The 109587-nt window shown below is 44.2% G+C and overlaps 1 long non-coding RNA gene across 1 annotated transcript; it reads left to right on the top strand.

Annotated features, from left to right (window-relative positions):
* Positions 1 to 38620: 38620 nt before the first annotated feature.
* On the top strand, positions 38621 to 102789 carry LOC121138842. Its single transcript, XR_005875710.1, has 2 exons — positions 38621 to 38862; positions 101496 to 102789. It is a non-coding gene; the product is annotated as an uncharacterized LOC121138842 (long non-coding RNA).
* Positions 102790 to 109587: the final 6798 nt, after the last annotated feature.

The following is a 109587-nucleotide window of genomic DNA, read 5'->3' on the forward strand; positions in this document are numbered from 1 at the left end:
ACGGAGGCGGTAAAACGTGATGACAACTCAGATGTCTCAACTGGGAGGACCGGGGGAATCAAGGAATGCCAGATTTCCTAACAGTTGAGTGACTAGCTAATCCATTATCACTATAGTGATGAACAATGTGGGGGGGGTCAGAGAGATATCAGCCTCTTGCCATATCAACCAACTGATTTGAGGGTTTGTGCTTGGTCTCATCAAGCATCTTGTTATGCTGCGTTTGGTTGATATCCCTGGAAGGAAAATGGAGGAGGGGTGGATGTGGGGTGGGGGGAGCTGGGAAGAGTGAAAGGAGGGGGGAATTACAGTCGGGATGTATTGAAAAAACACAAAGAAAAAGAAAAATGTTTAAAATATTCAGATAGCAAATATTCAGACAAAAAAGTACCTATACTGAATAATCTTTCACCCTGTCATTATTCCCTAGACAATACAGTCCAACTATTTATGGCTCCTTGACTTGGTATTATATATAATAAGTAAGATAAAGATGACTATATATATATATATATATATATATATATATATATAGAGAGAGAGAGAGAGAGAGAGAGAGAGAGAGAGAGAGAGAGAGGCTACATTCAGACCCTTTGCCAGGTTACATAAGAGAGACTTGGGCATCATGGATTTTATATCTGTAGGTGGAACCAACCCACCTGCAGATCCTGAGGCAGGACCATAAAGGGAAATGGGGATGCCAGGAATACAAGAGGAGTCATGGCACAGAACTGGAATATCAGCACGTTCCATTCCTGCCCTAATTACGTTATGGTCCTGGTATTCAGTGGATGTGGTTTTGCCCTGAAGGGATACAGGACAGGTGTGGTGCTGAGCATAGGTTGGTGCATGTTGCCCAAAGCAGAAAGTCAACCATCCTAAAGTGTCCGAAGCGCCCAAGTTGAGAATGCCTGCTTTCACAGGCAATTTCGACATCAGCATAAGTAAGGGGCCAGCGAGAGAGGAGTGAGGGGCCCTGAAGTCAGCCGTCCAGATGTGAAGCGTTAGGCAGGGGCATGGCCTTGCTTGTGTGGCAGAGGCTGAGGGGAAAATGAAGGTGCTGTAGAGTTTTCCCATGAGAGTGGCTGAGGCCCCAGCAGAGAGGTCTGAGATGCTTGGAACCTTTATGGGTCACATTACTGACGTATTAGGGTCCAGTTAGAAAGAAGGATCCCCATAAAAACTGGGGGCTGGAGTACCTACCTCCCAGTAAGATACAACAACTGGACGAAAGAACTGATAGGGTGCCTCTGGGCAACAGCAAGGGCGGAGGAAGAAGCTGGGGGCGGGGTCTGTGAGGAATGAGGATGGAAAGAGGAAACCCCTTTAGAGACATGGGCTTCCAGAGTGGGCTTCTAAACTTGATTATCACCTGCAGTGGGCTGGGTCTCTTTCCTGAACACTGAAATCACTTGGGGGGGGGGGGATTTTTAAAGTATGAACGCTCAGGCCTCAGCTCCAGAGATTTGGCCTGATTTAGGGCGTCAACCTCGGAATTTCAAAAGATCCCCCCAGGTATTCCAGATTGCAAAATAGCCGTCTAATCCGAGCATTGCCTTTGGATACGCACAGGGTCAGACAAGGTCAGGGAAGGACGGACGGACCGGGAAGCTCTACCTAAGGAGGCAACCGCCAGCAGCCAGCAGCGACTGACATCACCCGTGTGGAAATCTGGGGTCACGCTTGCCAGGTCTTTCTGTTCTCTTGTTCTGAATATCTATTTCCTCCAAAAGCTAAAAAAAAAATCTGGATTTTTAGGCATTCGCCCCAACTATCTCAAAATCCCATGCCAAACAAAACATGTCTGCAAAGTACTCTGGGCTCTCAGGCTGTCATTTAGCAACCTCAGGACCAGGTCAGTGGCTTCGCACTTTTTTTTCTAGCCACAGGAGGTTTTGACCAAGCAAGTTATTTTATTGGCTGCTGCAGACTAAGTATAAATCTTAACAGTACAGGTTCCCCACAGGTCAGGAGCACACACAGCCTCGCCTTCCAGCTGTGTCCCCGCCTCCCCCTCCCGCTGCAGCTCTTGAAGCTGATCTGAGGTGCTGGTTCTGGAAAACCTAACTCACTCACCAGATTAGGAAACTGAGGCATTGGAGGTACAGATCCAGAGGAGTGCCCAGCCAATAGGGCTTCTTACATATGTGTGGGGATGTTTGGACTTGTCACCATGACAAAGCCGGTTCTGTGGCTTTTTGTGAGTAGGGTCCAAGAATTTGGAACTTCCTGCAAGACAATAAGCTATCTTCCCACACAAAATGCCAATAGATAATAGATCTCTACTGGAAAACACCAAATGAGGAGGCAGAAGCTCAGACAGACAACACCATCTGGCAAGATTATGTGTGGCAAATGTCCCTGGCATTCTTGCTTCTGTCCTGCAGACTTAAAGACTTGTATCTCTACCCAAAGGAGACTTTGCTGGCTAGGCTTGGGTTGGTCGCACTCCAAACACAGAGGAGAAAGGAGGTTTTACAATTGAAGCCAAGTAACCCCTTGAGTGGGACACCATGGCACAAGGAGCTAGCCTGGGTTTTGAGAAGGAAGTTGGAAAAGAGTAAAGATGGCTGTATCTCTCTCCAGCCAGGCCAGAGGCTGGTGGTCAATGCTGGCAAGGTAGAGTAGCTGCTGCAAGGAGCAGACACTTCCAGAAAACACATGGGTCAGGGCAGTGGCACAGGCTTAACAGCCCCATCGGTCATTTACTCTCCAGATGGAAACATGCCAGGGTCAAAACCCAGATGCAGGATCAGAAGGTAAAGAGGTGCACCCCCCCCCGTGATAGAGCTAAGGAAGGCCCTCTTGTTTATCATCACAGTGCCTTGGCCTGCTATGGTTCACCAGACAAGGCAAGAGCTATCCTGATGAAGGAGAGGGAAATTCAGACCAGTGCTTTAACAGCAACCACCTTCTAGAGATTTGAATTTGTGTTTACCTTCACATCTTCATCCCAAAGCCCAAAGGAGGCATATCTGTGACCGGGCTACAGTAGTTAAGTGAGCAGTTCTGGACTATGGATATCAAAGTCACTGGAAAGATCTACTGAAACCACAGCTGGGCAGAGCAGGGATCTCCTCTCCTTCAGCTCTCCAGTTTATAACACCCTTCTGCTGGTCTATACCAGGCCAGGGAGATACTAGCTACTCACCGATGTCCCAGAAATGTCAGGTTGCCATCTGCTTCTAAGTGTGTATTCTCTCAGCTCATGATACAGAAGAGATGACATGAAGTGTCATGTCACAATGTCAGCCTCCCTTGATTTGGGGGTGGTATCCCCTCATTTGCAATATCTGCCTATTGCTATGAAATATAGTATCATGCCATGACCTATTTCAAGGTGCCAACGTGATGACGTCAGCGAATGTGGAGTTCAGCAAGAGGAAGTATCAGCTTGTCCCACTTCCAAAATTAGACATGAGACAGACTAAGGTCCAATGATTCTTTTCTCATTGCTAGAATAAAGACATCTGACAAAAAACAATTTGGGGGAGACAGAGTTTACTTGGGTTTGTGGTTTCATGGGATAAACCTATCATAGCAGGCAAAGGCATGACTGCAAGTATGCAGGGTGGTTGGTCTCTGTGCTTGCAGTCTGGAAGTACAGGACATAAAACAAGGCTGGGGTATTCAACCTCCAAACCCACCTCCAGTGGGAAGACCCCCTTCTTCCAGTGAGACTCTAGCTCCTGAAGCTTCCAGTGTCCCAAAATAGCATCACCAATTGGGATACAAATGTTCCAACACATGAGCTTGTAAGGGACGTTTTACAATCAAACTACAACATAAAGGAAGCAATACATACTTTATGGATGGCATTTTCAGAGGGCAAACATCTATTTACCATGATTCTACCATGATCTTTGAGGAGCAATAAAAATGATTTTAAATCTCAACTCTATGATATATGTCAGGCCTCTGGATGCCTCATATTCGTCAGAGCTAAACCAGTACTAACGCCTTCTTTAAAGGGAAATCATGAGGACTCAGAAATACGCTATGCATAAATATGTAAAGTACTTAGCAACCAGTCCTACTTAAGAAATGTTTGTGCTCTCTCTTCCTCCCCCACACCCCGCATATTTTTAAACCTAGAAAAGACTTCATAATGTCCCATTTGGATGCCTTGTTAGGGAATGAGAGCTCCAAGGAGGTCAACAGCCATGCTCAACAAACAACAGGCAGCTAGCTGGCAGAAAAGACACCATACACAAAAAGTTTGTCCTCCCCAAAGTCCAACCTGAAGGCCAAGCTGTGAGAACTCTACAAGTTTGCATCCAAATGATGGCATCACGGTTATTCTCTATAAGAAGTTTTGACAGAAAAGCTCAGTCACGGATGTCTTCTTGCAGCAATGTAAGATTCAGGATTGATCTGGTACTCCAGAAGGGCACTTTCACCTTTCTTCAGCAGATGACGGAAACGTTTGAAGCTATGGATCGGATCGTGGCTCTGCATTCTCTTCCCTTCACACCAGCTAATGTGTTTTTCATTTCTTTTGGCTGGCTTGATTTCCCACATGCTCTCCCAAGCTCTTCCTCTCAGTTCCCCCAGGGCTTCCCACAACAAACCTGCTTTGGCGTCCTCTCCAAGGAGGGGCTGCTGAAATACATACCGGATATGTCTCTGGCTGTGTTTATCAGCCCCAGCCCAGACTCCTGGGGCTGAAGATGGTGGAAAAAAAGAGCCCGGATTGGTCAGGTGTCCCAGTTCCTCCTACATTCCATCCCTAAAGCTTCCAGCCCCACAGCCCAGGGTTCATCATTTCTTCTAAGACCCTGGCAAAGACCTTCCTCTCTTTGCATGTTTTCTTATTTTTAAACACATCAACAATAGTAGCTGTTACTATGGAATACTGCATCTTGCAATAGGTCCTTTGCCTGTGGCTTCCTGTTTAATCCCACTACAACCTATAAAGTAGGAGATACCAAAATAGGCACATGGTAAAGCTAGAATAGCTCAAGTCTGTTCACGCCAAGTGTTGGCAGGATCTTCCATCTCACCCTTACGGTCTGATGTAAGTGAGGAGGCAGCAATGTTAACAGTAAGCCCATGGCTCTCTTGCACTGTGTGGGCCCTGCTTCTGTTCCTCTGTGTGCTGCCGCCCTTCACTTGGGTCTTACACTCCTCCTGCGCTAGCATCCTTGCTTTCTGAGAGCCCCGAGAGTGGGCGAGCATATGCAGCTCGCAGCTCGTGGGTGAGCCTTGCACACCAGACGGAATTGATTAGAAGACATTTACTCTCAAAGCTCCTCTTTTGAATTGCTAGTTAGAAAACAGACTCAGCAAGTGTTCTTGCTCATCTCTGCGCCCCCCCCAAACATACTGTATCTGTGCCGCGAGATGCTGCATTCAAGTATTCTTTTTGGATGCAAAATATATTTGGCGTTTGGGGGTGGGGTTGTTGCTCTCAGGCAGGTTGTAAAGTATTCTGTGGGATCCATCAGTTCCACTGACATGAGGACCCGCAGAGAAAGTGTGCTTGTGCCGTGTAACTGTTCCTTAGGGAAGCTGAGGTTATTTCCCAACATCTACTGAGATGCCCACAGCCCGTGCTTTCTCTGGTCTCCAGTTGAAATTATCTTCTTTCTAAACACAGCCCCAACTGTGCCTCAGTGGGCATTCTTCCGTCTAGCATTTCACCCTACTACGTGTCTCTTACCACTTACTCTGGTGGAATGTTAAGTTCCTCTCTTGTAAAGAACATTTTTACTAACTTTAATTCACCACTGCAGATCCCACAGTTTCCATTTAATGAAGTACTTAGTCCGTGCTGGACAGCCTTCAATATCTTTTGTAACCTTACATTAACCCACTGAGACTAGTGTTACTATTCCTACTCAAGTAACTCTCCATGAAGAATATAGAAGAAAGACACAACCCAGCATGGTTTTGTAGATGTCTCTGATTCTCAATCCAAGGCATCTCAGATGCTACAATATTCTTCCTACCATGGTTGCTGGAACAAGGGATCATCCACAAGAGAACTTCAATCTCACCTTCTGAAGACTCAGCATGACTTAAGCACAAAGAGTAATTGCACAGTCACCCTTCTCACCCCTGCATTTCACTGATGAAAACAGTGGAACCAAAGAGAGGAAAGTGCGTCAACCCAAGCTGCCGAGACAGTAGATAACACAACCTCATGCACACCATTTCCGTTACTGCCGGCCGGCCACCACTCTACCTCTAATTTTCCTGAGCACTTTCCACAGGACAGGAATTGCTCAGTACTGGAAAGCATAGGAAGGAAGAGGGTGTGGATGCAGATGTATTTCATGCTATTTGATCACTCTGTATAGACACCCAATTTCCCTGAAGCTTTACTTTCCTGAAGACGTGTGCGTAGATCAAATGCTGGCCTCTCGGTTCCCGTAAGTCAGCCTCCGGTAAGTGAGTCAGCTTGGCTCGTGGCTGGGAGTCCGTGCCATGCCTTTGTCTTGTGCTGGTTGCTGGTTGATTGCATGTGCATAGGGTCTCGGATAAACACGATAGCGAAGACATACTGTTGGTTACTGTTTAACCCACTATTGACAATTGCTACTAGCCCACTTTTACAATGTAGGCTATTGAGCAGCCACCATCCTAAAGCCTCCCCACAGGATGCCAAGAGTACCTCCTTTCCCTCAGATAGAACAATCAAAAAGGTTTCTAAAATGTTCCCTGGAAGCAAATCATCTCTAGTTGATTCTCTCTTTAGTCCCATGTCTTCTTCTTGAGTCCTTTTGGAGTTAGAGAGATTGGTAAAGGAGAACATCAAAAACTCAACTCAAATCTAAGGATGCCCCAGTCTGAGATGTCTAAATATTTTTCCTAAGTTTAACCAGCACTTGAGGGAACAGTATAACCAATTTCACTCTGCCTTCAATTGCTCATGCAATCAGCTTTCATAACCTAATCTAAATGTGCAGCTTTAATCTGAAGCTGTGTGTCGTCCATGCCCTTAACCCAGAGCAATGCATGTGCATGCTGTGGTCATTGGTTGAAAGCTGCCAACAGGTTGAAATCAATCTTAACCTATAAATACCTACCATTTATGTTGCAAGCATGTGGACATAGGTTGATAACAACTGTTTGAAGTGTTGGTATCTACCCAGGGTCATTTGAGGTCAGTGAAGTGACTTCTTCCCTGGTAAGCCTTGTGAGAGATTTTCCATAAAGAACCTCTCATTGCTCTCCCATGCCATGTTTTCTGTGCTGTTCAATAACTGCAGAGCAACACCCATTGTCAGGAACAGCCCAACATAAGGACAGACCCGGGTTCAGACACAGGACAGACACAGGCAACAGAAAATGGACAGATCAAACACATATAACATACAGGATAGAGCTAGGTCAGTAACCACAAACTGCAAACGGATGGAAGGCACATGGAGTGAAGAGTTCAAAGTTGGGCTCACTTTTGATCAAATTAGTCCAAAAGAAAGTTCTTTGTTTATGATCTTTAATGTGACTCCGATGTGTTTTAGTGTTCTCTGGGGTTATCTTTTATGTATTACCAACACAGGGAACTACTGCTTGGTATGATAGCCTTCACTGGCTGGTTACCCCAGAATCAGAGATGACAGAATTAGAAGACTCCACCATTATAATGTAACCTAGTAAGCATCATCTGATGACCACACAAATACAGAGATTATTCTGAAGGAATGTCTATTCATGGACTAGTCTGGGTTCGGAGGAAGTCTACCTAGGAGGTGCATTAGTCAAGGTTACAAAGATTATGAAAATAGGAAGTCATTTAAAGCAAAAGAACCTCGGCAGTAGGGGGGAAGCTACTGTAAACTTGTGAAAACAGCACAAAAGAATGGGAACTTGGAAATCCTGTAGGGAGGAGGTTCAGTGACTATCATGGAAATCACAGGACCTAATCCAACCCCATCTTTCATTTTCATAGATGAGAGAACAAGTGTATAGAAGTTACTTGTTCAATTAGAGAATTACCTGATGTATGAACTGATGGCATAACCACTCCATAGTATGGCTAAGTGGAACCAGGTCAGAAGAGAGGCAGGAGCTGTGGGGGTAAAAGATGAAGACAAATAAAGGACCAGGACCAGGAGAGTGAGTACACAGACAAAATAGCAGGGCTGTAAGAAGTGAGTGAGTAGCTGGAGACAGGAAAGCCCGTGAGCTAGGGAAGTTTAGGGAAGGGAGGAGGTGAGAAAAGCTAGGGAGCCTGGAGGCCAGCAAGCTTCGGTGTACTAATAGTCACCACAGGCAGCCATTTGTCCTTCCTGCCACTGAGAAGTGAAATGGCTCCTTTGGTAGATAGAGAGGGACCAGCTTCATTAGTTCCTGGGGAATGCTGGCTTTCTGTCTAACTTTTTGTCTAACTGCCAGAAATGGAGTTTCTTTGGACCTGACACCTAGGTGGCATGAGAGACCAGGCTGCCTGCCTTGGGACCCACTGTGTTTCCAGGTGTTACCAACTAGTTCAGGCTGCTTGAAATCACCAGGACCTCCAAGAAGTCCCTCAGCTCCTGGGGTTTCAATGTTCTGGCTTGCTTCTGACTATCACACGTCTTTCCTTGAAAAAAAATTCTCCAAGAGGCTCTCTAAAGCCTGTGTGTCCACTGAAAACTGAATATTGAGTCAAAACTGCCACCCAGGAAAGAGGAAATGGTGGGACCGAGGAGATGGCCAAGTTTGATCCCTGTACACCACATGATGAACTCACAGGTTGTCCTCTGACCTCCATGTGTGTATCATGGGATGCTCACCCCCACCCCGTTCCATTCCACCCTGCAGATGCACAGTGTGTGTGTGTGTGTGTGTGTGTGTGTGTGTGTGTGTGTGTGTGTGTGTGAGATAAAAGTAACTAGTTTTAGAAGGAAGGAAAGGAGAGAGGATAGATCAGATTGGGGATGTAGCTCAGTTGTGCTTGCTAATAGGCACAAGGCCATGGGTTCAATCCCAACTCTGTGTAGGCACTGTGTTACACACTTCTAATACCAGTACTTGAGGGGTGTAGGTAAGAGACTCAGAAGTTCAAAGTCATCCTGAACCACAAAGGAAATCTGAATCAACCTGGTATACATGAAACCCTGAGAAGAAAACGGGAAAGAAGGAAGAGGAAATGGGAGGTGGAGGAGGCTGAGGAGGAGGGTGGAAAGAGAAGGAGAAAGAAAAAGAAAAGAGAGGAAATTCCAGCAGGTTCCCATGTTCTCATACTCATGGTTAGCCAGGAAAGTTAAAACAAGTCAGAGTCAGTAAGGCAATTGTCATTCACAGGCCAGAGCTAACCCACAGGTAGGCTTTGTTTGGCCACATGATATTTCTGGATGTTTTTGAAATTTATTGCTACTGTTTAAGAGTCAGATTTCATATGCAATAAATTCCCTAGAGCTACTGTTCTCTGACCATCTGCCCACTCTTCCTGATTTGTGAAGTGACAGGTGGCATTTGTAGCCTAGGGTCCTGCAGACTGTCAGCATGTGTGCCCTGCCTTGCCCCGCCTTGCCCTGCCCTGCCCTGCCCCACCCCGCCCCGCTCTGCCCTGCCCCACAATAGCCTTTAAAGACCTGTAAATAACAATCTTGAAGTGACCACGGGTTCTTCTGTTCCCATGATAGTATCAGGTCTGTCAGCTGTTGCACCAGTAAACTGTATACAGCCTCTCCTCTTTCTGGACACAATTCTCTAAGTCCACCTCTTTTTGGTAGGGATACATTCAGAATCAAGCACGTTGCTCCCCAAATATGTGTATCCATATAGAAGATTTAAAGACATCTTTCATATTTGTGTACCATCATTTTCTATTTGGCATCTAGGTCCACCAAGCGCAAGGGCACCGCAAATGGGAAGAAGCTTCACAGCATATGAAATTGATTCTTTCCCTTGAAACCAGCAAAACAGAATAGACTCCAGAGAAAACAGAGCATTATTTCCTGAGGCTATCCACAGGCAGATCGCTAACAATGCGAGAGGAATGGCAAGCATCTTGAGATTGTTTTCTGTCTATAAATGTAAGCAGAGAGAGGAGTCTGAGGAATCTACTTAAAAATCCTTATAAAACGATGCCAGTATAACAGCTAGATGGAGTTAGAGCCTGTTTTATCTGTTTCCAGAGTTAAACCAGGTTGGTGTGTGTGTGTGTGTGTGTGTGTGTGTGTGTGTGTGTGTGTGTGTGTGCATCTGTATGTGCGCATATTGGCTTATATAGATATGTGTTTAAGTGTATGTGTTTGTGGTATGTGTATGTGTGTGGTATGTTTATGTGCATATGTATGCTTGCCTATGTTCATCTGTATGTGTTTGTATGTTATTAAGTGCATGTGTATGTGTGTGTGGAGGCAAGGATAATGATTCACAGGATTAGGCTCAAATATAGGTAAAATATAATTTATGTCGGGGAGAAGTCACTCACACAAAAAGCAGTTGGCCGCCGCAGGTTCTCGCTCTCAGGATCTGCACAAGCTGCTCCCTGTGACCCAACTGGAGGCAAAAAAGAGCAGCCTGCCTCAACCTCAGACCTAAAACTCACACTCCCTCATGTCCTGTCAGCATCAAATGGGCATGGTCAGCACTACAGTTGTAGGTGGGGTGGATATCTCACTACATGTGTGTGTGGTGTGTGATGTGTGATGTGTGATGTGTGATGTGTGTGTGTGTGTGTGTGTGTGTGTTTCCCCTATGATATTAAAACCTTGTAAGTAGAAAGTAAGACTAGCAAGAGTGTCATAGAACACTCCAGTTTAGGATTTGGTGCCCTGGGGACTTTCTCCACCTGCCTCTGGCTATCAGGAGCTCCTGGGGACATCACTAATGTCCTTGTTGTACAATGGATTATTTAGATTCCACTAACTAGTGTCCTTCATGTGCTGCCTCAATGATTCCCTAAACTACTGATAGCTCCATGTTTCTCTGAAACTTAGTCATCATTTCAATTAATCTTGTGCCAAGCAGAAACACTTGCAAAACTATAGGAGTAGTGTGTTAATTGTGACTTTAGTATACATTGAAAAAAATACTGATAAACTAAAATTAAAGGCTGTTTTTGTCACATACTACCTAAGGTAATTTATATATATATATATATTTTTTTATGTTTGTGCATATCTCCTCAGAAATACTTTGGGTTCACTGATAGGTTCTAAGAAGCCCCTAAAATTGCATTCTAAATTTTATGTGTATACTTTAGGGATACCTAAATACCTAATACCTGAATCTTAAATGTGTATACCAAATCATTGTGATTCTCAGTGGTTCACTGTGTCCATTAAGAAATCGAGAGCCATCAGTTTCAGAGGGGTCTCAAGGAACCCACCAGGCCCTTTTGGGGAAGCAACTAAGCAAAACAGACTTCAGCTTCAAAACTTCCTGCCTCAGGCCCTTTTTTTTAAAAGCAGATTTTCTCCCATATCCCTTTTTAAATGTAGTTAAGGACATGCTGCTCACTTCCTTGGTGGATGAGAATAGAGAGCCACTCCTGGACTGAGCCTGGGAATTCAACAGGGTACAGCTTAATCTTGGCTCCTTCTTTGTCCCAGACAAGATTATCTTTGACACATTGAAATGGCAGGGAAAGGAGAGAAATTTTACTTCAAGTGACCTCTAGAATACTTGGCAAACACCCCCAATACCACACGCCGGCCAGCAGAACTCAGCTTGGGCAGATCCATTCCTTTCTTTTTCCGAGGACTCGGAAGTTCACCTCCACAGGACTGTTGCATCTCCATCCGGAACTTCTTGGCCGGGTGGACCACCCTGCTGTGTCTCCACCTGCCTGCTTGGCAGCTTCCTGAATTCCATGTGTTCAGCCTGAATTGCTAATAATGGCTTCATTGCCGTGCCTATAGGAAAAGACCTTCCCTGGCCCTGGAAGGAATAACAATAGGAATGCAACAGACAGATCCCATACAAGCCTTGATCTTGCCCTGCAATAACTTCCCAAGGATGGGCAGAAGTTTCCCTAGAGCCCAGCCCAGAGAAGGGTTCAAAAAGTAACTGTTGAGCATGGAATGAGTGTTGGATAAATAAATAGCAACTACCTTTGAAGTCATTATACAAGCCATTTGTGGGGGTAGGGTTGGCAGCCAAGGAAGGCTTCTGAGGGCAGGTAACATTGAACAAGACCATGCTAGGTATAGTTTTTGCAGCATAGGAAGCTATGCTATCATGTGATGAAACGATGGAACACAGGGTCCCGGAGTTTGGCACCAGATGGTGTGTGAATTCTGACACTGTCATGGGCTAGGTTTTCCTCTGAAGACCTTTCTTAACTCTCCCAGGCCTAAGCTGCTTGGCCTACAAAAACAAGAGTAATAATAGAACGTACCTGTGGGTATCAAATCAAAAAGCACACAGAGGATAAAGCTTAGAGCATCTGTACTTGTTCTTGGGGGTCGTTGTCAGCATCAGCACCTGAGAAAGTAGGAAAGATGGGAAGAAAGTCGAAGCAGCAGATACCAAGGAAGAACCAGCTTGACTGATGATTTCTACAATGACCTGCTCACCCCAGTGGTTTCCAGGTAGAACTTGCACTCTTATTGGCAGACTTGGGGTAGCACTGCAGACAGAGCACCACCCCTAAACAGCCTCTCTTCTAATCATCCGGGTTGCCCAGTCTTACCTGTGGTCTGGTTTGGCTTCTCTGACCACAATGGGACAGAGCCTGCCATTGCAATTATGAGTGTCCTTGCATCTGCAGACCCTGGAGGCAGCTTCTTTTCCTGGCTACATTTCCTCTAGGGAGAGCTAGACAAAGAGGTCATGCAGCTGTGGTGTCTAATCAAGAACAAAGGAGGAGGCAGGATGCAGGAGAAGTAGACCCATGAGAGCTGTTGGTGAATTTTTGCTTTTAGGTGGAGGTCACTGGCCTGAGCATCTCTGGCACAGGCACCCCCCAGTTACAGGTCCAGGAGGGTATGTACATTCCTCACACGTTAATTATCACCGTGTCAGTCAGAACCTGCTGCTCTATAATTTATTCATTGCATATGCAACCTGATAGCATTAAGGCAATACTTGTCACATTGGAAACACTTAGTATTTGCCAGATGTTGGTGAACACGCATGATGTATACTTGTCAAATGGAGAAAGTTTGCCTCTCTGCCTGGGAACGGGGAATGAAGGTAACAAAACAGGGAGAGGATTTTTCTCAGTGGAGTCTACTCTGAGATTGCATTTGAGCTTCACCTCAAAAACTGGAGTGAAATTTCCCGAAAAAGGTTGAGACACAGAGCATTGCAAAGTACAAAGGACTGATGTTGGGACATGAAAAACCCAGAGAGCATTTGAGAACCAGTCCTGACCGGCTGGAGGTCTGGAAATGTAAAGGGGAATTACAAGTTACTGTGTTGGGAGAAGCTTCCCAGTGTCAGGGAGTTATGAAGGCTATGCCCAGAAGCACTGGCTGCCTGCATTTGCGTTTAGAGTCAGTGAAATCATATTACAGTAATGTGATCGTTAGTTACGGCCTTTTCAGAGGGCTTCTTCCATGACCCAACGAATAGATTGGGGGTAGGTGGGAGGCAGAGATCTGAAGCCAGATCATGGAACGACTATAAACACAGCTCAAAATATCCTTAGATTGTACCTGAAATCCACAAGCAGGCAAGAGCCAGAGATGGGGTCCTTATGGCCACATAGTTGAATGAAAACTGGACATAACGACTCTGCTTGCAGCAGCAGCGGTAGGAGCAGAGAGGTCAGGAGGGGGAGGAGCAGGAGAGAGTAGGTGCTCAAGAAGAATTACATAAAGTCTGACCTTGTCAGGACTCAGATTTCACACTGGATGGACACTTATGGACACACAAGAGGCAAAGTCCCAGGGACACTCGCAAACACACGCTTCAACTGCAAACATAAGTGCTGGAAAGATTTTGAGAGTCACATTCACAGATGCCATCTCTGTGCAAGGAGTCTACCAAGGCCCGGGAATCATAGGTTTTCCCCAGTTGTGTAACCGGCCTTTTATTACGTGTATGTAAGTGTGTGAGTCTGGACAACTCCAAGTTCATCAAAGCCTCTGCCTTGCCATCTGTAGGGTAGTAATAATAATACATATGTACATGCATACATATATATCATGGTACCTTTGTGAGACATAGCATGTGTATGTGAAGTCCTTGACGTGCTGTCTACCATGCAGAAAACTCAATCTATGATATTAATTATCAGCAATATGTTGTTACTTTACTTAAGAATGAGGTTAAAATTATGAATACTTATAGAGGCCAAGTAGAAAGAGGACTAGCACAGCCCATTTTCCACCAAGAAGCAACAACATTCTGCAAATTACTGGCACAAACGAATGACCACACCTTGCAATTTTCAAAAGAAAACAGGAATGTAGTTTTTTTTTAGGACGAAACTCCAATTTTGTAAGTGTTAACTCTAGATTTAAGTTACAAAGAAATGTGGGCCAAATAGAACAAATCTGGGGAGTGGCTCTCATGGTGGAATCCAGCTTAAGGCAAGCCTCTAGCTTGAGGAAACAGCCTGGGTCTCAGGTGCCTTTGGAAGATAGAGCCACCTGTGTCTGGGGTTAGAAGGTCTGGCCTTGGTGATTCTGGGGAGATAATGTTTCGAATGGGTCAAAAGCTGGATGAACTGGACAAGCTTAAGTACCCATAGGTTTTTATCTGCTGTGCAGAAAGACAAACAAGAGAAGCGGGAAGCCAGCAGAGACAGAAACCAACTGGTTATCTGGCCTAACAAGTTAATCCACTTCTTCATTACGGATGGAGGTTAAACCAGAACAAGTTGCCAGGTGGAAAGCCAGAGGAAGAGCTGGCCTGAGTTTGTGCCGGCCACCCCAGCCTCTATCGTTTTGCTCCCCAGGACTATGGGGCTAGAATCTGAAGCCAGACCATTGAGTTCTAGAGAACAGCAGAAGCAACCCTGAGTATTAATCAGGACAGCCAGCAGGTGCAGAGCATCCTGCCAAGCAGTGGCTAGGCATTCCAGGGCTCCTGTCTCAAAGACAGGAAGGTCAGCCCAGCAAGGACTGAGAAATCCTGCTGCTGCCCTAGTGGGTGTGGCACTGGGAAGCAGGAAGGAGAGTGTGTTTGTTTCCCTTCACTTTGTGGGAAGTGTAAATGCCCATTACACTTCCCCTCTGCATGTATACATAGTGTGGCTTGGCGATGCATAAAAGACATTCCTCAATCTCTTCTCAGCAGCAGAACTTTTCTTTTGAAATGACATCTTACACCAAACCCCAACATATGGAATATAGTTTGTAAATAAGTGATTCGCATATTCTTTAGCAAATGAATCATTGCTTTTGGTGATAATTTTTTTCTTTTATTGTAAAGCCCTCAGAAGTGCCTAATAGAAAACCAGGATAATTTGAAGCATACTATGGAAAACACTGGCATAGTCCACTCTTTCTGGGTTGTTGGGATTCCCAGTGATGAAGAATCACCACTCACTCTCCCAATTTGAAAAGCATTCGAAGCATCTCCAGGTATTTTACTGATAGCTGTCCATAGGTGGTGTGGTGGTTTGAAAGAAAATGGCCTGCAAAGGGAGTGACTGTATTAGGAGGTGTGGCCTTGTTGGAGAAAGTGTGCTATTGCGGGAGTGGGTTTTGAGATCTCTTTTTCTCAAGGTTCCCTCAGTGCAACATTTGCCTCTGAGTCAAGATGTAGGGCTCTCAGCTCCAGCATCATGTCTGCCACACTACCGCGCTCCTCCTCATGATCACAGTGAACTGAACCTCTGAAACTGTAAGCACGCCACCTCAGTTAAATGTTTTCTTTATAAAAGTTGTCATGTCATGGTGTCTCTTCACAGCAATAAAACTCTAAGACAAGTGGTATCTTGCATGTGAGAGAAAGAACAGTGGTGTGTGAAGTATGAGGGCCTTGTGTCCACCTGAGCTCTAGAGACTGTTAGCTCTAATACTTGAGCCAGCGTTCTCTGTGTGTCACTGGAATACATTCTTCTTGCTCGAAAATCTTCAGAGTCCAGTCATGGCTGTCACTTGACTTGAAGACCTCCAGAGGAAATGGTGCTGCTTACAAAGAGTAGGGATCATTGTGCGAGGTTCTAGAAAGAACCCAACCCAATGAAGAAGGCTGAGCCATGACCGACCATGTTCATCTGCCCATCCCCCGATCTCCCTGCGTGAGGGTACTTTCTCTTCCTGGGCTGCAGTCTCTCAAACCACATAAAAGAACTGGTGTATCCCACAACCAAAGCCCAACACTCTCTGTCTTTGTGGCATATGGTCAAATACTATAAGAATATTATAAGAGTTCCCAGGGAAGGGAGGATTCAGAACCAAATGCCACAGGGGGCCAAGCCTTGGTCAACCCCTGAATTCTTTTAGTCCTGCTGGCTGCATCTTCTCTTCTGCATCTGTGTCTCTTCACCTCCAGCATCCTTTGTTGCCTCCTCTGATCATGCTATTCTAGCCCTAGACTTCTGTCACTACTTCCCAAAACAAAAGGCTTTGTTGGTTCAGGCAGGGGCTATTTGTGACATAGTGTTACTGCGGGACAGAGACTTCACATCTCCCAGACTGTCTGCCAGCCCATAGCTAGCTGTCTCTGGGTCTAACCATTACTCAGTACTGCTAAGAGCACAGATGTCAGCATTTTCTAGAGCTAGGATGCAGGACAGTAAGCTCTCTGCATGACTGCATGGCCAATGAGATTGAGGATTCATCAGTTTGAAGGGACAAATGCTTCAGATGACCACCCTTTCTCCTCTCTGACTGAGGATAAATGGTAGGCATGGAGAATGCGCTGGCCACCAGGCCTGCAGACCATTAGCCCAGCTCTACCCCTCTGTGTGACAGCCCTGTCTTTCAGTAAGAATGATTATAACCATAAAGCTTCCTGGAGGGGGCTGTGAGGGTTAAGCAAAATTACAAGTGTAAAGCCTTTAGCTCAGGGCCTGGCAAAAGACAATATTTAGATTAAAAGGAAGAAAAGAAACCTACAGAGAGTTCTTCTCAGAAAATGTCCTCAGAGAAGAACAGAACAACATTGCAAGAGGAAATCCAAGTTCTGGGGAAACATGAGATGTTAGTGTTGTTCTCTAAGAGTATGCAGTAGATGTGGACCATAGCTGGGAGCGGGGCTGAGCTGGAGCAGCACTGGTCAGAGGGGCACCAAGGAACGGGTCCCACACTGCTGCTTCCGTGGCTAATGCTGCAGCAGCAAGCCAAGAAGCAGGATACAATAACTGACCCAGATTCAAGAAAGGCTGGGGATTTTTCTTTTGCTCGTTAAGTACATTTATTTAGAGAGGTACCGTTCCGCAGCAGTATCAATGAGGCCAGCTGGAATAAAGAGAGTTAGCTGGGCTCAGTCCTATCCAGTCCATGGAAGAGACCACTGGTTACAAACAGGTAGGAGCCAGTACTAGCACTTCACCTGTTTTTAAGGATAATAGTTCAAATCGATGTTTCTCCCTTAAACAGTACATTATTACTCTCCCCATGCCTCTCAAGGTCTCTACCAAATTTCTCCTCACTTCTCTGCTTCCCACCTGGCCAACTCTGACCCCATCTTCCCCTAATCTGACGAATCACATCCTCCATTCCAGTCTGGGCCCTAGTCTTTTCGAGTACAGACTGCCACCCTATCATCTGACCCCTAAAGGAACGATCAGCTTCAACAAAGCAGAATGCTCCATTTGCTTTATTCACAGCTAGTGTGTTTATTTACTTGTTAGTTTGTTGAGAGTGGCTCTCATGTAGCTGAGGCTGGCCTTAAGCTTGCTTCGATAGCCAAGGATAACCTTGCCCTTCTGATCCTCCCGTCTCTACCGTCCCAGAGATGAGAATACTGGAGTATACTACCCACACCTAGTTTATGCTCCACTGGTAATCAAATCCAGGGCTTTTCCTAGGCTAAGCAAGTACTCTACTAATACACCCTATCCCCAATCAGAATCCTCAGCCTTTAAGACAGAGCCTCAACAGAGTAGGTTCTCAGCAAGCCTTTCTGGATAGAGGGAGGAGGAGGATTTCCTTTGTTCTGATTAGCAAAACCTGTAGTTAAAAACTTAACTACTACTGATGAAAATCCAGAAGCCAGCCTGCTCCTAGGGAAAGGAGCTGGAAGAGTGAGCTATCCTTTCGGTTCCTACGGATGTCCCCTGTGCAGCATTGAAGAGTGAGCTATCTATCCTCTAGGTTCCTGCTGATGTCCCCTGTGCAGCATCCCCTATGGGAGAGCACTGGGTTCCCCCCTGGGTGAGCAAGCACTGAAGAACTGGGAGTGGAGAGTTCAGCTTCTTTCTGTGGCAGCCTCTGTCCCATACAGAATCTCCACTTGACTTTGTACCTCATATGCTCCCCTTGCACAGACCTTTGCCACCCTGGACATTGAAGAATTGTCCTGAAACACCCCTTCACCTTCCTTCTGTGCCCAGGAAGTGTGTGACTTTCAGGAACTGTCAGCAGTCCAAGGAATACGAACAAAGAACAAAGGCCCAATCGACTCTTTGAAAGCCAAGGAATCTCAGCCCTGGACAGGATGCAGTACTACCCACTTAGAGCTGAAACAGATGGACCACCACCATAATCCTTGAGGAAGGGTCCTGAGAAAGGGAGACAATTCCCTGCAGCTTCTCCAACTCAATGCCAGGTCAAGGCAGGGCCTGTGTCCCTGGAGGCCGAGCTCTTAAAAAACAGCCCTGGTTGCCAGCTGTGCCTTGGGGTACTCTGGTCGATCTGATGAAAGGCTCCAGGCTGGGAGTCTTAGGTGTCTTTTCCGAGTGCTGTGAATGGAACATCTGGGGGCCTGGGCCAACTGGGCATGACTTGCAAGTTCCTTCTCCTCTGCAAGGCTCAGCGTCTCATTACACAAATAAGGACTGTATCTGAGATGTTATTGGGTTTGTTTGTTGTTTCCTCCTCTGTTCCTTCAATCTCAGTTTCTACACACACATACACACCCTGAACAAGTGACCCTTTCACAATGGCAAAAACATTATGTCCTCCTGACTGTAGAACTTCACCCCTATATGGGGATCAGTGGTTGTCAGTCTCAGACAAGGACTGAGGGAGGCTCTTAGGCAGTACAGTTCATGGACACACAAACACAAGCACACACACACACACACACACACACACACACAAACACACGCCTCTTGATACTTGATTTTACTGCCTGTTCTGCCAGGTGCCATCCCATAGCCTGTGACAACATGACACAATGAGGGAAGCTGCCAAGAACGGTCCTAAATCTTCGGTGTGGGACAAAGCCTGTAGACTTCTCAGTCTGTGACTCCCGGGCTACAGCGTGATGGGGCTAAACCGTGCTATATTCCTCAATGTCTCAAATTGGAAATTATTTTCAGAACAATATGCTAATGATGCTAACACTGTTGATTTATTTTTGCTGTTTTAAAATGAATTTGCAAAGTAGTTATTACATTTTTGTTTTGTTCTCTTATGTGACACATTAGGTATAACCAACAAAAATTGTTTATAGCCCTCAGTTTTTCAGTTTTTCTAAAAGAGGAAGAGTCCAAGACTGAAGCATAGGATCATTATTGTAAATGTTTAAGAAAAAGAGAGTAGAAAAAAATAAAGGGCCTCATGTGGACAGCTTAGAAGTGATTGTCCCATTGCTGGTTTTGTTTATCGCCAATGCCAAGAGCACTCAGGAATACCATATCCAACCGGAAGCATCACATAGTAATAGCAGAAGTGACAAACTGAGCTCTGCCCCAGCAATGGCAACTGGACTATTGAGAAGTATGAACATTGTATCTTAGGGGAGCAAAGGAAATAATCAGGGAGATGTAGCCTGAGGAAAAGAAATAACAAAAATAAAACAAGAATTATCATAGTCTCTTTAAGTCTCTGAAAGGTTATCAGATAAAATTCTAGACAAAGATGTAGCAAAATGCGCCCTAATCTGTGCTTTTATACACAGAGGGTTTTTTTTTCTTTCTGTTTTCTTCTGATTTTGTAATTATTCTTCCTTCTCAAAAATGTTGGTTGGTAAACACGAATGAACAACAACAACAACGAAAGTCAATGAAATGATTCCTAACAATATTCTGCTATACTCATAGACCGGAGTCTAGCCCAATTGTCATCAGAGAAGCTTCATCCAGCAACTGATGGGAGCAGATGCAGAGACCCACAGCCAAACATTAGGCCAAGCTCAGGGAACACTGTGGAAGATGGGGGGAAGGACTGTAGGAGCCACAGGGGTTGACGACACCACAAGAAAATGGCCCACAGAATCAACTAAGCAGGACTCACAGGGGCTCACAGACACTGAAGTGACAATCAGGGATCCTGTGTGGGTTTGAGCTAGGTCCTCTGCATATATGTTGTGTAGCTTGGTGTTCTTGTGGGACTCCTAACAGTGGGAGAGGGAGCTGTCTCTGAACCTTTCACCTACTCTTGGGACCCTTTTCCTTCTGCTGGGTTACCTCTTCCAGAGGGTTTGTGCCAACCCAGACTTATTGTAACTTGTTGTGCCATGTTTGGTAGAAGTCTACTCTTTTCTAAAGGAAACAGAGGAGTAGAGTTGGGGGAGAGGGAAGGTGGGGGGAGGAACTAGGAGGAGTAGAGAGAGGAGAAACTTTAGTTGGGATAGAATACCTGAGAGAAGAATAAAAAAATATTTTGGGTCTCTTTTCATTGCTTATTTTTTAGTGTTTTCTTAGTTCTCCTCCCATCTCTTTCTTCCCTCTTTATTCTTTCCCCCTCCATTCATTATTTTTACCTTTTCATTACTCACAATACGTAATAGTATATTTATTAACTTAAATATTTTTCTTCCTTTTGTTCCTTAAAAAAGTAAATATAAGAAGGAAGAGGAAGAAGAAGAGGAGGACAGGGCAGAATAAGAAACAACAACTTTTTAAAATAAGCAATGGCTTCTAGGAACAGCATTATCTAGCACTATCCTATCTAACTCTCATTTTAACATATTAATTGATTTACAAAGTGGTAGATTTCCATGTGGCCTTTTCATAATTCTTCATTTTGATTAGCCTTCCCTCTGCTTATCTCCCATAGCCCCCTCCCCATCCCTACTTACACCTTCCTACCTCCAGGATTCCCCCTCTGGTGTCACATCACTGTGTTCTGCTAGCCCCACAATGTATCTCTCTAGTTCCCTGGCTCCCACATGTCCTCCAAGTTGGATACATAAACCTAAAGATTCAAAGCAAGGAACCACATATGAGAGAGAGAGAGAGAGAGAGAGAGAGAGAGAGAGAGAGAGAGAGAGAGAGAGAGAGAGAGAGAGAGAGAGAGAGAGCATTCAGCATTCATCTTTTTGAGTCTGGGTAACCTCACTCAGTGTAACTTTTTTTCCCTAGTTATATCCACTGAGCTGCAAATTTCATCACTTATTTTTTCTTTACAGTTGAATATAATTCCATTGTGTGCATGTACCACATTTTTATTATCCACTTATCAGTTAGTGGGTAACTAGACTGATTCCATTTCCTAGTCATTGTGAGAACCTCTTCATGAGTTATTGATCAGGAAGGCCCAAGATGCTCCCAAATAATACATGCTCTTGCCATTCTGCTTGGCTGCCTAGCAAAAGTGGATGCTAAGATCCTATTGCTAAAGGTACCACACACATCAGTTGTAAGATACAATGATACCAGGTTAGAACTGAGATACAAGTTCCCTCCCCACTGGCTGGCTTTTATAGTGCTAGAAGATTTTTTGCAGACTGCGGTGGCAGATGTGGGAGAGCCACATCTGGTCTTATCCAGCTGTGAACCCCATAAAATACAATGCCAACCTGCCAGGCATGATGTGCCCACCAGTGCGATAATAGCACAACAGCTATGGGGGTAACCAATCACTCTAGGATTTTATTTGTGAACTTCTCCACACAAGGGATCACACACCTAACTGATACACTAAACCCATGGCTAGGAAGGTCATAGGACCTAGGAAAGAATCTTATGACTATTATATAGCTAAATTGGCATGTCACCAGACTGCCTCTTAAATGTTTTTGTTTCTAAACATAGACAAATGCTACCTTCAACCTTAATCACATAGCATTCTCTTGCAGTGGATGGTAGTGAATGCAGAGACCCATGGTTTCTTAAGATGCTAATAAGAATAAGTGCATCCGCCTATAAATAGGATATTTATAGCATTCCGCTGTAAGGTTCAGTAAGCATCAAAGAGGTTTCAGAAAGTACTGAATGAGCCAGAAGACAGGGAGGAGAAAGGGCTGTGAAATGCTATCTTCAGGGCATAACACAACCATTGCCAACATGATCTCACACCCGCTACATTTGCTTTTACTGGGTCTGCACAAGACTGGGCCTGTCAATCATAGATCAGGGAGAGGCTCATGGGGCCCACCACTCCCTGCTGAAATATTGGCTGCTGATGGATTCTGGGACGAGGACAGCCATTGTCTTCAGTTATCACCAAATGCTGAGCCCACCAAGCTCAATTGGGTTGCTTCAAACTGTAATAATACAATGACCCTGTTTAAAGCACGCGCGCGCACACACACACACACACACACACACACACACACACACACACACACACACACACAGTGAATGTGGGAAATGGATTTGTATGGAGAAGTAGGGGTTCCAGGCTGGAGAGGAGTTAAGAGAAGGGAGCAGGTGGTGAGAATGATCAGAATTCATTATATACACATATGAACTTGTCATGAAATAAAATAATCAATAAAAAACAAGCCACTGCTTTTGTTCCACCACCATTGTCTGACATGTTAATTCCTTAAGGTTGTCAGTGTTGGTGTCTGTCCACATGAGAGCAAGGGAATATCCTTTTTGCATAGAGACCAGGAAGTTCACCCTGGGCTTTGGACATCATCAGAAAGAAATAAGTCACAAAGTGTAAGTGAATGTTTTACAAGCAACAAATAAAAAAATTGAATAGAAAATTCTGGAATATTTTCAAAAGAAGACTTATAAGAAGATTCTTCATTTAAGATCAGAACTTAAAGAAATTAATGTGGAGGCAACACATTTTTCACTGGATTGTTTTCCCCAATATTAGTTAGAATAAGGAAGAATTGATGTCTCCTAAAAGTCTAACACAAATGAATAATTTAATAATTTCTGGCATGCTTGTGCAATAAACTATCAAGCAGCTAACAAAAAGAATAGAGAAATAATGTCAAGAAGAAATGTTAACAAGACAGTTTTGTTTTGTTTTGTTTTTATAGCCAAAATGCTACAACCAATTTTGTGATTGACTTAAATATCTTTTTTTTACTAAGTAGCTGCCAGCAGTATAGCAAATGCTAGGTATTAGTCTCTTCTTTCCTTAGCCTAAATTCAGATGAGGAATAAGGAATTTAATCAATTTATGTATAAAGAACTAATTTCCTGTCATTTAATCCCAACACAATAAAAAATGAATCTAAAAAGAACATATTTTATGTAATATAAATTATTGATGGCAGGGTTTTTAGATGTTAAAACAATAGTTAAAATATCTTTGATGTTAGATTTATATTTTCCACATTTCCTGGGTTTATATTACTTTTAAATCACGATAATGAGTAGTTGAGGGAAAACTTCTAAGGAAGATACTCTTTTTGATTAATTTCTTTCAGCTACCTTTCTTCTTTCTGTTAACAAGCAGCAATGATACCTCCTACCTCATGACCTACACAGAAAACAAATGTAGGCAGAAATCTTGGTTTTTCTGCATAAAGTATTGGATAGAATGGAGGATATCTGATCAGGAATTTGACACAAACTGTAAGGCTGATAATGGGCCTAGGAAAAGAGTGTGGCCATACAGGCAGTAAGCTGAGTGTGTTCCTGTACATCATCTTGTCTATTCCTCATTTCAAATTCATAAAATCCATTTTACAGATGAAGGAAGTGAGACTCACTGAGGCTAAATAGCAGCTTTTAGGAGGCAGAATTCAAGTTCCCACAGCTGTACTCCAATGCTAGATTAAGTCATCAGGACAGGGACGAAGTGATGAGAGGAACCATGTAAGACCACTCCCTGGAAGTGAGCTGTCCTCATTTGCTTTCTGTTGCTGTGGTGCAGAAACATGAGGGGGACCTAACAAGAAGAGAGTAAAGACAACTGACCACAGAGACATTTTAGAAGCTGACAGAGGCAGTGATTAAGAATGAGGGATTTGAGAAAGGCAGAAGTAAAGTGCTCTGATGGTTCTCAAATATTGTGCCAGGTGAGGTATCACTCACTGAGAGGGATAAAAGGAGGAGCATCGTTTTGTGGAGAGAATCATTCCCATTAGAACAAGCCAGGGTTTAAACACCATTGTGACTCCTGTAGCAACAGTAAGGATGTACATAGCATAGTATGAAGCTTAAGCAAGGGAACCAGGCTGCCTCTGTAAATTGCCATGTCTGACCCATGGATGTGGGTGGACCCCCCCAGGTGAAATACACAGAAAAAAAAAGACAAGAATTTTTACATCAGGGTCTGAATGATCAGACAAACAAAAACAAGAAGAAAAAATGAAAAGACTAGAAAATGGGAAGCTTCTAGAAAGGTAGAAAGTAGAGTCTCTATAGAGGAAGAGTGTGATGGCATCAAGGAAGCCCAGCAAAGAAGTCATCGCTTGAGGTAAAGAGGTGTTCTCTGAGTTTAGAAACAAGAAAGGTATTGGCCACCTTAGAAAGATTCATTGGCAAGGCGGGAGCAGAAATAGGCAAGGAGTAGGGAAGATTCACAGTCAGCATACACAGGCACACAGAAGTTCAGCTGTAGAGACAAAGAGACAGAGAGGGAGTTGACAAGGAACCCGGGTCAAATATTGGTTCCTTTCCACCATATGATGATTTGAGTAGATGACCTCAGCTGACTCTCTTCACATGTGCTAGAATAAGTGCATGGTAGCATTCTAAGAACCACCAAGCTTGTCAATTTCCAGGTTTCTTTAAGAGCGTGGTGACACTCACTATCCTATATTTCTTTTTAAAACCTGTATGTATTTGTGTGTCTGTGTAAGTGTGTGTGTGCATACATGTATTGTGGTGTCTGCAGAGGCCAGGAGAGCTCACCAGACTGCCTGGAGCTGGAGTTGGAGGCAGTGGTGAGAGACCCTGCGTGGGTGCTGGCACCTGGACTGCAACCTCTGAAAGAGCAGCAGGCACTCTCTAGCCGTCACTACATTATATTTAGATGCCAGGAAGGTTACCAACAACCTACTGATCCCACACAACAACACAAATTACTCTTATTTTTATGCAAAAATATCTAACATTTGCTGATCACTGATTAAATAACACACATATAGCAAAATTATCCTCATCTTACTTCATCGGAATCTGTGATTCAGAGAAATGAGATAATTTGTCCATGTTCGGATGCAAGTAATTATTAGAGATCAGGTTCTTACGGTTGCTTCACACTCACTTGTCCCCAACACAGAGGAGAAAAAAAATTGAATGTGTCAGGGGAAGAAAACTTGGAGTAGCTACTATTATATTTCTACTCCAGAAAAGTCCTGGCATAAAAGGAGAATGACTGGTATACAGGTTCTCTTGGCGTCGTTTCCCCAATGGCTCAGGAGTAAGTCAAAGGATTTCCTGAGCCAACTACTTTAGTTATTGCTGACTCCGTCTATTTCAGTATACTCCTTGGAAATCTAGTTTTCTGAAGGCTGGAGCATGGAGAAGAGTAAAATATTCCAGAGGACTGCGGGAGAGTAGACAGCACAAAGTCTGCCTTATAAATCTTTGCAATCTGAGTTCATGTCTGCAAAGTTCTATGCAAATGGATGAAGTTCCTCATGTGCATTATCTGTTCATCTCCATGGCAAGTCTACAGTAGACAAGATGATTGTGGGCCCCGGATCCTTGCACGCACTGTTCTTTCCTGCTGGGACATTTTGTCTCCTTCTTTTTCTATGTTATTACACAGTAATCCAGGTTATCATTTCCTATGGTTTGATCTTCTTAGCTAAATGGAAGGAGAATAGCCAGACTCTCAAACAAATACCTTTATTTGATTCTGAACTAAATGAGATGATGACCCAAGTCTCTCCTTAGGGCAAAGAAACAGAAATATCAGCCCTTCCTTGGCTTCCCCGGCATACCAGAAATACTCAAGGATAAACTACCTGGAGTTTCAAAGCCCTGCACCTGTCAGTTTCAATCAGGGGAAGAGTCGCTGTGGTTGTAATAGAACAAAAGAATTAGAGTTAGGTATCACCCAGCTGGGGAAGAAACCGGGACAGCATATTTCTGGAAGGATCAGAAAAGGAATCGCAGTAAAACAAATAAGTCATCACCCACAGCCACCAGTGGGCTCACAGAATAAAAGTAGGAGGACAAACCATTGCCTGTTGTGGGGCCTGGAGTTGCCTATTATCAAAACAAAAAGCTACAAGGGCTGGGATCTACCAGATAGCTCTGTGCCTATCTGTCATTGCACCTGAGCCCAATGACCTGCAGAGTAACCATGGCCACTTCTCACTTCTACTCTCCAAAACTGTACAAGTTCCTCCTTCACACCAGTCTAGACATAAAATCAAACACACACAGCTCCTAACTAAGCCAAGTCAGCATGGCAACAACCCAAGAAGTACCTATGAGAAGTCAAAGACACTCTAAAGGATTAACTAGCGTGGAGTTGGATGCTAAGCAGAGTCACCATGACCCCTCGCACCTCCCATCCACACAGATTTCATGGTTGCATAGCTTTTGTCATCTCGGTGATGGGCTAGTTTATCCCCTCTCTTCCATTTCTCCAGTCACTTCTCTTGTCTTGAAAACTGAATGGCATTCAAGTACCACATTCACCCTACTCTCTCCAGCCTATGCATTCTTTGCTCTTGGCATTTCTTCTGCTGGAGAGAGCCTTTTCTTTGAATGTAAACATTACTTCTTTCTGAAAGCCCTTTTGAAAAACTCAAAAATACAAAAATACATCCTTACTGGGATGTTTCTCTATTCTAGGACTTATTACACCTTGGATTGTATTTATCTGTCTTCTCCATCTCCAACAGTAGCACCTGGTATATAGGGGCTTGATAATTGTTCAATAACTGATAGATACATTTATCTGTCTGTCTATATTCAGTCTTCCTCTAATATCTTCATGTTATACGTTCAAAGTATATTTTGGAAAAATCTCATCTTCAGTTGTTTGTCATGAGCAGTGGAAAGTGCCCAAAGTCCTCACCTCATCTCTCCTGCACCATGCCATATGGTCCCCGTCCACTCCCAATAAACACTGTTTGTCTGTATGAATCCCCGGTATCTTCTAATCAACAGCAATTGTTTGCAAAAAAAATTAATTTACAAAATGCAAATTTGGGGGGTGGGCATTGGACCCCCAAACTCTACTAATACATGCTTAATATAATGAGTTACAGTTAGAGTACAATTTTTATTTACTTTTAGAATACACACTATATGTTAGGCATTGTTAAGCATGTTTTATGTATTTTATCTTACGGAATTACCACAGCAATACCATTTTCATCTCTTTCTTAAGGGCATGAAAAAAATCAAAGATCAGAAAGCCACTTGCCGAAGTCACATAATTCATAGACAATGTCTTTAAATGTGTGTATTATCTGATTCCAAAATCAAGACTCTAACTGCCCCCACTACACCACATCCTTCCTCTAAGAACTTCTTTGTAAATGTAGAAGTATTTAATCACAGCTTGCTAAACCCTAAACATTCTATGGAGGACCATTATGCTTGAATTCTCCAAACAGCTTTATGGGGCTGGTGTGATAGCTCACCCGTATAGTCCCAGCTCTTGAGAGCCTGGGCCGAGACGATTATGAATTTAAGACCAACAGAGAGTTCAAAGTCAGGCTGTGAGAAATTGTGGAATCCTCTCATAAAGCAAGCAAACAAAAACATAACAGAGACAAGAGTCAGAGAGACTCATCCTGTTGTGAGATGCAGAGTCAAAGAAGACAAAACCAAAAGCTGAGGCCTGGTCAGACTCCAGAGCTGGAACAGCTCACCATTCCACTCTAAGGCTTCTGGGCATAGTCACCAGTTGGTGGTACAGCAATGGAGACATCTTGCCTTAGAGTACTTGTTTCAAGAGTGTGAAGAACAATTCCCAGGGAAGCTAAGAGACAGCCCTAGCTGGTGGCAAACCAAGTCTAGCCTGGTGACCTGCACATCCCCATTACAAAACCTGTTTGTCTCCTTCTCTGAACAGAAACTGTCCTGGGCCATGGCGTGATGAGAGCGAAATCTCATTCACTGGACAGCAGGGAGTACATCCCGCTCCTGCTTCCCCCATGCTGTGCTTTCTGCCCATTAAAATCCAGCTGCGTTCTGCTGGCCCTGAGGACATCTGTTTCCTGTTTTCTAAGAATATAAAGAATTGTGACTCAGAGGAATATCATGCCTACCTTCCAGGGGCTTTGAAACAAATAGTGACATTACTGATAGGAACACTGCAAGCATTAGACAAAGATTCCATGAAAACAAGCTCTCAAGACTTTCCATTCATTCTCATGCTATAGCCAGTGTGCTCCAGGATGCCGGATGTCCAACCTATGTAGATGGAGTGGGACTGGAGTACAACACAAGAAGACCTGGAGACAGATAGGGAGCTTCAGGTTGAAGGAATGGAATGGCCTCCTTTATCCAATCATTTGTTTTGTTCAAATATGTCTGGTGTCCTGCTATGAGCCACACTTTGTCTAAACACTTACTCTAGACTAGCATTTGTAATGACCTTTTCTCCACTAAGATTCAGAGGTGAGACATTGGGTAAAGACTGGGAAGGCATTCTAAGTGGGTGCAATGGCCCTATGGTGAGGGAGAATAGTACAGTGAAAAGACCCAGGGAAGACTATTGTGCATGGAAGTATCAAGAAATGTGATAATTGATTGGCTAGCACATTCCAAATCATGGAAAGCCTTCTAGTCCATTTTATAGATTTTTTTTTGGTTTTTCGAGACAGGGTTTCTATGTATTGTTTTGAAGACTGGCCTCGAACTCACAGAGATCTGCCTGCGTCTGCCTCCCGAGTGCTGGGATTAAAGGCATGTGCCACCAATGCCCGGCCCATTTTATAGATTCTTATAGTCTATTATGTAGCAGTTTTAAGACTTAATTCAGAAATCCTTTGCCATTCCACAAATCAAGATACACTTCCTGTCCCTCCATTTGAATCTAATAGTAGATCCAAGACATGTTAACTTGAAGCTTTTATCTACTTCTTATCTTTTGGGACTCTTGGAACATAGTCACTATCAAGTGAGGAAACACACACAACCAACACAGGAACCATATGGACAGAACCTGCAGTCCCTGGCTCAGCCTCTGCTGATCTCACAGAGAATAAACAGTTCACAGTAGCTTCTCAGCCACATGAGTGATCCAGCTGGAAAGCCATTCTCTGTCTTCTAGTCAATGCACTTAAGCTGACGCTGCAAGGATCAGAGCTAAGCTTTCCCTGCTGATACCCGCTTACTCTGAAGACTCAATACAAATAAATGGTTGCTATTATTTTCACGACAATAAACTCGGGAGACATTTATACATAATTGTGGAGATCAGGAGCACAGAAAAGTAACAGACCACTAAAAACTTTTGAGTGCTAAGAAGTTTGTTTAATCGCAGCTTTCTTTATTTCCCTGTAGTGTCAGATAGTTTTTACATCACTAAGGTGCTCTGAAAACTGAATGGAACACTGAGAGAGAAGGGCTTTGCTTAGGGATGAGTATTTAAAAAGCTATTGGAAAATGTCATGTTGGTTCTAAGGAGATGGTTCAGTTGGCAAGGTGTCTGAGGCCTTAACAGAAACAGTGGAGAGATCCTGCAATCCCAGTGCTGGCTAGAGGTAGAGACAGGAGGATCCCTGATGTTCATTGGCCAGCCATGCCAACTTGAATGGATGAGTTTCATTTTCAGGGTTAGGGTGTCTCAAAACAAAGGCGTGGAGGAAAGATGTCATTCATCAACAGCGCGCCTCCACACCCAACTGCACATTCATATACCCACAAACACACACACACCTCTACACTGATAACTACATAGATAATACATATATGTGTGTTATATATCATTGTCACTGATAAAGTGAACAGTTTAGGGGGTCATTTAGCATAGAGAACTCATGGGCAATCATAGCTGATGGATGTAGCACGAATAATAAAAGCCCAGTGACAGATAGGGGCTAAAGCTGAAGATCAGAACAGCAAAGCAGCCAGACACTTGAGAGTTCTCACCTCTACCAATGCTCAGATCAAAGGTGCGATCCACCAAACCTCAGAGATTGCATCTCCAGACTGCACTGCTCTCCACCAGATCTCAGACTGTTGCCTGAGACTGCACTGAGCTACTTATATTCATTCTATTGCTGGGATTAAAGGCATGAACTCTGTTTCTCTTTTAGAGTGATTCACTCTCATGTAGCCTGGGGTGGCCTTGAACTCACAGAGATCCATCTGTCTCTGTCTCCTGAGTCCTGGGATTAAAGGAGCGTGCCACCACTGCCTAGCTTCTATGGCTGTAGTTAGCTTTACATTCTGATCTCCAGGCAAGCTTTATTAGAGCATAAATAATATATCACCAGAGATGGGCATGTAGGAAACCCCCCACAATAAGGTCAAGGCTTCTAACCTTGAATTAAGTCAACAAGTAGAAGAGACAGCTACCTCTCAGCTCTCTATCCATCTGATCTAAGCACAGCTGATTCAATCCACTTTTCCCTTCTGGTTATATACATTACCTATATTGAGCCAATCTCCCAAGAAAAATGGTCCCCAAATTGACACCTGACACAAACAGTCCAACCAGTATGAACACAACTCTATGGCAACACTTTATGTTTCAGTTTTGAATAGTTTCTGGTGTTTTTTTGTTTGGTTTGTTTGTTTTGATTGGTTGGTTTAGTCTGTAAGAGTTGCCAAGGTCATGGTGTCTCTTCACAGTAATAGAAACCCTAAAACAGAAGACGTTGCAGTTTCCTCGTCAGGATTAATAGGTGATTTAAATACTGTCCATTCTAAAGCTTTCACATATGGAGTGCTGTCAAGATCCCTGTATGTCTCATTATGTGAAGCACCTGTGTTTCTAGCCATATATTAGTCATATGTCTAGTATGACTAGTGTGTTTTTGTCCAGCTTTAGTAGTAAGCTAATGGTGTGTAGGTTTTCTGAAGTGATTGTGTAGCCTTTTAATACATTCACATCATTGCCAGTACTCGGAATTGCCTTCAAAATGGAAGTAATGGATCTCTGAGTTTGAGGCCAGCCTGGTCTACAGAACAAGTTCAAGGACAGCCAGAGCCACACAGACAAACTCTGTCTCAGAAAAATAAAAACAACAGCAAAATAAAGAACAACCAGAGAATGTATGGTGTGTGCTTAACCGCTAGTTTACTATAATGTTATCAAGTGAAGCAGGTAATGAAGCCATGGTGATACCAGACAGGGTGGTCAAGTGACCAGGTCTCTGCACCTTTGGCCTTGGAATCATATTTGGCCTGGAATGTAAGATGGAGAATCCATTAAGGGTTAGGATTGGGAAAGTGGCACAGTCAGATTTGCATGTTAAAGGCTACTTGTGGTTGCTCTGTGGATGGAGGCATGAAGCTGGGAGGTTAGGGTCTCCTGCGAGTCCAGAAGAGGCAGAGACTGAAACGTGGGAGCCCATTTTGGAATGTGCATCATCCCTCTGCTTGCTGCAGTAAGAACAGCTGGTATTTATTGAAACTTGTCTGTATGTCAAGGGCTGTGACCACTATTTTACTTGCATTAGCTCGTTTAGTGTAACCTAAGGTTATAGACACATTTATACAATTGTGCTAATAGAGACAAAATGAGTAAGTAGGTTATGTTCAGTCATAGAGCTCGAGGACAGTAGAGCCCAAAACGTAGTGTCTGATAGCTGATTTTAAGGATCTTATTTTAAATTAGTGGGGACATCTCTAGTCAATTTTCTTGTCACTATGTTAGTCACCTGACTATAGTGATTTAAAGAAGAGAGGGTTTATTTTTGGCTCAACATCTGAGGATAGCATCCATCATGTCAGGGAAGGCATGATGCAGAGTAGCTAGTCATGCTCTATCTGCAATTAGAAAGCAAAGAGAGAGAAATACTGGTGCCCAGTCTGCTTTCTCTATTTATACAGTCTAGGAACCCTAGCCCACAAAATGGTACTGCCAACATTTAGGGTGGATCGCCAATCCTCAAGTAACCTAATCGAGAAACTCTCACAGACACACCTGAACCACAAGCTCTCCTTTCTGTCCTTCTACACTGGGCATCACTAGAACCAACCAGGCCTCTACATCAAGCCACAGAGGCAACTAGAGCCTGTGCTGAGGTGTTGTGTTGGCACCACTGGCAGGTCCAGCCCCCTTGCCATCTTCTCATCGTGAGTCTGTTGTCTTCCCAACTAGAAGACCTGGTGAATACCTTTCAGGAACATTCTAAGGAAATGTAACTTTACCCTTCAACAATTGGGATGCCATGCAAAACAGATGTTGCCTGGGGATATATGTTTGAAGCCAAGTCCCAGATAAATGAGGCTTTAGTTCTCTCTCCACAAGGAAAGATCTAACACTGTACATATATAGACACTAGCTCCAAGGACAGCATTTGATAACCCTTGTGGGATTCCACTTCGTCTATCTTTATCCCCAGAGCGACAAAAAGAAAAAATTAGTTCAGAATGAGATGCCTAGTATAGGCACCTCTAACCAGGACAAATGATGACTGGGATAGGCATCTCTAACTAGGACCATTGATGCCTGCATCTCTAACTAGTAACTATGATGCCCAGTGTAGTCACCTCTAACCAGGACAATGAAGCCTGGTACAGGTACCTCTAAACAGACTATCAATGATGAGGTGGATAGAAGGACATCACTTTGGGAGAGTGAAACCCAAGTTCTACTCCTGTCTCTCCAGCTAACTAACCATTGCACAACTCCAATGACAACCCTTCCCTTCCCTTTACACACACACACTGTTCACCAATATCTTTGCAACCTAAATGTTCTCTGACCTTCTGACGATTTAAGGGGGCATGCAGGCTAGGTTTTTTTTGTCAACTTTACGCAAGCTAAAGTCATCTGAGAAGAGGAAAAACCTCGACTAGGAAAATGCCTTAATCAAATTGGCCTATAGGCAAATTGTGTGACATTGTCATCATTCATGATTGATGTGTAAGAGCCTGGTTCATTGTGAGCAATGCCACCTTGAACAGGAGGTCCTGGTAGTTAAGAAAACAAGCTTAGAAAGCCAAGAAGAGAGAGTCCTCACCCGGTGCTGGTGGTGCACGCCTTTAATCCCAGCACTCGGGAGGCAGAGGCAGGCAGATCTCTGAGTTCAAGGCTAGCCTGGTCTACAGAGCTAGTTCCAGGACTGCCTCCAAAACAATACAGAGAAACCCTGTCTCAAAAAAAAGAAAGAAAAGAAAGAAAGAAAGAAAGAAAGAAAGAAAGAAAGAAAGAAAGAAAGAAAGAAAGAAAGAAAGAAAAAGCCCTTAAACAGCAGTCCTCCATGATCTCTGCTTAAGTTCCAGCTTCCAGGTTCCTGTCCTGCTTTAGTTCCTGTCCTGATTTCTCTTGGTGATTGTCTATATAAGGGATGAATAAACCAAGTAAATCTGTCCCTCCCCAAGTTTTTTTTTTTCAGCCACAGAGTGTAAAGTCAGACATCTGGGATTGGGAAACCTCAATGGAGAAAATGTTTCTTTCAGACTGGCCTGTATGCAAGCCTGGGGCATTTTCTTGATTAGCCATTGATGTGGGAGGGCTCAGCCCACTGTCAGCAGTGCCAGCCTTGGGCAAGTGGGCCTTGTTGCATAAAAAGAAGAGTAAGTTGATCAAGCTTTGGGGAGTGAGCCACTAAGTTAAGCTCCAACATGGCCACTCTTCAGTTCCTGCCTCCAAGTTCCAGCCCCGGGCTTCCTGCTTCGACTTCCTTCGTAACTGTAATAAACTGTAAATTGAAAGATAAAAAGCAACTATTTCCTCCCCCAAGTGGCTTTGGTCATGGTGCTTATGACAGCAATAGAAACCACTCTAGAACATGGGGTGTCCTTGGTCACCCAGAGGCGTTCCTATAATGAAAATACTACCACTGACCCCTTATGCAGTGGTTATTTTACTGTGTTCCTTCACCTCTGCATGAGTTGAGTCTCCAAACAAAGCTGCAAGATCAATTAGAGAACACATAAAATGAGCTATTTAATTTATGCTTCTCAGAGGGATATAAAACATTTGGCTCACAAGCTTTTAGGACGGGTCAGAGAACATAAAACTATATTTAATAAGTACAATGTACTAAAAATAGCCTTTAGTGAGACAGACTGATGAAATTAAAGGGCATCAGCTTCAGGATGGGAAGCCAGATGCTGGACCCTCTCAATCCAAGCCTCAACCGTGCAGATTTAACCAGGCAACTGTTTTGTCATTTGTACCATGGTATCCCTGAATTAAACTGGCTCTGATTTTCCAGAAACATCTAAGTTGAGATTTTGTTGTTTCCATTCTGTTTTGTTGGCTTTTTATCTGCCACTGCTAGTATTGGCACACCACATGCTCACAGTAAGCCAGGAAGCATTTCTCCTCAGGTAGGTCCAGGGATCGTGTCTCAGTAGGCCAGGCCCCCATTTTATCAGGAGGTAAGGAAGCCAATACTGAGGAAGATTTGCATAGCGATCTGAGCCCCTGTTGCTCTGTATGGAGAGAGGAAGTATAATATATTGCCTTCCTTTCCCAAGTGATGAGCAATTTCATCTCCCCAGCCAGAGAGGTACCCCACAGACGGTATGAGATCTGAATGGCATACCCGCAACCTACATGCTAACAAAATCACCATTTGTTTTCCTACTGTCTAAACCTATGAGTGAGAAATAAGACCCACAGGTACATATACTTCTGCGAAGTTGGGCATGCTGGATTCCAAGATTTACAAGCCTTAGATGCAGTTTAATGACAAGTGAGTCTGAAACAATGACACCTACACACTTCATCATGCACATGAGAGTTTCACAATATCAGAACTTACAAAGAAAAAGTTTTAAAGAAAGAGGATGACTGAGAAAAAGCCAGAGGAAGCAAAGAGATAAATGAGAAAACAAGGAAAGACTTTGATGAAAGAGTGTGGACCATAGAGCTTGTATGTTATCAAAATGAATCTTAAGTTTGGACAATGGTAACTGTTTCACTCACACTCTTGAAAATTTATGATCTGTCAGAATACTAAAAACCTTAAATTTTGTGGCTGAAAACAACGTAATCAAGCTCTAGACAAACCGTGTTTTTAATGTATGTACGATGTGTGTATAAAATGTATGTGTGTGAGTACAGCGCTGTGTGTACCATACACACATGTAAAGGTCAGGTGTCAGTCCTGGCTGCTGGCTGACCCACAAACCTTTGGGGATTCTCCTGTCTTTGCTTCCCATCTTGAAATGGCTCTGCTGGAATTAGAGGTGTGTGCTGTGGTCAGAGAGATGGCTCCCCGGTTAAGAGCACTTGTTGCTCTTGCAGAGGACTTGGGTTTGGTTCCCAGCACCCACATGGTAACTCGCAAACATCCACATAACTCCAGCCCCAGGGGATCTGACTCCTTCCACTGGCATTGGCATGTACAAGATGCACAGACACACATGCAGGCGAAACACCCATAAACATAAAATAATGATTAATAATAATAATTAAAAGTATAAAATCATGAGTATCTGCATTGATGCATCCAGTGAGCTTGCACAGTGAGCACTCTATCCACTGAGATATTGCTTCAGTCCCTAGACAAACTTTTTAATCACAAAGTGAAATTTTCTTTTAATGCTTACTGGAATAAATACGCCCAACAAGTAAGCAAGATTCTACAAGTTCCCAGAGCATTGGTGTGAAAAGGTGTGCATGGGAGACTGGTCCCAGTTTTACCTTTTAAGTAATATCATTTATCCTTAGAAATTTCCATACATCTATACGATGTATCCTGGCCACAAGTACCTCACTCCCTCCTTCAACTTCTCCCCCATTCCCAACACATTTCCCTCACAACTTTCTTATGACCCATGAGTCCGATTAGAGCTGCCCATATGACATGGGTGTGGGACTATCCACTGAGGTGTGGGCAGCCTACCAGTGACCATATGCCCAAATAAAAGTGACTCTCCGTCCTTCAGAAATCAACTGCCAATAGCTTCTCAGCAAGGGAAGGGAGTCAGGAAATCGTAGCCTATCCATGCTGGGTTTTTAACTGACTTGACCTTGCTCAGGCTTTGTGCAGCAGGTAACCACGGTCACTGTGAGTTCATGCGTGCAACAGCCATGTCATGTCCAGGACACAGCATTTCACATCACTCCTTCCCATACTCCAGCTCTGGCATTCTTTCTGCCTGCTCTTCCTCAATGTTCCCTGGACCTTGGAGTGGAGGTGCGGATGGGGGTGAGCACTCAGAGTCGCTCATTCTCAGCACTTTGCTCATCTCGAGAAGGGGATTTAAAGGGTGGGGTAAGACAACTAGATGCTAAAGTTTGTGGACAAAACTTATCTGACAATCATGGGAAAGGGCCACTAACTTCCAGGTAAGTTACGCAGATAAAGGGCTTCGGTAATCATCATTTATTATCCGTGAGCTCCTTGGCCACCTATTACAAGCAGATACCATGTGGGTCCCTTCTATGTGCTGACAAGACAAACGACAGACAGACAGACAGACAGACCAACCTCCTCACTTTTGTAGTTTGTTTTCTAGTGATAAGAGAAAGAAAAGCAAGTGTTTGCAGTATCAAACTAAGAAGAAATGTTTTCTGCTAAAGTAACAAGGACATATGCTTGTTCATGGCCAAAAAAAGAGGAAAATAAAAAGAAAAAAGGCCTTTCCAAGGAAATTCCAATTGAAATGATGAGAAGTCAACATGGTGTCACTGGGAGCAAAGGTGAAAACACATTTCCTGGAGTAAGTTGGAGAATGCGGGTTGGCCTTGCATCATGAGTGGTTCTAGAAGCAGAGAAAAGGGTATTTGGTCATTTCTTAATATGTAAGCGATCTGTGTCAGACCTCTGACAGGAACATTGAGCTAAGCAGTGTTTGCAGCAGTAAGCAAACTGAGAGGTTTTGACTCTTCCAAAGGATCCCAGATGCAGAAGCAAGTAGAGAATTCCCTGTGTGATTCAGTATAGCACGTCTGGGATAAAGGAATGAGGTCATTTCAGATAAGAACGGCTCCATGGCAATGGCAGTTCAGCAAGGATCAGCAAACCTAGGGGCCAATCAGAGATCATGTGATTCTGTCAAAGCAATATGACCTGGGGATTAATGCTGGCTCCTAATGAAGGTTAATCATAATCCTCACCAGCTGACCCGGCAATTCTACTACGAGGCATTTACCCAAGGGAAACGAAAACAGTTGTCAAAACAAAGATTTGAACATGAATGTTCAGAAAACTTGATTCAAGCAGCCAAAAGCTGGAGCCAGCCGAGACAGATGTCTATCAACAAGAGAACGAGTAAACAAAATGTGCTGTATGCAGTGAAATGCCTCTCAGCAACTGGAAGGACTGAACCACGAAAACATTCAAATCACGGGGACTCTGAAAACCACACCAGGGAAATCAGTCAGCGGCCAGCAGAGCATCCACGATGGCCTAATCCACAAAGTGTTCTAAAAGCAACCAGACCAACCTGCAGGAGCAGAGCCAACATCGGTTGTGGCCTTCAGCTGCATCGGAAGAGGGACTGACTACCAAGTGCTCAGGCGAATGTGGGGGGGCAGGCGTTACTCCATCTCTAACTGGGATGGTCATCCTCTGCGTGCCTATTAGGTCACAGTCCATCAAACTGTACAATCAAAGAAGAGGATGCTTGGGCTGGGGAGATGACTCAGTCAGTACTCACCGTGTACTAGTGAGGACCTGGCTTTGGATCCCCAGAACTCACATAGAAAATGCTGCTTGTCACAGCACATGCCTTTAATCCCAGCACCTGGGGTCTTGCTGGGCAGCTTGTCTAGCAAAACCTGTAGCTCCAAATTAAGTGACCCTGTCTGAAAAAAAATTGTGAGGCAAAGCACAATTGATGAAGATGCTCAAGATGCAAGTGACCTTTGACCTCCAAATGCAAATGCACAGACATGCCTACCTGTACATGTACACATGTACACCTGCTCACGCAAGTCTCTCTCTCTCTCTCTCTCACACACACACACACACCAGTGTACTTTATTATTTATAATTTATACTTCAATAGTTGATTTTCAAACTCTTTAGAGAAAAATTACTGTTCTAAACAAGAAAAAAATGTTTTAGAGGGGAAAAGTAAATCGTGTTTTAAAATTTGAATCCAGTTTTTGAACCAGAGAGCAGATGTTCTCAACAGCAGGCATATTTTTAAAGCCAGATGCTCTACACATGTTCCAGGAGGAAGCGGCAGTAGGGATTGAGTTCCCAATACAAAATAATAAAACAGCTCCAAGGAGCCAACAGGGTAACAGAGAGCTGAGAGGAGTGTGCATAGAGAGGCCGAGCTTGGTTGACTTTGAGACAAACTAGGGTACTGTTTCTCAAGCCACTCGTGAAGGCTGTGGTGTTTTTGTTGTTGTGTTTGTGTATAATTTGTTTTCAAATCACATCAGCTTAAAGTGTACACATTGCCATGTTGCTGTGGAAGTTCAGCTTTTCCTTTACACAGTTGCTGGTCTCATTGAAGACCACCGGCAAGTGTGCACGGATCGGTGCTGGTGGGTACAGCGCATTTTCAGAGGAATCTCTGGAAGGAACACTTTAGAGGATATTAGGTCCTGCATGAGTGAACCGAGGCAGGAGGGAAAGACAACTAGGTCATGAATCTCAATGTGGGCCTGTTTGTACACAGCAGAAAGTGGAATCTGAGGAAATATGCTTAGAAAGACCAGCGTAGATGCATGAGGCAAGAAGCCACTTTTGGAGAGATTCCTGGAAGCACACAGTGCATGAGGAGTAAAGGGACTGAGCCCTGATGACTGCTGAGGAGAGTGTTGCAATAATCAGGTAGGAGAAAACTGGGATTTGAAGCTGAAGAACTGGAACAGAGCTTGGAATGCTGAGGAGGGGGGGGATAGGCTAGATGGAGGTAGAGTTGGGGTCAGAGCTGAACTATCGACAGCACAAAGGCAGCATGCTGAGGATCCAGGAGAAAAGGAAAGGGAGGGGTGCGGGTCTGTGGCCTGCTCGGCCCTGGGAAATAGGAAATAGGCTCTTGAGTGTGCCAGTACACTAGCTCTGCTGCCTTGGCCTCCTGCCTAGCAATCTCTGACCCATTGCCACCCACTCCGTCACTCACAGTGGGTGACACAGGGAGACAAAGAGAAGAGTTACCTTTGCACGCCATGTCCCTTGCCGGGCACACTGGCTCCCCCCCACCCATGTTCCACCTGTGACTTGTCCACTAATCTTAGGGACACCCAAGAGTCACCCCAGGCAAAAAGAATCAGCTCTCCTCTAATTGCACAGCAGGCATGTGCTGGAGCATCAGTCACATTGCAGCCAGGTGCCCATAAGCCCCGACCACATGGCCAGATTGTTGTAGGAGTCAAAGCCAATTTCTGATGCAAGTCTTTGTGCTCAGGAAGCAGCATAAACAAATGAAGAGAGAGCACAGTGAAGGAGTGACAGGGACAGGTGGGGCATCTGTGGGATGGCCTAACAGGTGTGTGGAGGTGAATGGGAATCGGGGGTCACACAGCTTTTGCTTTCCTCTGCCCTGTCACCCTTGAATGATGACCATTATTTGAAGCCTTGAACTTTGTTGATCCTCAACGTGTTAGAGGTCCCTCTTAGAAAGAAAAACAATGGGCAGCCAATCAGGGTAGCAATTATTCTCTGGATTTAGTCAGCCTTGCCAAAACAGCCTCACCCTTAATAGCCAGAAGAAATGGACTAAGCCTAGAACTGAACAATTAACTGGAGAGTCATCATCACTGTTGGAAATAAAATAACAATTCCAGAGGCTGGCCAGAATGAAGAGTTTTTAATATACTGTCCTACAGAAAGGGACATAGCACAGAGAAAAGGGGGGAAAACGGCTGGCACACAGACTCGGCACAAGTCAGGTGTTTTCAAAGTCCCCCATCACTAGAGAGTTCCGTCCTCTCCTTCCATAGGCTAGGACTTGCCACCTTCCCAAATTCCCCATCCTATTGGCTTAAGACATGAAGTATTATGTAAAGAATACTCTGAGGCTTGAGACTGCCCCCTGCCTGATTGTGGCCTCAGTCACATGGAGACTAGCTGTAACTTCCAGATCTCAGAGCTCTGACAGAAGCCAGCACCCCTCACCCTCCAGGGGAGAGAAGGGCCTGGCACTTTTCCTGTGTGTGTAACTCTGATGAACTTAAGTGTACTTCATGCTGAAAGTGGACCATAACAATTTGTTTCCCACAGTTTCTTCCTTTTTCTATTATTCTTACAGGTTCTAGTTTCACTTTTGTTTTAATTAGTTAATTTTTCTAAAATGTATTGGCAAGTGTGGCCGGCTAATCCTTGAAAGGCCCTAGTAGATTGTTGGTTCAGGAGCTGTGTTCTTAGGAATAAAAGCACAACATCTTTCATCAAGCATGACACAAACACGTTTGCTCTATTAGTTTCACGGGTAAGTGCAGTCTTGTCCCAAATTATGCAGCTGAGGGATCCAGCTGGCTAGGCATTTCTTTAAGGCAGTGGTTCTCAACCTTCCTAATGCTGGGACCCTTTAGTACAATTTCCCATGTTGCTGTGACCCCCAACTATTAAAATTATTTTTGTTGCATAACTGTAATTTTACTACTGATATGAATCACAGTATAAATATCTGATATGTGACCGCTGTGAAAAGGTCATCTGATGCCCCAAGGGTATTGCAACCCATAGGTTGCATCCCTGACACGACTGATAAATCTGGTGAGTTAAAACACTTAGAGTTAATCTCAGCATTTTTGTTTACTGTTGCTGATAGCCAATTTGAGTCCTGCTATTTGGTATTTAGTCTTACATTTGTTTAGAACTCTCCTGAGGATTCCTATAGAGTCAACATAGACTCCAAAATATCAGGGTACTGGACTCTTAGCCCCAAGACTAGTTTCACTAAGAGAGAAGAATGAAGGCCAGGGAGAAAGGTGTGGCCAATTGAACCAGCACACAGATCCCATACCGGTTGGATGGGAGGCTTAAGTAGCTCCCCCTGTCCACAATACCACCATAAGTCAGCTCAGCTTGGGAGACACTGAGTGCAGAGTAATTGTCATCTGTCCTTTTGTTGTTTGAGACATTCAGGGCATAGGTATAGGTTCCAAGATCCCCCACTGGGCAAGGGAATCCATTCCCCTGCCATGTGATACATGAGGAGTAATTTCCTATGGAGAAAGAAGGAATTTTGAGGGGCCAATCTTTCCACACTGAAAAGAAATACAAGAGAGAGACTCTGGAGAGTCTTATTCTACAAATAGCTTAGTCCTGAAATTAGGCTAGCATGCAATTACTCCAGTGGGGTCTCTGCCGCATTCTAGGGAAAAGGATACTGTGTGAGCCTGGGAATGCCCTGCTGTGCAAGTATAACAATCACTCTTGCTGAGTGTGCCTGTGCTGTATATTTGACCCATTTTACTCAAGTAGTCAATTCTTTATGTCAAGCTTTAAACCTATCTGAAACCTATTCTCTGTATGATAATAGTCTTCCCTACATAGCTTAGATTCCAGAAGTGGAACTAACCAGGGACCCCAATCACAAAATGGGGAATTTTAAGGTTGGATGCAGACTAGAAATATTCTTTCCATTAAGAGGTTCTCCTCCCACGATAACATGAGCATCGTAAGCAGCATATTTAGTAAAAGCAAAAACAAAGTGTCCCTTGTGTAGATATCATCAGGTCCTCTTTAGAAAAAACTGAAGACTCGTTGGATGACCCATCTACTTCTCTGTGATCTCCCTCTTTGGGTGTTGGCGCCCCCTTGATTGGCTCCTTCACTCAGGAGCGGCGAGTTCACTCCTTTCAGCAGTCTATACAGCTGTGAGGTCAGCAGTGTTTATCAAGACCCTCACCTCAATGGATGGGAGCTTGTCCTTTCTCCAGGTTTTTATCAGCACCAGGTCATCAGGCTGGAAACTGACAAACTGCAAACTCTCTTGGACAAGGATGGTGATATAGAAGAGATAAATAACCAGTAGACAGCTTTTCAAAAAATTAATCTTCAGTTTCCATGGTCCCAGTTTGGAGGCACAATTTCAATGTCACAAAGTCTATGTTCGTATATAAAGTCTATTTGTAGTGTAAAAGGGTCTTCAGTTTACTAAGGAATTAACATTGAACCAACTTGCTGTTCTTGCAATCAACCAAGTTCTTCCAGCCAGAAGTGGGGTTAAGATGCATGCTGTCTTAGCCGGGCGTTGGTGGGTGTCTTTTCAAGATTTTTAAAGAATTGTTAAAATCAAAACAAAACCTATAAATACACAGTTCCAGGCCTTACCCAGACCAATTAACAGTTCTTTGATGATGTTAGGCATTGCCTCACAGGAGGGCTGCATTGTTGATTAACACTCTTTGGTCGGAAGTCTGAAGTGCTTGCTTTCATTAGCAAACAATCAGAAATCATCAAACATTAAATTAAGCCTTCCAAGTCTTATGAAGAAGCCTTAGTAAATTGAATAAAAATGAGCAACTTCTATTTCTCCTGATAATAAATGAAGTTATTAGACATCTTCTCCTCTTACACAAATTCCACTATCACCTAGCTAACAATGGGAAAAGCAAGTGAGTATTTTGCCAAAGTCTACAGCAACTTTGGTGTAAGTTATAAGAATAAATTCGTAGTCAATTTTAGCCTTTCTTTGAGGATATAAAAAAGAAAGAAAATCAAAGAATGCACAGAAAGAGCATTACCCACTAAATAAATTCAACAAAATGTTTATAAATTTGTCATCAAACTAAGTAATCATGCCTTCTTCTAAGATGAACAATGACTAGAGTCCTCCCACAGTAGACTGTGACCTCTCCACTAAAGGGACAGATGATTTACTAGAAAGGTGCCATCTTCCTCTGGGTTGAATTTTTCCCTTGGAGGGCAAAGGCCAAACTGTTGGCTGTCACTGTTGACTCTCTTAACATCATTGGTTAGGCCTCTAAGCATTGGTTGTTGAACACACAAAAGGGCAGATCAACCAATCTGGTAATGTTACATTTGTGTAACATTTAAATAAATAGATGTGTTTAAAAGAAAAAAGTCAGTTTAAATAAACTATTTTGCTATGACTCAATTTCCCCAAGTTGTTAAAGTCTAACAAAGGTAGAAAAAGCTCAAGTTAGACAAATTCTTTGCCACCGTGGTACCACTAGCTCAAAGTGAGGAAATACTTATTCGTGGGGAAGAACTCGCACTAAATCCTGCAAAGCTAGCCATCTGCGAGAAGGTGTTGTCCTCAGACTCCCTCCCCTCTCATCAGCTGGATGACTAAGTGGGTAAGTGTGCAAGGGGCCCCCCTACCCAGCCCCTGCTAGAATAAGTAAGCTAAATGCATGAAGCACTGGTGTGAAGGAATCCAAAGGCAGGTGGAAATGTATGCTTCCCAGGGAGTAATAACGTCAGAGAAGTGGACACTTAGCTGTACCTCCAGAGCCTTTCAAAACAAGAACATAAAAACTAAAACAATCTCTTGCCTTTCCTAAGCCCTGGGCCATCTGTGTATAATTTGTCCTCTCTTCTCATGCCCAAATCTGTTCAGGAATGTCCCGTTCCAGACTTTGTGGGATGGAGTATGTGTCACAGTGGCAGCCATTGTAATGTCTCACATCCTAGGTGTGACATCTCCTAATGAGTCAGGCAGGAGTGCCCCTGAGCTGTTAACACTGCTTCATGCTGTTCCATCATGGGGTAGCAGGCTGGGACAATGAGACAGTGTGACTCAAGAATCCTGAAGGTGATGCAGTTCAGTGCCCAATTTGATGAAAGATAAAAGTCAGAGATGTATATTATCAATAATAATGATCCAGTGTGCATCACTTTCTTACTCTCAGTTGGTTCTTAAATATCCTCATGAGGAGAGTTAAGACCAGGCACGCTGGGATCCTGGATGTGCCTAAGGTACTGGACAGCTTGAGACGAGACAAGCAGATTCAGGACTATGTGAGATCATGCACACTCTAGAGTTTTCTTCCCAGCTCTGTTCAGTGTCTGTCTGATCTGTCCCTCTGGCCAGCCCACACTAGGCACTGTCAAATTCACTGGGGCTTTTCCTAAAAGGCTAAACTTTAGCCACTGAAGTCTAAGTATGGCCTAGAGAAATCAATTACCAGGACTTGAGGGTTGAGAAGGCCTGTGTTCTACCACTACTATCAGCGATCTCAGCCAGCTGGAGGTAGTTAGCCCTCAGACTCTCAAGGGCTAATAGTAAAATGGGGACTGTAATGCCTATTTGCAGATTTTATTTAGTGAAAATTAAATAAAATAAGGTCTGGAAGACACCTAAGACATAGCTTTGGAGTGGATAGACCAGTGTTCAAGTCTCAAGTGCCATTTGCAGCTACTTGACCTTGAGTAAGTCACATGACCCTCCTACATTTTAGTCTCCTCATTTGTAAGATGTGGATCCAATTCACACCCGCTTTATAGGGCTCTGAGGATAGGGTGGGGGTAATGTATGCAAAATAGCTCAGCGAAATGCCTGGCAAGAAATAAGCACCCGATGCTGATTGAAGCACTGAAATGATTACGATGGGCGTGGCCAGGATATACAATGAAGTCAGCCTAGCTCTGGCACCCAGGCTCTTCAGAATTAGGAGATGCTGGTTCCCACACACACCAAGCATCCTGAACAAACAGCCAGGTCAGTGGCATTGTTTAAATAGCTAGGTAAGTATTGCCAAAGCCCCTTCTAGTTTCCAAGCATCCATGCCACTCACCCACCTTCTTGGCTGCATCCCAAAGATCTTCAGGTGGAGCAGCATGGGAAGGGAATGTGACTTTTCTACCAGAGGCACATCTCCATGTAAGAGAAGCAAGCACACACACACACACACACACACACACACACACTCACACACACGCACAAAACACTTGGAGGTGGCTCTGGCCCTGTTCTAAAAGCAAGGTGGTTTCTATCTTCAAGGTTCAGAGTGGAGGAGTGCCAGGGCAGGAAGAGACTAAGAGGGAGCACTAAGACCCAGACTGATAAAGTAACTTGCCCAAGGCTGCTCAGCTAGGCAATGGCAGAGCCAGAGCTAGAACCCCATTGTATCCCTGCTTCTAACCCCAGGCCCCTGCCCCCACTTCTCTAATTAGATTAATCCATTAACTAATGAATTAACTCCTTTCAAAACCATTAGGCATAGAAGTGACTTCGCTAAGCTGTCAGGGACGCCAGGGGCCCTCCCTCAGTTCCTCTTGAGGACAGGTCATGCAGGCAGGGAGAACAACCTCTTCCCTGTGTTGAAGCATCACCCGAGCATATTCTTTGTGAGCAGAACTGTCAACAGCAGCAGAATGGAAATGCTGATCTGGCAGCACAGCCCCTGGGCCCCATCGCTGCCAACCCTGACCTCTCTTGGTATTTGGAGGGTGGAAGTGTCAGGCTGAGGAGCAGATGCTCTCTGATAAGCACATTCCAGATGTTGCTGGGGCACTGCCAAAGGTGTGGCCCAGTCAACCCTCACCAGAGCTTTGGAAAAACAGCCTGCTCCAATCAGGAGTCAAGTTTAGGGAGGAACCCTTCCCACCTGGTGCTCTGGGGGTATTCTAAGCCATGGCTTGCTCTCTCTGTCCTCTGCAAGCAGGTCACTGGCTTGGCTGGACAATGTACTTGGGAACTCCAGAATATTGAACGTGGTGGCATAAAGAACCAGAGTCTCAAAAAGGATAGGGCCTTGTCCTAGGTCACACCCAGGGTTCAAAGTGAGTTTTCTGCCCTTTCGCTCCTAATCTTTCCTTTGACTCTAGAGCAGGGGCCTGAACAATCATTTCACATAACAGAGAATGTGACAAAGAAGCCAGACAGGAGAAGAGTTGTGGGAACAAGCGGAAACAAGCAGCCCCCGTGTGACCACAGCGCCCAGCCCTCTGTGACTGAGCTGTGGAGTCTGCGGCACCCTGGGTGTTCTGTTCCTGAGAACACTAGCCTCTCAGTGCAGCAGGCCTGAGTTCACTTACCCTGCACAGAGTTTCCCATCTCTGGGATGGAGAGTTACTGAGAAGAAATGCAGAGCCTTCCTCCCCTTCGTAGGTCCAGCTGCTGAAACTGAACTTCCTGTCAGGTGTGTCAGCTGAAGGACAGCCTCACTTGCTTCAGGAAACGCGAAGGTCAGATGCAAGGAAGCAGTTGCAAGCATGATGAATGGCTTTACTAAGGAATTTCTTTCTTCTGTTGAAAGTCACTTAATTCAAATCCTCCATGTAGTTCTCTGGAGTGTATAGTTCTGGACATTAGGAACCTATAGATTAAATTTAATAAGTTTTTCCAACAGATTTGAGTTTGGGGAGGATTTTCTTGGATTGTTTTGGTCTTTTGTTTACTGGTCTGTTTTGTTTCCATTTGAGGGTGGGGTCCTGCAGTAAAATACAGTCCTGGGAAAGATGCAGGAAAGCACAAACAAAATAACCATTGGCCACCACCCGACAGAAGTCCTAGCTGGAGATGGACAGGAGCATGCACATGAGCAGAACATTTGGGGTTTCCTGAGTCACCCTTAGCAGCTGCTGCCATGGGGAAGCAGCCCATCCTAAGTAGCAGTCACTGTCACCTCCAGTAACCAGACTCCAGAAGCTACGCAGCCGCCAAACTGTGAGAAAACGCTATTTTGAAACAAAACCTTGAAGTGTGAAAAGAGGCATGCTTTCCAGAGATTCCTGCCAAGTTTTAAACTATAACAAAGGCAAGGAAGACTTACTCCACCCCCAACCCCTCCCTCTCCTGCCTGGACCACAGCATGCTCATCTCCCCTCAGCAGACTCCTCAAAAGGCTTAAGGACAGCCAGGTGCTGCCAGGAAGAACCAGAAACACAATACCTGTTTTTTTATACACAGGCAAGAAAGAAACTGTAAAAGCTTAAACTCACAAATTATCCCAGGCAGAGTTTTCCACAGTGTTAGGGAAAATAAATGTCTGATCAAAAGTATAAGTGGATGCCACCGATTATAAGGACACTAACATAGCAGACAAATGTCATATGCCTCCTGTGTGCCGGGCACTGTGCAGAGCATTCTAGACTGGCTCCACCACTAACTCTTTGCTTAACTCTACAGCATGGCTCCATGTGACTGGTGGTGAATGGCCTTCAATAATGCAGGCCATCTAACTCCAGAATGGCATGTAAACTTGTGTGCACGTGGAAGCCAGAGATTTGACATTGGGTGTCTTCCTCATTCACTATTCACCTTATGTTAACACAGGGTCTATCACTGAACCCAGAGATCACCAATCTGAGTATCCTCGCTGAAAAGTTTCTGCACCCCAATAAGCCTCTCTGCCAATACAGCAATCCAAATCAGACCAAATCAAACCGAATCAGAAAAAGCCCATGTTTAATACATAGAAAGCTCCCAGATGGCCTTGCAGCCTCCCAAAGAGGAGATGGGAAAGACAGACTGGAAAACCACATGTCTATTTTCTGGGGGCAGTTTAAATGCCCTGAGAGAGTGGTCTTGAGCATCTCTGGAGAGGGGTCATCATTTGGCAGGCTTCTGAGATGCAGCAGGATTTGGAGGGAGATAGGGCAGGGGGGCTTAGGAGGAACTTCCACCATAACACTAGCTATCCAACTTGCTCCAGGGATCTGCTGCCTCTACCTCCTGAGTCCCAGGATTATGGATAAGCTGCTACACCCACCCAGCAATTATTCAGGTATTGGCAAACTGAACTTCAGTCAACAGCAAGAACTCTGCCTTCTAAGACAACTCCCTAGCCCAGGAATTATGTTTCTTAAACCATTATGTTCTACTGTCTGCCAATACAAGAAGTGTTTTCTAGTTCTTTTTATTTACTTAGGGCCCCAGGAAAGGGAAGCATTCTGTTTTCATGAATTAGCAGGAAATGAACACAATCTAAGCACATGCCACTGAGAGATGAATGTGGGATTTTAATCTATTTCAGAGGCTTCTATGAGTCTTCCTTCAGCAAACACAGGTTGATTCACTCAAATATATGCCACCAAATATATGAGATAACTATTGAATATAGGATCTTATGAAGCAACCAATAGAGGGTCTGGGAGTTCCCAGTCGAGGTTGAGAAGAGTACACATATCTTTCTCAAGAATGTCCCTCTCCACAGCTTTGCAAGCGTGGTAGTTCGTGTATGTGTAAGGCCCCGTGAATGCTACAGCCAAGGAGGAAAACAGCACAGAGTTTATTAGGGGTCGTGGGTCATACAAGAAGACAGGCCTGAGAGTCAATCCAAAGTCCTTCATTTGGTTAGTTCAGTCACTTGGATTCTTAGCTTTCTGAGCTTCTGGTTTTAGCACTTTGTAGACAATCACAGCAAATGTCCCCCCCACCTCACTCCAAGGCACAGGCTCACACGGTGTCTGCTCCAGTAGGTGGTCTTCCCCATAATAAGGAATACATGGATGAAGCCATTTGAAAAAGCTTGTCTGGCGTGCGGAGGTGCTTCTATAACAGAATTGATGAGAAAGGGAACAAAGTATGGCCATTTCAGAAGAGACTAGTCACAGAGAGAAGGGAGAACCCAGAAGGGCAATTCTGCACCCAGGAAGACGGTAGTCTGCTATGGCAGAAGAGAACCAAGGCAGGACTAATGATGCAACAAGGCATGAAAATCAGTGGAGTCTAGTGCTCCAAGCATAGGATATGAAGACACGTGTGTAAGGAGTGTGCTTCAGCATTGCTCATCATGGAAATGAATGAGTACAGGAACAGAAGAGTAAGTTAATAGAGACAGCTTCAATATCCATCTGAAGGAGACTAGGTAGCTGAATTTAATACATACATAAGAATGGAATGCTATTTGAACATTTTAAATAAAGTATATATACGTAGACTTTCATGGACAGTATCTATATCATATTGTTAAGTAAAATGTCAGTTTTCAGAAGATATGTTAAGAGACCACAAATTTGTAAGCGCATAAGCAACAACATACAGAAATTTTTATGAAATCATTTGTATCCTTTACCTCTGGGGAAGGACATGGAGCAGGACAGTGTTAGTGACGTTCCTCTTTCCACTCTGTTCACTTTGGTGTTTGTCTTCTTTCTAATGGAAATTTTCATATTAATTTTATAATAATAGTGTTAAATTTTAATGCCCTGAAGCAGTTAAACAGGATTTATTTAAGCCAAAGAAGCTTATGTCATTAGTTACTTATTTTTAAAAAATCAGGATCAGTAGTGGGGCAGTGGAAAGGAGGAGATCATGAAGGAGTTGGATACAAGTGGAGGCTCTTCGGTGTCTGTATGTGGGAAAGAGAAAGGCAGGATAAAACCAATCCAGCAAGGGGGGGGGCACATGTGATAAGGGAGGGAGAAAGGAGAGGTGGAGATTGAAAACTCCTGCCGGGCGGTGGTGGCGCACGCCTTTAATCCCAGCACTCAGGAGGCAGAGGCAGGCGGATCTCTGTGAGTTCGAGGCTGGGCTAGACCAATAGCCTCCGAAACAATACAGAGAAACCCTGTCTCGTAAAAACCAAAAAAAAAAAGAAAGAAAGAAAGAAAGAAAACTCCAAGAGTTTGGAGAAGATGGTAGAACTCACACTTACCAATAGAGTGGTCTGGAGTTGATTGCCTGAGATTGGCAGAACTGATGTTGACTGGTGAGCACACGGTGAAATCCAGTCAACAGCAGACCAGCAGACAGCTGCCTGGCATCAATAGTAGTGATACTAAGAGTTTCCTAATGTTGTTTTTCAGAACAGAATTTTCAGGGCCAACTGCAACAGGGAGACTCTGAAAGCTTAGTATTGCCCAGATTGCCAGAGTTTGAGGGAATCATCAAGACCTTCCAGATGACATATATTACTTACTCCTCTGTCTCTGTAGCACTCTCTGCTGATAACATAATATATTATAACTTACTGACATACATCTAAACATAAGATGCTTTATCCATTGTCACATTCTTAAAGCATGACATCTAGCATGAAGTAGGTTTAGTGCATATGCTGGTCTGAAAGAAAATGGCCCCCATAGGTCCATAGGGAGTGGCACCATTACAACGAGTGGCCTTGTTGAAGTAGGTGTGGCTTTGTTGGAGGAAGTGTGTCACTGGGGGATAGACTTTAAGTCTCAGATGCTCAAGTCAGGCCCAGTGTCTCACTCTCTTCCTACTATCTGGATGCAGAACTCTCAGCTACTTCTCCAACACCATGTTGGCCTGCATGACACCATGCTACCTACAATGATGACAATTGGATAAACCTCTGAACTGTAAGCCATCCACAATTAAATGCTTTCCTTGATAAGAGTTGCCATGGTCATGGTGTCTCTTCACAGCAACAGAAACCCTAAGATGATACATATTTGTGTTTATTCCTTTCCAATTTACCCCATCCACATTTTACCAGTGAGGAAAAAAGTCCAAATCATGCCAAGCAGTTAACTTGATTAAGTTAAGGATATGCTGGCTACAGGTTTAGCTTAGCCCGAAGAGTTCATATAAAAACACCAAGGTTTTCCATAGTATCCATCTAGTTGAAGGAAAATTGGATTCAACACATAAGTAATGCATCCTATGCAGGAACACTCTGGAGGATGCACTTTGAAAACAACATTAAAATCAAAAGAAACATGAAGAAGTATGTATCTAATGAGGCCAAGTCCCTCAGAGATGTTCTGAAACCAAAGTAGAGTGCATAGGTTTCTGCTTTCCCTTCTGTGACTGTTAGAAGTACCCCCAAAATCTCCCTAAGTTAAGTACAGGGTCTTGGAACTTTCTTACCACAAGAAAGGCTAGGTGAATGGCTAAGTTGTGTATTAGAGCCTGGAAAGAGAGAGAACCTTTGTTTTAGTCTTTCACATAACAGTCTGGCCTTTGCTCAGAAACAAGACAAGATAAAAGCCCACAGTTTTTGTCAACATGTTTTCTCTGACCACTAGCACCTGCCTATGTTCTTGTTAAGAACACATGGTTCTATGGGCAAAATGATGGGAGAAAAGATGAATTCTGGAACATTTCTGAGGACCAACCATATACAGTTGGCCCTCCATATGTAAGGGTCCAATGTCAGTAAACAGCAGATCAAAACTGTTCTTAAAATTGCATATGTACTGAACATACATATTTTTATCCCATCCTGATACCCTAAACAACATAATAGAACAACCATTTATATCATATCATATTGGACATTGTAGTAATCTGGAGGTCACACATAAGAGGCTATAAACAACTTATATGCAAATGTTGGCTATTTTCTGTGACACTTTTGGGTTCCTGTAGATTTTGCTGTCTATGGGAGATTCTGCAAACATTTTCCTATGGATACCGAGGAAGGACTGCATTAACATGCTAAGGGCACTGAGAAATCCCCAAGTAGGAAAATAGCTGAACTTTGTTCAACTCAGTATTGCACAAAATTACGTTACCAAGGAACAGTTTGTTCCTTGTCACACTTAGGACAATGGCTCTCAGATTACGCGTTCACAGGACACTTTCAAACTCTGGAACGTGTGTACAGGTTCACTGTGTGACAGAGCTCAACAGCACAGTTAGAACTGTGTGTTTACTCAGTGCCCTCCAGTCCTAGTTGAAAGTTGAATTGAATTTGACTTTGCCCTCAACCTTACTTTCTTTTTATAAATTCCCAAAGCCACGTTGCCACTTATTCCAGAAAAATCTCTTCCTTGGAACATGTTGGCAGGACACAACTCACAGCTGCCAACTGATCCTGCTCTGTATGACGTTACACCTGCCTCTCAGCTCAGAGTTCCCTGAAGCAGGCATCGGTGCAGTGCTATAGTCTTACAGCTGAAGCACAACTCTGCACACATAGAAAACACTTGTCAGCACATCTGGAAATTACCGCAACCATCCAGGCTGAAAGCCTGGCCCTGGAACTCAGTTTTCCAGGAGTAGGCTAGAAAGAGTGACAAGAAGACATGTTCATTCAAGGTTATCAAGAGCTGTCACTTGTTTGCCCATAGAGGACCATGTTCAGGGGCAGTGCCGGGCTGCTGGACCCCTGAAAGCCAACAGCCAATACAAATTTCTTTCAAAACACAGAGAGTAGCCTAAATACTATGATCTTTTCAATTATTTGAACAATAAAATTCATGGAGAGGACAAGTTATTGGTTGACCTGCTCCCGTTGTTTTTCAAGTCTCTTTATTGAGTCACATATTAAAATTTTGTATATGAATAATGCATCCAACTTGCTAAGTCTGAAAATGAGCATATACCTGTGAATCATAAACCCTCTCTGTGCCATTGAACTACCTGCAATAGTCCTGCCACCCCCAACTGCAAAGTCTCCTCACATCTGATGACTTGTCTGTGTGGATGATGAGAACAACTGATGTAACAAGCTACGCCATTTGCAAAACTGTTTATCTATAATAAAGTACTTTTCCATCATAATACTTTTATTGATTATTTGGGAATTTCGCATCATGCACCCCGATCACAGTCACTTCCAAGTCCTCCCAGGTCTGCTCCCCTACCTTTGTGAATTCCCTCCCAAAAGAAGAAGAAGAAAGGAAAAAAGTCCAATTGTGTTACACATATACTCACTGGTCAAAATCCCAGTGGTCAGCCCTTTAAAGAAATCTGAGCTCTTCCCCAACCATACCCTCACCATAAGCCATCAACTGTGGACAGCTACCCCTCAGCATCCTTAGCACAAGTTTTTAAGAGTTCTCATCAGTGGCTAACTGTCTAGATTGTTACTTTTGGTGGGGAGAGGGAGATAACAGAAGCCTTCTATGCTCTACTTTCTCAAGTGTGAGTCCCTAAGTTTGCAAACATGCAGAGAGAAAATATCTCTATAAACCTTAAAGGCCTATACAAATGCAGGAATTATTTTAGTCATTGTTCAGGAATCTCTCGCTGACCAAACCTTAGGGAGCAGAAAAGGTTATTGTAATCTCTGCTTCTATGTGTTCATCTATTTTAGGTACACAGTGGTATTGCGGAGTATTTGTCTTTCCATCACTAGCATATTTCACCCCCTTTTTAAAAAATATCCCCTTTTTTTAAAGATTGAATAAAACTTCAGTGTGTGTCTCTATGTGGGGTTAGATGAACAGACGGAGAGACTGAGAGATTATTGCAGTCATCAGGGATAGACATTTGTCTTACTATTTATTGTGAATAATGCTACAATGAACATAAGAGAGTGCCCATGTCTCTTTGAGATCCCAATTTTAATTCTTTCAGATATTGTGATGTTAGTTTTAACATCAACTTTCCATAAATCAGAACCACCTGAGTATGTAGCCTCCAGTTGAACACTTGTCTTTAGTGCCTTCATTGATGTGAGCAGATCCACCCCAGTGTGCACAGGAGCTCTGGGTAGTAGCCCAGATAAAAAGGACAGCTTTTGTTCAGTTGTCCTTTCAATCTCGCCACTGAGTTCATTTACCCTGTTGCTGCAACTGCTGATTCCTTTGCTGATATCAGAACCAGAGTTTCCAGGTTTCCATCCTTGACAGAGGACCAGAGGTTCTCCAGGGAACTCAGAGACAGCCACAGTGCAGCAGCCAGCCTCAAGGACCAAGAAGCGATCTCTCCTCTCTCTCTCTCTCTCTCTCTCTCTCTCTCTCTCTCTCTCTCTCTCTCTCTCTCTCTCTCTCTCTCTCTCTCTCTCTCTCTGTGACATGAACTAACACAGACATATACCCAGAACAGGATTGTTGGATCACATAGTACTTCTGCTTCATACTATGTCCATATAGACTGCAGCAATCTACTCCATCAACAGTGTACAAGGCTACTGGCATATTGCGTGTTTTTATTATTATTGTTGGGGATTTAGTTGTGTTTTGGCTTTGTTTTGGTTTTCTAAGACAGGGTCTTACTCTACATACAGCCTAGGCTGGCCTTAAACCTGTAGGCATCCTCCTACCTCAGTCTCCCAAGTGCTGGGAATTATAGGCATGAACCTCCAGGCCTGACTTCATCAGCATTTGGTAGGAGTGTCTTTGACGGCCTATAATATTGAGTACATAGCTTGTACCTGATGACAACTGTATTTTTCCTTTGGAGAAATGTCTATTCATTTCCTTTACCTGTGCTTTAATTGAGTTATTTGTGATTTTTTTATTAAGCTGATGTCCCATATGTATGTTTGTGTACATGAATATATATATACATATATATTTTATATTAAACCTTTGTCCAATATATGGTTTGTATATGCTTTCCTCTTTCTTCCTTTTTCTCATTTTTTTTCTTTTGAGATGTTTCTCATGTAGCCCAGGCCGACCTCAAACTACAGCTAAGTCTGGCCTTAAACTCCTGATTCTTCAGTTCCATGTCTGATGTTCTAAGATTACCCGGTGCGTCACCAAGCCCTTTTGCTCTGGAAGGTTCTTTCTCACTTGGTGGCTGTTTACTGTGCAGAACTGTTTGATATAAATGGTTCTCTGAAGTAGTTTTGTTTTGGTTGCCTATGCTTTTGATGTCTTATCTAAAGACTTAACTTACTGCCAAAGCATTTGTTATTTGGGATTGTCCTTCCTGGAAAACAAGATAATTTAATCAATGTTCAATAGGAAAATTATGGTAAATTGAAGCACATGAGACAAGAGCAAATATCCCTGCATCCTCTTCCCAACTCACACTAGATGAGGCTCAGCTTTCTCAGCTATAAACACCAGTTTGGAGTGCTGACCTCTAGAACCTTTCAAATGGCAACATTATTCTGATTTCTAGAACATACAAAGAAGCACTTCAAAATCAATACAGTAGAAAGTAAATGAAAGAACTGCCGTGTGACAAAACCTTTCCTGGGGAAATACACTGTCTTTTTAGACCAACAGTAGAGTAAACTAAATGTTACCTCCTTATTTACTAAAGATAGTGAGGCTCAACGAAGACAAAACTGATAGTGAGAAATGTAGCTGGAGTTGAATCTGGCAGCCACACTGCACATTCACTATGTCACTGGTTTTCAAAAACACTAAGTTTTACAGCTGCGTAGCACATACTGCTATGTATGAGAACAAAACCACAAATACTTAAAGGGCATTGTTTCTAAAAAGGAGCTGGTGTAACAAATTAAACTGTCTAGTCAGAACACACTGGGTTTGAGTTCATGCATGACACAGCAGCAGACAGTGTAGGTCTCTGGACTAGCAGACGGAGCAGCAAGGCTCCGGAGCTGTGTTCCAGAAGTGCTGAGGTAAGTTTCAAGGTCAGCACCAGAGGGAGGAAGCTGGAAGGCATCCAGAGAAAGATCACACAGGCTTGAAAACGGAAACCTAGGACCTTTGTCACCCAGCTGTTGTTGGAGTTTTCTATCCCAGCTTGGTCCTACTGCCCTTCATCCCCAAATAAACACACAGAGATGCTATATTAATTATTAAACTGCTAGCCAATGGCTAGAGCTTCTTATTGGCTAGCTCTGTCCTAATTATTAATTCATTTCTACAAATCTATGTATTTCCATATTGTCTTGGCTTACTGGAGAATGCCTGTTTCTCATTTGGCAGCTACATGGCATCTCTTTGCAGTCTCTCTCTCTGCCTGCCTTTCCCAGAATTCTCCTCGTCTCCTAGTCCTGCCTATCTTCATGGCTCTATTGGTCAATGTTTTATTCATCAACCAATAAGAGAAACATATATACAGAAGGACATCCCCCATCACCCAGCCACCTGTCATCAACAGCAAGCATTCCCTCTATTGCACCCTCGTGGGCACTTACCCAGCTTATGCCTGAGCATTCCCAGAGACTGGGTATGCTTTACCTATTAGCCAGCCTGTTCTACTGCTAGATAGAAAAAGACAGAATACAACTCTACTCCATCCAAAGAGAAAAAATGTGCCTTATAATGATTGCTACCATCAGTGAACACTGGTTCTGTCTACGAGAAACCCAAAATCCAAGCGCATGCACGTGCATTCACACACACACACACACACACACACACACACACACACACCTCCCTTTTTCCTATGACAGGCTTAAGAAAATGGAAGATGTAGAGTCTTTCTCCATTACAACAAAACTCTGGATACTGTGACTTTTTTCAGTATTGCCCTTTTACTGCCTCTTTTGTTAGCTACCCAACTGGCCAAGTCCTATAATTTACTAATATTGATGATGTTGTTGTTTTTATGAGACCTAATTCATGGTCTACCACACAGTGGTAGGTAAAAGGTGATGGCTTAAAATTGAACTGAATGAGGCAACTTCAAAAGGGAATCATGGCTAACTGGAGAATCTTGGCAGTTGATAGCATTGGTCAGACATCATTTAGACGCATCCCTGAACTGGAGCCTTGATCCAGACCCTCTTTGACAAGAGATGGTTTCCTCCCCATGCTACAGTTGGATTAAAGTGACATTAATACCTTCCTCAGATTTAATGGAAAAGTTTAGAAGGTCGACATAATAATATGAGTACCTAGCCATGCCCACTGTAGTACCAGAGAAACTGGAAAAAAATGAGTGAGCAGAGGAGATCATTGTATAGTTTGTGTAGGATTATGTTCCATGTGTTATCTTATTTATACCTTACAAGACCATGATATGACAAACATAGCAGTATACCATTTTAAAGATAAGGTCATTAAGAGTATGAGAGGCTAAGACACATGCCCAGAGGTTCATGTGTTGAAGGTTTGGTCCTTAACTGGTGGAGACAGTATCATAAGACTATTAACCTCACTAACTGGTTAACCCATTGATGAGTTTCCCACTGAATGGATTTTTAGGATATGAAACCTGGATGGAGAAAGTAGGTCACTAAGAGGGTGATCTACCACATATATGAAGGATATGTTGTCCCAAAACCCTTCTCACTTTTGGCTCCCAGGCCACCATAAGGTGATCAACTTAGCTCAACTTGCCCTCGACCATGATGTTCTTACCACAGCCTAAACGCAAATGAAGCCAGCCAACCATGGAATAAAACCACTACAGTGGTAAGATATTAAAGGGATGTTATCATATCACCAGACAGTAGACTAACACAGCTAATAGTTGCAAAAGTCGTCATCATTCAAACCTACATCTGTCTTTTCAAAGCCTACACTTTCAACTTCATCATGCTACTTCCTGCATGCGTGGCGGGAAGGGATAGAGAGGAGGACAGCCAGCACTTGGAAAGACAAGGTGGGGGGTGGATAAAACTGCTTCATGAGCTTAAAACTCTGCTAAAGTGACCTATGAGAGAGAAGGGCTCACTCTAGATCAGCCTACCAATGAACCTGGCTGCTTAGTGCTCCCTTTCCATCCAGATCTCGTCCAAGCCCTGCCTCACTTCTCCTATGACGGGCACCAGAAATCAGAAAGTGTCATTCAGTCACTAAGAAATACACTGTCTGGCTTTTGTCCCAAATCAGGCCATGGGGGTTTTGTAAGGCATGTGTCCAAGACTCAGCTTTGTGTTTAACATCTGGCTTCAAAGAAATCCCAACTGTAATACATCATCCCATTATACTTGGACCCTGAACCACGGAAGCCATTTTAGATAGAATAAGGAACCAATGTCTGTATCAGACCTGGGCTCCCTGGCATCTTCTCTTCCACACAGTCAGAGCAATCTTACTAAAAGGGCAAGCCAAATCTCATCACTTCCTCTGCTCATATTTGAAACTCTCCTGCTTCTCACTTAGTCTGTAACTCAATCTAATTCGTTCCACGCACCTCCTCACCTCTTACCAGGCCCCTGGAATTTGCAGTGTGCAGTGCCTCAATCCCTTTCCCCAGCCAACTTGCCTCAGATTCTACTTCCTTCTGCTACCTGGACAAGCTCTTCTTTCTGCTACCCGGACAAGGTCTTCCTTCAGGTCTCCAACTAGATCCACCAACAGCCCTAAGCCTTGCAGTCTTGGTTTAAGTCCCCAAAGACTCTACCTTCCTATATGACACAATTTTATTCATTTATTTCAAGCCAAAATGCCCTGGCCATGTGTGAGATCAGCAAAAACAATGGCTGCATATGATGTACTCTCCCCAGGACTACAGTCAGCATGGAGAAATATCTGAGGATTCTGTAGGCAAACCTTTCCAGCCAGCCACTCTCTCTAGTTAACTTGTGCTGGGCCTCAATCCCATATATAAAATGAGGGAGTAGGGCTGGGTAACTCCCAATGATACTCATGCTTCTAATGCTCTAGGTTAAGCTACTTAAAAACAGGGGCAAAGTAACTTCAGCCTTCAGCAAATACTTTTAAAGCAATACCAGTGCAAGGGAAGACCCTGGGAATATAACTCCCTCCCATGGTGTGGGCTGTGTTTACAAAACAAACCAAAGAAATCATCATAAATCATTCCAAGTGGAGCTGCCTGGGTTGAGGCAACAAGACAAAAATACCTCTGGGCACAACTCCTCTCTGCCCCCACCCAGCTTAGGAGGAACAAGGCCAGCGGGCACATACAGCTAGAATCTGTCACCAGAATGTCTCAGCCTTGCTAATACCCTCACAGACTGATTTCTATATCTCACATTTTTAATTCCTCCTTGAACCTTCCTCTTTGCTGGTGTCTTGGAAAGAGGAAATAACCCATACAGACAAGGAGTTAGTTCCCAGTTGGCTGCTTCCTGAGATGCATGTGACCCTCTGTGAATGCTTCCTTTGTTCTGATCTGTATTCTTGCCTCCACACTATAGGAGTCGAGCATGTACTCCAAAGCTCTGTGAAAAACACAGAGGTACATGCTTGGAAACTTTAATGAGCCCTACCATTTCAGGTCGTTGTTCTCAGTTTGCTCACTGACTAGCCTTTACTCACTAAGGTTACTGGGATGGACACCCTAGAGCCTCAGTGTTTTTATTGCAATTATAATTTTTTAGTTTATGTGCATAGTGGTTAACTTATTTTTGTTAATTTGACACAAGCCTGGGCCATCTGGGAAGGGAGAAAATGCCTCCATTAGATTGGCCTGAAGGCTAGTTTGTGGGGCATTTTCTTTTTTTTTTTCTTTATTAGAAACATGCATGCTTCAAATGTCAATCCCAGCAACCCCCCTTGTCCCCCCACCAGCTTCATCCCCAACCCCCAACCCCCAGCCCAATTCCCACATGATCCATTCCCCAGGGAGGGTGAGGCCCTCCTTGGGGGAATCTCCGGAGTCTGTCATTTCAACCAGGGCAGGACCTAGGCCTTTCCCCGTGTGTCCAGGCTGAGAGAGCATCCCTCCATGTGGAATAGGCTCCTAAAGTTCATTTATATGCCATGGTGAACACTAATCTACTACACAAGGCCCCAGAGATTTCTGAGGCCTCCTCACTGACATTACTTTCATGGAGTCTGGATCAGTCCCCTGTTGGCCTCTTAGCCATCAGTCTGAGGTTCAAGAGCTCCTCCTTGTCCAGTCAGATGTCTTTGTGGGTTTCACCAGCATGGTCTTGACCCCTCTGCATATCACTCCTCCATCTCTGTCACTGGGTTCCAGAGGGTCAGTTCAGTGATTAGCTGTGAGTATCTGTCTCTGCTTCCATCAGTCACTGGATGAAGGTCCTAGGATAGGTAGGGGCGTTCAATGTAGTCTCTCCGCTATTACTTTTCCAGTTGGTGTTATCCTTGTAGATCTCTGGAACTCTCACTAGTGTCAGCTCTCTCCTCAAAGCTATAATAATGACTCCAACTATTATGGTATCTCTCATCCTGGTCTCCTCTATTCTTACCCCGACTCAACCTTTCTGCTCCTCCATGTCGTCTTCTACCCTCCTCTTATCCCCCTATCTTTTTCCTGGTTCCCTTTCCCCTCCCCCCATGTTCCCATTCTGCGCAGGAGATCTTGCCTCTTTCCACTTCTCTGGGGTATAATGTATATCTCTTGGGAACTTCCCTGTTTCCCAGACTCACTGGCTCTGGGATTGTAGGCTGACACTCCCCTGATCCATGTCTAAAATCCATATATGAGTGAGTACATACCATGTTTGTCTTTTTGTGACTTGGTTACCTCACTGAGGATGGTTTCTTCTAGTGCCGTCCATTTGCCTTCAAATTTCAAGATTCCATTGTTTTTTTCCGCCGAGGAGTACTCCATTGTGTAAATGTACCACATTTTCTCTATCCACTCTTCAGTTGTGGGGAATCTAGGTTGCTTCCAGGATCTAGCTATTACAAATAATGCTGCTATGAACATAGTGGAACAGACATCATTGTTGTATGAATGGGCATCTTTTGGGTATATGCCTAAGAGTGGAATTACTGGGTCTTGTGGTAGACTGAGTCCCATTTCCTGAGGAATCTCCATACTGATTTCCAAAGTGGCCATACAAGTTTGCACTCCCACCAACAATGGACGAGTGTTCCCCTTTCTCCACATCCTCTCAAGCATAAGCTGTCATTGGTGTTTTTGATTTTAGCCATTCTGACAGGAGTAAGATAATATCTCAGGGTTGTTTGATTTGATTTTCATTTCCCTAATGGCTAAGGATGCTGAGCACTTTCTTAAGTGTCTCTCAGCCATTTTAGACTCCTCTATTGAGAATTCTCTATTTAGTTCAGTCCCCCACTTTTTAATTGGGTCCTTTGATGTTTTGGAAAGTAGCTTCTTGAGTTCTTTGTAAATTTTGGAGATCAGCCCTCTGTCAGATGTGGGATTAGTGAATATCTTTTCCCAATCTATGGGTTGCCTTTTTATCTTGCTGACTGTGTCCTTTGCCTTACAGAAGCTACTCAGTATCAGGAGGTCCCATTTATTGTTGATCTCAGTGTTTGTGCTATTGATTTTCTTGAGTTGATCTTGTATCCTGCCACTTTGCTGAAAGTATTTATCAGCTGCAGGAGTTCCCTGGTGGAGTTTTTTGGGTCACTTATGTAGACTATCATATCATCTAAAAATAGTGAATGTTTGACATCTTGCTTTCCAATTTGTATCCCCTTGATTTCCTTTTGTTGCCTTATTGCTCTAGCTAGAACTTCAAGTACAATATTGAAGAGGTATGGGGAGAGGGAACAGCCTTGTCTTGTTCCTGATTTTAGAGGAATTGCCTTGAGTTTCACTCCATTCCGTTTGATGTTGGCTGTTGGTTTGCTGTATATAGCTTTTATTATCCTGTTATCCCAGATCTCTCCAATACCTTTATCATGAATGGGTGATGGATTTTGTCAAAGGCTTTTTCAGCATCTAGTGAGATGATCATGTGATTTTTGTTCCAAGCTTGTTTATATGGTGGATTACATTGATAGATTTTCGTATGTTGACCCATCCCAGCATCCCTGGAATGAAGCCTACTTGATCATGGTGGATGAGTTTTCTGATGTGTTCTTGGATACGATTTGCCAGTATTTTATTCAGTATTTTTGCATCAATGTTCATGAGGGAAATTGGTCTGAAGGTCTCTTTCTTAGTTGTGTCTTTGTGTGGCTATTGAAGCCTCGTAAAGAGAGTTTTGCAAAGACTCTTCTGCTTCTATTGCATGGCATACTTTAAGGAGAATTGGTATAAGCTGTTCTTTGAATTTCTGGTAATATTCTGCACTGAAGCCATCTGGCTCTGGGCTTTTTTTGGTTGGGAGACTTTTGATGAATGCTTCTACTTCCTTAGGTGTTTTAAGTCTACTTAAATTGCTTATCTGTTCTTGATTTAATTTTGGCAAGTGATATCTATCCATGAAGTTGTCCATTTCCTTTAAATTTTCATATTTTGTGGAGGACAGGTTTTCAATGTATGACCTGATGACTCTCTGGATTTCCTCAGTGTCTGTGGTTATGTCCCCCATTTCATTTCTGATTTTGTTAATTTGCATGTTCACATTCTGCCATTTGGTGAGTTTGGATAAAGGTTTGTCTATCTTGTTGATTTTCTCAAAGAACCAACTCTTTGTTACATTGATTTTGTATTGTTTTCCTAGTTTCTGCTTTATTAATTTCAGTCCTCAATTAGATTATTTCCTGGCGTGTACTCCTCCTGGGTGACTTTGCTTCTTTGTGTTCTAGAGTTTTCAGATGTGCTGTTAATTCTCTAGTGTAACTATTCTCCAGTTTCTTCATGTGGACACTTAGTGCTATGAACTTTCCTCTTAGCATTGCTTTCAAAGTATCCCATAAGTTTGGATATGTTGTGTCTTCATTCTCATTGAATTCTAGGAAGTCTTTAATTTCTTTTTTTATTTCTTCTTTGACCAAGGAATGGTGCAATTATGCATTATTCAACTTCCATGAGATTGTAGGATTTCTGCAATTTGTGTTGTTGAATTCTAATTTTAATGAATGGTGGGCATAGAGGTTCAGAATCGAGACTTCATCTTGGTGGACTTTTCCTGTAATGAATATGAAATGACCTCCTTCATCTCTTTTGATTGATTTCAGTTTAAAGGTGCATGGCGTTATTCCAATTTTTTGTACCTGTTGAGGTTTGACATGTTGCCAAGCATGTGGTCAATTTTTGAGAAGGTTCCATGTGGCTCTGAGAAGAAGGTATATTCTTTTGTGTTTGGATGGAATGTTCTACAGATGTCTGTCGATCCCAATTGGGCCATATCTTCTATTAATTCCTTTATTTCTTTGTTAAGTTTCTGTCTGGTGGTCCTGTCTAGTGGTGACAGTGGAACATTGAAGTCTTCCACTGTAAGTGTGTGAGGTTTAATGTGTGGTTTGAGTTTTAGTAATGTTTCTTTTACAAATGTGGATGCCTTTGTATTTGGGACACAGATGTTCAGAATCGAGACTTCATCTTGGTGGACTTTTCTTGTGATGAATATGAAATGACCTCCTTCATCTCTTTTGCTTGATTTCAGGTTAAAGCCTAGTTTGTTAGACATTAGGATTGCTACCCCTATTTGTTTCTTGGGACCATTTGATTGGAAAATCTTTTCCCAACCCTTAATTCTGAGGTAATGTCTGTCTTTGAGGCTGAGGTGTGTTTCTTGTATGCAGTAGAAGGATGGTTTCTGTCTTCGAATCCATTCTGTTAGCCTGTGCCTTTTTATGGGTGAGTTAAGACCATTAATATTGAGGGATATTAATAACCTTTGACTGCTTGTTCTAGTTTGTTTTGGAATAGTTGTTCTTAGTGGAATTGTATGTAGATTTCCACCACTTTTCTCTTTTGGGTGTTGGTAAAGTGGGATTATCTATTTCCTATGTTTTTCTGGTTGTAGTTAACTTCCTTGGACTGGAGTTTTCCCTCCAGAACTTTCTGTAGGGCTGGATTAGTGGATGTGTATTGTTTAAATCTGGTTTTGTCATGGAATATCTTTCTCCATCTATAGTGATTGAGAGCTTTGCCAGGTATAGTAGTCTGGGCTGGCATCCATGGTCTCTTAGTGTTGGTAGAATATCTATCCAGGACCTTCTGGCTTTCAGAGTTTCCATGGAGAAGTCAGGTGTAATTCTTATAGGTTTGCCTTTATATGTTATTTGACCTTTTTCCTTAGCTGTTCTAAGTATTGTTTCTTTATTCTGTATGCTCGGGGTCTTAATTGTTATGTGGCGAGGAGTCTTTCTGGGTTGGGAAAGTTTCCTTCTATGATTTTGTTGACTATGTTTTCTGTCCCTTTGAGTTGGGCTTCTTCACCTTCTCCTATACCTATTATTCTTAGGTTTGGTCTTTTCACAGTGTCCCATATTTCCTGGATATTTTGTGTTAGGGATTTGTTGGACTTAAGATTTTCTTTGATTAATGAATCTATTTCTCCTAGTGTGTCTCCAACACCTGAGATTCTCTCTTCCATCTCTTGTATTCTGTTGGTTATGCTTGCAACTGTTGTACCTGACCATTTCCCCAGTTTTTCTTTTTCCAACATTCCTTCAGACTGTGTTTTTTATTGTCTCCATGTCAGCTTTCAACCCTTGCATTGTTTGAATTGTTTCTTGTAATTTTTACTTCGTGTTTTCCTCCCTTTCTTGCATTTGTTGGATTTTTTGGTTTGTTTTTTCTTCTATGTCTTGCATTTTTTGGTTTATTTTTTTCTTCCATTTCTCTAAGGGATTTTCTCACATCCTCTCTGAGGGCATCTATCATTTTCATGAATGTGTTTTTAGGGTCATTCCCTTCTGCTCCATCCGCATTGGGGTGTTCAGGTCTTACTGGTGTAGAATCTCTAGATTCTGGTGATGTCATATTTGTTTTTCTGTTGCTGAGTATGTTCTTACATTGCCTCTTCCCTGTCACTTCTTCCAGTGGGTATAGAAAGAGTCTCTTCCTCTCCTGGTGGTTAGGTGACCAGGGTTCCCTTTCTGTGGGTGCAAGCAAATCCAATACTCTCTGGCCTCAGCTCTCTGCCATCTGCCCTCTTCCCTCTGCCCTGAGTGTGGATGGAAGTGGACCAGCTCTCTCTGCAGGCTCCTAATCGCTTAGTCGTCCATCAGGGGATGAGTCAACCTGAAATGCAGTCCCCAAGCCAGGGGATCCGAGAGAGGGTGAGCAGGAGGAATTCGGGTCTAAGATAGGGACCCGGTGCTCACCTCTGCCCTTTGTCCTGAGTATAGGTGGAAGTGGACCAGCTCTCTCTGCTGTGGGGCATTTTCTTGATTAAATATTGATGTAGGAGGACCCAGGTGACTACCACCCCTGGGAAGGTGGTCCTTGAGTATATAGAAAGCAAGCTGAGCAATATATGAACAGCAAGCCAGTAGGCAGTGTTCCCTGACGCCAGGTTCCTACCTTGAATTCTTGGCTTGACTTCCTTCGCTGATGGACTGTAAGCCAAATAAATTTTTTCCTCCTCAAGTTGCTTTTGGTCATGGTGTTTATCACCGTGATAAAAACCATACTAGGATAGGAGTGTGTGTGTGTGTGTGTGTGTGTGTGTGTGTGTGTGTGTGTAAGGATCAAACTCAGGTCATCAAAGACTTGGTGTCACATACCTTAACACAGTGAGCCATCTCACCAGCCTGAGTGTTAGTATTCTGCCTCCTGCTAGGGACTAGAAAGCTTGGCACCCAGGTCAGAAAGTCTCAGACATGAGTATGTGGTAGCTTAATCAGCCTAGACTAGCTCTGCTTACCTTCAAATAGCTTTATTCCACCCATCCTTACATCATCCTTAAAGCAGGACCAGGAGCCTTTACTCTAGAGTAGACCCAAGAGATGCTACAGGACAAGAAAGCTTGGGTATCTATGACCATGTAGCTCTGAGAATTCAGATTTTGTGTCCTATTGGCACATAGGCATTGGGTTAGTCTCTTACTAGTTTAAAAAGTTCTCTTTCTTCTTGGAATTGGCAAATTTCAATATTAAAGAAAATAATAACAGAATGCTAAGCATTTATCTGTGTAGATATCACATGTTAAACATTGTATTAGTTATCTTTCTGTTACTGTGATAAAACACCATAGCCAAGGCATTACAGAAGAAAGTGCATATTGGGGCTTACAATTCTAGAGAGATAAGTATCCATGATGGCAGAGCAGAGCTATGGCATCTGGACCTGGAAGTTAAGAATTTACATCTTGAACTGCAAGCAGAGGGATATAGAGAAGGAATTAAACGTTGTGAGAGTCTTTTAAACTCTCAAAGTCTGCTCCAGTGACATACTTCCTCCAAGGCCACACCTCCTAATCCTCCACAAGCAGCACCACTTACTGGGGACCAAGTATTTGACCATCTGAATCCATGGGAGACATATATTATTTTAAGCACCCTTGGCCACTCAAAAACTGTGATGTTGCTACTATCACTCATAATGTCATGTTTTTATTCCAAAGTTAGTGTACATCTGCCCCCATTCTCCAGTTTTAGCCAAATCTCCTGAGTTTCTTTCCATATCCTCTCCTGTCTTGCCTTTCCCTGCCTTGCATGTTGTTGATTTCAAATTTACCTTCAGCTTGCTTTATTTTACTCAGTATTAATTCAGAACATAACCTCTGGAAACTAATGGTGTTATTTGTGGAGACCCCTGGATATACAGCCCATGTACAACAGGAAATAAATGACTGGGCTACTTGGAATAGAGACTTTCAGCCCCTGAAACAGACATTGCAGTATTTAACATTTTCCAGATTTTAGGTACTTCTAGCCTTAGAACAAAAACATTGTTTTTATCTGTAATCCTAGAGGAAAAACCTTTCCTCTAGCAATTTTTGCAGAGTCCCAGTTATACAACATTCGATAGAGCACTGAAACAGAGATAGAAAGGACAGGGCAGGCTCTTGCCTGATCTTCCTCCTAGCCTTCAAGATGTCCTATCCTGCCCTCCCTCCCTGGGGCAGCCTAGAAGCTTCCATCCACATGCATCCACACAACTTCTTTGTGTCCCAGATTCATCTGCAGAAAAGGGGTAATAACTCCTCCTACCCCATGGGGTTAGTTGTAAGAATTAATTGAGTTAGCATGGGTAAAGTCCTGGCACAATGCTTAGTACCTATCAGACATTGCTATTATGACTTGCAGCCCTTGGTGGTAAGGGGTCCCCCAGCAAGAGCAAGGAGTCTGATCGCACAGAGGCATATGGAATGCTCATATATGAAGACTTCATGTCACCCACTGCCCCATCCCTGCCAGGTGTGATATTTTCTCACCAGATAGGCAAATTCTTTCTATTGAAAGTGTATGTTTTGTCAAGCATCGCCTCTGGTACTCCTTGACTGGGGCTGGGAATGCAAACAGATTTCATCATTGATTCTAGCCTATCTGCCTTCTGTGGGTGGTGACCCCATGCATTCATTCTTCCAACTAAAGCTTATTACAGACCTACTATGAAGCAGACAGCATGCTGAGGACATAGGAACAATCAAGAAGGACCAGGCTCAGCCCTGGTGACTTTGTCCTCTAGGGAAGTATGGATAAGATACAATACAGTAGTTACATAGAAAGATGCACAGAAGCTGAAGTTGAGGGACTGAATAGCAACCAGGACACAGAAAGTAATGTACAGCCTCTTCAGAGCTGGCTTTAAAAACTAGCGAGACTGTCACCCAGGGCATGGTGGAGCTTAAGAGAATAGTGTGTACAGGCGTATTTATCTAAGGGATTTCGAGGACATTGCTGTTTGCTTCTATTAACTTGCTCCTGGGAGGACAAGCACTACTCTTTTGGGATCCAACATTTTCTTAAATAAGCTCTTTTATAAACAATTATTATAGGAACATTTGGCATAAGCACATCTTAGACTGATGCTAACATTAATCTTCTCTTTGTGATTAATAGGCCAGAGTCTTGTTATGCAGGACTTTTCATCCTGGGAAGGGAATTTGAAAGAAATACTAATTTCACTTGGAAAACATTGAACTTGACTTTCAATACTCAGAAAAGAGGTAACAACTAGAGAAGTCCCAAGTCAGAATGCTAGGTTCTTACTGATTGGCATCTCTCTCTAAAACACTTCCCTTTTTCCTGAAGCAGAGCCTCTCACACCCACTACAGAATGGGAATACGTGAGATGTGACCTGTGGACTTAACACGGACAGGAAGCACTTCTGTTTATATTAATAACTTCCTGACTTTGTTTCTTTCTTTTCCTTGCCCCGAAGCATAATGAAATGAGAGTTTTCATGGCCCCTGTCTGTTTTGTTAGAAGATGGAAAGACAAATATCTAGCTGTGGCTTTACGGTACTCTTGGACCCTCTGGAACAATCTTTCTGCAAAGTCCATTCAGACGAACAGCCTTCCTGACTGCCCCTAACCCCCAAGTGAGCCACTAGTCACTCTTGTCTGCTTCTAGACAGCTTGCTCTACCCCCAGACATGCAAGAACTTGGAGTGTATTCTGATAGACTCCCCAGGGGCCTCCAACTCCACCCTTCTTCCCACTGCCTACCTCCTCACTCCACCTACCCAGGGCAACAGTTCCCACCCTCACTGGTTTTTCACATCTGGATCCACTTACTACCTGTATGGCTTTAGGTTGGTCAAATCTATATGCATTGGGGAATTTTGTGCCTATAAAAAGACCATGAGATGGGTTGGAGAGATGCCTAGGCGCTTGAGAGAAGGCAACTGCTCTTGTAGAGAACCTGAGTTCAGTTCAATGCCCCTGTCACATAGCTCATAACTGCCTATAACTCCAGCTCTAGGATATCTGACAGCGTCTTCTGGATTCCATGGGCACTTGCATTCACATGTGCATTAACCCACACATATATACGTAATTAGAAACAATAATCTTTTTTAAAAATACCATGAGAACAAATGTCCCATAGGAGACAGAATAAGCCATGTGGATATTTTCAGTATGTAAGGTAAACTTTAATTTTATATTTAATATCTAATTTTAAGACCTTCTGCATGATTTATAGTGATAAGAAATGTTTAAAACCATACCTCCTATTTCTACTATTACCCTACTTTTCTTTCCTCTGTCTTTCCCTCTCTTCTCCTTTCCCTGCCTCTCTTCCTCCTCCTGTCTCTCTTTTGCCTCGTTCCTCCCAGCTCCTTCACCCACCCATATCTTCTTCCCTCTCATGCTGCCCTTACCCAGCCATTCCTGCCCCTCCCTGCAGCTTCCCCAGCCTTGAGCCGTGGGAGTTTGCTCCCACATTCATTTGGTCACTGCTCCTACTAGAGCCAGCATCTGAGAAATAGAGCCAATGCCACCAGGTACTTGACTTTAGTGTATTTCTGGATCTTGAATTTACATTTGTTCAGCCACCAGCCATCGTTTTTGAAAACTGTAAGAGATCCAAAGTCCCCAAAGACTAGAAAAAGACAAATGTTCTACTGACCAGCTTTGCTAAAATGAGATAGAATAGCTGTAGGCATGTTAAGCTGTTCTTTTAATATCTGGGCAGCTCTCTACTGCATTCTCTCATGGTCTGCATGCACCAGGACTTGCATAGCCTGAGTTCCTCCTATCTTTCTTCTGTTCCTTATTTCTTTCCCAGACTGGATTTGGCATCACACCCTAACTCTCACTGACTTTCTCCTTCCTGTGATGGGCTTTGAGCTCCCGCAGAGTACAGAATGGATCCCAACCCCCTGTCCCATAGCAACCCGATGGCACAGGGCCAGGAGCAAAAGGTTGGGATTCAGACAGAAGCAGGATTTTCTTCTGGGATGGCCACTTTGCTTTTGTTGCTTTATGAGGTTGCACTTTCCCCGTGTCCACCTGCCAGTTCTTACTTAACAAATATTCGTTGAACGCTTACTGTGTCCCAAGTACTGAGGAGGAGTTGAAGATGGACTGGTGGAACATTGACCCACACACAGTTTAGAGGATGGCTAACAACTGAAATCACAAGAAAACAAAGAATACCGATGTGACGATGAGTCCTGTGAATACAACACTCAGGGGCTCCGGTGAGCAACAGCAAGGTGAAGAAGTCAGAAGACCCATGTCCACATAGAGATTAGAGATGGCTTAAACAGTATTTCTCACCCTCAGCACTGTCGGCATGTTAGAGCCAGAGTTATTGTTGTTGAGAAGGGCATCCCTGTGCATTGCCTATTTGACAGCAGCCCTGGTCTCTGTCCCCACCCACACCTACTGTGACAACTCAGATATCTGTCTGCAAATATTGTTAATGTTTTCTGGAAGAGTGGGTAAAGGAACAGGATCACACCTGGTAAGAGCTACTGCCTGAGAGTTGTCCTGCTTGAGGCTGTGCTTCTCCACTGCCACTCACTTCCTGTGGTGACTTTGACTGGGAAACCACAGTTTCCGAGCTTCAGCTCTGAATAGTGTGGAAGGAGACTGTCGTCAACATTTCATGGCGTCTTCCAGATGAGTAGATAAAGAAATAGCCAGTCACAGTAAGGTCTCCATAGTGCATCCGTTGTCACTGATCTGTCCTGCTAAAAGACTACTGACTCATTGTTGACAGAAAGGAGCTAAAAGTCACACAGACATGTCTTGCTGCCCTCATAGCCTTGTTCAACCTCTGAAGTTTAAAAAAAGAAAAGTCTGAGAAATCTCTACCACAGGATAATCAAAGGAGATAAGCACCAAATGGACAGTTGTGACTTTGTGTTGGCCCCTAAGAGTCCTCGTCCAGTCAGAGTAACCATCTGATTACAGTTCAGGTTTTAATGGCGAAGGAAGCAGTCCTTCACTACACGCTCAGAGAAGCAGGAGGAAAGTGTATCCCCCACAGGGAGTGGCTGATGAAAGATGGTATTGCCGATGTCTTCCTCTTTACCCCTGAACAATTGAAGGGGCCTTTCCCTTTCCTGTTTGGCTGGTTTGAAGCCCCCAATTCTCTTTGGCACATCAGATCTTACCTCCCTGTAGCCTTTGAGGCCAAGCCAATGACTGAAAGACATTCGTTTCCAATCTTCCACGTCAGTCTGGGGTGAGTAGGCTAGTACATGTTGTCTCTTTCGTTCTTCCTACGCACCATATGGGAACAGTTTCTGTACCTGGGCTTAAAGGAAATGACAGGGTGCTACCGGGCCCACTTGTTCACCTTTCTCCCTGGCCACTTCTGCCTGATCACACTAAAGTCCTCACTTATCTTCATGGAGCTCTGAGTAATTCCTCCCTGGAATAGATAAAAATGAACCCAGAAGGGTGTCCACTGAGCTGGTTTCCTTTCCTCAGAAAATATTTCCAGCACCTTTGGAGACCTTGCCTGTCCCTATGCCTGGAATACCTGCTTGAGTTTCCCCTCTGCTTCCGGATCCTGTGCTGAGTATTTTTTGGCTAGAGCATATAAGTTTTGATTTAATACAAGATTTTAAAAAAATTGTATTTCCGGAGAAAGTGTATGCATGTGTGAGATTCTATTCTGGGTACCCTGGAGGCTACAACACAGAGCAAGGCACACATATTGGGGAGTTGCCTGCATAACATACACAGACGCACCCATTAAATGTGTGTTGGCAGTGAATATGTCCCAGAAGGACAGGCGAAAGGACGGCCACCTGCTAAACACCTGTCAGATACCAGGATCTTACTAGATATTCTAGGGGCAAAGGTGAACAAGCTACGAACCCATGGAAATGCTGAGGCCCAGTGCCAGCTGAGAGTTCTGTCCACAGAAGGTCCCATGTCATCTGGCAACATGGAAAGAGTGCTGTGCTCATGCAGTGGGGAGTGTCTGTTGAGCCTGGAGTTTGGGGGACCTTCCTGAACAAAATGTTTTCTGAGAGAAGTCATGAAAAACAAGCAAACAAACAAAAAACAAGGGTAGGTAGAAAATAGAAAGGAATTCCAGATCTGCTGGAAACTAGAGCAACTGGGCATGGCTAAAATGTCAAGAGGGTAGGTGGTAGTGGAGGATGATGTGAGATAATGTTCTTGCACACTGTTAAGAATTGTCACTCACACCGGTTTAATAAAATGCTGATTGGCCAGTAGCCAGGCAGGAAGCATAGGCGGGGCAAACAGACTAGGAGAATTCTGGGAAGAGGAAGACAGAGAGTGAGTCACCAGCCAGATGAAGAGGAACCAAAATGAGAGTGCCCCGCTAGGAAAAGGTTCCAAGACATGTGGATAAAGCCGCTTCCATTTTTCTTCCCTCGCACTACTACTGCTAGTGGAAAACCTTTCTTCAATTTGCACGTGTTTCTACATCAGTGGATCTCAATCTTCCTAATGCTGAGACTCTTTAATACAGTTCCCCCCACATCTGACAGAGTGTTGATTTCCAAAATGTACAAAGAACTCAAGAAGCTAGTCACAAAAACACGAAAAAGTGGGGTACAGAACTAAATAGAGAATCCTCAGAGGAATGACTGAAAGACACTTAAGAAAGTACTCAACATCCTTATCCATCAGGGAAATGCAAATCAAAACAACTCTGAGATACCATCTTACTCCTGTCAGAATGTCTAAATCAAAAACACCAAAGCCAGTTTATGCTGGAGGGGATGTGGAGAAAGGGGAACACTCCTCCACTGCTGATGCAAACTCATACAGACACTTTGGAAATCAGTATGGCAGTTCCTCAGGAAAATAGGAATCAGTCTACCACAGGATCCAGCAATTCCACTCTTGGGCATATACCCAAAAGATGCACATCCATACAACAAGGACATCTGTTCAACCATGTTCATAGCAACATTATTTGTAATAGCCAGAACCTGGAAGCAACCTAGATGCCCCTCAACTGAAAAAATGGATGGAGAAAATGTACATTTACACAATGAAGTACTACTCAGCAGAAAAAAAATGAAATCTTGAAATTCTCAGACAAATGAATGGCACTAGAAGAAATCATCCTGAGTGAGGTAACCCAGTCACAAAAAGACAAGGATGGTATGTACTCACTCATATATGGATTTTAGAGATAGAGCAAAGTATTACCAGCCTACAATCCACACTGCCAGAGAAACTAGGAAACAAGGAGGACCCTAAGAGAGACATACATGGTCCCCTGAAGAAGGGGAAAGGAACAAGATCTCCTTGGCTAATTGGGAGCATGAGGGAGGGAAGAGAGAGTTAGAAGAAAGAGGAGGGAGAGTAGGACATGAGAAAGCAAGAAGATTGAGTCAGGGGAAGAATAGAAGAGAGCCAGAAAAGAGATACCATAATAGAGGGAGTCATTATAGGTTTAAAGAGAAATATGGCACTAGGGAAATGTCCAGAGATCTACAAGATTGATCCCAAGTAAGAATCTAAGCAATAGTGGAGAGGCTACCTTAAATGCCTTTCTCTGATCATGAGATTGAATACTACCTTACATGCCATCCTAGAGCCTTCATCCAGGAGCTGACAGAATCAGAAGCAGACACCCACAGCTAAACACTGAGATGAACTCTGGAATCCAATTGCAGAGAGGGAGGAGTGATGAGCAAAGGAGTCAAGACCAGGCTGGATAAATCCACAGAAACAGATGACTTGAACAAAGGGGAGCTCATGGACCCCAGACTGATAGCTGGAAACCCAGCATAGGACTGTTCCAAATCCCCTGAATGTGGATGTCAGTTTGGAGGTCTGGTTAATCTATGGGCCCTCTGGTAGTGGATTATTATTTATTCCTAGTACACAAATGGTCTTTGGGAGCCCAATCCACATAGAGGGATACTCTCTCAGCCTAGACACATGGGGGAGTGTCTAGGCCCTGCTCCAGATGATATGACAGATTTTGAAGATCCCGCATGGAAGGCCTCACCCTCTCTGCAGAACATAAAGGGAATGGGATAGGGGGTTTGCAGGGGACAGGAAAGAGGGTAGGGGAAGAGACACAGACCACAACTGGGATTGATATGTAAAACAACCTTGTTTCTAATTTAAATTGAAAAGGGAAAAAATACAGTTCCTCATGTTGTGTTGACCCCAACCACAAAATTATTTCATTGCTGCTTCATAACTGTGATTTTACTACTGTTATGAATCATAATGTAAATTCTGTGTTTTCCAATGGTCTTAGGTGATCCCTGTGAAAGGATTGTTCAACAAATCACCCACACACACACCAAGGAATTGCCATCTGCAGGTTGAGAACCGCTGATCTACATGAAAGAAAGTCATCAGAGTTTTTAGGAAAACGCTTGAAACCTTGAGAGGTCTTACTGATTGGTCAGTTTAGGAGAAGAGGTTCCAGGCTTACCTTCTCTTCTCTAAGGATGGGCTACCAGAACAAAGGAGGCCACCTCCTTGTGTATGCTCACAGTCATGCTGATCAATTCTTAGTTTGTATGATATCACTGCCATCCAACAGTGGATTAGAAGTATTTAGAAGCCATTTGGCTCCACACTAGGCCACTTTAATCAGTAATTATGAGAACATGTTGACCTTCAACTGACTCCTCTCTCTCCTGTTAGTGCTGAACATGGCCAGGAAGAAGGTATGTTATATCTCAAGTCCTCTGAACTGCTCCAATCTCTTAAAAAGTCTTAACATACCAACTTCTCAGTACTCAAAAACATCTGTTAAACAAATAAATGGTCAAGCAAAGGTATATTGCTTTGCCTAAAAGACATAGCCCCACCACAGGAATTACAGCTATATAATTTTATACAGTAATATTTTTCACTCAAACTCACATTCAGATGATACACAGAACCCTTAGGCATGGATATGTGACAGAATGACTTAATGACTGCTTTAAATCATGTGAAAGAATTTTGCCTTAGTGATGAGCCACAGTGTTTTTATGCAAGGGAGAAACCAGTGATTCCAACCTCAGGACATCTAACATTGGATCTTAACTGAGTATATTTAGTGTGAGATCTATAAGACTTCTAAAAACATTAACAAAATCCTCCTCTTGTGTAGATTAAGTTGGGAGTTAATAAAGTGCTTGGACACTGTAGCTTAAGGAGTTGCAGAACTTGTCACTGCCCTGATATACCAACAAACTATCTAAATCACCCCATTGCAACCATTTTAACTCTCTGAGCTTCAATATCTCCAGGCATGCTGTCTACAGAAGTCTTAGGAGACCTGTTCTAGTTTTTTTTTCCATTGGTATGTTAAAGACCAGGACCACAAGCAGCTTGGGAAGGAGAGAGATTTATTTTGCCTTACAGTTTATAGTTCAACATTAAAAGAAATGCGGTAGTTTGAAAGAAAATGACCCCCAAAGGAAGTGGCACTATTAGGAAGTGTGGCCTTGTTGAAAGGGATGTGGCCTTGTTAGAGTAGGTGTGGCCTTATTGGAGTAGGTGTGGCCTTGTTGTAGGAACTATGACCTTGTTGGAAGAAGTGTATCACTGTTGAGTTGAGCATTGAGGTCTCGTGTATGCTCAATCCATGCCCAGTGTGGCAGACCACTTCCTGTTGCTTGTGTGTCAAGATGTAGGACTCTCAACTCCTTCTCCAACACAATGTCTCCCTGCACACCACCATGTCACACCATGATGATAATGGATGAAACCTCTGAAAATGTAAGCCACCCCAATTAAATGATTTTTCTTTATAAAAGTCATCATGGTCATGGTGTCTCTTCACAGCGATGGAAACCCTAACTAAGACAAGGAGAGTTAGAGCAGGAATTCAAGGCAGGAACATGGAGGTGGGAACTGAAGCTGGGGCTATGGAGGAGTGCTGCATATGGGCTTGCTCCTCATGTTTTGCTCAGCCTGTTCTTATTCCACACAGACGACCTGCCAGAGGGTGAGCTGAGCCTCCTCACATCACTCTCTAGTCAAGAAAACACCCCCCCCAGACTTGCCTCCAAGTCATCTGGTGGAAACAATTCCTCAGTTAGTGACTTCTCTTCCCACATGACTCCATCTTGTGCTGAGTTGACAAAAAAGCTAACCAGCACATTGAGTATGATATTTTCCTTTAAGTCATGCTACATCGTTTATCAGTATTTTGTCCTATAATAGGAATAAGCATTCTTCATTGTTCGCGTACTTCATTTTTCATCCAGAGATGCTGTAATTGTCCACATTTAAGGGTAAGGAACCTGAGATACAGATAGCTTTAGTAATTTTTCCAGGCTTCTACAGCTGGTAAGGACGAATTAGAGCTTGAATGAATATCTTCAATCCCATGCACCTGACCCATGATTTTAACTGCTTGTGTGTCTGAAAATGATGATCTAGAGTGTCAAGGATACTAAACATTAAACACCCCTAGCTCTGCTATCACATAAGCTATGAACACTCTCTGGGCTCCCACATATACAAGATCAAACACCCTCCTCAAAGGTATCCATGCCCTATGACTATGATGTTATGTTGATGGAGAATTAAGTTGTCAGTCATCTGACCTTCAGATAGGAAAAGTAGCTTGGATTTTCTCTGTGGTTTCATGTAGTCACAGGGATTCTCCAAAGGGGAAGAAGTAGATATAAGAGGAGGTATATTATAAAAGGACTCTACCCGAACTGCTGACTTCAAAGATGGAAACATGGCCTTGAACCTGGAATACTTATAGCCTTTAGAAGTCAATGCAGTGTCAGCATCTTGAGTTTAGTCTATTGAGAATTATGGCCTACAGAGATGCAACATGTTGTGCATTTGGCCATCAGTTGACACTAACATGTTATGCAGCAACAGTAGACTAATACACCAGGCACATGGTTGTAAAATAGGTGTTGGGCTAAAAGTTGACTCCTGTGCCTTTTCTACTTTTAGAATAATATATTGTTGTAGCCGGGCAGTGGTGGCGCACGCTTTTAATCCCAGTACTCGGGAGGCAGAGGCAGGCGGATCTCTGTGAGTTCGAGGCTGGGCTGGACCGATAGCCTCCAAAACAATACAGAGAAACCCTGTCTCGTAAAAACCAAAATATATATATATATATATATATATATATATATATATATATATATTGTTGCTTCTAATACATGAGATGGAGCAGAAAAAGAAATGAAAAAATATGTGTCCCTGAAATATTACTAGGCACAAAGTAAGATTCCCCATGCATGCCCCATCATGACCAAAACTTCTTGCATTACCCTCAACTCCAGCCAATAGTCTCTTCTTCCCATTTCCTCTTCCCAGTGATTTGGAGCCAAAAACAGACTATAGAGCTTGGAACCCAATGACTCAATCTCTATAAAGCTACCTTTTAATGCTGCTTAGCAGACATTGCTCCAAAGCACTTGTTTATTTTAAAACAATAAGAAATTGAAAGAGATATGAAGCACTGATAACAAGTCAGAATCTCCTCCTCCTCTCTTCCTCTCCCATACCCCCCACTACCACTTTACATGTTCTCACTATAAAACTTCCTAAATCAGAACCTTCCCCAGATAACACACAAACTTCTCCTATCTAAAGACTCGTCACATATTATTTGGGCAGCCATGGAGACATTATGATTATACAGGATGCTGGTGATCATCAAGAGACCATGACCAGGGATCAAGGTGTTTGGGTGTTTTCTAATGGGGACAAAAGCTTTATATAATCCCCTTTCATTATTTTCCGAGCAAGTCTTAAAATGGACAACTAGGGCTCCATGGAATGGAACAAGTACATAAAGTTTCTGACCAGAGCAGGAGAGGAGATTAGAGCAACTTGGGTGGGAGAGCAACGGATTTGAAGGACTCTTCAGAGTGGTTACTACAGTCTTTGGCAGCAATGTGACAACTAATTAGCACTCAGATCTTTCCTACAGATTCTCTGCTTTGGCCACAAGTACAGCCCTTTTTATCACTCTTCGAATTTTCCTTTATATAACTTTTTGCTTCAAGGAGATTTTTAAATGAATTTTTCAATGAGTAAGAGTGATTAAAATGTCTGGATGTAGACTAGACTTCTAGATTGGAATTCTGGTACTCACTCTTCTCTGCCCTCCTTTCTGTCTTAGTAAGTACATGGGAGTACCATATGTACTTCTGCTCCACACACTGCCTTCAGTTGGGTGATTCCTTGCGATGTTTCTTGTGGGTGCACTGTAGGAAGAAATAGTGTGTTTTCCTTCTGGCTCAGAGCACCTATTAACTACTTTACAGTGTTTCTTCCAACAAGAAGACAATCCAGGTAACAATGCTCAAAGATTCCTCTCGAGCCTGCATCACTAAGTCATGAGAAGAGCTGCCCACAAGCTGTGTTTTCTGACATTGGGATTCCCAGACCAGCAACAGGAGCATCGCTGGGGAAGCAGAGCCTCTGCCTTTCCCCCAGACCCACAGAATCAGAAGCTGTAGAGGTGGGGTCTAGCACCCTCTATATGAATGAGACCTCCAGGGGACTGTGATGAAAGGGAAGCTTGGCAAGCAATGTCTTAGACTATCTAAGATATATATTTAGTAGGCTTTCTAAAGCTATAGAGTTAGTAGACTTTCTAAAGCCTATAGAGTTAGTTTGACTTCAGCATACTTTGCACAAGTAAGGAAAAAGAGGGGCATTTTGCTGAGCTGCTGAGATCACAGCTTATCTGACTGATATATTACTGTAAATGTTAGACAAGTGTAGCTTGCCAAAAATGGAAGGCAATTGTAGATTTAAAATACAGTATAAAAAGCAATCACATTTAATTTGGCTAAGCATTATCACCTGTTGGAAGCTTTCAGCATAGCATCTGCTCCAAGAAAGATGAAAAATAATAGCATCAAACTGAGATTTCCTCCGCCCCTTGGGGAAGAACTGACTCAGAAATCTGGCTACAACAGAAAATTCGCCATATCACTCTCTGAAGCCATCTCACATACCTTTGTGGGAAAATCAGATTTAATCAGCCCTTTTCTTCTGTAGAAGGAGAAAGTTTGGCCCAGAAATAAGTAGGCCTTTGCCTAAGGTCACTCATTGTCTTAGTCTACTTTCTACTGCTATAACTGAATAATATAGACTGGGGAATTTTTAAAGGACCAAGGGTGGTAATTATTTTGAGGTGTTGTTGTTGTTTTAGCACATAGTTCTGGAAGTTTAAGTCCAAGATCAATAGGCTAACACGTGGTCAGCATCTTTTGGTGGCTTTGTTTTACATCCTAGCATGGTAGGTGCCATCACATAACAAGACAGAGCAAATTGCTAGCTCAAATTTCTCCTTTCCTTAAAAAGCTATGAATGTAACTGAGTTATCACTTTCATGAGCTCATCTGATCCCAATTCCTCTCAGAGCCACCATTTCCAAATACCACTCTCATTCTGATTTGGAGGTTAAGTAAACTGAAGATAGAACCGAGAACCAAGCTCAGGTCTGATGCCCTCTAGTTTTGAGTATTTTCCTTCATACCCTTGAGAAGTCTACAGTTTTTCAGTAGCCATATAGCCAAAGATCTACAGTTCAGCTCATGGTCTTCCTAAGTCACAACTTCACAGACATAGCCTGAAATGGAAGGGTCTAAAGAGAGGCCAGACCTGCCAAGGGTGGTTTCATTTTTATTTTTGCCTGCAATATTCTTTTAAATTAAAGAATCAGAATGTGACTAGTTTAGTCATGTACTTACGTACTTTTCCTGATTCTACTTTTTTGCTTCTGTGTGTGGGCATTTGTGAGTGTGTGTGTGTGTGTGTGTGTGTGTGTGTGTGTGTGTGTTTTGGTTTGGTTTTTTGAGAATTTCATAAATAAGTTCTCACCCTTTCTCCTAACTCCTCCCAGATCCATCTTCCTCCCCTCCCCCACTCAAACTTGTGTCCTCTTTTCTTTTGTTGTCCACCCTTCAAGTCTGTGGTGATTTGAATAGGAATGACCCCCATAGGCTCATGTATTTGAATACTTGGCCCACAGGGAGTGGCACTAGTAGGATAGTAGGAGGTGTGGCCTTCTTGGAGGAAGTATGACCTTGTTGGAGGAAGTGTGTCACTGTGAAAGCAGGTTTTGAGGTTTAATATCCTCAAGTCATGCCCAGTGTGACAGTTGACTTTCTGTTGAGCTGAGGTAGAACTCACAGCTACGTCTCCAGCACCATGTCAACTTGCATGTTGACTTGCTCCCAACCAAGACGAAAATGGATTGAATCTCTGAACTGTAAGTCAGTCCCAATTAATATTTTCCTTTATAAAGTTGCCATGATCATGGTGTCTTCTCACATCAATATAAACTAAGACAAAGCCCAATTTGTGCTGCCCATATATTCTTGGACATGTGACCTTCCATTGTCCCACAGTTGATGTACAAGCAGCAACACTCTTAAGAAAACTGATTTCCCCTCTCCCAGAAGCTATCAACTGTCCTTAGCTCCTCTACAAGGAGTGGAACTTCATGTCCACTTCCTCCCTCTATGCTTGGACTCTGGTCTGGCTTGAGCTTGCATGGGACTTGTGCACACTGCCATAACTTGTGAATGCCTATATGCAGACACACAAAAAAAAATCAATGAAGTGGAGAGTTGGTTCTTTGAAAAGATTAACAAGATCAACACACATTGCACAATAAAGAAAAGATCCAAAGACTGATACTTGGGTTCAAACTTCAAGATGAAGATTAGAAAAGCAAAGAAACTTGCCACTAGCTCTTACTACTACCTCAGGCTGAATGAGCTGATCCTGCTGCATCTCAGCATGGCTGTAGAATTGTGAGACTGAATAGACATCCTATCCTCAATGTGGCTGGAGGATGAATCCCTCCTATCCTCAATGTGGCTGAAGAATGAGTGTGTGATACTGACTTTGCTCCTGTCTTATGTATCTCCCTAATGCTGGCATTAAATGTGTGTGATTCAAGGTGCTGAGATCATCTTTGTGTGAGCTGTTTCTCTTTAGTACTGGATCAATCTTGTGTAGATCTAGATAGCCTTGGACTCACAGAGATTGCCTACCTCTTAACCCTGAGGCCTAATATTAAAGGTGTGTACCACTACCCCCTAGCTTCTGGCTGCTGGAATTTAAGATGTGTGCCTGCTTTCTATGGCTTGTGAATGGCTTTGCTTTCTGAATCCTCAGGCAAGCTTTAAAAAAATCATAAATTATATATCACCACAGACAAAACTCCAGTCAAATTAACTAAAACAAAGGGAGACATCACGATAGACACTGAAGTAGTTCAGAAAATCTTAAGGACCTACTTCAAAGCCTCTATTGCACTAAACTGGAAAATCTAAGATAAACAGATAAATTCCTAGTTGTACATGGCTTACCAAAGCTAAGTCAGGATGAAATAAATATTATAAACAAATCCATATCATCCAACAAGTTAGAAACAGTCATTTAAAATCTCCCAATTTAAAAACAAAAAGCCCAGGGCCAGATAAATTAATCACAGAATTCTACCAGACCTTCCAAAGAGAACACCAGCATTATTCAAAGTGTTCAGTAAAATGGAAGAGGAGGGAACACTGACACACTCGGGGTCCTATGTGCCAAAGCTTAAAGCACTGCAGAGGACAGGGAAAGAGCAGCTGAAATGTCACCCCCTTTCTCCCAGACCTTCCTTCCATGGCCCCAGCCCCCAATGCAGACCCCTCCCCCCTCCTTCTGCATTCTGCTCACACATGTTTGTCCCAGGTCCTCTAGCTGTTCAGGTATCCTCCTGCATTTCGTGGTCTCTGGATGGCATCATTTTCCTTCAGGACTTCAATCCCTTGCTGAGCGCCCCCTGCACTGGCGTCCTTGTTTGAAGTAGACGGACCCTGACAATTAAAATGTCCCATGTAGTAGTTCAGCTTTTTGCCACTGTGACAAAACATCTGAAATAATAACCTTACAAAGAGGAAAACATTGTGGGAACTCATGGCTTCTGAAACTTCTCCACACCATTGCTCAGCCCTGCTACTTTGGGTTTGATAGCACGGGATGTCATGAGAAGGAGGCGTGCTCACATCGGGGAGGCTGGAAAGCAAAATGAGAGAGAACAGATAAGCATGCAGTGTCCCCTCCTATCACATACCTCTCGTGACTCAGTCTCCTCTTGCTAGGCCACAGTCCAGGGTTCCTACTGCCTCCAAAAGGAACAATGCTTTCAAAACAGAGATTCTTGAAAAAATACTCAGGATACAAACTATGTCATCTTAACTGCTCAACACTAAAGAAAATAGTCGGAAAGCTATGCAGCAGTCTTAAAAATGAATACAAATCCATGTACACCAGCATGGAAGCTATTTGATAGAAAGGAGCCACAGAGCAATACTACTAAGAGGTTTAACTTGTATTCATTTTTAATAGCAAATAAATTCTATGTACTTCTATAGTTTTATACAACATGTATAAACCAGGCATGGGAGCACACCATTATAACTCTAGGACCGTGGAGGTGAAGGCAGGAGGATCAGAATTTCAAGACCAGTGTATCCTACTTAGTGAGTTAAGATCAGCCCAGGCTACGTGAGGCCCTGTCTTGAAAAATAACTTAATGTGTGAATATGTAATTCATGGAGAGATTTACAATAAATCAATAGCAGTGTTAACTCTGAGAAGCAGAGATAGAAATGGAATGGGGAAACAACGGTAAAGGAAAACTTTAAATATTTAAAAAACTTTACCATATTATTTCAAGGAAAGTGCATATTGTTTGTATAAGAAAATTAATTTCACAGTACAGTAAAATAACAACAAAAGAAAATAAGCCTAGAAGGGTTTTTTGAGACTGAATTTTAAAGTACCAGAAGCTCCGAGTTGAGAGTCTGTGCTTACATCAGGGGCATTAAGAAGAGTGAGTGTATGATCTGGTCTATGGTGTGCTGTGTCCTCCTAGGGCTGCCATGAAGATCAGATAAGTAACCATAGAAACCAGTCAGGGAGGTGCATGGTCTGCAGTGGGTGCTGCGTGAGAGGTGGTGACCACTGGCATCCATCGCTGTTCCAGCCACCCTGACCCTTCCCATCCTCAGGACTGTACCAAGTTCCTTGTGCCTCAAAGGTTTCATACAGACACTTCTCATTCCTAATCCTTTTTTTCTACCCCTCCCATCGCCATGGCAATTACAGATCACCCAGGCCTGCTCTCCCTCACCTGCTCTTCTCAGTAGATCCCTGTCCCCAGGGCTCAGCACACCATTGGCTTTTTTACAATACTAGTTAGAGTCTGTAATCTCTAATATTCCTTGCTGACTTACTAGTTTTCTTCCATGCTCAAAAGTACATAAACGTCACAAAGGCAAGGGCAGTGTTTATGGGATTCAGTGCTCTTTCCTCTAAAACCAGTGGAATTCCTAAGCACACGGCAGAGGGGAAATTAGCAACTGATATAATAATAGTCATGATAGTAATAGAAATAGTTACTGCTTACTGTACCCACCTTATGCTGAAACATGTTTTCATGGACTTTACATATGCTAACACACCCAAACATCCTAATACCCTTTTAAGTAGGCATCATATTACACATGCTATGGATCAGGATACTGAGTCATAAGGGGGGATGGAAAAACTTGACCAAGGTCACAGGGTTGGTAAGAGGCAAAGCTGAGTGTCTGGTATTGGTACAGTGTCAACCCTTGCTGAAGGGTTGTATTCCTGTGGTCTTTGTGCTCAGATTAACTCCATCAATGGTGCAGTTTGTTTTAGGAGAAAGGAGAATGATTAGCGTAATTGATGGTGCCCCCTAGGGAAGCACTGGCTCGGGAGGAGAAGGCAGCCATTCTCCTCGGAAAGGCAGAGAGTGGACTCTGTAACCAAGCTGCTGGCAGAGTGCGCTGGCACAGATGTGGGGACTCACCGGCTCCAGACCACATTACCTGGGTCTTCAGAGACTTCTCTGTGCCAAGACCGAGTATAGCAAGGGCTCCAAGTACACATTCTGGGAGCCGCAGGGAACTGGCTGCCCCAGGACGGTGCAAGAACAGCCCCTGACTCAGGTCAGCGAGACAACTGTCCAGTCACTGCCTTTACAAACAAGAGCTTCCTGGGAGCCACTGTTCCCTGGGTCCCTGCAAGGTGAGTCCCAGCAGCACTGTGCATGGCTCTGCCTACGGGCTTCAGGAGAAAAACATGCTAGTACACCACCAGCCACATTCACCATGTTCTAGTCACTAGCCAGCCAGCATGTGAGTGGCTTTCCGTAGGCTACATCCTGTAATTCCGGCAACAACCCCAGTGATTTCTTCAACATTGATTCGGTTGATAAATATTTGTTGGGCACCAGTTCTGTGACTGAGGTAAGCGCTATTTTTAACTCTGTATTACTTGTGAGGGAAAAAGAAACTCAGAGATTAAGTAACGGTCCAAGTGCTTTTCTGATCCTTCCTGCCTATGTTACCTGAACTTAGGTCTGCCCGGTGCTTACACCCCTTTGTCACAGCTCACAGTTCCCTTTTGTTGGAGACCATTTGTTTCTGTTGACTGTTGGCTACTGTACTGCAATCCCAGCTAGAAATTAATCAGTAAGAGAACAGTGCCTGGCCTTCAGTAAATTCTTGGTAAGATTAGTGCACGCTATTCTGTATGTTATACTATACACTTATACATTCCAGTAGTTATTTTGTACCTACTAGTCAGGCTGCCATACCCAGATATTTAGTTAAATGTATCTGGATGAGGTTATGAAGCTATTCTTTCATAGATGAAATTAAGGTTCAAATCAGAGGATTACTTTTGTTTGTTTTTGTTTTTCGAGGCAGGGTTCCTCTATGTAGCTTTGGAGCCTATCCTGGCACTTGCTCTGTAGACCAGGCTGGCCTCCAACTCACAGAGATCTGCCTGCCTCTGCCTCCTGAGTACTGGGATTAAAGGCATGCACCACCACCTCCCGGCTCAAATCAGCAGATCTTTAAGTAAAGCAGATTACTATCAATAATGTGGGCAGGCCTCATCTAATCAATTGAAGGCATAGATAGATAGATAGATAGATAGATAGATAGATAGATAGACAGCCAGATAGAGTCCAAGTGTATTAAAGAAAGAAATCCAACCTAGACAATGGTGGCGCTCACCATGCTAACCTGGATATGCATCTGTCCTCTTGCCTCATCCTCCCCCATAATGGGATTACAGGTGTGAATTGTTGATGTTTAGAGACAAGTTCTCACTATTTAGCCAACACTTACCTTTAACTCCTAATCCTCCCGCCTCAGTCTTCCAGGTTCTGGGATTTCAGGTGTGGATCACAATGTCTAACTAAAAGTTTCATGCTAGTCCCAGCTCTGCCCTTTCTCCTGTCCCCATGTCTGTTTCACAGGAAAAAAAAAGTGAAGCTACATTGACGTCTCAATGAGACCATTATTTTGTACAATTAAAACACACTAATAAAACAACTGACCTAGGAGAAAGTAAATGTGCATGGGACTTGCAGGATGAATGTCATATTGGATGGGGAGGCCATAGATGGCCAGAGCCTTTCCAGCACTGCCCCTCCTCACAGCATCTTACTGTGGCTCTGAGAGTGCTGAGGAAGGAGTAGCAGTGTGAGCCTGTCCCAGGCTCCATCCCACAGCCTGGTTGCCAGGGCAGGCCTCATTTGCAGGCTTCAGTTCTATCCTTACGGAAAGACAAAGCTGTTACAAAATCAAAATGAAACCTAGGGCACGCTATTACATTCTGTTTGTTTTGTTTTAGCTCTAAGAAAGAGCAGTGCAGACTACTGAGTAAACAGAAGCATTTTCTGGGCTCAGAGTCAGAGTAGTGTCAACCCCTAGAGCCAGGACGGTGTACGTTCAGTCCCCAGGCACCTCCTGGCTGTGGGTGTGATAGTCAGTCCATGACGGTCTTCTGAGTTTCTCAAATGCCTCGTCTCCTTCGCTGTCTGTAACAGCCCAGCATGATCGGCAGGCAGGGGATGGTGGTGATGCCCATCACCCCTACCACTACTCCCCCACCTCCCGTGCCCCCCCTGCCTCCCCCCCGTAAAGGACTTGAAATCATGTTCTCACCCAAGTAAGGTCACAGGCCACCACAGCTTAGCCTTGTGATCCAAGGCCAAGAGAGCAAAATGATATCAGCCTCCTCCACAGCCAAGTCCCTCTCACCACAGTGGGGCCACAGGAGACACGGAAGACTAAAAGGAGAAACTAAGGGACAAAATTGGAAGTAACAGATATTCTAAACCTAGCTACAGCTTCAGGCAGAGCTGTAAGCCATTCGTCAGTTATCTCTTGGATTCCAAGTGCCATGAATCGCTTTCCCCATTATACTAGGGTTTGGGGAACAATGAGTGCATTTTGTATGACCAAACTCAGTCAATAACTTACTCTGCAACGGCCAGTCACTGAGACTTCCTGAGTCTCCATATTTTTCCTCCACACGATGTTGCCAAACACAGGAGTTCCCCAACTCCACTATTAGGCTTCCAGGCTGGTCATTTTGCCACAGGTGAGTCACCAGCTGCTGTTGTTGACTAAATGTGTTTCTTTGTATATATTTATTTCAAAACTAAATACTCTATTACCACCTAAATATTAAAAAAATACACAGCCTTCTGTGTTCATAGTAAATACGTAGTTAAAGTTGGAAAAAACTCACAGCCTACAAACTTCATTCTGTCTTCTGGAAACAGTGACCTAGGTGATCCTTAAAGACAGCATCCATCCATGTCACTCTACTCCAGCATCCATCCATATGGCCCTACTGTGAGCATCCATCTGTGTGGCCCTACTGTGAGCACCTTGGTCTCCAGTACCATGACTCACCTCCAGAAACTTCCACTCCCCTGTGTTAGACCAGTTCCCTCTACACAACCCCGTACATCTTGTGATGTCTGCCTTCCCTGCTGAAGGCAGTGGCTAGGTGTGTCGGTCATTGCTAAGTTCAAGAATGGCATTACTTCTGTTAGGACTGCAGTTTACCATGTCTCCCGGCAGGACCACATCACCTCACAAGACTCAAATCCTTTATGCGTACAAAAGGGGATAAATCTTTCTCAAAGTAAGAAGAAAATCTGGACAAAACGGTCGGGGGTGGGAAAAGTAGAAGAGACAGACTATGAGCCTCATAAGGGCTGCTGTGAGAGAATGGGTCAGCTACAGAGAAGAAAAGAAGCCATCCAACATGCTTTCCACGTGGTTATGGTAACTACTGATGCTTAATTAGAGGCCATGATCATGGCGAGCATTTTTAAGCTTGTTTACATTTAACCCCTACACTTGTTATTACTTTCACTTTGCATGTGAAGAAATCAAGACTAAATGACATGACCTTTTCTCTGAAGACACAACTGGATCGTGCAAGGCAGGGAATCGAACTGAAGTATGTCAGGCTCCAAGGCCAGGTTCTCATTCCAAAGGCATGAGGTAGCACAGTAACAGTTCTATAGGCCCAGAGCCACCTACCCACTGTCCTCCCTAGGCTCTGTGGCTTGTCCTGTGTGACCCGCAGGCAGCACCCAATGCTTGATCCGAGTGTTTGCAGCCCAGGCCTTATCTTTCTTGCAACTGTCAACTTCCTTGGGAGTTTCCCTCCCTGTATCTTTCCTGTGCTGATCCTTTCTTCGGTGTCACCAGTTAATGACCCTGTGCCTCAAAGCACCAGCAGACTTGGTGGCTTCCAATGGGGGTTCATGGCTGAGTTTCAAAGAGAGAGAAACTGGGAGAGAGTAAGTTACCTTCTTTTGTCCCTTGTGTAAAACGTCACTGGAACAGGACTGAAAGCAGGAAACTGACTAACTCAGCAGCATTAAGGACAGAGAGTGGGGAACCTGGCTTTCTCATGGCCATGCCACTGAGTAGCTATCTCCAGGACTCAGTCTCTGCATCAATATGGAACAAGCAGACTGCCTTTCAACTTTAATGAGCATGGATCAAAGGAGTGAGCATGGACACAAAGTACACATGTCAACACAGTCAAGAGCATAGGAGGAACTGGATTAAAAGCAATGCTTTCCTCTAGCATTTGTTTAAAGCCTTGTTTTGGAGGCTAGGTTTCTTGTAGCTCAGGTTGGCTTTGAACTCCATGTAGTGAAGGATGGCTTGAATTCCTGACCTTCCTATCTCCAGTTCCCGAGTGTAAGGATTACAAAGACTCCTTTCTACATTCAGCTCCCTCCAGCATTTATAACTTCTCCTTTTCTTCCATGGCTGACTTTCACTGGTGCCGCTCTCCCGTACCTGCTGATTTTATTGCATCTTTCTGGTCCCTCTGAACCCCATCTCCTTCCTCTCCCCACTGATGTGAATTACACGGAGACTTTAGGCCCTAAATCCCATCGATTATTCTCTCTAATTCAGTAGCCTAGACCACTGATTTAGCATGACTTGAGGCAGCCTCCAGCACATAGCCAGCTGTCACTTGTTTACCTGGCCAGGTCCTCATTACCCCCACCTCCCAGAGTTCTGGTTGGCCTAGAATGATGAAAGCTGGCTGGGACATCTCCATCATTAATCCCTTAGATGCCAAGCTTTCATTTGCTGCCTGAGAGTGGCTTTGGCTCCAAGAGCCTCTACCATTCATTGGCCCTGCTCTAACTCAGTCTGTTCTATAAATGGAAAAATGATGGGCAAGACAGGAGCCTGGAAATGAGGGCCCTGAAGGAAATATTTCTTGTCACAGAGCAAGTCACTTCATGATGCAAGATAGCTCTGTCCTAGTCCTTCTTCAGTCCAGTTAAAAAGCATCTTAATCCCATGGATGTTACTCCCGAGCAAAAGCAATAGTACAGCCTCTTCAGAAACAACCAATCCAAGGGCGTCAGACTTTGAGTTACATTCAGAGGACGCTGGGCTGGTCTCACCTGTCCCAGGTGATCAGTACTATAAATCCAACAACAAATAGTGCTTAGGTCTGGAGGAGCTTATCTCTTGGCTTTGGAATTTAATTTGTTTTGTCTCCTGCCACAGATCTTTGTCTCCTGCCCACCCTCCCCACACCCCATCCCCGCCACTCCTGTGAAGACAAAGATTATGGGTGTTCTGAAAAGTCCAGTTCTATGTAGTTTTAAGTTCATTTTTTAATTAGTCTATGAGACACAGAGATGAGTGCTCACTTAGGAAAACTGACATGTAAGAGAAAACTCCTTTCACGCTGCAGATGGTGCCTCTTTAAAGCAAGATCTCAAAGTGCATTTAAGATTGGATATTCTAAAGAGACTGAAACTTTAATGTGTTTGAGGTCTTAAACACTGTGGGACTTTTTAAATTATTCACGATTTTAGTGGGAGGTCTTGGGGATGAACAAGAAAGGAAGGGTTGAGGCTTACTAGTGTTTTGTTTGTGTGTCAAGCTGACAAGGGGTCAGTTGTACTGACTGGTTTTGTGTGTCAATCCAACACCAGCTAGAGTCATCAGAGAGGAAGGAGCTTCAGCTGATGAAATGCCTCCATGAGATTCAACTGGAAGGCATTTTCTCAATTAGTGAGCAATAGGGGAGGGCCCAGCCCATGGTGGGTGTTGCCATCTCCGGACGGTGGTCTGGGTTCTATAAGAAAGCAGACCATGTGGAGCAACCCAGTAAACAGTACCCCTCCACAGCCTCTGCATCAGCTCCTGCCTCTAGGTTTCTGAGCACTGTTTGAGTTCCTGTCCTGATTTCCTTCTGTGATGCACTATGATCTGGGAGTGTAAACCAAATGAACCCTTTCCTCCCCAACTTGCTTTTTTGGTCATGGTTATTTTTTTTGCAGCGATGGGAAGTGGGTTTGCACACTTAATCATCTCCCCAGATGTGATGGTTGGGTTTTTCGTGTTCTGTTTTTGTCAGCTTGATCTAGGAAGAAGGAACCTTAGTTGAGAAAATACTTCCATCAGCTTAGCCTATTACAACTCTGTGGGGCATTATCTTGATTGACTGATATGGGAGAACCCTGAAGAAGGCACCCTGAAGAAGCTAGTGATCCTGGTTGCATTAAAAAAAATCAAGCTGTTCAAGCCAGTAAACAGCTTTCTTCGATGGTCTCTGTTTCAGGTTCCTGTCCTGCCTGCGTTCCTGCCTTGCCTTCCCTTGATAATAATGCTGTGTTCAGGCTATGTAAACCAAACAAGCCCTCCCCTAGCCTCACCCATATTGCATTTGGTCACAGTGTTTGTCACAGCAATAGGATGCAAACTACGATACTAGGTGACTGGGCATAGACAGCACCTGCACAATACTTTGGAAATCCCTCTATTAGGTCTTAATGAGTATTCCCAGTATGCCTAGCACAGACTTGCCTTGAAGTTCTGCAAAGTTTGTAGGTTCAATCCCTGCTTCATTGCCCTTCAATCTGAAAAGTGTTTCTTCATCTTAGAGTTAGCCCCAGACTCTGGTGATGGCAACCACAAACCCAACGGCCAGAAACCCCAGATAGCTAAGATTCAAATCTTCTAATCACAAGATCAGGATGGCGATGTATGTGCAATTACAAAGAGAGGAACCAGAGGCATGGGAGGGGAAGAACCTGCCCACAGCACTAGGTGCACCAAGTGTGCTTGGGGGAACCCATTGGTTGTTGCAAAATGGCTCTTACTCCAAGAATGATCTTGAGAATGAAGCACATGCCCCTGTTAGGGCCTGACCCAGGCTCTGCCTTTTACCCTCATGCTAGTCCTGGATCTTAACTACATAATACCTTTTATTATACATAATACAGTAGGTCATAACAGCAGGCTTCTGCTTTGTGGACCAAAAATTCTAACACCCAGAGCATAGTCAGTATATTGTATGGAGGCACAGATGCAACTTACGATGATCTATGAATTCACAGAGACTGTGAACATCACACCATGCACAGGACCTGCACAGGTTCAAACCAGATGAAACTCCAGGCATGAGAAAGGGAAGTGGACACAAAGTCCCGCCCCTAACCAAGAGGCACTGTTTATAATTGACACCTACTGGGCAGTCAGTTTTCTACAATGGAGTGTCACTAGGTGTATCATCCCCACTCCAGGGAAGGACCCAGGCCCAGAACAGATGTCATGGGTTTTGTGAACTTTTTGTCTTGTTTTTATAGTTTGTCTGTTTTGATTTTTATGGCTTGTTTGTTTGTTCTTGGGAGGGAGGGAGGAAGGAAGGAAGGAAGAAAGGAAGGAAGGAAAAGGAACTAGGAAGGAAAAGGGAGGAAGGAAGACCACGAGGTTGGGTAGGTATGGAGTCAGGAAGATCTGGAAGAGTTGGATGGCAGTGAGGACAAATATGATTAAATGCATATTTTATAAAAATAGATACAAGTTATCCAGTCTGGGTGTGAATAGCAGAAAACAGAAGGAACTGAATGCTAGACTTTCACCTCTCCCCCAGGGGCTGGGGGTCTCTGTAGCCACCCATCTTTATGGCTGCTCATCGCCCTCTAGTGACCAAGATATGTCACTATAATTTTATGACATTCCTTGAAAATTGGAGCTTCTTGTATTACTGGTCAGGCTTGAGTGTAATTGATAACTATTTCAAATATCTATGAGCTATATTAAACCCACTAATATCATTTATCATTTTTGACACATGACAACTTCATACACAACATATATCCAAGACAGTACCAGATGAAAGGATATAGCAATGAGTAGGTCATGTATGTCCCCTACCTGCATACTTACCTCCTTAGGAGCGGAAACCACACCAAAGCAAGTCAAACACCACTGTGAGGAGTTTGGGGAGGGAAATGCACACAGCCCATGTGGAATACAAGAAGTGGTAGCTCCTATTCAGGGAAAAGTCTCTGAAGAAATGACTCTGGGCAAGCTTGAGCTCTGTGAGTTTGAGGTACTGAGGGCAGGTCAAGGATAGGAGGAGAGGAAGGGACAAGGTAAGCTGATGAGGCAGGTACATCATTAATTGTGTCCACCTCCCATTCATGTGGAAACGGGCCCAGAGAAGAAACATTGAGTATATTACAGTGACACAGCCTCTGGAGGTGACAGAGGTGAGGTCCAGGTACCCAAGGCAGACCCTGCAGGACATAAAGAGCAATGAGGTGGAGAGGCTAGGGCATGGGGCGGGGGGGGGGGGCATTTGTCCAGACTGAAGCGGGGACAATAGCAACCGTGAGGTACTTGACAGGCCACTTGGGCCTCCCTACTCATGTGTCAGGTGAGACAGTCCAGAGAATGGCCCGTTTCATAGGCAGTGATGCTAAGCCCCTTCTCCTGCACCCCCTGTATCCAGGTCCCCGAGAGTCAGAACCCTATCTCCTACAGCGCTCCCACTTGCCCCAAGTTCTCTTAGCCTGTGATGCTTCAGTCCTAGGTTCACCATTATTACCCTGGAGTTCCAGGAGTCACACGGACAAGCTATGTGTACCCCTGTACTCCACCCTGCCCTACAGATACCATACTGAGCTTCTGCCTACTATGCCCCCCCTTTTCCCTGGCCACATGGACAAGCTATGTGTACCTCCATACCTCACCCTGCCCTATGGCTGCCATGCTGGGCTTCTACCTACTGAGCCCCTTCTCCCTGCAAAGCCTAACCACTAACTGTTCTCTCGCCTCCAAATCCTGACTAGGCACTGCTCAACTCCCAGCCTCAGCTCTAAATGCCTTCTCTGCCAGAAGCCCACCCTGTCTTCCCCAGGACCTCTGAGGACACTGAATGCTGGCAGTCTATGCCCTGGTGTCTCTCTGCAGCTAGACTCCAGAAGCCGGAAGCCAAGAACTATCTCACTTTCCCCCAGACAGCGTATGCAGTATCTGTCACTTAGAAGGGGCTCCAAAACTATCTAATTGATGAGTAAGTGAATAAATGAAAACAAATGACTCTGCCTCTAGGTGATGCTTTTTACCATCATGTCTGTGTTTGCCACATCTATGTCCCCACCCCCCTTGCCTCCTGCACTCTTGATGTCTAACAGGGGCCTGATTACTGTTGTAATCTTGCCCAAGAGAAAGAAAACAGTCTATCCCTGTGGAGACAGCAACTTGTCAAGCTTATTACTTGTGGCAGCTGCCGGTGTCTCCTAAACTCGGTGGTGACAGGGGGTGGGGCGTGACAGTGAAGAGCTGTCCACATTTAAAAGCTAGACATTCTCTTCTCTGGAATCTATCCTCTTTGTGAGTAGGAATATATCTGAAAGTTGATTTATTTTTATATAAATTTTGTAGTGTTCTGAAGTTTGGCTCCCTGGGCAAGTATACAAAATCACCACAGATCCCAAGCCTGAAAACTCTCTACGAGGTTTCTTAGGTAAAATAGCTGCAGGGTGAAGCAACATGTTTCCCATCCGTCAGGCAAGTAGGATCCTGCCATGCTCACTGATAGTATATATGGATCCTGGAGATGCTCACTGATGATAGATATGGATGCTGGAAATGCTCACTGATGGTGCATATGGATCCTGGCAATAGTCACTGATGGTACATATGGATCCTGGCAATGCTCACTGATGGTGCATATGGATCCTGGCAATGCTCACTGATGGTGCATATGGATCCTGGCAATAGTCACTGATGGTACATATGGATCCTGGCAATGCTCACTGATAGGCATATGGATCCTGGCGATAGTCACTGATGGTACATATGGATCCTGGCGATAGTCACTGATGGTGCATATGGATCCTGGCAATGCTCACTGATAGTGCATATGGATCCTGGCGATAGTCACTGATGGTACATATGGATCCTGGCAATGCTCACTGATAGTGCATATGGATCCTGGCGATAGTCACTGATGGTACATATGGATCCTGGCGATAGTCACTGATGGTACATATGGATCCTGGCAATGCTCACTGATAGTGCATATGGATCCTGGCGATAGTCACTGATGGTACATATGGATCCTGGCAATGCTCACTGATAGGCATATGGATCCTGGCGATAGTCACTGATGGTACATATGGATCCTGGCGATAGTCACTGATGGTACATATGGATCCTGGCAATGCTCACTGATAGTACATATGGATCCTGGCGATAGTCACTGATGGTACATATGGATCCTGGCAATGCTCACTGATGGTGCATATGGATCCTGGCAATGCTCACTGATAGTGCATATGGATCCTGGCAATGCTCACTGATGGTGCATATGGATCCTGGCAATGCTCACTGATAGTGCATATGGATCCTGGCGATAGTCACTGATGGTACATATGGATCCTGGCAATGCTCACTGATAGTGCATATGGATCCTGGCGATAGTCACTGATGGTGCATATGGATCCTGGCAATGCTCACTGATGCGATGATGATACATGCGGATCCTGGCAATGCTCATTGATGGTACATATGGATCCTGGCCATTCTCACTGATGGTACATATGGATCTTGGCAATGTTCACTGATGGTGCATATGGATCCTGGCCATTCTCACTGATGGTACATATGGATCTTGGCAATGTTCACTGATGGTACATATCTATTGAAGATTCACTGTGCCTCAGGCTGTTGAGTGATTTTATTGTGAATGGTCAGGCTGGTCCCTGCCTTTGCAGAGCTAACATTACAGTATAAAATGCATAGGCGCACAGCTTATTCCAATTGTTCAATGGCAACTGAAATCCAAACCAAAGAGTGGAAAGTCAGGGATACAAGAGAACACATGCCTGGCCACTCCCAAAAGTCGGCGCAGCCAGTTGCTCTGAAACAACAATCTTAAGACTGAAAGCTGAAGAGTGAGCAGTGTTAACTAGAGTATGCACACATGTACACTGTATATGTATGTTTGGGAGCATCTATATGCCATAACTACATTCTGTGTAAATACCCAGTTTTGCATATGGACCTGTACACATGTCTATAACGCAAGTGTTGTGTGTGCTAACTTTCATGTGTATACAACGTCTGTGCTTGTAAGGACTCTACATACTACAAGAATCTCATGCACAAATATGTGTCTGTACACAAACATACGTATAAGCATGTGCATGCAGCATGCAAGTGCACGTGTATGTGAGTGTCCCAGTACATGAGTGTCTCATGTAGACAATCTCAGATGTAATTCATTGTCCCAACCTCCTCAGCCTTCCAACACCAATCGCGGCAGCAAGTCAGCCATAAAGCAGACCTTGTGATTTCTCTGGCTCACAGATCATTCCAGTAAGAACAGAGATACCTAAGCTTTCCCGGGTTGACTATATGATAGTTATCCTAGTAGGCAAGTGGTGAAGGGTCCTTACTTGATTCTCCTCAAACCCAGGGGCGTGGGGGGGGGCTCCTTGAAGGTTGCAGTTGTGACTTGAACTTAGGCCTGTATGTTCCTTAAGCATGTATCCTAACTCATCAAATTATATCCCATCACTGGAGCCAGGGACAGGACAGGGGCCTCTCCTTGATGACTGTTCCTGCAACACCCCTAGAACAGCACTCACCACACAGACGCCTGTGAAGTCCCAGCCTGTTCACCTATGGACTCACTGTGTGGTGCTGGGAAAGTAGAGTTTCCCACTTCTCTGCCATTCTGTGTTGACAGCCTAGCTCCCCACCCCCACCTTGCAGACAGCTTACATAATGGTGCAAAAGTGGTTTCTTCCTCTCTAACATGCACAGTGGCACACTCCCAACCACCACAGAGGGATTAGCTGAGCTAGTGACCTCCTGGTGCACGTGCCCATGCACATGGCTGTCACCGAGGCTGAGGACAAGGGAGAGCCGCCGCTGAAAGTCAGCTGGGGAAACCCTGACTGACAGGAGTTCATATGTCTGGTCACCTTCTAACTGCAGTGTGACCTGGGCTGAGGTTCACTTAGCTGTCCAACTTTCCTCCCTTGGAAAATGGGAATTGAAAATAGACCTGCTTCTTGTTTAAATGACTAACGAGGAAGTGCTCTTAATGTCAAGCCACTATTTCTACATATTGAGCAAAATTATAAACAAAGATTGGATATAGCTCTTGGTTGAGTATTTGTTGTCAACACCCCCACTTAATATCCCCAAATGCCTTTAACATATAGGTCTTTATTATCCCATGTTACAGAAGAGAACACTAGTGCTCAGAAAGGGAAAGGAATTTCCCCAAGGTAACACAGCTAGAAGCAGCAAGCCATGTCTGAATTGAACTCTTCCTGACTTCAAATCCAAGACATGTGTCTGCCAGGCAATTTTCTCACGTCAGGATGGAAAGCACATGTGATCAGAACTTCCTACACCCTCTTCGTGAGTTCACCCATCCTGGCCAAGGTCTGATCTCTCAACCCTAAAGGGAGGAAGCAAGGGTAACAGGCGGGTGTCGAGGAGCCTTGCAGCCTAGTGCTAGAATCGAGTGTCCTCTAAGATCAGGAAGCGGGCAAGCTAAAGGGGGAGGAGGGGGACCACAGAGCAGAGGTTCCAGTGTTGGTCCCATGGCAAATGTGGTACCAGAGTCTGTGCCAGCACAGTGCCATGTGACACAGAACAAGTCATTCTCTTTCTGTTAGGGGACACCAGGTTGCCACTGGGCCCAAAGTCTGGGAATCCAGAAACCCCAGGACTAACGGGTTCTGCACCATGTCAGAGTATGAATTTTCAGTGTCTGCATGGAGGAAGTACCAGTTTCCTCCTATAGAGAATCAGCAAAAGCATGGCTGTTTCCTCACATCACCATAGAAATGGAATTAATACACAGAAGACTCAGATAGCACTTCATTCATATCGAGAACTATATACATCAATGTTTCAAATTGTGGAAAACATTGGCAAAAGAAGGCTGAATGTTAGAATAAAGATGCCATTGGCTATGACAGAACAGCTGACATGAAGTAGTTTTCCATTCTGCTTCATTTTATTGTATTTTATTCAGACAAGCTCTCATTATTTAGCACAGATTGGTCTTAAATTTACAGTCCTCCTGCCTCAGCTTCCCAAATACTGCCATCACAGGCCTATGCCACCATCCTCAGCCCTAAGCGACTTCCTACGCTTTATTAGTTTCTCCCGTATGGATGGAGGTGATTCAGGCCTGAAGTATATCCCCCAAGAGCCTTTATTTCTGTCTCCCAGTATTTTCTTTTACATATTACAAGTGTCTCCCCAACAATTCAGATACCACATCCTAACAAAGTTACTCCCAGAACCAGAAAGGAGATATCAGAGAAATTTTCATATACCTAAATCGCTGTCTTATAAAGTAAAAAAAAAAAACTCCCAGAAGCCCCTGAGAAAATGTCTTTTCTTGCCAGTAGCCAAAGAGGGTCATGGGACCACCTGCAGCCACTATGGAAGGATGACTAGAAAAGCAATATTCTGGCATTTGCCATCACAGCCTAGAGTTGGACTACTTGGCAAGGAAGGCAGAGACGATGGGCAGCCCCTGACTGCAGGATGGTCCTGAGGAGAAAATGTAGGGGAAAGGCGCAAGAGCATAATGGAAGAGAGCCACCACACAGGTTCCAGACAGCATTCCCACGAGGGACAAGAGGAATAAGCCAATGCCTGCAGGCCAGGCCCAGAGTCAGAAAAGCAGAAGCCCATAATCTCAGGGAGGCAGGGCCTTCCTCAGAAGGCAAGCAGGCAAGGGGAACATTTATTTAAAAAGGAACTGGTGGCCCTGACCAGTAACAATGACATCATATGACCTGTTGACAACTCAAGGTCTAGCAAGCAAGGATAGCCAACTTTCCTCTCATTTTGGAGCTATTTTAATTGATGACAGAGGTAGAAGAAAATGTTTGCTTAGAGAATGCCTTGATGTGGCTGGATATGGTAGCACAAATTTATAATCCCAGCACTTGGGAGGCAAGAGGATCATGAGTTTGAGACCTTGATAGAGAGGAAAGAGATGGCCACTTGGTAGTGAAGGGTTAGCGCTCTAGATCAAGAATGGTGAGTGTGTGTGTGTGTGTGTGTGTGTGTGTGTCTGTCTGTCTGTCTGTCTGTGTGTCTGTGTGTGTGGTATTTGTGTTTTCCAGTGCACATGTATGTGCAAGTATAAATACATACATACATGTGCGCACGTGGGTATCACTCTTCAGTAGTACAGTCCACCACCTTATGTTTGAGACAAAAAAATCTCTCACTGGCCTAGAACTTGCCAACAAGGCTAGGCTAGCTGGCCAGTAGACCCTGAGGATCTTTCTGTACCAACCCTTCCCTCATACACAGGATTTACAAGCACACACCACCACATGCCCAGCTTCTTAAATGTGGCTCCTAGGAGTCAAACTCAGGTTCTCATGTTTGCATGGCAAGCATGTTGTGCAATGAGCTGTCTCCTAGCCCATTGAAATCAATAATCTTTTTCCATAAAGGTTCAGAAGGTATTTTAGGACAGTGGAGTAATATGACCTCTATCCCACTTACTCTTAGTAGACAGTGGCAGGTGAATGGGCTGGATTCAACTCATCTTTCTGCAGGCAGAGAGGGACCTGGGTTTGGGCCCTGGGCTGTGTTAAGCCCCTGTTCTATACAACAAGTTTTGCATGAGACAAAGCCTAGGCCAAGGCATTCATGCTCTGTGGCAATGCATGCTGACTGGGACTGTGAAGAAGCAAAGTGAGCCGGGGAGGAGGCTGTGGCATGTGAAGGACTCACAGAAAAGGGCCAATTACAAACACCAGTGCTTGATCTATAGCTTTTCAGGAGAAACCACAAGTGCACATATGTGCAGATAGACTCCGCGGCTTATTGAGTGATGATCATTTAAGATTTCAAACCTGGGGGCTTACAGAGGTGGCTCAGAGGTTAAGAGCACTGGCTGCTCTTCCAGAGCCGCCATCGGGGTTCAGTTCCCAGCACGTGATGGCTCACGACCCTCTGTAACTCCCGTTCCGGGGACTCCAACACCTTCTCCTAGCCTCCATTGCTCTGCATGCACATGGTGCACAGACAACGAGTCAGGCAAAACTATCACACACATACAATTATAGTTTTGAAAGTATTTTAACTCTGGTATAGACCAAATCAAAACCATCTGGTGGCCAGGCTAGCTTGGAGGCAGCCAGTCTGTGACCTCTGGCCTAGAAGATCATCCTTCCTGAGTGACAAACTAGGACAACCAAGTACACATGATACATTTGAGGGGTAAGATCCAGGAAACTTGCGCACTGCTAGTTTGAGCCTTTGCTAATGGAATGTCTAACTGCTACCACACAGCTTTAAATCCAGGCATAGGAGAGGGACCATTCAGCTGTACTAAGGGCATTCTCCTGCCTCATTGGTCCCTGCTTTTCCACAAGCAGTGGTGCCCTGTTACTTCAGATGCCATAGCACAAACCTTCGCCTCTGAGAAGCAATGAGATCACGTAATCTGCAAACCATAATGCCACAGAGGCAACAACTTAACCAGTTTCTGGTTTCCTCAGCCCCAAACACTAACTCCAAGGCTCCAGTACTGAATACAGTCATCCTGTGGGTTGTTGGTTCCAGGGCTCACGACACATAATAAAATCTGCTGAGCCTCAGGTCTCTTATACAAAATGTAGGATTTTCATGTTAACTACATTCATTCTTTGACATACCTTAAATCGTCAGAGATGAATTCTAATGCCTAATGCCATATTAATGCTGTGTGAGTGGTTTTATCATTCAGCAAATGACAAGATGCAAATATTGGCTCATGTTTAGAATAGACCCAATGCCTTTTCATGTTTTCAAACTGCATTTGAGTCCACAGGCAGTCTGGGCTGAAGATCAGGACAGCATAGGGGAGAGTCATTCAGTCTAGAGTATAGGATGTGTCAGCCTAGCTCAGTTTGAACCAGTACTGTGCTCTACTGTAGACACAGTCAACAGACAGCAGACTGAGGAAGGAGATTTGAAGTGTCAACACTGACCAATTCTAAAGGAGCTAGAAAAAATGGATCAGATAATCCTAGGAAGAAGCCCTGAGGCTCCAGCACAACAGAATCAAGTCCATAGACCTTGGAGTCAGACACGGCTGAACTGGCAGGGTCATGAAAAGACTCTAGCTAAAAGGCAGTTTACTCTGATGAAGAGAGGATCACGCGGGGCCTCTCACAAATGGGAAAGGGAGCCTCATGCAAACTGGACTCATACCATAGTAGAAGCTGCTGGAAATCTGGCCCAGACACCTGAACTGCAGTGACTAAGTTCTGAGGCACGCTTCTGCTCTTACCAGAGATACAAGCAGGGAGAACAATTCTAACAGGACCTTCCTTTGCATTCTCTGGGTGAAGAAAGTTTCAGGTACCATAGTAGGAAGATAAGGAACCCTGGTTGGTACCATAGTAGGAGGAGAAGGAATCCTAGTTGGTACCATAGTCAGGGGAGAAGGAATACTGGTTGGTACCATAGTAGGAGGAGAAGGAATCCTAGTTGGTACCATAGTAGGAGAGGAAGGAATCCTGGTTGGTAACACAGTCAGAGGAAAAGGAATCCTGGTTTGTACCATAGTAGGAGGGGAAGGAACCCTGGTTGGTACCATAGTAGGAGGGGAAGGAACCCTGGTTGGTACTGTAGGAGGAGGAGAAGGAATCCTTGTTGGTACTATAGTAGGAGGAGAAGGAATCCTTGTTGGTACTATAGTAGGAGGAGAAGGAATCCTTGTTGGTACTGTAGGAGGAGGAGAAGGAATTCTGGTTGGTACTGTAGGAGGAGGAGAAGGAATTCTGGTTGGTACTGTAGGAGGAGGAGAAGGAATTCTGGTTGGTACTGTAGTAGGAGGAGAAGGAATTCTGGTTGGTAACACAGTCAGAGGAGAAGGAACCCTGGTTGGTACTGTAATAGAAGGAGATGGAATCCTGGTTGGTACCATAGAGGAGGAGAAGGAATCCTTGTTGGTACTGTAGTAGGAGGAGATGGAATCCTGGTTGGTACTGTAGTAGGAGGGGAAGGAATCCTGGTTGGTACTATAGTAGGAGGAGATGGAATCCTGGTTGGTACCATAGAGGAGGAGTTAGAATCCAGGGGGTACCATAGTAAGAGGAGAAGGAGTCCTGGCTGGCCATGACAGCAAAGCCTTACACACAGAGGGTGAGACTCCAATGGAGGAAACCAGAAGTCATGGGGGAGATGAGAATGGCTTCATGGGACCATTACTAACAGAAATCTACTGTTGTGCAACTGCCATGGGGCTGCCTAGAGGGCTGGCACTGTCCAAGTATCAAGGCCTCGGCATGCTGGCAGATGAGGGAAGCCCTTAATAAGCATTCGTGATTTTGACTGTGACCTCTGATCTTTCACCAAGCAAGATCCCCTCTAGAGCATGCCTGCCGAAGCAATTGACTCTGAAAATACCTGGAATGGGAACCACATCTGCTGGGAGATTGGGGAGGTTTTGCTAATCACTCGTGAATCTCTGCCATCAGAAGCTCTCAGCAAATACCTGGAGCTGAGCTGGTTCCACAAAGGATGTTGCACAGAATGCATTTGCTTTCTCTATTCCAGCATCCTCCCCTGTCCTCTCTAACCCCAGCAGACCGGGTGACTTGAGGTTCTCTCACTCACATCTTTAGGTCAGGAGAAGAGTAGAGGTGCCTCAGTCTCAGACACTTTATCTCCTGTTAACATTCTACTAGGTCACTGGGCAGTGGTGGCACACACCTTTAATCCCAGCACTCAGGAGGCAGAGGCAGGCAGATCTCTGTGAGTTCGAGAGCAGCCTGGTCTACAAGATTGAGTTCCAGGACAGCCTCCAAAGCCACAGAGAAACCCTGTCTTGAAAAAAAATTCTACTAGGTCCAGATCATACCAAACCTCAAAGACTCTAAACCACATCCCAAAGCATGCACAGGATCACCCCCAGTATGTGGCATTTTTACTGCTCTGAAAAGTCAGGGATCTAAAGACATGTGTGTTTAATTTGAGGTACACTCAAACTTCTGAATCAATGATTCAGAAGTGCCTTTGGAAAGTTGATTGGCAGCCACCTGGCCAGGCAATACCACCATGCCTCGAAGGACATCCCTGAGTGGAGAGCAGGTCTAGCAAAGGTCTCCATGCTCATTTCTAGCTCCATTGTGCTGTCATGGCTTAAGGGCACTCGTACACTTCTAGCCCCTCCCTGTAAAGCGGCCACTTCTATCATATGTTCATTTGCATGCACACACTGAGACCCACCCTGGGCCAGTTTCTTGGTTAAACGATGGAAAGGCTCAGTATTGCACGTTGTCTCAACTCTTCACCACAGTGGCGCTGTCACACCTCTCTTTTATAATAACTGTGTATGCTGCCAAGTCACTAGAAACCAGAAAGTGTGGCTGTGTTGTACAGTGTTCAACCTCCAATTTGTATTTCCTGGTATTATGTTTTGTCCTCAGAAAGATTAACTAGTTTTTATACACTGTTCCTGTTAGAAATCAGACACTCCCTCCCACAGCCTGCCTTCAGCAACTCAGTGCCAGTAACTCAGGTGCAGCACATTTCCACTGCCTCTGAGTTGTGTGACCTCCCTATGTACACGCGCACCCTTTGAAAGGTTCTTCCTGACATCGTAGCTAGCTCACTCTCTATATATCTCCTGGTCTCTCTCTCTCTCTCTCTCTCTCTCTCTCTCTCTCTCTCTCTCTCTCTCTCTCTCTCTCTCTCTCTCTCTCTCTCTCTCTCTCTCTCTCGCCTACTCCGAGTCAGCCTTTGACTCCCCTCCCCCCAATAAACCTCCTAAGTAAGATCTGTTGTGTGGTGTGATCTCTTTGGAGCACACCTTGGCCCTAACTTGTGAAAGGTACCTTCTGGCACTTAACAGTTCCCAGCTTGTGTGCTGCTTATTTGGAGAGATTTGATAAGCATGCATGTGTAAAGTCAAGTAAAATATTTAAATTCTGGGCACATAAAAAGCATTGTTTGACCTAGCTAGGTCTATATGTCTCAGATTTTAATGCTTTCATTTTCGTTTTCAGTGTTTGAAGAAGCACTTAAGGATGCTGCACTCTTTCTGTGGAAATGTTAAAAGTCAGTGTTTCTCATCTACTGCTTGAATGAAATTCCTCCCTCTCAAAAAGATTAACAATGATCCAACAGCTGTGATGGAGGAGGGGGCAGAGACTGGCCTTAAGTGGAAAGCGCTCTCAAGCCCATTCTCTTTCCAAAGACAAAGCTGATCCTGAAATAGAAGGTAAGGTGATGAGAAAACCCAATTCCTACCTCTCTTACTCCTGGCTCTGCATCTCACTGAGAGCCAGTGATGGTCCTGTAACAGAAGGGTCCCCAGGACCTAAGGAGACCACAGGATCCCTCATTGAATCCCAGGACCTAAAGAGACCACAGGATCCCTCATGGAATCCCAGGACCTAAAGAGAAATTAGGATCCCTCATGGAATCCCAGGACCTAAGGAGACCACAGGAACCCTCATAGAATCCCAGGACCTAAGGAGACCACAGGAACCCTCATAGAATCCCAGGACCTAAGGAGACCACAGGAACCCTCATGGAATCCCAGGACCTAAGGAGACCACAGGAACCCTCATGGAATCCCAAGCCAAGAAAGCTTAAGACAAGCCATTGTTCCTAGGAAATCTTCCCATCAAGGAGTCTCCTCACAGCACCAGCTGTTCAGCTCTGTTTAAACCGTCATTCAGCCAAGGCAGTTTAGTGGCACACCCAAACTCTATAGCCCGCGCCAAAATTGTTTAAAACACCATTTGAACCCAACAGCCAGTCAATTTAAAAATACTCCAAATAGAAAGCCAATAAGATTTGAAAACAAAGAAACTGACAATCAAAAGGTGACCACAGCCGCTGATTTATTCATCTGCTTATACACTAAAGCTTGTCTTTTCCGAAAGAGGATCTAAAATGTCAGTGTTCTTTCAGTGTGTGTGTGTGTGTGTGTGTGTGTGTGTGTGTGTGTGCGCGCGCGCGCACGCGCGCGCTTTGTGCTTTGTGCCCCTGATTATAGAGTATAGGAACAACTTTCTACAGCGTGATTCTGTGTTTTCAAAGTGCCAAACATCATGGGACTCAAGACACCATGCTCTGGTTCGACTCTCTTGTTACACAAAACTTTCGAGAGCCCAGAGGCACACAGTGCTGTATCAAGGTCTCCTGCGAACGTGAACAGCAGAAAGAAGGCAGTTTTTGTGTTTCCAGGCCAACACATCCTGCTACAGGTGACTGCGAAGTATATTTAGATGTTATTTGGCTGATCCGCAGATGTAAGGGTACCCTGGTTAATAAATAAGGGAAACTCATTTCTTCCTGCTGCCTACTCATTTTCTCTATGTCATAGTCCTTGCAACAGAAATAGCCCCTGAGATGCTAAGCAAAGAACAGTTTGTAGAGGTTTACCCTACACTGTAAGCAGGATGCCCTGATAATTTGCTGCAGTAGAGCTGGGGGGTGGGGGCTCAGAGCGCCCAGAAATGCTTAATGTGTGTCCTAGGCTCAACCCTAGTAGTCTATGTCTCTAAACCGAGCTTAACTGATAAAGGAGAGACATCCTGCCTAACGGGTCCAGTACAGTTTGCCTGCCCTAATGCACCTCAACCATGGTTTCCAGGGAAACAAATGGATGTCAGGGTGCACACAGCCTCCAGCCTGAAAAGGCAGCAGTGCGCTGGTGGCCTGTGCAGCTGCCCCCCACCCCTGAAAAATGATCTGATTTTCTGTGTTCCTCTCCCAGGTCAAGAGGAGGGGACAGGTGGGACGGTGAGTGACAGCTGGTCACTTCATCTTTCCTTCGGAGTTGGTACCGGAGAATTGCAGGACTGTTTTAGAGAGACGAAAATCCCTACTTCCTGAGAGTGATGCCGGTTCAGCTTCTCCTAGCCTCCAAGCAGAATGGCTGCCTGGCCTCTCAGGCTAGACTGGGCTGCCCTAACTTATTTGAGCAGCAGGATAGCCCTGCACACTGCAGGGCTGGTGCCCACAAACACCGATAAGCAAAGAGAAGGGGCTCTTGTTCCTGATGTGGAACAAGCCGTACTTCCGCCGATGCAGCTGGTGTTTCCTCAAATAGAACAGGATTTGAGCAAACGGCTTTCACTGGGCCTGAGCTGGCAGGAAAAGCTGAGTGTGGCCCAAGGTTTCATTAGCGGTGATGACTCAGACCCTCACTCTCGCTTCCCCATCCTTTGTGGCCCCAGTGTTTCCCTAGCTGTCATGCTCAACTGTCAGATTCCCTCTGCCACGACCTGTTCTGCCAAAGTCAGATGTCCTAACTATTTGACCTCACTTGGAATTGGAAAGGCCACACCCCTGTCTTTCTTTCTGGTTAGGTCATCTGCACTCTGCTCCACATTCTATTTTGAAATTGATTAGATCTTGATTGACAGCTCAGGTTCATTTCCAGAACACCTTCTGCCTGGCTGTACCTCCATCTGGGAGGGATGAACACTTATGTTGGTCTGAACCAGAGGCAGGGCATCTTCTGGAACTGTTTGCAGCTTTTGCGCCAATGCTAAGTTTGCTATCAAAATTAGTTGGAAGAATGTGTTTTGTGAGTGCTGATTCAGCAAAGATTCCCGAGAGACATTGCATCCAACAGGTTCCATTCCCTAAATCTATCTCTCTACCACCAGTAGCTCTCTAAAAACTTTCAAAAATGCATTTATTATTTGTTTATCTGTGCATACATATATATGCAAGCCTTAGGACTCATGTAGAAGTCAAAGAAACAAGTTGGGGAAACCCATTTCCTCTTTCCACATTTGGATCCCAGGAACCAATTCAGGTCGCGCTACTCTTGGCAACAAGCACTTTTGCATACTGAGGCATCTTGCCAGTGTCCTCCAGTCATCACTTAGGAAGACAGGCACTGTACTTGGGCTGTAGATACGGAAAGCTCAATTCACCCCTAGGACAGAAAGGACCACAACAGAGCTGTTCTGGGACACCAAGGGAGTCTTAGAGAGAGGTAGACCCTCAATCCAGCTCCTGCCTCATCTCCAGCTTAGTTTGCAACACTCTCTGCTGTCCTGTATTCGCTTCACTGTTTCTGGTTACCCTTCTCTTCCCTCTGCCTGGGAGTGGTCTTTTCCGTTCTCTTCACTTGGCTAGACACTGTCATCCAACAGCCTCTAAAGGTCTTCCCCAACCACCCATACTTTCCCATAGGCTCCCCACCTTTATCCCAGCAGACCTTGTTACATTGCCTTCCCCCCCCCAAAGCAGACTGTCATTCCCCATCTGATGTATCTTTGTTATCTGTTTGTGTGTTACATGTTGCCTGGTTCCCGAAAGCAAACTGTAATCTGTACCTGTGAGGCTAAGAGCTCTGAACCTGTGTCCATCACTATAGCCCGCCCCAATGCCTAAAGGGTGTGTGTGTGTGTGTGTGTGTGTGTGTGTGTGTGTGTGTGTGTGTGAATGGATAGTATTTATGGAAAAAATGGGAAAGGATGCAGCTTTAGGAAGCAGGGTGGTGAACAGTTACACAAGTGAACAGTTACATGAATGAGCATTGCCCACACAAATGCAGGAAGTGTAAAGGGCTGGTTGGAGTGACGGTGAGCTGCAGGATGGAGGAATCCAAGGGAAGCTGGACAAGCCCTCATGGAGATTTCTGGACACTAACTTTGCCAGGTTTTTTTGTTCCCTTTATAACTTTTATAACTTTCACATGTTGGTGGTATTTGGAGGTGGTGCCCTCAGGAGGCAGTTAGAGTTAGACTCCTGGATCATGTGGGCGGGGCTCTTTGTGATGGGACTTGCAAAGGAGAAGGGCTTAGGCTGGTACCCTCTGCAGCCTTGCCATGTGATGCCTCCTGGCACATTACCGTACAGGCCAAGGCCTTCGTTTGATGTTAAGCAGATGCCCACGCCACTTTCTTAGACCTCCTAGTCTCCAGAACTGTGAGTTAAATAAGCATCAATCCTTAGGAAATTGCCTAGTCCCCTGTATTTAATTATGGCAGCAAAAATCAGACTAAGAGTAGTGTGACGAAATCACTTATCAACTAAACCCAAAGGAGATCACAATCATGTTTCACAAGAGGTCTTCTGCCTATATAATGAGGGAGCAGAGGAACAGTTGTGCCATCGCCTGGGCTCGGTGTCAACACCCTTATTTTAATACTATCGCTACTGCTTATTACTCATCAAGCAGCAAGCATTTCACGAGTTTCATCTTGTTTGACCTTCATATTTTCAAAAGACATCTTGTCTTCCTCAGTTGGCAGATGAAGCCATGCAGGCATAAAAAAGCCAGTGGTTTGCTTAGAATCTGCTGGGAGGAATTTGAGTCTCGGAGCTCTGTCCCTGCAGCCAAGACTGAAGAACGCTTTCTTACATTTCTTTCTTATGGCTCCAGATACTTCGCTATGTCTCATTTTCAGACATAGACCTGGAGGCCAATGGCAGAGCGCCATCCTGCCTGGATAGAGACATATCCAGGTATTCTGTCTTCTATCCTCTGCTGCCTCCACTCTGAGGACATTCACTGGGGACGCATGTATTAGCCATCCCCAATTAACTTCCTTGGGTCTCAGTTTAATGCCTTTGAGTGTCACTTTATTCGATGACTGATCTCTGTCTTCGAGGATGTCCCAGGGAAGTAGGGAAATAAGAAAAAGGATGAAAAGGCAGACTGGGATCTGTGCTAAGGAAGTGTCTATACAAAACCTCTGCCAATCTTTCCTCTGGCTGGACCTAGAGGAAAGACAGTGGCCCTTGTTGGGTATTTCCAGGTCATTCTTCATACCCACTCGGAGTGGTGTCAGAGAAGCTTGCCCTCATGTCAAATTCCTCTCCATTAGACTCTCAAAGCATCCTCCCTCCCTCCCTCCCTCCCTCCCTCCCTCCCTCCCTCCCTCCCTCCCTCCCTCCCTCCCTCCCTCTCTCTCTCTCTCTCTCTCTCTCTCTCTCTCTCTCTCTCTCTCTCTCTCTCTCTCTCTCTCTCAGCCCTGGTCCCAGCAGCACTCTCCAATTTATCTGAGAGATTATCTGCTCAGCTCTGTCCTCCTCGATGGAAAGCAGGCTCCTTGAAGAGAGGCTGTGTCTGCTTTATCTCAGCACCACAGTCTCAAGGCTCAGCACAGGGCCTGTTCCAACTGGCTGTCCTACCAACAGAGACTGGATAAAGAGGGGTAGAGTCAGAAGGCAGTGACTGGGGAGTGACAGGGGACAGTTATTTAATCCTTTTAATATCCTCATTGCATTTGGTGTAATATCTGTTTTATGTCCTTTGCAAGAGTGTGAAATAAAACTAAGTGCTTTGTGAATCATTAAGGGCTATACTGGTTATTTCTAATAAGGACTGAGAGACTGACTGGACCTATCCCTAGGGTTTCTAGCACTTTCAGGAAAGCCAATATCCAGAGCTGAAGCTGAGGTGATCAAGAAGTATCTTATGCCTTCTCCTTGAACTCAGTGGCCGCAGTACCCTGAAAACTCAGTCACTACCATGTTACCAAAGACAGCATGGACCTAGGCATCGCCTCAGGAAGCCACAACTAAACTGGAACAGGCACTGTGGTCTTTGCAATTGAACCTGAGGACTAGTGGTTGTTGTCAGAAAAGATAGCCTGTATGAGCATGTGATCTGGGAAGGAGAAGGTAGACACCAATCTCAGTAGACTCTTCAGGAAGGGATGCTCTGATGAGAAGCCAGCTCCAGATAAAGAAATGTCCTTGGAGTTGCCAAAGTAAACTTACCACCTGCAGAGGGAACGCCATCAATCAGCTCCACCCATCTTCAATTAGTGTTAAGTGTTTTAATTACCAACCTTCTCTACTCAATGAGATAATTCCTGATTTCCAAGGACCTAGTAGAAAGAACTGCCAGATTCTAAGGCTGAAAGCTGGATGCAAATTCTAGAAAATGAGCTACTAAATGTTAAGTACCTGCTGTGTGCAAGGCACTGGGCCAAACACATGATACCACAGTGACCACTACTGTCTGGACAATGCTTGAAGAGAAGCCACTCCCTGTTTTGTAGATAAGGATAGGAGTCCACATGCCCACCTTGGGTGACATAGTTCAAATGTAAGCTAAATCTTGTCCACCTGTCAGCAGAATGGGACTAAACAGTTAACAACAGGGAGGCCATGGCCATCAAATATGCACTTGGGCCAATGTCATCCAAGGTACAGTTTGTCAGGCCAGCGATGTTCATATCACCTTAAAGCTTGCTAGTCACAAAGAATACAGAGTCCCATTCCAAATAAGTGAATAGGAACCTGTGTTTGCTCCCAGGTGATGTGCATGCACACTGAACTGTAGAGATTCCCCAATGTAAGAGCTTACTAGTACGGGGTATAAGTTACAGTAACCGGCATCCTCCTCATTACTGTCTTCTCATTCAGTTAGTGAGAATCCATTCCTCTTGTCACTTATAGGCGAGTCCTTCTCAGCGTTCAATGTGAGAATCAACTGAGGGTTTTAAGATAGTGCAGATTCTTAACAGCAGGTCCTGAGTGGCCCCCAGAGTCTGTACTCTTGATGTGCTCCCAGACAGTTAAGGGGGCCCTACATCATGTTCTCACTGAGGGGAGGAACTGACAGGCTGAACACCTCTAATGGGCCACACCTGGGGGCAGCGGCTGCGCTAATGGACAGCCCCGCTACTAGGGCACACTTAGGGGCAGACAGACGCATCTCTGGCCCCTTTTATTCTCAGCAGCTTGCTCCCTGTCCATCACAAAAGAAGTGTCGCCGGGCGGTGGTGGCGCACGCCTTTAATCCCAGCACTCAGGAGGCAGAGGCAGGCAGATCTCTGTGAGTTCGAGGCCGGGCTGGACCAATAGCCTCCAAAACAATACCCTGTCTCGTAAAAACCAAAAAAAGAATAAAAATTAAAAAAAACAAAAAAAGTGTCAACACTGCTTGAATGAGTCGTTTCTGGTCAGTCCTTGCCTTTCCCTTGCCTAACTGTGGCTAGTCCAGTGGCTTCTAGACCCAAAAACCACCATGCTGCACTCAAGACCCTGGGAGTCCTTCTGTCCCGGTTCACCCCCACCCATCCTCTCCACTCCATCCTAGCCCCTGACCTTGTCCTGTTCCTCAAACACTGAGACTGTCTAGGGCCTTGGTACCTGCTCTCCTTTCAGTCAGGAGTGCTCTTTCCCCAGCTTTTACGTAATTGTGTTCACCTTGCCCTTCATAGCTCAGCTCAGATTTCGCCTCCTCAGCAGGCTGCCCGTGACTGCCCTGTCTAACCTGGGGCATCCATACCCTGTCCCCAAACTGACGTGTGGTCTTTTCTTTCTTAGCCATAGTCGTTGCTAATAGTAATAAAAATATATTTCTCCTACCCACCCTCCGATTCTTTACAAAAGCCTTGGCCTTACCTGCTAGCCCTGGTACACAGTAAGTGCTGAGTAAATAGTTACGGACACATGAGTGATCTAACATATTTGCTTCTGGTGCAGAAGCCAGGGCGAGGAGAGACTGAGTACCGTGGGGAGGGAGAAGAGAGAGTCATAGATGTGGAGGGAGATGCTGTTAACTTTACTCTTAAGAAAGTATTTTCCAGCAATGATAGGTAGACACAACTGCCCAGAGCAGAAAGAGCAGTGTGGCCAGGCCCCGAGGTTTGGGGAAGCGTGCACACAGTCAGCGGTGGAGACTGTCTGGCCCGTTCCTGCCTTGCCATGCCTCTGGGCAGGACAGCCCATTTAGGTGTAACAGGCCTGGCGGGAGGACTCCGGCAGTTCCGTAAGATGAGGTCACTGTCTCTCTCAGCCAAGTCCTTGTCACACACGCTCAGCCTGGAGGAGGTCAGACAAGACACTGGGAGGGGCCATGCAGGTCTGGAGCCTTCCACCAGTGTTTGTCCAAAGTCATATAAGCACCAAGAGGGAAGACTCACACAGTCCCCCAGGGCCTCTGAGAGGAGTTATTTCCACTCCCTGACCCAGGCAGTTGATAAAAAGCTGGCTGGAGTCCAAATGAAAGAGATGTTCTAAACTGAAAAGCACTGAAGTAGACAATGAGCTGTTTATCACATGCTCAGCGAAGGTCGTTCACCCTCACCCCAGTCCTGGTTCCCGTTCTTAGGTATAGACTGACACGTGTGCTTTTGACACCAGTGCAATAGGAGTACTAGGATGACT

The sequence above is a fragment of the Mesocricetus auratus genome, unplaced genomic scaffold (assembly GCF_017639785.1).
Source record: "Mesocricetus auratus isolate SY011 unplaced genomic scaffold, BCM_Maur_2.0 Super-Scaffold_6730, whole genome shotgun sequence".
Taxonomy (NCBI): domain Eukaryota; kingdom Metazoa; phylum Chordata; class Mammalia; order Rodentia; family Cricetidae; genus Mesocricetus; species Mesocricetus auratus.